This window comes from Gadus morhua, chromosome 4, assembly GCF_902167405.1.
Source record: "Gadus morhua chromosome 4, gadMor3.0, whole genome shotgun sequence".
In the NCBI taxonomy this organism is placed as follows: domain Eukaryota; kingdom Metazoa; phylum Chordata; class Actinopteri; order Gadiformes; family Gadidae; genus Gadus; species Gadus morhua.
Window position 1 is genome coordinate 40,064,846 of NC_044051.1, and position 144,179 is coordinate 40,209,024.

The 144,179-nt window shown below is 43.7% G+C and overlaps 4 protein-coding genes, 5 long non-coding RNA genes and 1 pseudogene across 11 annotated transcripts in view; 7 read left to right on the forward strand and 3 right to left on the reverse strand.

Moving 5' to 3' along the window:
- Positions 1 to 1,435, forward strand: part of timmdc1 (translocase of inner mitochondrial membrane domain containing 1) — a 6,974-nt gene extending 5,539 nt beyond the window's left edge. For both annotated transcript variants that reach the window (XM_030354964.1, XM_030354963.1), the window contains one exon: positions 777 to 1,435. In XM_030354964.1, coding sequence (XP_030210824.1) covers positions 777 to 918 — 142 coding nt within the window. In that variant the 3' untranslated portion in view covers positions 919 to 1,435. The remainder of the gene's footprint in view (positions 1 to 776) is intronic.
- Positions 1,436 to 3,893: 2,458 nt separating this feature from the next.
- LOC115541286 (uncharacterized) lies at positions 3,894 to 6,653 on the forward strand. Its single transcript, XR_003976312.1, has 3 exons — positions 3,894 to 4,251; positions 4,461 to 4,493; positions 5,538 to 6,653. It is a non-coding gene; the product is annotated as an uncharacterized LOC115541286 (long non-coding RNA).
- Positions 6,654 to 7,197: 544 nt separating this feature from the next.
- On the forward strand, positions 7,198 to 11,193 carry LOC115541320 (uncharacterized). 2 transcript variants are annotated; one of them, XR_003976318.1, is made up of 3 exons: positions 7,198 to 8,097; positions 10,387 to 10,718; positions 11,104 to 11,193. It is a non-coding gene; the product is annotated as an uncharacterized LOC115541320 (long non-coding RNA). The 2 variants fall into 2 exon arrangements; XR_003976317.1 differs by lacking the exon at positions 11,104 to 11,193 and having other exon boundaries at positions 7,942 to 8,097; positions 10,387 to 10,746.
- A 2,729-nt stretch (positions 11,194 to 13,922) lies between these two features.
- On the forward strand, positions 13,923 to 26,091 carry LOC115541317 (NLR family CARD domain-containing protein 3). Its single transcript, XM_030353008.1, has 9 exons — positions 13,923 to 14,118; positions 14,258 to 14,327; positions 14,991 to 15,042; positions 16,259 to 18,071; positions 18,516 to 18,689; positions 20,059 to 20,232; positions 21,316 to 21,489; positions 21,669 to 21,715; positions 23,318 to 26,091. The coding sequence occupies exons 1-9, from the start codon at positions 13,940 to 13,942 to the stop codon at positions 23,869 to 23,871; spliced, it is 3,237 nt and encodes a 1,078-aa protein (XP_030208868.1). The 5' UTR covers positions 13,923 to 13,939; the 3' UTR covers positions 23,872 to 26,091.
- A 16,226-nt stretch (positions 26,092 to 42,317) lies between these two features.
- Positions 42,318 to 56,671, reverse strand: LOC115541301 (zinc finger protein 271-like; annotated as a pseudogene).
- Positions 47,274 to 52,704, reverse strand: LOC115541329 (uncharacterized). Its single transcript, XR_003976329.1, has 3 exons — positions 52,024 to 52,704; positions 50,107 to 50,240; positions 47,274 to 47,325 (listed from the first exon to the last, which is right to left on the reverse strand). It is a non-coding gene; the product is annotated as an uncharacterized LOC115541329 (long non-coding RNA).
- A 2,619-nt stretch (positions 56,672 to 59,290) lies between the features above and the next one.
- Positions 59,291 to 60,978, reverse strand: LOC115541327 (uncharacterized). The gene is made up of 3 exons (XR_003976327.1): positions 60,776 to 60,978; positions 59,587 to 59,697; positions 59,291 to 59,490 (listed from the first exon to the last, which is right to left on the reverse strand). It is a non-coding gene; the product is annotated as an uncharacterized LOC115541327 (long non-coding RNA).
- Positions 60,979 to 70,602: 9,624 nt separating this feature from the next.
- On the forward strand, positions 70,603 to 72,703 carry LOC115541308 (zinc finger protein 239). The gene is made up of 2 exons (XM_030352992.1): positions 70,603 to 71,195; positions 71,713 to 72,703. The coding sequence occupies exons 1-2, from the start codon at positions 71,084 to 71,086 to the stop codon at positions 72,615 to 72,617; spliced, it is 1,017 nt and encodes a 338-aa protein (XP_030208852.1). The 5' UTR covers positions 70,603 to 71,083; the 3' UTR covers positions 72,618 to 72,703.
- A 21,640-nt stretch (positions 72,704 to 94,343) lies between these two features.
- On the forward strand, positions 94,344 to 94,728 carry LOC115541332 (uncharacterized). Its single transcript, XR_003976332.1, has 3 exons — positions 94,344 to 94,398; positions 94,514 to 94,609; positions 94,684 to 94,728. It is a non-coding gene; the product is annotated as an uncharacterized LOC115541332 (long non-coding RNA).
- A 5,620-nt stretch (positions 94,729 to 100,348) lies between these two features.
- Positions 100,349 to 144,179, forward strand: part of LOC115541763 (NACHT, LRR and PYD domains-containing protein 3-like) — a gene marked incomplete at its 3' end in the record, with an annotated part of 107,741 nt that continues 63,910 nt past the window's right edge. The window contains exons 1-6 of the mRNA XM_030353606.1: positions 100,349 to 100,632; positions 108,181 to 109,963; positions 115,425 to 115,598; positions 116,987 to 117,278; positions 134,447 to 134,583; positions 136,226 to 136,399. Of these exons, the coding sequence (XP_030209466.1) occupies positions 100,461 to 100,632; positions 108,181 to 109,963; positions 115,425 to 115,598; positions 116,987 to 117,278; positions 134,447 to 134,583; positions 136,226 to 136,399 (2,732 nt within the window). The remainder of the gene's footprint in view (positions 100,633 to 108,180; positions 109,964 to 115,424; positions 115,599 to 116,986; positions 117,279 to 134,446; positions 134,584 to 136,225; positions 136,400 to 144,179) is intronic.

Here is a 144,179-nt window from a genome sequence, read left to right on the forward strand (position 1 = left end):
TCTGGTCAGGAGGATGGCGAAAATATATATTGATATGCATCTGGAATTGTAGAGTCGTGGTTTAAATCGCGTGGATTGTCTCTTCCCATTCAATCTTTGATTTGGTGAATTCTTTAATTGGTGAACTTTTGAATTGGTGGTGTGAAGATAGAGGGAAATCGATGGACTGAAATGAGGTGAGATTTAAATGGGTTTAATGGAACATAATTTTTTGATGCTTAGTACACACCTTGATAACACTTCAATAACATGACGAGAAGTAAATGATTGATTTTTGTTGTCCATCACGACAAGAGTTTAGACTCTGTCCAACCCTAATCACAAAGCCCCTTTTAATTTTCCCTACTGAGGGCATGGGGTAGGTATGATATGTCTGTCAAGGCGGCAGAGCGTTCCTGTATAAACTCCAGCTATTTGATGACAGTTTATATTTAATTTGTGTTTATTTGGTGATGTTATTAAGGGCAGATGTTGATTGGGTTAAAGCGGTGTGTGCCCAACAGATGCCCGACAAAGTAAGAAGTAGGGGCTGCTTTCAGAACTTGCAGGCCTGATAATGATGTTATATGATGTACAATATCTTTCAGATTAGTAAATCCATTTTTTGGTGGTACATTCTAATCAGAGAACAAAAAGTACTTTAAGATAACTTGGAGTCCTGCATTTGCTGACACTGTTAGGCCCGACTATTGTACAATAAGAAGACCTCAACAAAAAATTCTCGGGCGGGGGAAATAAAGTTAAAAACATTCTACTTCCTGTTATTCGTTTTTAAGGTCCGCCCGCCTGCAGCTGACGGACGAGCTGATTGGTGACCTGAGTGTGAACACCAATGAGAACCGGGACCTGCAGAGGATCACGGAGCTCCTGGAAATTCCCCGAAACGAGGGCGCCGTCGGGGACACTGAGGGCCCCTAGTGGCCCCTGACTGTATGGTCATCCTCATCAAGAAAATGTCGCGAGAGACCAGCGGATAGACTCACAGGAGCAACCCTGAACCAACCGAAATAAACACGCTCGCTCTCTCTCTCTCCCTCCCTCCCTAATAATATGATGTTCTGAAGACCGCAATAGCTCTAATCCTATCGAGTGATTTACCCCTTCCCCATCGCCGGATCCACCGCCACGCGAGAAGGATCCGGACCGCACCTGAAGTCCTACGGGCTGGAGGAACGCTCTTCATGAGCAGACCTCGCGATCGGGGATGTCATGTGATGATGGTGATCGGGAGTTGATTGGTGTGAACGATTTAAATCATGATTGGCGTCACAGGAAAAAAAAAATCTGTATTAGGAGACGTTTGTTCGTCTTGGTACACGGGGTGAACACCAGTTCAATGTTATAAAGTTCCCAATATTTTATGTAGGGATCAAAATGGCAACCCACAAATATAAAATAGTTGTTATTGTGGTCCATTAAAGCTAAAACTCTTGTCGTCTGTGTATTGCACCACATGTGTTTCAAAGGCCAAACCTTTTAAATGACCGCTGGTCTCTGTGTGTTTCCATTTTTTTCGCTGGTGTCTGCTGCTCAACTCTCGCTGGCTGTTTGAAGTGTCCTCCAGGGGGAGCTACAGCAAGTAGGTCAACTACAAGCCTCGGCCCCTTGTGCAAGCAAGATGGGGGCCCCTCAGCACCTGAGACCGTCCCAACCAGCAGCTAATGAGCAAATCCCCGTTCCTGTCCTGTTACGGCTCGTAAGGAGGGGATGGTCCAACCAACGCCGGCATGATGGAGTCACATAAGTACTGATCGTTGCAACAACGATGTAATGATTTACGCATTTTGCGTGTTTTATTGAATGAAGACCTCTAGAATGAGCGGTAGGCTATTTATTTTCTTTAATGACTGTCGACGCTACGTGTTGCAGTTTGATACTTGTCTGTCTCTCACCCTATTTAGTATACATTATTGCCATCTAGTGGATGTTTTCGGGAGAGAAATTGCGGAAGCGTGACTGGCAATCTTGAGTTTAATGCTAACGTTATATGACAAATGTTAATTAATGATATCCTTAATGCGTGTAGCAAGCGTGCTTCATAGTGCTGAACGCAGCGTTTAAAAGCCTATTATAGCAACTAAACCGCATTATTTTTGTACAAAAAAAAATTAAGAATAGTTAACAAATGGGAAGTAAGTAGACTGTTTTTTGGGAGTGTGCCACGTGTTTAAATCGTCCCACACTTCGTTGCTAGACCCCTTACACCGACGGGATGTGTGTCGAGTATGTCAGTGTGTCAAGACCGCTCCACTCTGGAGGGGAACGAAGGGACATGGGCTGGAAATCTGGCCCAATCTGGCAACCCTGGATGGAAGGCTTTCTGATCAGTTGACAAAGAAGGAAGTTGAGCCACAGTCAGGGGGTTGTACCTCTCGCTTGAAAATATAAATTATTGCTTACTTCTCAAAACATTACACCAAACTTTGAATCGGTTGTTGGACATTGCAGGCCCTCTCAAACTATTTGGGAAGACTGTTTATTTTTGTATTGAATATTTAATAGTTTCAATGGTTGGCTCAAGGCATGAAATTATTGTTTAGTTGAATTGTTCTGTGTTCTGAAATAGTTTTTGTTTATTATTATGGTGGAATGGGGAAGAATGCAAATGTGCAGCGATGGTTTAATGATTGGGGTGGGGTTTTGTATATCCCGGGTATGACTTTTATGCTCATATGTTGCTCATTTATACCTACGTTGAAATAATTATTCTCACAAAGATTATCGTCTCGAAATGTTTAAGTTTACCAGTAGTAGGCCTAGTTGTTGCGCTTTCAGCAGCAGCAGGCTGGCAGTGGCAGCAATAGCGGGCTAAGTTAATAAGTAGCTTCTTTCTGAATCCTCGCAGCTTAGAGCTCTTTTGGTTATCCTAGCAGCACAACTTTCGATGAACGCGTCTTGATACATGAATACATAGTATTGTGTGAGGCTGTTTATCCACGCAACACGTTCTATGACTCTCTCGTTGCTATTGCATGTCGAGCCGAATGGGGGCAGTGAATCCACCTCGGTGCAATCCACCACTGAATGAGCACACAGTGAACTGCAGCCAGGTGGATTCACTGAAGCATCGTATGCTCAGCTTTGGTGAATCCAACTCGGTGAAGTTCACACACGCACGCGCGCGCGCCCGCGTCTGGCTGCAGTAGCAGAGGTGGGCCAGGCGGCGGTGGGACTGGTGCTGGCTGGCGGTCTTGTGGCAAAGGTGTTCAAAGGAAAGGTCTGTAGCGGCGAAGGGACCAGCGAAGCTAGCTACACGGAGCGCAGTTGCGTTCGAACCAAAAGATGCATTTGCTGCCCGAACGCGTTGACGCCTGAGTTTTGCGGCGCGTCAAATCAAGTTTTGCGGCGCGTCAAACTTTTGACGCGCGTCAAAAGTTGAAATATTTCAACTCGAGCAGCATTTGACGCGCCGCAAAATACGTGAACGCGCCCTTCGCATGCCGCGCCGCAAATCAGATTTTGACGCGCGGCAAATCAAGTTTTGCTGCCCGTTTTCTCGGCAGCAAATGCTGCGGCAGCAAAGCAGCAACGCGTCTCTACATTCACTTTGAATGGGATCACGACGCGCGTCAACTTTTTGCATCTTTTGGTGTGAACGCAGGGCAGGTTCAGCCTTTGAGAGTCCCGCATCATACCATAAAGGTAGGCTATATTAGTTTTCATATATCCTTTAAGTAATATCCAACATCATATAGGCCTAGTTTTGTTTATTTGACGAAACAAAACTAATATTGAAGAAAATATTTTCGATAGATGTGCCGTTACAGAAATGTGAAATGTGATCTAATGAAATATGTTTCTTGATATAAATAAAGATGAAAAATATTGTGGTTGATTAAAAAGTTGTAAAAACGTATTTATAATCATACAACAAAATAAAGATAACTAGAAAATAATGTCTAATTTTTTTCTAGTCACACGAACACGCACACAAACACAAACATTTTCGTGCGTGAAATGAAAGTTTCAACACGTAGGCCTATAAAAACTAATCTGCGGATGATGACATTCATAATGAAACTGAAACAATTCTGGGATGTGGTTTATGGAAACTCAAGAAACTATCTCGTGTCCATTACATAGATGTTATTAACTGCTGTCTCAACTTAATCTCACTTTTCGAAGAAAGGGATTTTAGCTTGACCTGAAACTGCGCAAAGCTCTTGATTTTTTGGGTCGAGTTGACCTGAACAACAGATAAACGACGATAGGAAAAGTAAATATTGAAAGAAATACTCAATACGGACTCAGGTAAGGTGGATCTATCTTCAGAAGCTCAGTAACTAAGTGAATCGTAGCCTACATTTTTGCTGATATGAACATTTAAATAAGGGTAGGTTGGGGGCTATATCCTTTCCAACCATTGATATAGCCTGACTAGGGGCCTCTACGGATTGTCAAATCTCCTAACCTTTATGCCTGCTTTCCTTAACCTTTGTGGAAATCGTCATCGGGTCCAGGAAAGATGAAAAGGTGCCTCCTTTCGAACATGGGTAAATAGGCATATACGCACTGTTTAAAATGAATTCGAGCAACCGCCACTACCCTCCCGCGCCACTGGGTGGACCTACAGCTTGCTTAATTTCATATTTCCTTTCGATATTGTCAATATGATATTAATATATTCTAAGGAATCTGTATCCAGTCCAAGTTTGGTGTTACCATATTTCTGCTTTAAAGGAGACGTTGACCTGGATAAGAGAACCTGTTTAAATAAAGAAATATGGGTCATAAACATCAATAAGTTTTACCGTGTTGAGGGCATTTCTATATGGAACCTCTGGTCCAGAAGCGGGACAGTATTCCCAGTGTGTTCCAGTGGAACACTATTGTGATTCAAACATTGTTTACAATTGTACTGGAAGGTTGAGTTTTAACCACATTATGGACTGTATTGCACTGTATGTGTCTGTACTGTTGGAAGGTCAGTTTGGTTGTAATGTGGACCTTATTCACTCAAAACATTAAACCAAATTTTGACACGTGTTGGACATGGGAGGCCCTCTGAAACTCTTTGGGAAGACAGTGTTTATTTATTTTTATGAATGTATGATATATTATGTTTATCTAATATTTTTCCAAGGTTTGCTCAAGTAATGAAATTATTGCTTAGTTGAATTGTTAATCATTATGTTGGAACGAGGAAGAATGCTTATGTACGATGGTTTAATGACTGCAGGGGTTTCGTTTTTTGCATATGCAGGGTATGACCTTTATGCTCATATGTTGTTCGGAATATCCGTTGAAATAATTATTCTCACAAAGATTGACCTCTCATTTTTAACTACCAGACCTTAGCTCTCTCTTAGTGTGTGTGTGTGTGTGTGTGTGTGTGTGTGTGTGTGTGTGTGTGTGTGTGTGTGTGTGTGTGTGTGTGTGTGCGCGAATAATGGTTGAAGAGCCTTTTGAGTGAGTGAGAAATAATATACAATATATTTATGTATTTTGATAAGTTGGGTTGAGAGTCCTGGTGTTTGCATATATAGCTTTATGGAATACAAAACCTTTGCTCTGTCTTTTCTTATCACTTTATACAGTTATGGTTGTGTTCTGGTGGAAGCAGACAAACTACACAGGACAGCACACGATTTCCACATGGAGAAGCTAAGGTACAGCTTGCTTAATTTCCTATTTGGTGTCACAATATAACTGCTGTAAACAGTGTTTCAGCGGAGCATGGCTTGGGCTTGTCCACTATTTAGCTCCACTATGTGTTTGTTAGTTAGTGTCTGTAGTCTGTGTCTGTGTGTTAGCATAGTATATTCTCGTCTATATTATATTCTTGGTTTGATTCGTTGTGTTTCTGTCGGTGTGTGATCTATCTATGTGTCTATCCATCTATCTGGGTGGGTGGATGTTTGGAATGGTAGAAGAGCCTTTGGAGCGAGAGCGTGAGTGAGTCAGAGAGAACATACAATAATTGTGTATTTTAGCCTTGAAGTAACACTCTATAGTTGCACAGTTGAAACCAGTTTGAACTTAATTACTGGGTTGTTCAAAGTCTCCTTCCTTTTGATCTGTCGTCAGCCCTGAGGATCCAAGCTCAATGTTTACTCTCAATAGCTTTATAGCTTTATCGCGTTAATGCTCTAATACAGTTTCCAAAATGAATCTCTTTTTACTTCTTATTTTTATTTAACTGATTTGTTTCAGTTTAAAAGTGCCTACTATTGTTCAAATGCATGTAGGCTACTTGGTATAGCCTACCAGTGTAACAAAGAATGAGATCATACGGGGTTGCACCGGCTGAAGGAGGTGATAAAACATCATTTTAATCCCCTGTGGTATCGTGGTGCCGGGCACTCAAGAGTGCTAAAAGTTAATCATGTGGTTTATCCAGAGATGCAAGGTTAACAAGCCGAAGCTCGCTCAAAGTCTAGTTAAACTTCAGCCTGTCTTGGCCTGGGCGGAAAAGGGTCGGACTTATCTCAGACCAATAGCACTGTAGCCTATGGTGTTGTGTCACTGTTGACCACTCCGTGTTGAAGACGAAGCTATATAGGACCACTGTCTGCACTACAAATATGTGGTTAAGTTATCTCAATTTAGCTTGAATATCACGTGGTCTAAATACGGCAGAGGAAATTAATTTACATCAGGGAGAAGCCAGCAAATTTCTGACTTTTAACCATGTAGAGGCAGACGGACCGACCGTTTTGGCAATGGCCGCATTATTTCCCTATGGGAGAAGTTAAAGTTAAGATAAAAGAGGATGATTCTTTGCTTAACTTTGGCTGCTCGGCAGCGTGGTTCATTACACACACGTGGTATTGCTGCGTTTGAGTCAGCCGAGGCTATTTGGGTTCCTGTCTGGGGGGTACTTCCACACTGATAAGCAGCAATTTGAATAACGATTTTTCTAAAACGTCCCTACCTGTAAGATCGATATGAGTCTGTACATGTCTCATCACCCACAATAAAAAGACGACGCTGGAGTTGGCCCCACATTCAAATGCAGCCCCACATTCGCTGATTCCGCGTCTTTTATGTTCTCTCTCTCTCTCTCTCTCTCTCTCTCTCTCTCTCTCTCTCTCTCTCTCTCTCTCTCTCTCTCTCTCTCTCTCTCTCTCTCTCTCTCTCTCTCTCTCTCTCTCTCTCTCTCTCTCTCTCTCTCTCTCTCTCTCTCTCTCTCTCTCTCTCTCTCTCTCTCTCTCTCTCTCTCTCTCTCTCTCTCTCTCTCTCTCTCTCTCTCTCTCTCTCTCTCATTCATAAAAGCTTTATTGGCATGAGAAATAAACAATTTACATTGCCCAAGCAGGTGATCAATAAAGAGAATATGGTATAAAACGTTAAATACAAAATGTATATGAATATCAGACATAATACCAAGTAATGGTGGGCTAACTTCAGCGTCGGAATAAAAAGTTACATCTCGTACGGAGCAAAAAGTCTCTTCTCTTCTGATCGATTGCTCTTCTTTTAATAAAACCTTTTATATTGAATGTTTCCTCGACCATCGATCGACCCTCACCAGAGCCCATCTACATAGGCTATAAGACATTCTGCCCTCACTTCAGCCACCTCTGGTAAGTCCATTTACGAACGTTGTGTCATGACGTTGGCCGAAAGTTAAATAAATCGAGCTATATTATATGTCAAATATATACATATACCAATACTTAAAAATCAAGGCTATACATAGCCTATAGGCCTACGCCTACCAATACTTTAAAATCAAGGCTAAACAGACATTTTTTTAACTAATCACACAAGTCCCGTTTTTTTAATCAGAATTACTAGATATCGTGAACCTCATCGACGTATAATAACATATATGCACAATATACATTATGAAACAGTAATGTGACCTTATGTTGAATCAATATAACTTGGTTATGTGGGGAATTTACAATAATACAAATGCACCACCAAACATTTATTGAGATGCACCTTTATAATACAGGTGCATTTAGGTGATTTACGAGGTTTGTGGTTTACGGGGCGGTCTTTAGACGGCAGTTGAAATGCAATCCGATTCAACGCGGAAACGAAACTTAAAACTGCGCCAAATTGACATGACGTGGAGGGACTCTTTCTGGAGACAAAGAACAACACCATATAAACGATGTAATCCAACAAGCTCCAAAGCATTATAAGGTGAGTGCAACGAATAGAAGAAATAATGTGATGATTTTTTACTTGATAAAACAAATGTGTCCTCAAATGCCCTCGGCTTACTGCTGCTGTGGTTTCCTCAACGGTCTAGGGTGGGGGTTATCTCACACACACACACACACACACACACACACACACACACACACACACACACACACACACACACACACACACACACACACACACACACACACACACACACACACACACACACACACACACACACACACACACACACACACACACACACACACACACACGAGTTTGGGGACGACAAAGTCCGTAACGTCGGGGAAGGGCGCCCAGGTTATTAGTGTATTGCAACTCACGAGCCCCAGAGACACCGCGCGACTCCTGAAAGTGTTGTCAACAGACACAGAACAAGGAAGCGAAGACGTACGCGATATGCGCACGAAATATCGTTGTTCGTGTTCCGTCTGTCTGAAACCACTCGCATTTATTAAATGTCTCTTAAACGAATCAATCACATTTTGTTGAGTTTGACTTTGTTGTTGTCAGTTTGTTGTATCGTCGAGCAAAGAGAAGTGCGTCATCATAAATTCCAGGCACACCTTCAAGCTGGAAGCCCTGTTGTCATGAAGCCCAATTCGGAAAGTCAAATCTCCTACCCTATATGCCTCCTTTCCTTAACCTTTGTGGAAAACGTCATCGGGTCAAGGAGAGATGAAAAGGTGATTCGTTTCGAGCATAGGGAAATACAGCACTGATTAAAAAAGAATTCGACGCCTTCACTTGTCCGTACCGACGTCATTTCGCGACGGCGAGTATTGCTGACCTCTAGCGTCTCTAGCGTGAAAATGTCGAAGATGGACTACAACAATAGATGCGTTCTTGTCGTATTGATTTTAATCAGGTTGGCGTAAACAATGAGTATCCCTGAGGTCGGACTTGGCCAACGGGAATATTTCAGGCCGCTTGCATCCCAATTCACATGATAAACTTATCTTGATGTTGAAATTAACTGCCCCCCCCAGTAGTCTATCTTAAATATGTGAGGTTATCAAGCCAAAAACAGATTCCAAAAGGCCCCGAGTAAAATCGGGGGCCATAGTAGGCCCAGTATAATGGGAACTAAAAGCACTTTTCAAATTCATCGGCAACAATTTCCATAATGATATATGTCTGACTAAGAGCAGAAGAAAATTAAACACTTATACGCTCCGACCAGTCTTCTAAAGTTAAACCTTATGCAATATCAACATAAATGGTCTGGGACTGTGCTGGTTGACACGAAATGCAAACCATTAAATATATTATATCTATATATTTTATATGTATATTTTATATATACCCTATTTGTAAACCGCCCTTTTCAAGCCACCCACACACACACACACACACACACACACACACACACACACACACACACACACACACACACACACACACACACACACACACACACACACACACACACACACACACACACACACACACACACGCACACACAAAGGCAGACCGACCGGTTTTGTAGGAGATGCTCTTTGTGTGATTTTATGCCCCTTATAGTGCTGTATGGTATGGACTAAAATGTATCTCACGGTATGATTTGAGGCATAGAGGATAACGGTATTATATCACAGTATGATAATTTATCTTCTAATTTTGATATAAATGCTTCTGAAATACTGGTTAGGCAGCAAAACTGCATTAAGAAAAATGCAAAATCTTATCTCAAGTTACTCCCGCATCTCTGAATAACACTAATGTTTAATAGTATGGATTTCTTTCTCCACTTGCTCACAGACCTTGCTCGGATAGTTTTGCCATCCCAATTTGGCGTGTGTGCGTGTAACGTGTACCTGGGATGGAGTGTTTTGACCATCTCTTTAAAGCCCTTTCTATCGACATTTTGAAAGGGAACCATGTCCTTACACAGGTAAACAGTGACCGTGTTTGTTATCTCGTCCCACCGCTGGCTTGTTTGGTCGTAAGGACTGGCTTTGGAAAATGCCTGCGGAAGTGATGTCTGTGTAAGAGATGCAGAGACACCTTCACGCTACCAGTGTCTGCCTCGTACGGTGTGGAATGAGGGCTCGTGAAGGGAGCTCTCATGACCCTTATTCGGGGGTTACTTCATTGTCCCCGGATACACGACTCCATCTTCTTCAGATAGTTTCACTGAGTCAGAGAGAGAGATGACGTGTCAATAATATATTTGGAGGAGGATATTAAGTTTGTTATTATTCGTTGCATGATTGTGATTTCACCTTCGGTACTCAAATATAATCTGCATGTGTATGTTTCTAGGTCTCCAGTTTACCATGGATGAGGAGAGAGAGGAGGGGGGTTCTCCCCCTAAATCCACTCTGTCTGGGGAACATGGCCGCCAGAGCAAAGACAAGAGGTATAACAGGAAGATCTCTAACTGCCTGTGACTGTTGTCCATCTCAGAGGTCAGCAGTGATGTATCATGAGACCTTCATTAATCAGAGTAAAAGCTGTGTGTGTCTGTTATGGTGAAGCCCAGAGCAGCAGGAGAGAGCAGACTCCCCTGGACCCAGCTGTGTCTCCATGAAGAGTGACTGGTCTATGGATGCACCTGTTAAGTTTAAAGATGGAAATCAGTCTATTGAGAAAAGGTAAGGATTGATCAGCGATGATAAAAAATACAGGATCTATCAAACATTCATAATCCTGGTTCCTGGTTTTCTAGAAGAGTCCAGCAGCAGAGAGCAGACTCACCTGGACCCAGCTGTGTCTCCATGAAGAGTGACTGGTCTATGGATGCACCTGTTAAGTTTAAAGATGGAAATCAGTCTATTGAGAAAAGGTAAGGATTGATCAGCGATGATAAAAAAAAATACAGGATCTATCAAACATTCATAATCCTGGTTCCTGGTTTTCTAGAAGAGTCCAGCAGCAGAGAGCAGACTCACCTGGACCCAGCTGTGTATCCATGAAGAGTGACTGGTCTATGGATGCACCTGTTAAGTTTAAAGATGGAAATCAGTCTATTGAGAAAAGGTAAGAATTGATCAGCGATGATAAAAAAAACAGAGGTGGGGGTAAGTCACTCATGTGCAAGTCACAAGCAAGTCTCAAGTCATAATCTTCAAGTCTCAAGCAAGACCCAAGTCACTGTGGTGAGAATCAAGCAAGTCACAAGTCAAGTCATTGCTCAGGTCAAGCAAGTCACAAGTCAAGTCATTCAAAAATCGGAGGATCTAACCCAGTTTCCACATTTAAAAATCAGCAAAGAGAGTGGTTCATAAGTTCAGTTTTATTTCAACATTAACAATAACAATGTTACATTAATAACATTAAAGGGACACTCTAATATTTTACGTCATTTATTACCTCAAATCAACATATTCATTCATAAATAAGTCCTCATTGGTGTAAAATTATCTCTGCTAAATATCTCACTTATCCTCCTGAGCGAAGACTAATTAATATGTAGTTACATAGGACCATGGAGCATAGGACGGGTAAAGCCCAGTTCAGACCAAAGATTCACCTTGCAACGGCTTGCAACTTGCAACTCCTTGCAATGCCTTGCAACGCCTTGCAACGAGACGGGCTGCGACGTTCTAAAACTGGGCAGTTCACACTGGCTGCAACGCGCTGCAACGGGCTGCGACGCTAGGTGGTTTCCATAGCAACTGTGAACGCTCTGGCACATGCTGAGAGCCGCAACATCATCATTTGCGTAGGTTAGGTTAGATTAGTTAGGTTTGCGATTAGTTAGGTTTGCAATAAGTTTTATTTTTTATTTTACTTGAGAGTAGGCTAGAGTTACTATGTCTTGTCATTCTCCACTACATCTGCATTGGAGTAAATAGCTGGAGCTTACAGTTAGTTTAGATTACCCGTTGTTGGATACATTGCATTTTCCGGTCATTTGTCGTCCACATATCTGTATGTGCACACAATTATTCATGTCTGCGATCATCACAGAGTCCACAAGCAGCAGGTCGCAATTCCCGATGGGTCACAATTCATGTCAGCAGACCGTCGAAATCTGCGACCACACTGTAAATGCGGGGAAAATTAGTCAAACCCCAACCAAGTGTTTTCAGGTCATTTGTCGTCCTCATATCTGTATTTGGACACAATTATTCGTGTCTGCGATCATCACAGAGTCCACAAGCAACGCAGGTCGCAATCAACGATGCCACAATCAATCTAGCGCACCGTCGAATTCTGCGCCCACACTGTAAATGCAGGAAAAATGAGACAAACCCCAACCAAATCTTTTCAGGTCATTTGTCGTCCTCATATCTGTATTTGGACACAATTATTCGTCGTAGAATTCAGCAAGATTAAAAGTGCAAATACATCAACAAAATACGACAGTACGGTACCGGGACGGAGTAAGGCCGTGACGTACAAGTTGTTCTGTGCTGTGATTGGCTGAAGAGGAATAGTTAAATCGCCGCGTTCTAAAACTGGACCTTGCGATTTGACATGTTCAATCTCTGGCGACTCCTTGCAACGCCTTGCGACGCCTTGCAACGGCTTGCAACGACCCGTTCACACCGCCCCTGCGACGTTCTAAAACCGTCTCGTTGCAAGCCGTTGCAAGCCGTTGCAAGCCGTTGCAAGGTGAATCTTTGGTCTGAACTGGGCTTAAGCTTCATGGAGGCTTCCATGTTCTTCCGGTCTATGAACTGCCGAGAGGGACAAAAAGCACTAAGTGGTACAGGAAATGCAAACGCGTTTTCACTAGCCAGCGTGAATGATGACTGAAATAATTCACTATCTTGCTCGAGGAGTAATTACTCATACATCATTAGCTTACACTAATGATTCAATGCAGCTTGAAATTTGTTTGAAATAACGAACCTCATCATCACTCGAATGACTCGATGAGGTAGTATTGGATGTCATGACACAGCTTCTTGGCACTTACTGCCCACCGTAGTTTTTGAACAAGCGAGCACTATTAGTTTGAATGCAATATACAATTGTACCACCAGATGGGAGCATTTTTTACAGTGTCCCTTTAACAATAACTCAAACTATTCAAAACATTCCAAAACCATTATGTGAATAGGCCCAAAACTGAAGGCAGCTCTGTCCATCACAAACCCTCTTAATTTTTTTGCGGTGTGCTGAGAACAGCCCAGTCTGACGCTCTGGCTCTGACGGTGTAATTTTACTTGAAAATTACTTGAAATCCTTATCATAACCCACTTACAGCCACTGAGTTAGAAGTAGCCTACTGACATGAAAATTAAACAAGTCAATCATCTGTGGAACGGGCAGGGCTCGAAAATCTCCAGCCAATGATTTTCAGAACCACCGAGTGGCATTGGACAGTAAGTACGTCAATCAAACGGTCGTACTGCACTCCCCCTCCCCCGCTCCCCACGCGTGACCCCTTCGCACACGTACTCAAAGCTCGTGACCCAGAGCAAGCTTCTGTTTGTTTTTATCCTGTAGCTACTGGAGCTAGCTAACAAGCCCATCCACATTTGGACCTAGCACTAGAAGACAACCCTAATCTCCAACCTAGCTAGCCTGGCTCGCTCTCGCGCATTTGTGTCCGCGCTCGTGCGTGATTGCACGTCCATGTACTTGGAATGGGTGGAGTCAGAGCCAGCGTTGAAGGAGAGGGGTAGGACCATTTGAGTTGTGTATTTTCAAAATCTGCTGGCGTATCGCAAATCCCATATCCAACCTTTATTCTAACTTTAAAAAAGTCATTTCGAGTCATCTGTCCAAAGTCTAAGTCAAGTCATGAAGACCGAGTCAAAGTCAAATCTAGTCTTTTATCAGTGTTAGTCAAGCAAATCTCAAGTCCTCAAATTTGCGACTCGAGTCTGACTCGAGTCAAGTCATGTGACTCGAGTCCCCCATGCATGGTAAAAAAATACAGGATCTATCAAACATTCATAATCCTGGTTCCTGTTTTTCTAAAAGAGTCCAGCAGCAGAGAGCAGACTCCCCTGGACCCAGCTGTGTCTCCATGAAGAGTGACTGGTCTATGGAAGAACCTTGGAACTTTAAAGATGGACGACCCTCCAGAGAGGAGAGGTAGGAGTTCCAAACAGAAGATGAAAACAGACCCGTTGGTTGTTATTTTACTGGTGTTGATGTTTACAAGTCAGGATAAATAAGTTTGTGTGTGTCTGTGTGTCTGTGTGTGTCTGTGTGTGTGGTGTCTTCTCGACAGGCAAGAAAACGAGAGGTCAAAGGTTACCAGTGCTCGGTCTGTACAGCAGCATCCAACAGAGCTGATGAAGGTGTGAAGATGTCCAACGAGACATTTGACATTAGCTCTACATGAACAATAAAAAGCCCTCTTGTGGTGCTAATAGTACCCATGCTTCCCCCTTTGGACCAGTGGCACATCTAGGACAGATGCTTCTGATGACCTCAGTTAGTTCAGAGTAAAGTTCTTTAAAAGGGGACGGGTGGGTCAATGGGGAGTGGGGGTGCACCAAGAGTTCTGAGGTCTTGCTCCTCATACAGAGTTTCTTTGAGGAGGAGACCTCCACGTCAATCTGCGAGAGAACCGCTCCTCCAAAAACACATCATCTCTGTTTGTGTTCTGTGTTTTCCGAGCGCCAGCCAGGCACCCGCAGGTTCCTAGAGTTCCTGTCATTGCATGTCCATGTGTTGGTCCCTTCATGACGTCATGACTTCAATTCAAACCACTTTTTGAAAGAAAATGACATTTATTTTTGATCTATCCTGTCTGGGGTCACTGTAAGTCGATGCGGATAAAAAAACATCTGCTAAATGACTAAAGAGTAAAAGTGCAAAATGCCAGCTGTGCAAATGCAAAAGCAAACATGGATTTTACTATTAGAAAAATGCTAGCAGATTATGCTATGATCTTCCTCCATGCTTGCTTATCGCTTTCCCCCACTTTCTGCTGCTTACTCTGTGATTTTCTCTTCCAGATGAGGCCCTTACAATGCGAGGAGAGCGAGGAGGACGAGGACAAGGTGGATGGTAAGAAAGTGGAGCAGAGGAGGGGGGACCCATAGAGGGAGTGGTGGACATCACAAAGCTCTGCGATGTCTGCCTGGAGAAGAACCAGGAGGAACTGGCCGATGCACTGTTGGGCGGGAAGAGACTCTTATCTTGAGTATCGGTCAAAATGGTTTGATCCAGACAGGCAGGGTTATTGTGGGGGTATCAGATAGATATAATAGAATAGATAAGTAAAAGAAAACAAAGGCAAAGTTATAACATGCATTATAGAAAGTGCAATGAATTTAAGATTTAGCAGAAAGCTAAAGCAAAAATACATTAAAATGAAGTAATACAATAAGAGAGATACGTAAAAGAAAACAAAGGCAAAGTTATAACATGCATTATACAAAGCGCAATGTTTTTAAGATTTAGCAGAAAGCTAAAGCTAACAAGAAAGTCTTCAGTCTTGTTTTAAAGGTGCTCAGAGTTGGGGCAAGTCTTAAATCCTCAGGGAGTTTATTCCAGCTATTTGTTGCATGGTAACTAAATCCTGCTTTCCCATGTTTCGTGTTTACTCTGGGGATAATTAACAGATTGGTCTCAGAAGACCTCAGTGGTCTAGAAGGCTTATGTAGTGGAAGCATATCAGCTCTATACGTTGGCCCTAAACCATGTAGGGTCACAGTGCATCTCCACATGCCTCCCATTCTCTGACACCCTTTAAATTGGCATGTATCACAAGTTATCCACTCAAATGCATTTAATAATGCTTCTCTACTACATCCATGTATAACTTAATGAAAGCTGTATTATACCTGCTCACATTATTGGCAGATGGAAGACGGACAACGTCAGATGACATAACTTTACAGAAGCACTTACGGTTCAAGAGCGCGCTCTATTTGCGGATTGTAGTAATTACAACGGCTCATGTTAACTTGCGTCCTTTCACTATTATTTTATCAACTTTCCCAGCTGTATTCAGTGACCCACGTCAACAGTTCCCAATGTCTGGTCTATCTATCAGGTTAAAGAAAAACAATAAACTGCAGATCAACAGCAGAATAACTCTGTGGAATAGATGCAACTTTATATCTTTATATCTTTATATCAGCATAGCAAGTCACTTACCACTGATACTCAACAATTATATCACTACTTAGCATGTTATGAGACACATAATATTTATCATTCCATGATATTGATAAGGAAATATCGTTTTTTAATACGTTTACTGTTTTTTCTTGTCTAGGAACTTGCTGCCAACGTAAAATTAAGGCTCTTCTGAAGAAGAAGTTGAGGTGTGTGTTTGAGGGAATTGCTGGAGCAGGACAGCCAACAGGTCTGAACGACTTCTACACAGAGATCTTCATCACAGAGAGAGGAAGTGGAGAGGTCAACAAGGAACATGAGGTCAGACTGATTGAAACAGCCTCCAGGAAACCAGCAAAGGAGGAAACACCAATAAAATGTGAAGACATCTTTGAACCCTTACCTGGACGAGATCAACCAATCAGAACAATAATGACAACTGGAGTGGCCGGCATTGGTAAAACCGTCTTAACACACAAGTTCACTCTGGACTGGGCTGAAGGCAAAACCAACCAAGACATTCACTTCACATTTCACTTCACTTTCAGAGAGCTGAATTTACTGAAAGGGAAAGAGTTTAGCTTGGTGGAACTTCTTCATCACTTCTTTATTGCAACCAAAGAAGTAGGAATCTGCAGATATGACCAGTACCAAGTCATCTTCATCTTGGATGGTCTGGATGAGTGTCGACTTCCTCTGGACTTCCAGAACAACCCGATCTGGACTGATGTCACAGAGCCGACCTTAGTGGACGTGCTGCTGACAAACCTCATCAGGGGCCACCTGCTACCCTCCGCTCGCATCTGGATAACCACACGCCCTGCGGCAGCCAATCAGATCCCTGCTGAGTGTGTTGACATGGTGACAGAGGTGAGAGGGTTCACCGACCCACAGAAAGAGGAGTACTTCAGGAAGAGATTCAGAGACGAGAAGCTGGCCAACACAATCATCTCCCATGTGAAGAAATCACGAAGCCTCCACATCATGTGTCACATCCCAGTCTTCTGTTGGATCACTGCTACAGTTCTGGAGGACCTATTTAAAAAGTCCCAGGGAGGAGAAGAGATGCCCAAGACCGTGACTCAGATGTACAGCCACTTCCTGAGGGTTCAATCCATACAGGCGGACAGGAAGTACCTTGGGAGGGCTGAAACAGATCCCCACTGGAGTTCACAGAGCAGGGAGATCATTTTTTCTCTTGGAAAACTGGCTTTTAACCAGCTGGAGAAAGGCAACTTGGTATTCTATGAGGCAGACCTGGCAGAGTGTGACATCAATATCAAAGCAGCCTCAGTTTACTCTGGAGTGTTCACCCAGATCTTTAAAGAGGAGTGTGGGCTGTACCAGGACAAGGTGTTCTGCTTTGTCCATCTGAGCCTCCAGGAGTTTCTGGCTGCCCTTTATGTCTTTCTGTCCTTCATCAATGATGGTATAAATCTGCTCTATGAAAGAAAAAGAAAAAAGGGTAGTTTATCTGGGTTTTTTCGGCCGGAGTCTAGTAGAGTTAAACTCAAGGGTAACATCTACCAGAGTGCTGTGGACAAGGCATTACAGAGTGAGAATGGACACCTGGACTTGTTCCTCCGCTTCCTCCTGGGCCTCTCTCTGGAGGCCAATCAGATTGTCCTACGAGGTCTGGAGAGACGAGGTGGAAGAGACTCATGGACCAAGGAGAAAATAGTGTCTTACATCAAGAAAAAGATAGATGTAGATCTCTCTCCAGAGAGAAGCATCAACCTGTTCCACTGTCTGAGTGAGCTGAACGACCATCATCTAGTGGAGGAGATCGAACAGTGCCTGACATCAGGAAGTCTCTCCAGAGACCATCTCTCCCCTGCTCAGTGGTCAGCTCTGGTCTTCATCATACTGTCGTCAGAAGAGGAGCTGGACGTGTTTGACCTGAATAAGTACTCTGCTTCAGAGAAGGGTCTTCTGAGGCTGCTGCCAGTGGTCAAAGCCTCCAAAACATCTCTGTAGGTTCACTATTATCAAGTATTACAATTCACCTGACTCCATATACATAATTCTAGAATATAAAAGTTATAATAATATTTTAAACATCTATGTAGGTCCCCTTATAACATGTATTACAAAACAAACAAATCAATATAATACTGGAAAGAACAATTAATATTAATTTAGAAAGCATTCCACAGATATTATTACATTTTACAATACAATGCAAAATTAACCTTTTTAATATCACATTAATTCGTTAAACTGTTTATTTCTAACAAAACATTTAAACACAGTTCCTAACATGCCCCTTTTTATTTTGTGTGAAGGCTGAATCTGAAAAAAGCTGTGCTATCAAGTTCTGGGCTCAGTTCTCGAATCCAAATCCATTATTAAAAAGTGAATGATTTGTGTTATTTTAAGCGCTGTCACTAACGTGTTCCTGTTTATTTTGTGTGAAGGCTGACTGGCTGTCATCTGTCAGAGAGATGCTGTGAAGCTCTGGCCTCAGTTCTCAGCTCCAACTCCTCTCGTCTGAGAGAGATGGACCTGAGTACCAATGATCTGCAGGATTCAGGAGTGAAGCTGCTCTCTGCTGGACTGGGGAGTCCACACTGTACACTGGTAACTCTCAGGTTAGTTTTACTCAATGTTTAAACAGTGACTCAAGGTTCCATATCAGAAGACAATTATAACTTCTTAACTATCGGCCCCTTGTCTGAGAATGTCCTCCTAAATTACATCTAAACATATAATCTTATAACTCAGTAATTGTTACGGCATCATTCATGTCTGTGGTATCATTGGAAATGTTACTTTTTGTTGTATAGGTGAATATTCTAATACATCCAAATGCTTGCAAACTTTCCATTATAAATATTAACACACAATATAATGATAGTCCCCCCCCCCCCCCCTAGGTGGTAGTTAACAGATAAATAAACTTAATACATAATTTTCATTGGAGTGGTATCAGGTGTATGTTTTATAAATGTTTTCTTATTTTATTTTAAATCGATATAACCAAGGTAATATGGGTATTTATAGGCCTACTCATGTTAATTTACCAACCAGTTATTATTAGTAGGTAGAGCTTTTTGCTGTAGTTCTCCCTTAATCCAACATTGAAATAGCTGCTGAATATTACTTAAACTATTAGGCCCCCGCTAGCCAAGACTTTCTGCAACCGTCCAGTGAAAGCAGCGCCATGTATAGAACCCCAGAAGACTTTAATGCATATTATCAACCGTCCAGTGAAAGCAGCACCATGAGTGAGAGAATATTTGGTATGCACAGAATCTATGAATTTAATAATAATAATAATAACAATAATAAACTAGCATGTAAAGGCTCAGCACTGTGTTTTAGTTCATTTTTGTTTTCATCTTTTCCTAAATGCTTTCTGAAAACTCCTCAACCCCATGTAGTATGACCCTTTACCTTGTGTCATTAATATTCGTATCAGTACCAGCAGTTTGTGAAGTAATTTGTTAGTAATTGATGACAGATTGATGCACTTAAATGTAATCTATTAAAAAAAATTCTCCCATGATGGCATGCCCCCGGAGCCCAGTACGGGATCGCGAACCCCCACCATAGTCTCAAAAAATCCTTTGGGAAACACTCCCACCATGTATAGAACCCCAGAAGACTTTAATACAAATCCACTAGTTTAATACAAATCTTTCCAGTAGGGAAAGAACCACCATGTTTTTTTCAAATTAATGATTTCTTTCATAAGTAGCCGTGAAATAAGTGGGATAATTTACTTTATCGCAGATAAACCGTTATGAACCTGACTTATGAACTGAAGTGTGGGCACCATCATGTCAATACAATTTCGTTCTTGGCAATTATCACACAAGACGCAAGGTGTCAAAATGGTACTGAAGTATTTGAATAATGTTCTAAGTTTGAAATACAATATTAACGATGGATAGTTTGGCTACTAAAATATTGGGGACAAGCCCCACAAAGTTTCTAACATGTTTATTTTGCGTAAAGGCTCAATGGCTGTAATCTGTCAGAGAGATGCTGTGAAGCTCTGGCCTCAGTTCTCAGCTCCAACTCCTCTAGTCTGAGAAAGCTGGACCTGAGTAACAATGATCTGCAGGATTCAGGAGTGAAGCTGCTCTCTGCTGGACTGGGGAGTCCACACTGTATGCTGGAAACTCTCAGGTCAGTTGTACTCAATGTGTAAACAGTTACAACTAGGGATGTGTCGGTCGCGACTGATTCGTTACAACGAACGAATCCCGAACGTGAACGACAAGAACTGGTTCCCCAAAACAAGAAGAACTGGTTCTTTGATTCTTTTTTTTTAACATAAACCAAACATATGGTCACGTAAATAAAATATACAAACGAACAGAGCTCCGTCTCCCCGCGACTTCCATTGATTGAGTCTACAACTTTCTCAAAGATTCAGCCAATGAGAGGTAGCAATGGTGTTGGAATGGCACCTGGGTAAACCAATGACAAGGCGGTACCGTCGAATATGCGCGCTTTCTCTGTCTGACGTATCTTGGGTCATACCATTCGACTCATATATCCCCCTACATTTTTTCGAAAATAGACTTGACCTCCATCTGTTTATTGGATAAACGCATTTCCCAATCCCAGGAGTCTTTGCTCCATTCTACGTCAATTTAAGAACAAATAAAGAAATGAAACTGCAGTTCGTATTTTTTATTTATGACCATGCAAGTTCTGTAATGCCTGAACAATGAAGAATTAAATTTAAAGTAAAATAAAATTATAAATGTAAAACCATGAATGAAATATAGAGAGTAAGCAAGTGGTATAAATACTGGTGGGACGTTCGACATACTAAATAGCAGGTATCTCCAAACGGCGGACTGCGGTCTTGACGGTCCTATCCAGACCCACGACCAATTATAAAAAAAAAAAATTATAAGAAAGAGTTTTTTTATTTTTTTTAAGATGTAATCTGACGTAACGAACGAATCAAAACGAACGAATCAAATAAACGAATCGTTATAGTGAACTGAACTGAAAGAACTAGTTCCCGGAAAATAATCATTTTGCCCATCCCTAGTTACAACGCATGGTTCCATAACAGAAGAGTTTCAAAAGATTGACATTTATGAAAGTTAAAATTCAATGGCCAAATGTGTAATTCTCATTAGGTGTGTGTGTGTGTGTGTGTGTGTGTGTGTGTGTGTGTGTGTGTGTGTGTGTGTGTGTGTGTGTGTGTGTGTGTGTGTGTGTGTGTGTGTGTGTGTGTGTGTGTGTGTGTAGCTTGTCTGGCTGCCTGGTCACACAGGAAGGCTGTGGTTCTCTGGCCTCAGCTCTGAGCTCCAACCCCTCCCATCTGAGAGAGCTGGACTTGAGCTACAATCACCCAGGAGACTCAGGAGCTGCGGTGCTCTCTGCTGGACTGGAGGATCCACACTGGAGACTGGACACTCTCAGGTATGGAGAGACAGATCACCACTCGGGGACAAAGTCTCCTACAAGGATTCAACCACCTGCTATATTAAATGGTTTAAAATGTAACTCATGTTGTGTAGAAAGCTATGAGACAGCAGATTATGAATGTGATCATTCCATGTTTAAAGACAACATGCTGCTCTCACTTTGTTTACCCCCAGTGTGGAGAACAGTGGAGGGTGGAGGCTGAAACCGGGTGTAAAGAAGTGTAAGTTTCTGTTCAGTTTGATTCATCACAAAACACCAACTATATAGAGGGAAAGACCATCCACAAAGCAGTAGGGGTAGTCCATTCAAATCCTACTGGGAATGAAGATGATGGTTGACATAATGCATGTTACGTTTATTGATGTTGTAAATGAAAACAATTAAAGGACAATTCCGGTATTTTGAACATTGAGCCCCCTTTCTGGTTTGTTTAGGATGAAATAGAGTGGGTGACACCGAAATTTGAACTATTAGTCCTTTCTCGGGTATTTGGCTCATTTTGAATCGCTCCTGCCTGCTTCACAATGGTTGTCTGTGTGCATGCACAAACCTGTCAACCCAGCAACCCTAAACGTTCGTTTTCAAAAATGTGCAAGTAACCGAGTGGTTAGTGGCATTCGTGAAGTTTAAAAAAAAAATATTGGCGCAATATATGGTTTCCATCCGTGTTAGTTGCTAATTGGAACTATTTCTTCAGATACCTCACAACCGCATATAAACTTCCGCACAAGGTCCCACTCAGTGCAGCACCTACTTTCGACTTCCGTCGGCGTCTGCCTGCACTTCCGTCGGCATCTGCCTGCACTTCCCACAGGCACACCACCAATTTCCCGTGATCCTGGGGACCGCTTCAGCCGGAGCTTCAGGCGCCTCCGTAGCCCTCGCCTCCATCTCCCGTAGCTCCTCTTGGGTGAATTCTGGTTCAAAACGATATCCTCTGCCGTCAAACTCAAAATCGAGTGCGTCCTCCAGAAGCCACCTTTCATAATCCATTTTCAGTGATTTTCTATGTGATTTTCCCTAATCCGAGGTGCTCACGGTACAAGACTTCAAACCAACGTAAACAGCCCACCTTTCCGGTACGGCGGAGTAATATCATCGTGCAGTAATGAGTCTTCCAACTGAAATCAACTGGCGATAAATGTGCAATAAAACACGACAGAAACCATATATTGCGCCGATAATTTTTTTTTAAACTTCACGGATGCCACTAACCACTCGGTTGCTTGCACATTTTTGAAAACGAACGTTTAGGGTTGCTGGGTTGACAGGTTTGTGTATGCACACAGACAACCATTGTGAAGCAGGCAGGAGCGATTCAAAATGAGCCAAATACCCGAGAAAGGACTAATAGTTCAAATTTCGGTGTCATTCACTCTATTTCATCCTAAACAAACCAGAAAGGGGGCTCAATGTTCAAAATACCGGAATTGTCCTTTAAGCTTCCTTGTATAAAATCCAACAGGTGTTATTATTTTCATACTATTATTTATTATTGTGATGATTTTTAGACATAATCATATAATAATCATGAGACTAACAGTATTAATAATAGTTATAATAGTGTTTTCGATTTTTACAAAAACTACTATTATTTAATTATCATCCTCATTATTATGCTTATTTATTATTATAAATACAATTTTTGTTAACAATAAAATGAATATAATGACACATTTATGTTTCATATCACTCCTATAATCACAATACCTTTTAAATATTAATGAGTTCCACCCCCGCCTAGTATCCGATGGTAGTTTCTATGTACTAGGGTGATGAATAATGGGATAGCAGCCTCATCATGTCTTGTTCCTCCCGTCAGATGCCTGTGAACTCACACTGGATCTAAACACCGCCTACACAGGACTCTCTATGACTATTGACAAAAGAAAAGTGACTTGGACGGAAAAAGACAAGGTGCGTCCTCTTCGCCCAGAGAGATTTGACTACTGTGAGCAGGTGTTGTGTAGAGAGGTTCTGACTGGCCGCTGTTACTGGGAGGCAGAGTGGAAAGGAGAGGTTTGTATCGGAGTGACATACAGAGGGATCACAAGGACAGGAGTGGCTGCTGTCAGCGAGCTTGGAGGAAACGACAAGTCCTGGAGTCTTCATTGTGCTGATGGTGGTTACTCTGCCTGGTACAACGGTAGTAGAACAGTCCTCCCTCTCCCCCCCGCTGGCTCCAGCATAGTAGGAGTGTATCTGGACCGGCCTGCTGGCTCTCTGTCCTTCTACAGAGTGTCCCCAGGTGGAGGAGGGTCCTCAGACACACTGACACACATCCACACCTTCTGGTCCTCCTTCACCCAGGAGGACCTCCTCTCTTGGTTTATGTTCTTGTATGAAGGTTCCTCAATGTCTTTGTGTCGGTTGTAGTGACATACACACTCTGACTCACTCACTCACTCACTCACTCACTCACGTACATAAAAAACACACACACACACACACACACACACACACGCTTGTATAAATAGTAGAAAAAAGTATATAATAATTAAATACTTACCGTAATTTTCCGACTATAAGCCACGCCTTTTTTCCCATTTTTCGATTCTGCGGCTTATATAACCGTGCGGCGAATCTATGGATCTTTACATCTAACGGCCACTAGGGGACCTCCTAAATCTGGATTTTACAGGTTACCGTCCACCAACTTTAACTCTATGGGCTCTATGACCGGTCCACGCTCCTCGACCTTTAAGCGGCGGACTCCAGCGTGGCTTATATATACACATCATTCAATTGAGCTGCTGCGGCTTATACTCCGGTGCGCCTTATAGTGCGGAAAATACGGTAGTTAACTATACTCTTCTGAAAGGTTAAGCATGATGCACCATGAAAGGAAGGGACTTTTAAGATCTTATGGGTCTCATATCAGTTTTAACTTTAATCAGCGTAATATTGAGGAAGATGGCAAGAAGTATATGATATAGTATGATTAATGATCATGATGCTCATCATTAACAATATTACATAACATAATTAATGCCAAAAGCCACAAGGCTTTAAGTTTGAGTTGTTGAGGTTGTAATTTTGTTATGGGTTTTGTTTTTTCAAATTTGCAAAGCATTTTGCATATTCAGTTCGAGAGATTTTAACTACTGGAGATAGGTGTTGTGTAGAGAGGGTCTGACTGGCCGCTGTTACTGGGAGGTAGAGAGGAAAGGAGAGGTTTCTATAGGAGTGACATACAGAGGGATCGCAAGGAGAGGAGTGGGTGCTGACAGCGAGCTTGGAAGAAATTACAAGTCCTGGAGTCTTCATTGTGCTGATGGTGGTTACTACGCCCGGTGCAATGGTAGTAGTACAGCCATACCTCTCCCCCCCGCTGGCTCTAACAGAGTAGGAGTGTATCTGGACCGGCCTGCTGGCTCTCTGTCCTTCTACAGATTGACCCCAGGTGGAGGAGGGTCCTCAGACACACTGACACACCTCCACACCTTCCAGTCCACATTCACCCAGGAGGACCTCCTCTCTTGGTTTGGTATTGGGAGCTCTGGTTCCTCAGTGTCTCTGTGTCGGTTGTAGTGACATACACACTCTCACTAACTCACTCACTCACATAAAAACACACGCTTGTACATTGTGAATAAAAAAACACACTTGTGTGAATAATAATAATAGTAGTTTGTGTTACTTTGAACTACTGGGCACGGCTAAAACTAAAGGCTATGCAAAGAATTTTCTGCTAGGTCCTATATTCACAATAGCTTTTCTGTATACGAATGAATTCCACCCCCGCCTGGTATATGGCGGTAGATAGAGTTTCTAATCCCAGTCCTAGCCCTTGTGTTACTCAAATTGTGTATTTTTCCTACATATCTTCCTCATCATCTTCATATATAGACTACATGTATCGTGTGTTACGATGAGTCCCGTGTTTGTTTTCCTTTTTGTGTTTAATAACCAAGACAATCTTTCAGTTGAAGCCTTGGTATACTTATGTTAAATTTTAACCTTTGAGATTTGTTTCTCATGTTGCCTGGTTTTGTTTTGCTGTTGGATTTTTTGTTTGTGACAGTCGTTGCTTCTTTGAATAACGTGATTTAATTTACCATGTCAACACACTTATTTTTCTAGAAGTTGTTTTCCTGATCTTTTAGTTTTCTGAGTGAACTTGAAGAAGCATTAGGTTAAATTCAATTTGGCACACATACATAGTAATAGTTATGGTGATATAGTAGTGAGTAGTTGTTGTTTTTTTAAGTTTCTCATGAAAGTTATCTTGGATTATATGCATCTGGACCCACAGAGAGATAGGCCTACAACTATATTCCAAATGCCACGTTTTTTTTGGCTTCTGAAAAGTTAAGCATGATAGATCTTCCATAAGGTTAACAAGCAGGTTTCACAAAATGAAAATGTAAAATGTATTTAAAATGTAAAATGATTCCATTCCAAGCAGATTTGATATTATTAATTGATAAATGCAAGTAGCCTTGAGGAAATGCTGATGATGTTCCTCTTGTGAATTCATTTAAACTGAATATAGAAATATATATTTTTAATGTTGTGTTTATTGTGGTCATGTAAGGTTCACACTTCTCTATTATACTTGTTAATAAAGCGTATTGGTGATTAGCAACTCAGTGAGCCAACTGAATGTTCTTGTGTGTTCAGCCGATGATTCTTCCCGTTTCTCCAGTTAAAGCTAAGCAGATGTTTCTCCAGAGCTCAGCTCTCTGCTGGTTGCCCTGGCAGCACACCTTGAATGTCCTTCTAGTAACAGTTCAAAGATTTAAAGATAATAGAAAGTAAAAGCTTTCAGCTATAGCTTCTCCCTGCCTTGGTACCTCCTTTATTGTTTTCCTTGTGAGTTCCATTCATCCAATTTTGTTTCCTTGCTTACCTCCCTTTGAAAGAGGTACCCAAAGTGCCAAGCAGTGGGCCAAAAAGTGCTCCTAAACGGTAAAATCCCTTTCATCACTCACCTCAGCAATGGAGCTTTCACTGTCCCTGCATTCTTCCCCTGCCTCGCTCTCAAACTAGATGTCAAGAGAGGTGGTGGAGTGATAATTATCTATTGAGCAGCTTACATTATTTCACATTGATGGTCATACTGAATCTAAATACAACTGAAATACCGGGCTGGGACATTGCAAATTAGGCTACCCAAAGTTCCAAGCAGTAAGACCAGAATTCTATCTGATGGGGAAGCAACAACAAACAATTTTGTGACCCCAGTTTATTCATGGACCAGCCAGGCTATTAACTGTCCAAACGGGGAGCCCCTGGCCATTACAAACGACTCAGCTGTAAGCTAACTGAAGTTAACTGATTACGTACAAGTGATTACTTACTTCCCTCTTCTTTTGAGAGTTTTTTTCCTTCTGTCCACGTTGTCTGGGGGAGAAAACAGAACAAACCAAAAAATAAACCGTAACGGATTAACGGCACCCAGTGCAACTTAATGTAAACATTCAATGAAAAATAAACATTCAATTTCTAGTCTTTTTTACACGTAGTAAGTTTCAATAACTCCATACCATTACAAATCGACATTCAAGGAGCAAAGATGAGACGTTGTTGTGTGGTGAGAACTGATAGAAAATCGTAAACAACAACAATCGCCGGTGGGGAGAAGCCATTTTTCCATTGACTGGAAGCCTGCTTTATTATTGTAGGTTACAAAAAATAAAGAAAATGGCGGCATTGTTGTTATCGATTTTCTATCAGTTCTCACCACACAACGACGTCTCATCTTTGCTGCTTGAATGTCGGTATGTAATGGTATGGAGTTATTGAAACTTACTACATGTAAAAAAGACTAGAAATTTAATGTTTATTTTTAAGCCTCGAAAGTTGCACTGGGTTCCTTTAAAACGAGCCTCCCTCCGGCTCTTTTCACCATCTTGCTAATGTTAGCAACGTTAGCGCTTCTCAAAAGTTGGCTTACCAATACCAACCATTTTTTTCAAATATGCCGCACTTTCACCGCATAACTTGCCTTTTTCCGCGCAAAATTTGAGGGGCTTGCATGATTTCATAATCCCAGGATTTTCGTTGCAAAAAAGTCACATTTATCTTAGCAGAGTGGAAAAATGTTGCTTTACTTGGCACAAGAGCAGCGATTTCCCCCTGTTGCCATGGGAACGTTATGAAGTGACGTAATTAAGGGATGTGAACGTCATCGAAAGGCTGCATTTTTCGCAAGTTCCCGCAACTTTTAGAAAGTTCCTGCAATTTTTGCAAGTTCCCGCAATTTCATTGCATAACATTGCATAAATATGCCGCATATTTCATTGCATTTTTTAAGAAAACGTGCCCCATAATCAAGGACTTTTGTCCGCAACAATCACAAAAAAAAACGCAGCATTTATCTGGAGTGACTGGTAAGTGTCACACACCTTACTCTACCTGGCATCAGGGCGTGCGTGCGTGCGTGCGTGCGTGTGCTCGCACGCATGCTGTGAGGCTGCCTGTGTGAGATGTAGCAGTGAAAATCAGTGAATTATCAAATCAATTGATAATCAAGCAAAGACGGAGCAGGCGGAGAAGAGCGGGGATCAGGACGAACACCTGATTTACTTCAGTCCATCGTAATGATTCTACCGATTCCTGTGGACGAGGATAATGTTAGCGCAATCAAAATGAACACATATGCCTGTGTAGCACACGTCCGAGTGTTGCTTGAATTGAGACGCTTATCAGTGTTTACGGTTGGTGAGTTCCAGAGTCCAGAGTCAGGGGCGGTGTCGTGTCACTTAGGGAGAGAGGTGAGCATACACGACGTGGAGCCACTTGTCAAGACCAAGATCAACACTTTTTTTTCAAAGAAATAGTCCGAGAGAACATTATCAGGTGAGTCCAACAATTTGACCCAATATCCTAATTTACCCTTTCTAGTCTGCAGGGCTTCTTGTTGTTCGTCATGTTTGATGAAGATTTATTCTTGGAACAACACGAACATCTGAAACATATAGGCCTACAATAGAACAAGTTAAACTGCTTATTTAGTTGCAGTTTAACTTACTTAGTTGAGTGACCAAACTTAGTGAGTTGGGTCACTCAACTAACCACATTCGTTTTTATAATGTAATTGACCACTCAAGTTGAGTGGTGCAAGCAGTGCTCAACTATTGTTCTTCTTAGGCTTTATTATTCTACCTTTCTTTATTATTTTCTACAAACTCTGTTGGTAGAGACTCCGTTCCACTTTTTTAATGTAAATATGTCAACATTATTAGCGTTTTTATTTATTATAGATTTATTATATTAAAGTTAATTTTACATTCCCATTAAGATTTTGTTGGTAATTATAGCACAAAATGCATCCACCATTAAGTTAAGACTGCATCTGCTGGGGTATACTAGAAATTAGAGAACTTCCGGTTTCCAAGAAGTTTAAACAGAATCAGCTGATCCTGTACGAGTCACAGCAATCACTTTGAACCTCGTGCGCAGCTGTGTGTTAAACTCCAAAACCTCAGTTTTAAGGAGTACGGTTTTAAAGCGCAGCAATGCTAACTGACAGAGCAGTTGGCCCAGAGGGTAATACTGTTGTTTTTCTTTGGTCGTCATGAAAAAAAAACACAAGGGGTAACACTGTCGTCTTTATCAAATGAAACATGAGTGGTGACACTGTCTTTTTTTATCGGCCGTCATGAAATAAACATAAGGGGTAACAATGTTGATATTTATCAAATAAAACATAAGAGGTAACAGTAACACTGTCGTTTTTTCAAATGAAACGTGCACTGTGTTTTTTTATTGGTCGTCACGAAAAAAAACATAAGGGGTAACACTGTTTTTTCTTTGGTCGTCATGAAAAAAAAAACAAGGGTTATCACTGTTGTCGTTGTCAAATAAATAATAAGGGGTAACAGAGTCGATTTTTATCGGTCGTCATGAAAAAAACATAAGGGGTAACACTGTCGTTTTTTATTGGGCGTCATGAGAAAAACACAAGGGGTAACACTGTTCTTTTTTATTGGTCGTCATGAGAAAAAAAAACAAGGGGTAGCACTGTCGTTTTTATTTGTCGTCATGTGAAAAAACATAAGGGGTAACAATGTTGTTTTTTATCAGTCGTCACGAAAAAAAACACAAGCGGTAACACTGTCGTTTTTTATTGGTCATCATGAGAAAAAACACAAGGGGTAGCACTGTCGTTTTTTATGGTCGTCATGAGAAAAAACACAAGGGGTAACACTGTCGTTTTTTATTGGTCGTCACGAAAAAAAACATAAGGGGTAACACTGTTGTTTTTCTTTGGTCGTCATGGAAAAAAACACAAGGGGTAACACTGATGTCTTTGTCAAATAAAATATTAGGGGTAACACAGTTGATTTTTATCGGTCGTGACTCGTCAGGAAAAAACCATAAGGGGTAACACTGTCGTTTTTTATTATCTTCATGAAAAAAATCATAAGTGGTAACACTGTCGTTTTTTATTTTCCGTCATGAAAAAAAACATAAGGGGTAACACTGTCGTTTTTTATTGGTCGTCACGAAAAAAACATAAGGGGTAACACTGTCGTTTTTTATTGGTCGTCATGAAAAAAAACATAAGGGGTAACACTGTCGTTTTTTATGGTCGTCATGAAAAAAAACATAAGGGGTAACACTGTCGTTTTTTATGGTCGTCATGAAAAAAACCATAAGGGGTAACACTGTCATTTTCTATTGGTCGTCATGAAAAAAAACATAAGGGGTAACACTGTCGTTTTTTATGGTCGCCATGAAAAAAAACATAAGGGGTAACACTTTAATTTTTTATTTTCCGTCATGAAAAAAAACATAAGGGGTAACACTGTTGTTTTTTATTGGTCTTCATGAAAAAAACCATAAGGGGTAACACTGTCGTTTTTTATTGGTCGTCCTCAAAAAAAACATAACGGGTAACACTGTTGTTTTTTATGGTCGCCATGAAAAAAAACATAAGGGGTAGCACTGTTGTTTTTTATGGTCGTCATGAAAAAAAAAAAAAAGGGGTAACACTGTCTTTTTTTATGGTTGTCATGTAAAAAAACATAAGGGGTAAAACTGTCGTTTTTTATGGTCGTCATGAAAAAAAACATAAGGGGTAACACTGTCGTTTTTTATTTTCCGTCATGAAAAAAAACATAAGGGGTAACACTGTCGTTTTTTTATTTGTCGTCATGAAAAAAAACATAAGGGGTAACACTGTCGTTTTTTATGGTCGTCATGAAAAAAACATAAGGGGTAACACTGTCGTTTTTTATGGTCGTCATGAAAAAAAACATAAGGGGTAACACTGTCGTTTTTTATTTTCCGTCATGAAAAAAAACATAAGGGGTAACACTGTCGTTTTTTTTTACTGGCCGTTTGGAAAAAAACATTAGGGGCAACACTGTCGTTTTTTTTACTGGCCGTTTTGAAAAAAACATAAGGGGTAACACTGTCGTTTTTTATTTTCCGTCATGAAAAAAAACATAAGGGGTAACACTGTCATTTTCTATTGGTCGTCATTGAAAAAAACATAAGGGGTAACACTGTCGTTTTTTATTATCTTCATGAAAAAAAACATAAGGGGTAACACCGTCGTTTTTTATTTTCCGTCATGAAAAAAAACATAAGGGGTAACACTGTCGTTTTTTATTGGTCGTCATGAAAAAAAACATAAGGGGTAACACTGTCATTTTCTATTGGTCGTCATGAAAAAAAACATAAGGGGTAACACTGTCGTTTTTTATGGTCGCCATGAAAAAAAACATAAGGGGTAACACTGTCATTTTCTATTGGTCGTCATGAAAAAAAACATAAGGGGTAACACTGTCGTTTTTTTATTGGTCGTCATGAAAAAAAACATAAGGGGTAACACTGTCGTTTTTTATGGTCGTCATGAAAAAAACATAAGGGGTAACACTGTCGTTTTTTATGGTCGTCATGAAAAAAAACATAAGGGGTAACACTGTCGTTTTTTATTTTCCGTCATGAAAAAAAACATAAGGGGTAACACTGTAGTTTTTTTTACTGGCCGTTTTGAAAAAAACATAAGGGGCAACACTGTCGTTTTTTTTACTGGCCGTTTTGAAAAAAACATAAGGGGTAACACTGTCGTTTTTTTTACTGGCCGTTTTGAAAAAAACATAAGGGGTAACACTGTCGTTTTTTTTACTGGCCGTTTTGAAAAAAACATAAGGGGCAACACTGTCGTTTTTTTTACTGGCCGTTTTGAAAAAAACATAAGGGGTAACACTGTCGTTTTTTTTACTGGCCGTTTTGAAAAAAACATAAGGGGTAACACTGTCGTTTTTTTTACTGGCCGTTTTGAAAAAAACATAAGGGGTAACACTGTCGTTTTTTTTACTGGCCGTTTTGAAAAAAACATAAGGGGTAACACTGTTGTTTTTTTTACTGGCCGTTTTGAAAAAAACATAAGGGGCAACACTGTCGTTTTTTATACTGGCCGTTTTGAAAAAAACATAAGCGGTAACACTGTCGTTTTTTTTACTGGCCGTTTTGAAAAAAACATAAGGGGTAACACTGTCGTTTTTTTTACTGGCCGTTTTGAAAAAAACATAAGGGGTAACACTGTCTATTTAAATGTCAATTTGAAAGGAATAGTAAAGGTCGGCTTAGTTCAGGAGGTAGAGCAGTTGTCCTGAAGCGACAGGTTCTGTATTCAATCCCCAAGGGCAGCACTATCCTTTTGAAAAAAACATAAGGGTTAACACTGTCTATTTATATGTCAATTTGAAATAAATAGTAAATGTCGGCTTAGTTCAGGAGGTAGAGCAGTTGTCGTTTTTTATGGTCGTCATGAAGAAAAACATAAGGGGTAACACTGTCGTTTTTTATGGTCGTCATGAAAAAAAACATAAGGGGTAACACTGTCGTTTTTTATGGTCGTCATGAAAAAAACCATAAGGGGTAACACTGTCGTTTTTTATTTTCCGTCATGAAAAAAAACATAAGGGGTAACACTGTCATTTTCTATTGGTCGTCATGGAAAAAAACATAAGGGGTAACACTGTCGTTTTTTATTATCTTCATGAAAAAAAACATAAGGGGTAACACCGTCGTTTTTTATTTTCCGTCATGAAAAAAAACATAAGGGGTAACACTGTCGTTTTTTATTGGTCGTCATGAAAAAAAACATAAGGGGTAACACTGTCATTTTCTATTGGTCGTCATGAAAAAAAACATAAGGGGTAACACTGTCGTTTTTTATGGTCGCCATGAAAAAAAACATAAGGGGTAACACTTTCATTTTTTATTTTCCGTCATGAAAAAAAACATAAGGGGTAACACTGTTGTTTTTTATTGGTCTTCATGAAAAAAACATGAGGGGTAACACTTTCATTTTTTATTTTCCGTCATGAAAAAAAACATAAGGGGTAACACTGTCGTTTTTTATTGGTCGTCCTCAAAAAAAACATAACGGGTAACACTGTTGTTTTTTATGGTCGCCATGAAAAAAAACATAAGGGGTAGCACTGTCGTTTTTTATGGTCGTCATGAAATAAAAAAAAAGGGGTAACACTGTCTTTTTTTATGGTCGTCATGTAAAAAAACATAAGGGGTAACACTGTCGTTTTTTATGGTCGTCATGAAAAAAAACATAAGGGGTAACACTGTCGTTTTTTATTTTCCGTCATGAAAAAAAACATAAGGGGTAACACTGTCGTTTTTTTATTGGTCGTCATGAAAAAAAACATAAGGGGTAACACTGTCGTTTTTTATGGTCGTCATGAAAAAAACATAAGGGGTAACACTGTCGTTTTTTATGGTCGTCATGAAAAAAAACATAAGGGGTAACACTGTCGTTTTTTATTTTCCGTCATGAAAAAAAACATAAGGGGTAACACTGTCGTTTTTTTTACTGGCCGTTTTGAAAAAAACATAAGGGGCAACACTGTCGTTTTTTTTACTGGCCGTTTTGAAAAAAACATAAGGGGTAACACTGTCGTTTTTTTTACTGGCCGTTTTGAAAAAAACATAAGGGGTAACACTGTCGTTTTTTTTACTGGCCGTTTTGAAAAAAACATAAGGGGCAACACTGTCGTTTTTTTTACTGGCCGTTTTGAAAAAAACATAAGGGGTAACACTGTCGTTTTTTATGGTCGTCATGAAAAAAACATAAGGGGTAACACTGTCGTTTTTTTTACTGGCCGTTTTGAAAAAAACATAAGGGGTAACACTGTCGTTTTTTTTACTGGCCGTTTTGAAAAAAACATAAGGGGTAACACTGTTGTTTTTTTTACTGGCCGTTTTGAAAAAAACATAAGGGGCAACACTGTCGTTTTTTATACTGGCCGTTTTGAAAAAAACATAAGCGGTAACACTGTCGTTTTTTTTACTGGCCGTTTTGAAAAAAACATAAGCGGTAACACCTTCGTTTTTTTTACTGGCCGTTTTGAAAATACATAAGGGGTAACACTGTCGTTTTTTTTACTGGCCGTTTTGAAAAAAACATAAGGGGTAACACTGTTGTTTTTTTTACTGGCCGTTTTGAAAAAAACATAAGGGGTAACACTGTCTATTTATATGTCAATTTGAAATGAATAGTAAAGGTCGGCTTAGTTCAGGAGGTAAGGCAGTTGTCTTGTAAGCGATAGGTTGTGGGTTCAAGGGCAGCACTATCCTTTTGAAAAAAACATAAGGGTTAACACTGTCTATTTATATGTCAATTTGAAATAAATAGTAAAGGTCGGCTTAGTTCAGGAGGTAGAGCAGTTGTCTTGTAAGTGACAGGTTGTGTGTTCAATCCCCAGGGATAGCACTATCCTTTTGAAAAAAACATAAGGGGTAACACTGTCGTTTTTTTTACTGGCCGTTTTGAAAAAAACATAGGGGGTAACACTGTCGTTTTTTTTACCGGCCGTTTTGAAAAAAACATAAGCGGTAACACTGTCGTTTTTTTTACTGGCCGTTTTGAAAAAAACAAGGTGTACCACTGTCGTTTTTTCTACTGGCCGTTTTGAAAAAAACATAAGGGGTAACACTGTCGTTTTTTTTACTGGCCGTTTTGAAAAAAACATAAGGGGTAACACTGTCTATTTAAATGTCAATTTGAAAGGAATAGTAAAGGTCGGCTTAGTTCAGGAGGTAGAGCAGTTGTCCTGAAGCGACAGGTTCTGTATTCAATCCCCAAGGGCAGCACTATCCTTTTGAAAAAAACATAAGGGTTAACACTGTCTATTTATATGTCAATTTGAAATAAATAGTAAATGTCGGCTTAGTTCAGGGGGTAGAGCAGTTGTCGTTTTTTATGGTCGTCATGAAGAAAAACATAAGGGGTAACACTGTCGTTTTTTATTGGTCGTCATGAAAAAAAACATAAGGGGTAACACTGTCGTTTTTTATTGGTCGTCATGAAAAAAAACATAAGGGGTAACACTGTCGTTTTTTATGGTCGCCATGAAAAAAAACAAGGGGTAACACTGTCGTTTTTTATTTTCCGTCATGAAAAAAAACATAAGGGGTAACACTGTCGTTTTTTATTGGTCGTCATGAAAAAAAACATAAGGGGTAACACTGTCGTTTTTTATGGTCGCCATGAAAAAAAACATAAGGGGTAACGCTGTCGTTTTTTATTTTCCGTCATGAAAAAAAACCATAAGGGGTAACGCTGTCGTTTTTTATTTGCCGTCATGAAAAAAAACATAAGGGGTAACACTGTCGTTTTTTATTGGTCGTCATGAAAAAAAACATAAGGGGTAACACTGTCGTTTTTTATGGTGGTCATGAAAAAAAACATAAGGGGTAACACTGTCGTTTTTTATTTTCCGTCATGAAAAAAAACATAAGGGGTAACACTGTCATTTTCTATTGGTCGTCATGAAAAAAAACATAAGGGGTAACACTGTCGTTTTTTATTATCTTCATGAAAAAAAACATAAGGGGTAACACTGTCATTTTCTATTGGTCGACATGAAAAAAAACATAAGGGGTAACACTGTCGTTTTTTATTATCTTCATGAAAAAAAACATAAGGGGTAACACTGTCGTTTTTTATTTTCCGTCATGAAAAAAAACATAAGGGGTAACACTGTCGTTTTTTATTGGTCGTCATGAAAAAAAACATAAGGGGTAACACTGTCATTTTCTATTGGTCGTCATGAAAAAAAACATAAGGGGTAACACTGTCGTTTTTTATGGTCGCCATGAAAAAAAACATAAGGGGTAACACTTTCATTTTTTATTTTCCGTCATGAAAAAAAACATAAGGGGTAACACTGTCGTTTTTTATGGTCGCCATGAAAAAAAACATAAGGGGTAACGCTGTCGTTTTTTATTTTCCGTCATGAAAAAAAACCATAAGGGGTAACGCTGTCGTTTTTTATTTGCCGTCATGAAAAAAAACATAAGGGGTAACACTGTCGTTTTTTATTGGTCGTCATGAAAAAAAACATAAGGGGTAACACTGTCGTTTTTTATTTGCCGTCATGAAAAAAAACATAAGGGGTAACGCTGTCGTTTTTTATTTGCCGTCATGAAAAAAAACATATGGGGTAACACTGTCGTTTTTTATGGTCGTCATGAAAAAAAACATAAGGGGTAACACTCGTTTTTTATGGTCGCCATGAAAAAAAAAACATAAGGGGTAACGCTGTCGTTTTTTATTTTCCGTCATGAAAAAAAACCATAAGGGGTAACGCTGTCGTTTTTTATTTGCCGTCATGAAAAAAAACATAAGGGGTAACACTGTCGTTTTTTATTGGTCGTCATGAAAAAAAACATAAGGGGTAACACTGTCGTTTTTTATGGTCGTCATGAAAAAAAACATAAGGGGTAACACTGTCGTTTTTTATTTTCCGTCATGAAAAAAAACATAAGGGGTAACACTGTCATTTTCTATTGGTCGTCATGAAAAAAAACATAAGGGGTAACACTGTCGTTTTTTATTATCTTCATGAAAAAAAACATAAGGGGTAACACTGTCATTTTCTATTGGTCGTCATGAAAAAAAACATAAGGGGTAACACTGCCGTTTTTTATTATCTTCATGAAAAAAAACATAAGGGGTAACACTGTCGTTTTTTATTTTCCGTCATGAAAAAAAACATAAGGGGTAACACTGTCGTTTTTTATTGGTCGTCATGAAAAAAAACATAAGGGGTAACACTGTCATTTTCTATTGGTCGTCATGAAAAAAAACATAAGGGGTAACACTGTCGTTTTTTATGGTCGCCATGAAAAAAAACATAAGGGGTAACACTTTCATTTTTTATTTTCCGTCATGAAAAAAAACATAAGGGGTAACACTGTCGTTTTTTATGGTCGCCATGAAAAAAAACATAAGGGGTAACGCTGTCGTTTTTTATTTTCCGTCATGAAAAAAAACCATAAGGGGTAACGCTGTCGTTTTTTATTTGCCGTCATGAAAAAAAACATAAGGGGTAACACTGTCGTTTTTTATTGGTCGTCATGAAAAAAAACATAAGGGGTAACACTGTCGTTTTTTATGGTCGTCATGAAAAAAAACATAAGGGGTAACACTGTCGTTTTTTATTTTCCGTCATGAAAAAAAACATAAGGGGTAACACTGTCATTTTCTATTGGTCGTCATGAAAAAAAACATAAGGGGTAACACTGTCGTTTTTTATTATCTTCATGAAAAAAAACATAAGGGGTAACACTGTCATTTTCTATTGGTCGTCATGAAAAAAAACATAAGGGGTAACACTGTCGTTTTTTATTATCTTCATGAAAAAAAACATAAGGGGTAACACTGTCGTTTTTTATTTTCCGTCATGAAAAAAAACATAAGGGGTAACACTGTCGTTTTTTATTGGTCGTCATGAAAAAAAACATAAGGGGTAACACTGTCATTTTCTATTGGTCGTCATGAAAAAAAACATAAGGGGTAACACTGTCGTTTTTTATGGTCGCCATGAAAAAAAACAGAAGGGGTAACACTTTCATTTTTTATTTTCCGTCATGAAAAAAAACATAAGGGGTAACACTGTTGTTTTTTATTGGTCTTCATGAAAAAAAACATAAGGGGTAACTGTCATTTTCTATTGGTCGTCATGAAAAAAAACATAAGGGGTAACACTGTTGTTTTTTATTATCTTCATGAAAAAAAACATAAGGGGTAACACTGTCGTTTTTTATTATCTTCATGAAAAAAAACATAAGGGGTAACACTGTCGTTTTTTATTTTCCGTCATGAAAAAAACCATAAGGGGTAACACTGTTGTTTTTTATTGTCGTCATGAAAAAAAACATAAGGGGTAACACTGTTTTTATTGGTCGTCATTAAAAAAAAAATAAGGGGTAACACTGTCGTTTTTTATGGTCGCAATGAAAAAAAACATAAGGGGTAACACTGTCGTTTTTTATTGGTCGTCATGAAAAAAAACATAAGGGGTAACACTGTCGTTTTTTATGGTCGTCATGAAACAAACATAAGGGGTAACACTGTCGTTTTTTATGGTTGTCATGAAAAAAAACATAAGGGGTAACACTGTCGTTTTTTATTTTCCATCATGAAAAAAAACATAAGGGGTAACATTGTCGTTTTTTATTATCTTAATGAAAAAAAACATAAGGGGTAACACTGTCGTTTTTTATTTGCCGTCATGAAAAAAAACATAAGGGGTAACATTGTCGTTTTTTATTTTCCGTCATGAAAAAAAACATAAGGGGTAACACTGCCGTTTTTTATTGGTCGCCATGAAAAAAAAAAAAAAGGGGTAAAGCTGTCGTTTTTTATTGGTCGTCATGAGAAAAACCATAAGGGGTAACACTGTCGTTTTTTATGGTCGTCATGAGAAAAAACATAAGGGGTAACACTGTTTTTTTTCTTTGGTCGTCATGATAAAAAAACACATCATGGTCGTCATGAAAAAAAGGGGTAACACTGTCGTTTCATGAAGACCTATGGTCTTCATGAAAAAAACCATAAGGGGTAACACTGTCGTTTCTAATCAGTCGTCATAAAAAAAACACAAGGGGTAACACTGTCGTTTTTATCAAATGAAACATGAGGGGTAACACTGTCGTTTTTTATTGGTCGTCATGAAACATTTTAAGCCAAAGTTGTTTTTTTCATAGCACATTTCACATTTCGAGACATTTGAAAATAAATAATGATTAAGAGAATAGCAAATAAATATAGGATTTATTAGTAGAAAGTTTATTTTGGGCTGACATGATTCATTCACAATATATTTTTAGCATACCTTGAATCCTATGTGCATTCCATGACCGCACAACCCTGTCTAACCCAATCTGGCTGAGTTGGCACGTCAGGTTAGACACACAGAACTTCACTGTGTTGTCCTGCATGTCTATGGCCGCTTGGTCAGTCAGGTGCACCAGGGCCTGCTTCAGTGGGTAGTTTACCCGGTTATTGACTTCAGGCCAAATCTGCTCCACCCTAAGATTCTGTTGTGAACACAAGATTCAGTTTGAAAAATAAGCAAGGGCGATAATCTGCTAAAAATGAATAGTAACTGAATAGTAACTGCTAAATATTTTGTTCGAAGCTGTGGACAAATGCTGACATATTCAGCTGCTTCAGATTCCATTTGATAAATAAGAAACTGAAAAATTCTGTCCGTTTCCACTGTGGCCATATAATCTCCTTTCGTCTCCCTTTTTAGTAGCAATACAAAGACGTACCCTTGAATATGTAGTCTGCAAGTAAGGTTGCCTGCTGAGGTTATACCTGTGCCTGGAAAGGATACCCTGGATGTACAGGCACAGGTAGAACTCCTTCCCATGGTGAACTCTGACTTGGTCCCACATCCCATTGACACTCTGGTACAAATTAGACACATGCATAAGTAGTACAGTGAGTCAAATGCATTACACTGAAATAAATGATATACTTGGAATCATATTTTCAGTTCGATATGAGGAGCCATACAAAACATAATGCTAAGTTTGCTTTGCAAGTATAGTTTAGGACGCACCTGTATACCTCCTAAATAATCAGATTGTTTTTCAAAGGCATGGTGGCACTTGCAACAATTCTGCCGCTGCTGCCGTCAACTGCCACCACATGTGTGACACCGAACATGCCGAGCTTCTCATTTTGATCCATGTGCAGTTTATGGCCCATATATTCTGCATGGTAGGGAATAGGGTTCAGATTACGAGCACCCTTTAGAAGGAAGAGAAGTATAATTAAAACTCTTTTTGCTCCTGTTTCATGAATATTTACTTTTCACTGTTTACTTACCGTACTCTAAGTTACTTACATGTCTTCGCAAATCGTGGTATCGGCTGATGACTGTCCTCCCAACTCTGCTTTCCCCAGCATGCACACCAATCGATGACAGGTATCCCGTCATAAATTTTCGATTATGTATATCTATACTTAAATACACACGTATAGGCCTACCTTGTTGATGGAAGAAACCACTGCCATTTCCAAATCAGTGTCGGAAACTTTCTTCTTCGAATGTTGTGCTCCACACAGAACCTCCTCACCGTCATAACGGAGCACTTCGGGGCACCAGATTGCTTTAGAGCGGTACCGATCTCGTCGTGCGTCTTTCCAGTGTCAAATAGTTCACGGATAAAATCACCATAAGGTTCAAGTGCGGCCATAACTAAGGCTAAATATAATTACTACTATTATATTGACTATTGCTGGTTTGCTATTTTTTCTTCGCTGCGTTCTGCCTTCTGATGTAGCCTATAACTATAAATGTATCTATTTTTGTTGTTGTTTTTCTGTTTCGGGTTTAAAAAACCGACACACAAAATGCACAAACACAAATAAAATGCAGTTTATTTGTTTATTCCTTTTGCCCTTTTTCCGTTTCAAAACCAAATCAGAAGAACCCAAAAACGACTCTGTTAATTGGTTTTTCTGATTTTGTTTTAAATCGGAATATTCAAAGAACGAACCATACACGGATTATTACACGAACCATGCGCGCAAAATATGCGGGGCTTGCATGATTTCATAATCCCCGCATTTCCGTTGCAAAAAAGTCACATATATTTTAGCAGAAAGTGGAAAAATGTTGCGTTTACTGCACACAAGGGCAGCCATTTCCCCCTGTTGCCATGGGAACGTTATGAGGCGACGTAATTACACGACTTGGACGTCATCGAAAAGCTGACGTCCCGCATTTTCATAGTGTAACGGTCGGGATTATTGCCGCCGCCTTGTAGGGGTAACACAGTTCTTAATCTGGAGAGGACAGGATCTAGGTCATGATCTAGGTCCCCCACACCCAATGCCTATAGCTTCAATGTCCAGGTGAGTGGACACGTTGTGCACTGTTTAGCCGTCTAGATCAGCGGTAGCTTACTAAGGTTTGGCTAAACAGGTGAAGCGCCCCTACCCCCAGGTAAGAAATATATCAAATACAAAATAAATACAATAGAAAATGTCTGTCCTTTAACTCTGATGTTTACTCAAAATGAAACATTTTTGAGCATGAAAATAGTTAAAAAGACGCTTGCCAACGTTCAACACAATATAGCCTACATACATTTGATTGTTCCCATCAACAATAACATATAAACCGGGAAAACATAAATCACATTCCAATGCTAAATTACCAGACGTGCATTTAACATTCGAGTCACAATCACAATCCAATATAACACTAGCTATATTATTCTAACACTTATAACACTCAAGAAAGACACTTTTCCTTAAGTCCTGACCAGGGGTATGTGCACGGAATGCACAACGGTGCAATGTCCTTTCCAGTGTAGTGCGTGTGGGCTTGTGTACGGCCGCGTTAGTTCTTTCAGTCGTGTGTGTGTGTGTGTGTGTGTGTGTGTGTGTGTGTGTGTGTGTGTGTGTGTGTGTGTGTGTGTGTGTGTGTGTGTGTGTGTGTGCGTGTGTGTGTGTGTACCGGCTCGGCGTTAGTTCGTTTCGTCACAGTTCTGTTCGGGCTGAATGATTAGTTTGGGTGCAGGGATTACGATACCGCAGCAGAGACCGCACTTCGGGATGTGCGATGGCTGGCAGGGCAAAGCCCTCCCGAAACGTCCCCAGCTCTCTGGCAGCTCCAGGCAACCACGCAGGACAGCGTCCTCCCTCGTAACAATCACACGGAGGGCCTCTTTTCTCCGTCGCCTCTGTCACGTTAAAATTGTACAGGGGGCGAAAATTGTACCGGCCTACGTCATCAGTTGTTGACAACTTGACAAACAATTACGTAAGGGTTGTCCGTTACCGGGCAGGTTTCAAAAAACATTCGGCTCATGTTTCCCAAGACAAAATAACATAATACAGATAGCGGATCGCTAGATAAAACTCGAATATAGCTAGTAAACTAATTAGCAGAGAGCCGTAAAAGCACTTTCTACCCATTTCAGTGGAGGAATTGGACTCCTCAATCACGCAATGTTATACTTAAAAGGAACAAGTAAGTTCCATATTAATTAAGTCTTTTGGCATGTAGTATATAAAAAATATATATACAACGGTCCCAAACTGCATTTGATATACACCTTGAGACTCCGGTCAAACACTATAGGACATTGATCATGATATGCCTCAATATCAGAATAACAACCATGGGTCAAATAGCAATGGCTAGTGGAATGAAAATGAAAGCAGCTTGTCCAGGCCCTGCAAGTCAGGATGTAGGCTATGAATCGGAATACATTTTTAGCTAGTTGGCATCCCAGAAACCAATTCTATATTTTCTTGGGGAGGACCCCCGTCCATTACTGCACCCCACCCACGAATTGGATCACCAGCCGCCGCTGCAAACAGAGAGTGAAGGGGGACAAATGCTAGGAATCTTCTGACTTTGTCCTGTTAGAATAATGCTGCATTCTAGAGGGAGGACCGGCCTAAACTGAGCATCACTGAGATCTAGACATTTAACCAGGGACCTTTTAAAATGGATCATCTTCAATCATCTTTGTCCTAGAAATAAGTTATTCAACACAGACATCAATTATTAATAAAAACAGAAAGCAAATCAAAATTGGAAAGCATTTAAACGTAATGAAAAGAAAAACAAAAAGCAGTAATTTCAACCAATACAGGACAGAGGTCTCAATCAAAGCGTCCAGTTAACCCGTGTCAAAGTGTGCTTGAGCATGTGCACTCGCAAATTGCTTGGGTCGCTGTAGCTGGCGTTGCACTGCAGACACACGCAGGGCTTCTCCCCGGTGTGAGTCCTCATGTGGATCGTCAGGGCGGAGCTTTGAATGAAACACTTCGTGCATTGGTCACACCTGTAGGGCTTCTCGCCGGTGTGAGACAACGTGTGGGACTTCAGGGCGGAACCCTGACTGAAGCACTTCGGGCATTGGTCACACTTGTAGGGCTTCTCCCCCGAGTGAGTTCTCATGTGGCTATTCAGGTAGTCTTTCTGACAGCAAGACTTCGTGCATAGGTCACAGCTGTAGGGCTTCTCGCCGGAGTGAGTCCTCAGGTGGATCTTCAGCTGGCTTGTCCGACTGAAGCCCTTCGTTCATTGGTCACACTTGTAGGGCTTCTCCCCAGAGTGAGTCCTCATGTGGATCTTCAGGTGGCTTGTCCGACTGAAGCACTTCTTGCATTGGTCACACCTGTAGGGCTTCTCCCCAGAGTGAGTCATTACGTGTTTATTCAGGTTGCCTTTGTGACTGAAGCGCTTCATGCAATGGTCACACTTGTAGGGCTTCTCGCCGGAGTGAATCATCATGTGGAATTTCAGGAGGCCTTTCTGACTGAAGCGCATCTTGCATTGGTCACACTTGTAGGGCTTCTCCCCGGAGTGAGTCCTCATGTGGTTCTTCAGGATGTATTTCTGACTGAAGCGCATCGTGCATTGGTCACACTTGTAGGGCTTCTCGCCGGAGTGATTCATCATGTGGATATTCAGCTGGCCTTTCCGACTGAAGCACTTCGTGCATTGGTCACACCTGTAGGGCTTCTCCCCGGAGTGAGTCCTCATGTGGTTCTTCAGGGTGTATTTCTGACTGAAGCGCATCGTGCATTGGTCACACTTGTAGGGCTTCTCGCCGGAGTGAGTTCTCATGTGGCTATTCAGGTAGTCTTTCTGACAGAAAGACTTCGTGCATTGGTCACAGCTGTAGGGCTTCTCGCCGGAGTGAGTCCTCAGGTGGATCTTCAGCTGGCTTGTCCGACTGAAGCACTTCGTGCATTGGTCACACTTGTAGGGCTTCTCCCCAGAGTGAGTCCTCATGTGGCGCTTCAGGTGGTTTTTCAGACTGAAGCACTTCGGGCATTGGTCACACCTGTAGGACTTCTCGCCGGTGTGAGTCCTCAGGTGGTTCTTCAGGTTGCAGCCATGACTGAAGCGCTTCGTGCATTGGTCACACTTGTAGGGCTTCTCGCCGTAGTGAGTTCTCATGTGGCTATTCAGCTGGCTTGTCCGACTGAAGCCCTTCGTGCATTGGTCACACTTGTAGGGCTTCTCCCCAGAGTGAGTCCTCATGTGGATCTTCAGGTGGCTTGTCCGACTGAAGCACTTCTTGCATTGGTCACACCTGTAGGGCTTCTCCCCAGAGTGAGTCATTACGTGTTTATTCAGGTTGCCTTTGTGACTGAAGCGCTTCATGCAATGGTCACACTTGTAGGGCTTCTCGCCGGAGTGAATCATCATGTGGAATTTCAGGAGGCCTTTCTGACTGAAGCGCATCTTGCATTGGTCACACTTGTAGGGCTTCTCCCCGGAGTGAGTCCTCATGTGGTTCTTCAGGATGTATTTCTGACTGAAGCGCATCGTGCATTGGTCACACTTGTAGGGCTTCTCGCCGGAGTGATTCATCATGTGGATATTCAGCTGGCCTTTCCGACTGAAGCACTTCGTGCATTGGTCGCACTTGTAGGGCTTCTCGCCGGAGTGAGTTCTCATGTGGATCTTCAGGTGGGAGCTATAACTGAAGCGCTTCGTGCATTGGTCACACCTGTAGGGCTTTTCCCCGGAGTGAGTCCTCATGTGGATATTCAGGTGGTCAGTCCGACTGAAGCGCTTTGTGCATTGGTCACACTTGTAGGGCTTCTCGCCGGAGTGAGTTCTCATGTGGATCTTCAGGTGGGAGCTATAACTGAAGCGCTTCGTGCATTGGTCACACCTGTAGGACTTCTCGCCGGAGTGAGTCCTCATGTGGACGATCATATTGGCATTGTTGGGAATAACCGTGCCACCCAGGACACCGGGCCGGCCCTTGCGGCCACCATGATGCCCAGTCAGCTCCTCAAGGCGCACCAGCCTCACGCTGCAGTTCAGGCTCTTGGCCACGCTGTGGTCAGCGGACAGCGAGCTCAAGGCCTCCAGTTCTGACGCGGCAAAGAGGGTGTCCTGGCCGTCCACCGCCAGTGGGCCCTCCCCTTGTCCGTAAACGCTCAGGATGCGCAGCTCCCCGCTGTGACTTGACATGTGGGAGGAGCCAGGGGCGTCCACACGCAGACTCTCCGAGGTGGCGCCGCGCTGCGTGCTGCAGTCTCTGATGTCATTGTCTTCTTCAGAGAGGAAAACAGAGAAAGAGAGAAAGTGATGTTTTTAATTAATCGTTTTCACAAAAGGTATACAGTTTGTACTTTGTACACACTTGTGTATTGGAAGAATTATATTTTGACATTCTTTCTAACTTCTATTTGTTGATTATGCATTTTCCTTGTCGCCCTTTGGATGGTTAAGGGTTAAAGGCTCCTGCTGAGAAGGCAGATTCGAGTACATTCTCAGTTTATAAAGGTTGTTTTCTTGCATAGATAGATGCAATGTGTACTAACCTACGGCGGGCATGCCTCCACCAATATCCTCTTCAACCTTGATTGAATTGGTGTCTGGGGTCTGCTGCTTTCCACATAAAAAAGGAAACACACACAAGACATATTCTTTCATTTTCACAGAATAGTTGTTAATCCCCACTAACGACAGATTAGGCATTTTTACCCTGCCAGCTGATAAAATCCCTGTTCGTCTCGGAGCTGGCTTTCTTGGTTCACTGGAGAAGCCGGGGCTACACACTGGGGGACTTTACAATGAATTGCAAAAAAATATATGCATAATTTTTTTGATTCAAGACCCTCGCATGCAAGAATGAGTTCACATTTGAGTGTAGGCTAAAACGCGATTAACTATTTACAAGTGCAATAATCCCAACATATTCTTTATTTTGCTAACCACTTTGCTGACGAAGCATTGTAAGGAACGTTTTTCTGGTACTTTCTCTTAGATCGACCATTTTTCGTCTTCTTTAAATGCGACTGCCTCACCATCTCTCCCATGATGGTCAGCAGCTTGCGGATTTCACCATCTCTCCAGTTACAACTATTCATGTTGATATCGCTGCATCGTCTCTGTTGTAGAGACAATGCAGCAACACCTCTACCCAAGCCTCGCCCCTAGAACCGCAAAGCTGTCTTATCGCATTTACATCAACATGAAACCGCCAATATGTGTAGGGTCAGAGAGGGTTAATAGGGGTGCGAAATAAAGCCTGTAAATTACCTCGGTCAGTGTAAACGTGCGGATCACACAGGGGAGAAGTTGGGCATAAGACGGGCATATTTGGGAGTGTAAAAACGTTTACTGAATCATAAAGGTGTATGCTTTCTAAAGGTGTGTGCTGGAGTTGAAACAGAGGAAGCCTCTCTTTTGGATGCTGAATAAGAAGATGATTTCCAACCTGCACACTCAGCTCCTCGCGGCAGACCAGCCGCTCGCCGCGCTCCAGGCTCTTGGCCGCGCTGTGGTCCGCAGACAGCGAGTTCAGGGCCTCCACTTCTGACGCGGTGAAGAGGGTGTCATGGCCGTCCGTCGCCAAAGGGCCCTCCCCTTTTCCGTAGACGCTCAGAATCTTCAGTTCCTCGCTGTGGATGGACATGTGGGGGGAGCCAGGGGCGTCCTCACCCTGAATCTCTGAGGTGGCGTTGCGATGAGTGCTACGGTCTCCAAAGGCATCGCAGTCTTCTGCAGAGGGAGAAAAAAAGGAAAAATCATTTGTTTTGATACATTATTTGCATAAAGGGAGGCATTGTGTATTTGTACACGTGAGAGAAACTCTTTAAATGTATGTAACATTGACACAGAGGGTTTAAAATGTGTACTGCTGACAAAGATTCACAGTTTTGGAGAGGGACGTCTCCTCCAACCCCCTCCCCCCTAGACTCAAAGCTCAAGTGGTTGGCCAGGTTAAGGACACTCAACGAACACCAGCGCAAAGTAACCTGAGCACAACATGACATGCGAGGCAAGCACAATAATTCTATTCTGACACTGAAAAGCAACAATGTGTCCTTCCCTCTAACCTGATCAGCTAACATTGATGCATTATGAATTCATTGATGTTTGAGAATGATAAACCAGCTCATGTGGCATTTGTCTTGAAACCCTTCTGGGCTCTTGACTGATTCCATCTTTGAAATGCTACTCCCAAGTTTGACTCGTGTTTTAACAGGGCGCTGGTCATAATGCTTTTCAAAAGAGGACCAGGCTTTTTAGCGCAGGGAGAATCGAATACATTCTCAGTTGATCCAGGTTGTTTTCTTGCATAGATGCAATGTGTATTACTAACCTACGGCGGGCATGCCTCCACCAATATCCTCTTCAACCTTGATTGAAATGGTGTCTGGGGTCTGCAGCTTTCCACATAAAGAAGGAAACACACACAAGACATATTCTTTCATTTTCACAGAATAGTTGTCAATCCCCACTACCGACCAATTAGGCGTTTTTACACTGCCAAGCGTGTTCGGTCGCGGCTTGGCACGCCCTGCAATTTCCATGTCTTGCCTGGGTATTTTTTTTTTTTATCCAAGACCATCGCATGCAAGAATGAGTTCAAATCTGAGTGTAGGCTAAACACGATTAACTATTTACAAGTGCAAAAATGCAAACATATTCTTTATTTTGCTAACCACCAGTTCCTCGCTGTGACTGGACATGTGGGAGGAGCCAGGGGCGACCACACCCAGAATCTCTGAGGTGGCGCCACGCTGAGTGCTACGGTCTCCAAAGGCATCGCAGTCTACTGTAGAGGGAGAAAAAAAGGTAAAAAAGTAATTGTTTTGATACATTATTTGCATAAAGGGGGGCATTGTGCATCTGTACAAGTTAAAGAAACTCTTTAAATGTACGCAACATTGACACAGAGGGTTTAAAATGTGTACTGTTGACAAAGATTCACAGTTTTGGAGAGGGACGTCTCCTCCAGCACCCTCCTCCCTAGACTAGGGCTGTCACAATTGCTCAAAAATGACATTCGAATGTTCGTTTGGAAAAAAATCACGAATTCGAACTATTCGAATATCTGGTTGCCTATTTTACGCAGTTGCCGTCAATATGTCAATAATGCGACAAAACCATGGTTCAAATTAGTGGGATATATATATATCATATAAACAGCCCAGTAACGTGGAGGCCTAATCATGAAAAGCCACAACTTTGTATCGCTTGCATTTCACCACCACACCTGCAAGCGCGCAAACTATAGTAATCTGAAGAAGACGCCCGCTTCTGAATGTTACAAAGTATGCTAGTGGTAACGTTCCTTGCTTTGCTTACCATTTATCGAGAAGGCCTATTAAAATCGATAAAGAAAAAAATGCATGTCGCCTACGTCTTCCACCATGAAAGCGAAAGGGCCAGCACTACGCACCGTTCGGATTCATGAAAAAAAAGCTGTCTCGGACTTTGCCGAGAACATTGCGTTATAGCAGCTTTCACCAGCCAGACTACTAGCTCCCTGAGCTCTACTTCGGATGCTTATTGAATGGCATAGCCGAGCTGGAATACCTATATCCAAGTACGGAAACCCCGAGGGGATAAAATACATTCGCTCTTCACAATACTAGTCTGTTACACTTGTACCGCGGGAGTGTTTTTTCACATTCGAATATTATGAGGGACATCGCGAACAGACAGAGGCTCATTCACAAAGCAGATAGAGGCGCTTGTACCGCGGGAGTGTTTTTTCACATTCGAATATTAATTTTCACGTTCGAATTCGCGTCTTTGGATACATTTCGAACGAATATTCGAACTTCGAATATTCGTTGACAGCCCTACCCTAGACTCAAAGCTCAAGTGGTTGGCCAGGTTAAGGACACTCAACGTACACCAGCGCAAAGCTATCTGATCACAACATGACATGCGAGGCAAGCACAATAATTCTATTTGGACACTAGAATGCAACAACGTGTCATTCCCTCTAACTGTCCGTCCACACCAGAAGCGAATTGAGCGACCAAATCGCCGGAAGTCATTCACTTTCTATGGGCAAGAGCGACCAGAGCGACCAAAGCGACCAACGCTACCAGCGGCCAAAGTTGAGCGACCAGAGCGTCAAAAAGAAGTTGAAAACTTTTTAACTTTATGCAAATGACTATTATTCGCTTCAGCGGCCAAACACTGACAGCCAATCGGAATGTAGACGCTCTTCGCTTGCGTGGATCCCAGGGAACATCGGCAGGCACTTTGGTTCCTACCTACCTTTATTCACTCACTGAACAAAATGTCGGCTGAAGTATTAATCGCGGCTGTAACTGGGCACCCGGTGTTGTACGAACCCACCCCTTTTCAGTTCAGAGATCGAAACGCCGTAGTGGTTTGGATATCAAGTGATGATAAGCGGGAGTATTTATAGGCTACATCTAGAACGTTCGTATTTAAGCGGGAATCATTTTAATTTGCTCTCCATGCCACCAATCTAACCAACCAATCGCGTGTAGCATGCTTTAAACAAAACCAAAAAAGTTTTTGAAATCGTCACATAAACAAACTAATCGACAAGACGAGGGATAAATGACAAGGGATATATCTAGTCTAGATAGATAGAAAGCCTAGTCAAGTCTTTATTAATACCAAACGACACAAATCGTCGGGAATCCATTTAGGTGGTTCGGCCCACACAGGACAGTAGCCTACAACACCACAGAGAACAAGTCTGACTGGACATACACACAATACATCACATTAAAACTAGACACGCGTTGATAGATAGATAGACAGAAAAGCCTAGATAGATCGATATGTTCCATTATTTGCCTTGCGGAGCCAACCAGTCCTGTGCGCGTATGCAAATTAGCCATGTGCGTGAATGTCTATTTGTTTTGAATGCGACGAATGAGTGCAGATCATGATTTGCAGATCCAGATCAGTGAAACATATTTTAACTACTACAGCACGCAGGGTTTTTTGTTCTCGGTTGTAATTAGCCTACATTTTAGGATTTTTTTTGTATTGGGGGGGAATCACTGTCCTACTTGTTGTCGAAGCACTTTATCGAACAAGCAAAACCGTCTCGGCAATATGGCCAAGGTGTATGGGAGAGTTCACTATTTGATATGGCTGTCTGTAGGGCCTACTAAACGCATACGGCTCCTTTAAATGCGTCTGCATAATTGAATTGTACGTCATGAGCGACTTGAGCGACCAAAGCGAACAGAAAAATTCGCAGCGAAACTTCGTGAGCGACCAAAGCGTCTTTGACGCTTTGGTCGCTCCTGGTGTGGACGTAGAGTAAGCTGTTCAGCTAACATTCATACATTATGAATTCAGTGATATTTGAGAATGATAAACCAGCTCATGTCGCATCGGGCTTGAAACCCTTCTGGGCTCTTGACTGATTCCATCTATGAAATGCAACTCCCAAGTTTGACTCGTGTTTTAGCAGGGCGCTGGTCATGATGCTTTTCCAAAGAGGACCAGGCTTTTTAGCGCAGATAGAATCTAGCATCAGCCTAGAATCTATGCTTCCAAGAATCTATTACATCAAAGAACAAAAATACTCAATGAGGAAAGTACACAGTACCTTCACTTTTAAAATGTGGCTGCAAAGTCTTTAAGGATAGCTGTGTGCCTACAAATATGCGTTTCCAGGTGCTCTGTCTGGCAGGCAACATCCCTTGAGAGAAGCTGCTGAATGTAAGCACTTGATGAGCTGGCCTGCGTAGAGACAACAAAGTAAAATCAGTACTCAATTAATTACGTTGTATATAGTCCAGCAGCAAGTTGTAAGAAGATATAAGATAAGCATGTTTAGTGAATTACATTAGCCTAATACTTAAAATTAGTTATATGAAATGATATTACATCCAGAGGTGGGTAGGAACGCGCTACATTTACTCCGTTACAAATACTTGAGTAACTTTCTGGATAAATTGTAATTTTAGGAGTAGTTTTATTGCAACATACTTTTACTTTTACTTGAGTAAATATTTGAAGAAAGAACGGTACTTTTACGCCGTTCCATTTGGCTACGTGACGGTCGTTACTTTGTTTTTTTTTAGATCTTTTCTTTTATTACATGCGAGATCTATTTCTATCACGTGAATATTCCTTAGCCCAAGTGAAGGAGTTCAAGTACCTCGGGGTCTTGTTCGCGAGTGAGGAGACTATGGAGCGTGAGATTGGCCGGAGAATCGGAGCTGCGGGGGCGGTATTGCGTTCGCTTTACCGCACCGTTGTTACGAAAAGAGAGCTGAGCCGCAAGGCAAATCTCTCGATCTACCGGTCGATCTTCGTTCCTATCCTCACCTATGGTCATGCGGGTTGGGTGATGAACGAAAGGACGAGATCGCGGGTACAAGCGGCCGAGAGGCAATTGAATAACGCCTGCACACACACACACACACACACACACACACACACACACACACACACACACACACACACACACACACACACACACACACACACACACACACACACACACAGGCACGCAGAGTGGTAATCGGGAGAGTTGGGAGAATTCCCCGTGGCCCGTTAACGTTTCGGGGGGCGCCGGGTCAACGTCGCAACCAATTCGCCCTTGTCTAGAGTGGAGTAACTGAGCGCCCCCTCCCGAAGTGGTACAGCCCAGGTCGGCCTTGAACTGCGATTGGTCAGAAAGACGTAACAGGTAATGACAACATTGAACTCATGCAGGCTCGAACAGAGTGAGTGAAACACACACATTGCTTGAGTAATTATAATCTTAAAGTAACAGTACTTTTACTTGAGTACATTTTTTAGCTACTCTGCCCACCACTGATTACATCATTGATTTGTTTACATATTTTAAAGTTCATCTCATCAACTCAATACCATGACATAAAGCTCTGCAGAAATCTGCTAATAACCCTTTGATTTGAATCAAGTGTGAAGGGGAAAACATGCCTATAATAGTGCGTTCCAGGTACACTTTTTTGCCCGTAAATAACCAGCTATAACTGGGAGTACAAGAGGGTAGAAGGTTGCGAAAACACGGGTTCCCAGGAACGCACCATATGTATTTAGGATGAGTTTAACAGGTCAATCTCCTCATCAGTAAAACGCTACAACTACTGCGGTCCAGTGGCCGGTAGAATACAGTTGTATTCGTTTGTTGTATGGTGAGCAGACATTGTTAAACATTGCATTTTTCTGGTATCCAAGCAGTAGAGATCAGTGCCTGTAGCCCCTTTGTTGAATTGTGCCCATTGTCGTATGATGCCCCATGCTTGCTGAGGTGCACACTCTACTTACAGTGTGTGTATTTATAGGAATGAATGGGCAGCCATGTAGTCCACTGTCCTTTCTCTATAATAGGTCCATGGTATTTACACACGTAACTAATGCTATCTACCTTAACATTAGCGACAGTAGCTTGGCTGTTAGCTGTAGCGCTAATGCTAAAGCACCATTATAATGCTAACAAGGTAACCATATACAGTAAAGCAACACAATGATGTGGCGTTAGTTAACTTACCTTTTCGAGGTTTTGTACATCCAAACACTGAGCAACTGCGATGATTCGCTCGTTTGCAAGCCACGGTGTCTCTCAAGCAAAGAACTATGTGTACACGTTCGTAACTAATTTTCTCATGGGCGGTCAGGGCAAATAATCTGGGCGGGCAATATAAGAGGAAGGGGAGGTAACCTTTCCCCGTAATTTCGATTTTATTAAACATGGTTAAAAATAATACAAACAGAATAAATGCAAGAAAAAATCCCAAGCAATAAATAATGAAGTTCAAATGATACCGTTTTTTATAATTATCATGATGATGATGATGTTCAGCTCGTTTGTTAAAAGAAATCCAAGCTTTTGGACCAAACAATATTCGAACAGATGAACCGAAACCATCAAACAAGAAAAGAAAAACAGAAATTTACTGCTCCAGCTCAGTTTCCCTCTGGCTTATGAACTTTCCACACACACACACACACACACACACACGCACACACACACGCACACACACGCACACACACACTCACACACACACAAATAATTAGTAAACAGAAAAAGAAGAGACCCGACACAAACCCAACCCCTGTACATTACCATACGACATAAGGAACGATAAATCATGGTAGGTTTGTTATCCTACCAAGAGTATTAAAGAAACACTGTCAAGGACCGCAACACTGCTTTCAGGTCAGGAGATAGGGCTCAGTAGCCTACAGCACAGCCAGAGCGAACCTAAAGAGGGGCATAAGGGCTGCTAAGTTAGCATATAAAAGGAAAATAGAGGGCTACATCATGGACAAAAACCCTCGTCAGGTGTGGCAGGGAATACAGCACATCTCTAACTACAAGGGCCACAACATCACAACTACCAACCCTAATGCTACAAGGGCAGAGGAATTAAACAGTTTCTTTGCCCGGTTTGAGGCGGATAGTCAACCAACGCCCCCCCCCCCCCCCCCCCCCCCCCCCAGCCTTCACCAACACCCCGCTGACCCTCCAGGAACATCAGGTTAGAAGGACACTGAGGAAAGTGAACCCGAGGAAGGCGGCAGGACCCGACGGCGTACCGACAGGGCTCCAGAGTGCGCCTAATTTGGGCGCACATGCGCCTAGAATTCGGGGTAGTGCGACCAAATATTTTATTTGGGCGCACCGGTGCGACTGAAAATGTATCTGGTATAATTATTATTATTTATTTTTTACACAGCAGTCCATTCATAATATTGTAATGACCACGGAAGAGGCAGTGAATGAAGTATTGATTAGACAGCGATTTATTAGACACCTAATAAACCGTTGGAACACGCAAGACCGGTAACAATAGAAACGCCGGGTAACAAACCCGCGAAGCCCAATCCAGGGGCCTGTACTACGAAGCTCGATTAGAGGGTTAGCGAGGTATGTTGAGCTGAAAGCCTGGGTTAGCTGTACCATGAGGGTCGATCTCTTTAAGCGTCGCTGTATCACCATGGTGACTTGCGCTCGCAACCAAACCTGCTCGACGCACTTATCGTACAGGCGTCTCTCCGGAGACAGAGGGTTTTTTCGGGACAGAACCGATCCCTTTGCATTGTCTGACGATATTCTTTATGAGAGATACAGATTCGGCATTTATTTAAGGCATTTATTTAATGGTCAAGATATTATTAATCAATGGCGTAAATATTGACAGACAACCGGTGCAGCTGCCCGGGTTCCTCATTATGCTTACCTTCCTGGACCGGCTGCTATTTAGATATATGTGGGAAGAAGGGGTTGTTGGTTGTTGTCTGGGAGGGAGGGGAGGGTGTAGGACACTTAAATGTGCCTTAAGTGGAAGGCAGGGGGAGGGGTTATTATATTTATTAATATTTCGTACTGTATTCTATTTATTCTTTTTATTTTTAAAAAGCACTGAACAAGATCTGCACCTTAATTTCGTTGTGTAAATACACTGTATTTAACCCAATGACAAATAAAGATTCTACTTCTAAGCACACGGAATGGAAACGTAAGTGAAATGAACACAATCATGTATGGTGTGGGGTACAATCTCAGTCTATTTGACAAGTTTACTATGCGTTTTTTTGTAATAACAAACATAACGGTAATGTCAATGTTGTGGCAATATCAAGCAGAATTTTACTATAAAAATTATATGAACCCTGTTTGAATAATTTGTAAATTTCAATGAATTTCTATGCATTCTCCATGGACCTAGAGATACCTCCCGCCCTCTCTAATAGAAAGGTGCTAAGATAGTTTGCATTTGCCACTGTGGCCACCTAGTTTGATGAGGCCAATCCAGACTTCTTTGTTGTGTAGATTCCTTTAACCGTCTTGCAGCCATGTCCACTTCACCCATATTGTGAATTGCAATTTAACTTGGTCTCTCCTCTGGCCAATCCTAAACTCCACGAAACTCCACGAAGGCCCCTGACCTTTGTTTCCTTTGTATTTACCCACGATGTGAATGTTTTCTATATGAATCAAGTACACCCAGGGCCGTAGCACCAAATCCTGGGCCCCTATACTATCGGTACTGATGGACCCCCTGCGCCAGATTGTTGACGGGGGGGGGGGGTCCGGAACGATTGTTGGCGGGGGGGGGCGGGGGCGGGGGGGTCCGGATCGATTGTTGACGGGGGGGGGGGGGACGGGGGGGGGGTCCGGAACGGTTGTTGACGGGGGGGGGGGGGGGGAGGAGAGGAAAGGTAAGATAATTTTTTTTTTTTTTTTGGTCATGGGCCCCCCCTCGGCCTTGGGCCCCCCCACAACGGTCCCCTTTGTCCCCGCAATCCGACGGCCCTGAGTACACCCATCGTCTCATTGACTGTATGCTTGGTAACTTTGCTGCCTGTATCTTCCCCTGATCAAGCTCTACAGTAAATCAAATATTTTGCTGTCAGAAGTGTCCTAGAAATAAGTTATTCAACACAGTCATCGATTATTAATAAAAACAGAAAGCAAATCAAAAGTTGAAAGCGTTTAATCGTGATGAAAAGAAAAACTAAAAGCAGTAATTTAAACCAATTTAAATCGTGCATTGGTCACACTTGTAGGGCTTCTCCCAGGAGTGAGTCCTCATGTGGTTCTTCAGGATGTTATTCTGACTGAAGCGCTTCGGGCATTGGTCACACTTGTAGGGCTTCTCCCCTGAGTGAGTCCTCATGTGGATCTTCAGGCTGCTTGTCCGACTGAAGCGCTTCGGGCATTGGTCACACTTGTAGGGCTTCTCGCCGGAGTGAGTCCTCAGGTGGATCTTCAGGTGGCCTTTCCGACTGAAGCCCCTCGTGCATTGGTCACACTTGTAGGGCTTCTCGTCGTTATGGGTCCTCATCATATTGGCCTTGTTGGGAATAACCTTTCCACACAAGACACCGGGCCGGCCCTTGCGGCCGCCCTGATGCCCAGTCAGCTCCTCAAGGCGGACCAGCCTCACGCTGCAGTTCAGGCTCTTGGCCACGCTGTGGTCAGCGGACAGCGAGCTCAAGGCCTCCGGTTCTGACGCGGCAAAAAGGGTGTTATGGACGTCCACCGCCAGTGGGCCCTCCCATTGTCCGTAAACGCTCAGGATGCGCAACTCCCCGCTGTGACTTGACATGTGGGAGGAGCCAGGGGCGAACACACGCAGACTCTCCGAGACGGCGCCGCGCTGCGTGCTGCAGTCTCTGATGTCATTGACGTCTTCTTCAGAGAGGAAAACAGAGAAAGAGAGAAAGTAATGTTTTCAATTAATAATTTTCACAAAAGGTATACAGTATGTACTTTGTACACACTTGTGTATTGTGAATTATATTTGGACATTCTTTCTAACTTCTATTTGTTGATAATGCATTTTCCTTGTTGCGCTTTGGATGGTCAAGGGTTGAAGGCTCCTGCTGAGAAGGCAGAATTGCGTACATTCTCAGTTTAAAGGTTGTTTTCTTGCATAGATGCAATGTGTATTACTAACCTACGGCGGGCATGCCTCCACCAATATCCTCTTCAATCTTGATTGAAATGGTTTCTGGTGTCTGCTGCTTTCCACATGAAGAAGGAAACACACAAAATACACACAAGACATATTCTTTCATTTTCACAGAATAGTTGTCAATCACCACTAACGACAGATTAGGCATTTTTACACTGCCAATCTGGTTCGGTCGCGGCTTGGCACGCCCTCCAATTTTCAACACTGCCAAGCTGATAAAATCCCCCTTCGTCTCGGAGCTGGCTTTCTTGGTTCACAGCAGAAGGCGGGGCTACACACTGGAGGACTTTACAATGAATTGCAAAAAAAAGAAATTTGATTCAAGACCCTCGCATTCAAGAATGAGTTCACATCAGAGTGTAGAGTAAAACGCGATTAACTATTCACAAGTGCAAAAATCCCAACGTATTCTTTATTTTGCTAACCACTCCTTTGACGAAGCATTGTAAGGAAAGTTTGCCTGGTACTTTCTCTTAGATCAACCATTTTTCGTCTTCTTTAAATGCGACTGCATCACCTTTTCTCCCGTGATGGTCAGCAGCATTGTGATATCGCTAAATCGTCTCTGTTGTAGAGACAATGCAGCAACACCTCTACCCAAGCCTCGCCCCTAGAACCGCAAAGCTGTCTTATCGCATTTACATCAAAATGAAACCGCCAATATGTGCAGGGTCAGAGAGGGTTAATCGGGGTGCGAAATAAAGCCTGTAAATTAATTCCTTCAGTGTAAACGCGCGGATCACACAGGGGAATATTTGGCAGTGTAAAAAGGTTTACTGAATCATAAAGATGTGGGCTTTCTATGGGTTTGTTTTAGAGTTGTAACAGAGGAAGCCTCTCTTTTGGATGGTGAATGAGAAGATGATTTCCTACCTGCACACTCAGCTCCTCACGGCAGACCAGCCGCTCGCCGCGCTCCAGGCTCTTGGCCACGCTGTGGTCCGCAGACAGCGAGTTCAGGGCCTCCACTTCTGACGCGGTGGAGAGGGTGTCATGGCCGTCCACCGCCAGTGGGCCCTCCCCTTTTCCGTAGACGCTCAGAATCTTCAGTTCCTCGCTGTGGCTGGACCAGTGGGAGGAGCCAGGGGCGTCCACATCCAGACTCTCCGAGGTGGCGCCGCGCTGCGTGCTACGGTCTCTAAAAGCATCGCAGTCTTTTGCAGAGGGAGAAAAAAAAGACCAAGTAATTGTTTTGATACACTGTTTGCATAAAAGGAGGAAGTGTGTATTTGTACACATGAAATACATTTTTTAAATTCATGTTTATTAGGGCTGTAACGATATGCATATCGAAACCGGAATCACGACACTCAAAACCACAAACCTGTCTCGCGGTGTGAGAAGGCAGAAGCACGATACGCCCTTTCTAACTCTCCGGTCAAATTGTCAAATGGAAATTTGATAATAATTTGTCTAAATAATAGTCTGCCGACACCGCTCCTCTTATCGATGCCGTAAATCTGCGACGAGATGCCCTCTCTGTGATGACAGCTCTCCGTGGCTACGGAGGATTGCATTTCTCCACAGCCTGCAAAGTCCTCATATGCAATATCAACGACATTTATCCAGAGTGGGACAAATGCAAAAAAATAGCCTGTGTGATCCCTGTCTCTAGTGTTTTGTGTAATTTGAACGGCAGTTGGTCTGCTTATAGGTCGGAATGAAGCGGCCACCGATTATTGACAGGATGGGTACTTTATTCTACCGGACACGTTTGTTTCTTCACTAGATACACACACACGCTACCGCTCGCTCTCCTCGCTCGCTGACGTCACTCACACACACATACGCAGACTGCCATTCACGCAGACACACACACACGCCTCGTTATTGCGAATCAGACGTTCATGTTTTTTCCCAATCTATTTGAAAGTTAGCCTATTAAACATGTTGCATTCTATACGGCCTGATTATGTAATTAATTCAGCTACATAGCCTAATAAGAATCCATGATAGGATCTTTGTCGAAACCATAAAACTAGTTGAGGGTTTTTGCCTACCTGCAAGCATCCTCCAACTGCAATCTTTGGTTATTTATTTATTAATTTAGCGATACACTAATAGTATTCTTTCTGTTCAAATCTGATCAGCATTCCAATTTTTTTTAATTAAATGTTACATTAAGTTTATTGTTATATTAGTGTTGTTTAAATAAAATGCTTTTTAGATAAAAAAAAATTATTGGATGTATCGAACCGTGGGTCAAAAATCTTGATACAAACCGAATCGGGTGTGAGCCCTAATGTTTATGCAACATTGAGACAGAGGGTTTAAAATGTGTACTGCAGACAAAGATTCAGAGTTTTGGAGAGGGATGTCTCCTCCAGCACCCTCCCCCCTAGACTCAAAGCTCAAAGTGTGGATCGATTTACACATTTCGTACTCAACAACGGCAGCACTCTTAGCTACGTAGCTGAAGAGTGCTGCCGTTGTTGAGTATATGTAAATCGATCCACACTTTGAGGGCGGATCCAGGCTAAGCCAAAGTCTGCGCATTTTCCACATAGCCTGCATTAATGGAGTCCTTTTGTAGTTTGTATAGATTTTCATAGTTGCTAGGCGTAAAGAGTTCACCGTTCAAAGCGGGATGTTTATTGCGGGGGAGGAGCCGCGGCCGCAGTCGTGATCGTAATTTCCGGTTAGTGCACCACAGAGTATTCGATTTGGAACAACACTGACATCTGCAAATTAGCGCACTTAGTGAGTGTGGATAGTGTACTACGTTTAAGGGTACTCATGGAAGTATGGTTTTTGGAACACAGCACAAGTGACAACGTGTCCTTCCCTGTAAGCTAATCAGTTAGCATTCATAAATTGTGAATTCATTGATCTTTGAGAATAATAAACCAGCTCATGTGGCATCCGTCTTGAAACCCTTCTGGGCCCTTGACTGATTCCATCTTTGAAATACAACTCCCAAGTTTGACTCTAACAGGGCGCTGGTCATGATGCTTTTCAAAAGAGGACCAGGCTTTTCAGCGCAGTTAGAATCCAGTACATTCTCAGTTGATCCAGGTTGTTTGCTTGCATGTATGCAATGTGTATTACTAACCTACAGCAGGCATGCCTCCACCAATATCCTCTTCAACCTTGATTGAAATGGTGTCTGGGGTCTGCTGCTTTCCACATAAAGAAGGAAACACACACAATAGACATTCTTTCATTTGCACAGAATAGTTTTTAATCCCCACTTAAGACTCATTGCTTCATAAAGGAGTGTGCTTTATAAGGGTGTGTGCTGGAGTTGTAAGAGAGGAAGCCTCTCTTTTGGATGCTGAATAAGAAGATGATTTCCAACCTGCACACTCAGCTCCTCGTGGCAGACCAGCCGCTCGCCGCGCTCCAGGCTCTTGGCCGCGCTGTGGTCCGCAGACAGCGAGTTCAGGGCCTCCACTTCGGACGCGGTGAAGAGGGTGTCATGGCCGTCCACCGCCAGTGGGCCCTCCCCTTTTCCGTAGACACTCAGGATCCGCAGCTCACCGCTGTAACTGGACATGTGGGAGGAGCCAGGGGCGTCCACACGCAGACTCTAACTGCGCTTGTTAGCGCAGTTAGAGTCTAGCAACAGCCTAGAATCTATGCAGAATCTACTACATCAAGTAAATGTACTCAAAGTGGAAAGTACATACCTTCACTTGTAAAATGGGGCAGCAAAGTCTTTAAGGATAGCCGTATGGCTACAGTATGTGTTTCCAGGTAGTCTGTATGGCAGGCAACATCCATTGAGAGAAGCAGCTGGCCTGTGAAGAGACAACAAGGTCAAATTAGTACTCAATGAATTACTTTGTATGTATTCCAGGTGCAAGTTGTAAGAAGACATAAGTTAAACATGTTTAGTGAATTATATTAGCCTAATACTTAAAATTAGATCTATGAAATGATAAAATGAATTTATATAATTTATTTGTTTAGATATTTCGTTTATCTGAAAAGTTAATGATTCAAGGGAGTTTTTTCTTGCCCGTGTGGGGGCATGGGTAAAGGGGGGTGTCACAAATATTTGGCCTGTTAAGCCCTTTGAGACTGTAATGGTGATTATGGGCTATACAAATAAAATTGAATTAATCTCATCATCTCAATAGAATTATATCAAGCTCTGCAGAAATCTGCTAATACCCCATTGATTTGAATCAGGTGTGATGGGGAATATATGAGTGGGCCCTGGAATGGCAGTCCAACCCGCAACTCACTACCTGTGAACTCAGACCAGATCGATGTATAACATTATGCTGCGTTCCGGGGACACATTTTAGACCGCAAGTTACGAGCTGTAACGGAGGTCATTATTAACCTTTATTTACCCAGGAGAACAAATGAAAAACAAAATTCTTATATTCAAGTGCAGCCTGAAAAGAGCTAGAAGCTCTTTGAGGGGTAGAGGGAGGGGAGTGCTCAAAGTGAAAATAAGGTTATGGTAGAGTTGTGAAAACGCTACAACTACTGCGGTCACGTAGCTGGAAAAAGACAGTTGTATCCGTTTGTAGTAGGGTGAGCAGACATTGTTAAAGATTCGGGACATTCCCTTGGTATCCAAGCAGTAGAGATCAGTGTCTGTACCCCCTTTGCTGAACTTTGCCCATTCATGTGTGATCCCCCTGGTTTGCAGAGGTGCACGCTCAGTCAGAACGTTGGTTTATCCAAATAACAAAGAAGTGTCCAACACTCGCATTACAGTGTGTGTATTCACACACATACCTGATGCCATCTACCTTTACATTAGAGACAGTAACTGGGCTGGTAGCTGTAGAGCTAATGCTAGCGTAACAAGGTAACCATATACAGTAAAGCAACACAATGTTATAGCGGTAGTTGACTTACTTGTCCGAGGTTTGTAGCTGAGCCGAGGAGTGTTGGTACTTATCCGGTGTTTCAGTTCAAGTGGTGACCGGTTTAACTGGTGACTTTCAGCCGAAGGCTTCGCTTGTTGTCGTGGCTACGCCAGATGTTGGAAATCGGGACCAGACACGTAGCTGTCCTTGCGATTGCCTCTTTGATTTGTTATTCAATAAAATGTCAAAAACATTACAATCTCATTCGTTTTTGGAGTGTAATTGGAAGAAACTTGTCACGTAGAACCGTTCTAAGCCGAAATAAATGGAAAATGAATGTTTAAAATATGATACATTACGGGATTCGAATTCATACCATTGCGGGGAAAAAATATAACAATCCGCAATTCCATTCCATTGTGCCGTTGACCCACTGGGGAAACTACCGCCGTATTATAATAGAATTCGCAAATACTTCTTGAAAACACGAAAGGCAGCCAGATCAACTTGTGACCCTACTTTCCATGTAGTTATGACCATGCATTGGTCGCGTATCCCAAAAATAAGACGCCTTTACATCCAGTTAATCCAAACCTAATGTTGTGTTGCCCTCCACTGCTTGAAACTAGCCAAAAACCCTGTTATGCGCTCATTCGATCATTTCGGTCGCCTGATGTGGTGTTGTCGCGTCCTCCTTCTTTATATCCTCTCTGTAAGCAAAGCAGCGACTTCGGAAATCAATGTGACGCAAGGCGATATCTCTTTGAGACACAACGTTTATTCACATGAAAACATACATTACGAGATTCGAACTCGTACCATTGTGGGGAAAAATATAACAATCCGCAATTCCATTCCATTGTGCCGTTGACCCACTGGGAAATTCGCCGCCGTAGTATAATAGAATTCGCAAATACTTCTTGAAAACACGAAAGGCAGCCAGATCAACTTGTGACCCTACTTTCCATGTAGTTATGACCATGCATTGGTCGCGTTTCTAAAAAATAAGACGCCTTTACACCCAGTTAATCCAAACCTAATGTTGTGTTGCCCTCCGCTCTTGAAGCGTGGTAAAGTTAGTTTTTATTGGACGTTGGATATTCGACACATTCGAAAATTCTATTTAGCACTGGCTTCGATGGACGAATTTGTGTCAAACCAACTTAGATGTGTTAATACAAGGCCTACCTATGTAAAACAAAGCACCATTTGATTTTATAAAAAAAAATGTAATGTTAAAAAAGGCCATAAATCTATTATGCGGCTTGACCTTTTGACCTACCCATAGCAAAACACATCTGGTGTAATCAACTAACTGCCCCACACATAACACAAAGCTTATTTTCTCAAAACACCTACCCTTTGATTTTATAAATATTTTTTTAACATTAAATTTATTTTATAAAATCAAAACGTCGGTTTTTGGAAAAAATAAGCTTTGTGTTATGTGTGGGGCAGTTAGTTGATTACACCAGATGTGTTTTGCTATGGGTAGGTCAAAAGGTCAAGCCGCATAATAGATTTATGGCCTTTTTTAACATTACATTTTTTTTTATAAAATCAAATGGTGCTTTGTTTTACATAGGTAGGCCTTGTATTAACACATCTAAGTTGGTTTGACACAAATTCGTCCATCGAAGCCAGTGCTAAATAGAATTTTCGAATGTGTCGAATATCCAACGTCCAATAAAAACTAACTTTACCACGCTTCAAGAGCGGAGGGCAACACAACATTAGGTTTGGATTAACTGGGTGTAAAGGCGTCTTATTTTTTAGAAACGCGACCAATGCATGGTCATAACTACATGGAAAGTAGGGTCACAAGTTGATCTGGCTGCCTTTCGTGTTTTCAAGAAGTATTTGCGAATTCTATTATACTACGGCGGCGAATTTCCCAGTGGGTCAACGGCACAATGGAATGGAATTGCGGATTGTTATATTTTTCCCCACAATGGTACGAGTTCGAATCTCGTAATGTATGTTTTCATGTGAATAAACGTTGTTTCTCAAAGAGATATCGCCTTGCGTCACATTGATTTCCGAAGTCGCTGCTTTGCTTACAGAGAGGATATAAAGAAGGAGGACGCGACAACACCACATCAGGCGACCGAAATGATCGAATGAGCGCATAACAGGGTTTTTGGCTAGTTTCAAGCAGTGGAGGGCAACACAACATTAGGTTTGGATTAACTGGATGTAAAGGCGTCTTATTTTTGGGATACGCGACCAATGCATGGTCATAACTACATGGAAAGTAGGGTCACAAGTTGATCTGGCTGCCTTTCGTGTTTTCAAGAAGTATTTGCGAATTCTATTATACTACGGCGGTAACTTCCCCAGTGGGTCAACGGCACAATGGAATGGAATTGCGGATTGTTATATTTTTTCCCCGCAATGGTATGAATTCGAATCCCGTAATGTATCATATTTTAAACATTCATTTTCCATTTATTTCGGCTTAGAACGGTTCTACGTGACAAGTTTCTTCCAATTACACTCCAAAAACGAATGAGATTGTAATGTTTTTGACATTTTATTGAATAACAAATCAAAGAGGCAATCGCAAGGACAGCTACGTGTCTGGTCCCGATTTCCAACATCTGGCGTAGCCACGACAACAAGCGAAGCATTCGGCTGAAAGTCACCAGTTAAACCGGTCACCACTTGAACTGAAACACCGGACCCCATTTCCAGACGTTCAGCAAGTCCAGCTTTGTATTGGACCAAGTTGAGGAAGTCGGCGAAATGTTTGGCGCGTTTCCAGAGAAAATAAGCCCGGATGAAGGAACTAAACATAGACTTTTGTGATCATTTGTACATCCCAACAACACTCAACACTGAGCAACTGCCATGCTTGCAGGCTATGATGTTTCTCCAGGAAAGAACTTTGTGTGTGCTGAGCTCGCGCGGTCGTAGCTCCTTTTCTCATGGGCGGTCGGGACCAATTCTCTGGGCGGGCAAAGCAGATAAAGGGGAGGTAACCTTTCCCCGTTCTATTATCCTTCTTTTTTAATGAACATGTTTAAATTGAAATTTCACCCATTTTCATTTATCTTTGTATCGTTAGAAACCAACTCATATTTTTGAATGGCAAAGAACATATTTCGCTATCTGTGTGCTCCATGTTTTGTCCAGACAATATCGCCTAACAGCCTATCGAGACTTTCTGGAATGGGTCCTGCAAGGCGAGAGATTGGGCCGAGGCTGTCGTGTCGTTCTACCTACTTGCGTCGTGGAGACCATCCGACTAAAATATCCAGCTCCAGACGGCCAGTAGTGCGGGCACAAAGAAGCTGACGACCCTCAGGAAGAACTATAAGTTTCATGGTTTATGCATATTTTTGTTTATATTTCTTGCAATAAATGGTTCAAATTCATGTTGTTGTAGTAGTAGTGTTGCTCCAAGTGTATATTCGAGAAATAATATTATTGGACGACCAACATTTCACGAGTGGAGCTAGGATGCTACTGTTGCCTCAGAATAGAGTGGCGAAGTCACGCCCCTTCCGATAGAGCTCATGGGACCTATGAGATCATGATAATTTTTCATGCAAAGAAAACTAAAAATGTTCGTGAAGAAGTTTGGTAATTTTAGGTTTCACGTGAGGCCGCTTTGTGAACTACAGCTCTTCGCTGCTCTCGACGCATATGATATACGTCGTCACCACACCCGCCCTTGGAACTCGGCACAGAGATGGCGATCTCTCTGCCCCACTTCACCGCTTTTTCCAAGGGGAGGATAAAAGCATCGAAAGAGGTGAAAACCATTATAAGTCGGGGCACGTGCAGAGTTTCAGTTATGCCGATGGGAAGATTGTCGGTCTTCTCCACGCCAGTCGCAGGGAGCGTGACGTCACATACGAGCCGTGTAGTCTTTCTCGTTGTGTTTTCTCTACAGCCTTTATCTGAACAATTGCACAATAAACGGTCGAACTCTTTGCATGAAAAATTATCCTTTAAATCCACAAACAACATATGTGTAATCCAGGGCATAAAAAGACCGGGACCAGAAAATAATTATTTTCTCTCCATTGACACCCATTCATATTTTTCGATCTCATAGGTCCCATGAGCCCTACCGGAAGGGGCGTGACTTCGCCACTCTATAACGGTCATACATCATTTTTTATTAAGTATTATAAGTCTAAATTGCACTATAAGTTTGCTGCCTATCAGTTACCTCCTTCTAAGTTTTGGTGTCAACAAAGCATCAGATAGGCTACATTGTATTTTTTATTCACAAATGAAAGAATTGTGTCATGGGTAGAAAATACATTTGTGAATCCTTCTCTGTGCATTCATTATTAATGAGACTGTTCTGACCCCATAAAGATAGTTCACATTTGCATTCCTACTGGAGCCATTAAGTCTGATACTAAGGCCAGGCCAATCGACTGAATACTTTGTTGTGTAGATTGTTGTTCCTTGCAGACATGTCCACCTCCCCCATAGTGTATTGCCGTTAACTTGGCTGTTATGCGAGAGAAAAGGGCCATCTATTCTCACAAGTATGTTTGAATTTGAATAGTGACATGAGGCTGAATTCATTGCCAATAATCTTTTCACGGCAGTCCTTTACGCCTTCATCTTGTGATGACGACGCCGATGTGGGCGTGAGGGTTGACTCAGGCTGATAGCTTTCGTCGGTTTCACCAACTTCATGGCTACTGGCACTGGTATTGAGGCCTGGTGACTGTAAAACAAGAGGTTTATTTTAAATGTTAAATTCAACAAACTACAGTAGTTTCATAATATGTATGTTTTGAGGGCAGATTTGAAAGAAGAGAGGGGTGGAGAGACTTTGATGTGGGAGGGGAGTGAATTCCAAAGGGTGGGGGCAGCAACTGAGAAGGCCCGATCCCCCCCAAGTCCGGCGCTCAGTCCGGGGGACTTGTAGCAGGTTGGCAGAGATGGACCTGAGGAATCGGGAGAGGGGGCGTGGTGATGGAGGAGGTCGGCAAGGTAGGGGGGGGGGGGGCATACGTAACCATAAGCAACACGATGACATAGCGGTAGTTCACTTCACTTACTTGTCCGAGGTTTGTAGCTGAGCCGAGGAGAGTTGGTACTGCTCCGGACTCCATTTCCAGTCGTTCAGCAAGTCCATCTTTGTATTGGACCAAGTTGAGGAAGCAGTCGTCGGTGAAATGTTTGGCGCAGACTTGCGCATTTCTTGAGAAGATGAAATCAACCCACTGCTTCTTCAGAGGTTTGGATGAAGGAAGTAAAAATACACTTTTGTGATAATTTACAACCAAACACTGAGCAACTGAGGAAGAGCGCCTCGAACTAACTGAAAATATGGGGCGTTGACAATAAGGGAATGCGCAACGCGAAGGGGGGTTGTAATATGCGGGGGGTCGAGATTCGGCACAACACGGCCACATCAACGAGAGTTGTGGCTCTGTGTGGATATCTGTAGAATTGATGTGTGAATGAATTGCTGCTCACATGAGCCGGACGCCTCCTTAGTCAAAAAGGACAAATCTGGCCTCATAGTATGCATCACACTGTGGGTAAAGGATAACAACAAGCCTACCTTGATGAACAATGTTGCGTGTTCATTAACAGCGGTTGGGTTTGTTGCATATTCTCGAAGAAAGTTGTCCAATCCCGGGTTGCTTTACTTTAACTCACTTCATTTATTATAAAGTCGTCGGCATGTTTCGGCATGGTAAGTGAAGCTATACGGAGGGAATTCTAGGAATCGTGTAGAACACGTGTGAGAGATAATAACTCTGGCTACTATGGGCCACGGGCAGAGGCCCGTGACCCTTCGCGGGTGTCGCTGAAAATCTCTCTCTCTCTCTGGCGATCCCCACCTCGTGTCCTCAGGTAGAGACCGCCAAGTGGGCGTGGCCTAGTGGGCGTGGCCGGGGTGCCGTAATGGCTTCGGCTTCTTCATATATTTAAAAGGCGCTGCCATCTGTGGCTGGAGCAGCCTCTAATAAGGTCTTGCTCCCCTTGTGGCTATGTATAGTATTTACGGCTTATATGTTTGGTCCTGCTTCGTTTTGGTCTATGTGTGGGTAGCTTAGATTCTTAAAATATGTAACAGGTTTGTGTGGGGTTTTCTACTTTTTCTCTGTTTAGTTGCCTGCTGTGTGTGTGTGTGTGTGTGTGTGTGTGTGTGTGTGTGTGTGTGTGTGTGTGTGTGTGTGTGTGTGTGTGTGTGTGTGTGTGTGTGTGTGTGTGTGTGTGCGTGCGCGGATGAGCGTCTGTGGAGTTCAGTAGATGAACTGCACCGAGGGGGAGTCACCGCCCCCTGGTGGTCCCACATGCAATAACAGTACTAAATCATGACTGATAAATGGTCTCATGTCTTTCTGTTAATCATTCATTAGAGAGGAACCTGTATATCCAACAAACCACCAATAGGAACCATTGCAAAAGGGTTAAAATGTAAAATTAAAACAAAAAAATAAATAATAATTATTACGAGCTGGAGCAGTGCATTTCTATTTTGCTATTCCTTGTTTGATGGTTTCAATTAATCTGTTCAACAATTTTGTCATTGTTTTGTTCAAAAGCTTTTGTTTAACCTACGAGCTGAACATCATCAACACAATTATAAAAAACTGTATTATTTGAACTGTATTATCTAAGCCTGTATTTGTTGCATAGGATCCTGATGATCCCATTTGTTTGTTTTTATTTTAATTCTTGCATTTTATTGGTCATTCTTTTGTTGGTATTTTTAAAACATGTTCAATATAGAAGAAAATGAAAAATACGGGTAAAGGTTACCTCCCCTTTCTCTGCTCTGCCCGCCCAGAGAATTTGTCCCGACCACCCATGAGAAAATGAGCTACGACCGTGTGAGCTCAGCACACGCATAGTTCTTTCCAGGAGAGACATCATAGCTTGCAAGCATGGCAGTTGCTCAGTGTTCGGAAGTGCGAATTAACACAAAAGTATAATTTTAGTTCCCTCATCCGAGCCGCTGAAGAACCGGTGGGTTAATTTAATTTTCTCTGGAAATTAGTCAGTCTGCGCTAAACATTTCACAGACGACTGCTTCCTCAACTTGGTCCAATACAAAGCTGGACTTGCTGAACGTCGGAAAATGGAGTCCGGATCACTACCAACACTCCTCGGCTCAGCTACAAACCTCGAACAAGTAAGTCAACTACCGATATATCATTGTGTTGCTTTACTGTATATTACCTTGTTACCCTTATAATGTTGCTGTAGCATTAGCTCTTCAGCTAACTGCCCAGCTACTGTGTCTAATGTAAAGGTAGATGGCATCAGGTATGTGTGTGAATACACGCACTGTAATGCGAGTGTTGTACACTTCTTTGTTATTTGGATAACCGTTCTGACCGAGTGGGCACCTCTGCAAACCAGGGGGATCACACGAGAATGGGCAAAGTTCAGCAAAGGGGGTACAGGCACTGATCTCTGCTGCTTAGATACCAAGAGAATGTCCCGAATCTTTAACAATGTCTGCTCACCCTACTATAAATGAATACAACTGTCTTTTACCAGCTACGTGACCGCAGTAGTTCTAGCGTTTTACTAATGCGATAATTATGGCCCGTTAACTCTTCCTAGATACATATGGTGCGATCCAGGTAACCCGTGTTTTCACAACCCTCTACCAGATCGATGACCTCCGTTACAGCTCATAACTTACGGTCTAAAAAGTGTCCCCGGAACGCAGCATAATGTTATACATCGATCTGGTACGAGTTCACAGGTAGTGAGTTGCGGGTTTGACGGCCAGTCCAGGGCCCACTCATATTTTCCCCATCACACCTGATTCAAATCCATGGGTTAATTACAGGTTTCTGAATAACTTGATGTAATTGTATTGAGATGAGATGAAGTTTTAAGATATATGAACTATGCAAATAAACAAATGATGTAACATCGTTTTATCATTTCATAGATCTAATTTTGAGTTAGGCTACTGTAATTCACTAAACATGCTTATGTCTTCTTACAACTTGCGCAATTGAGTACTAATTTGACCTTGTTGTCTCTACGCAGGCCAGCTCATCAAGTGCTTACATTCAGCAGCTTCTCTCAAGGGATGTTGCCTGCCCGACAGACCACCTGGAAACACATACTGTAGCCACACGGCTATCCTTAAAGACTTTGCTGCCCCATTTTAAAAGTGAAGGTATGTACTTTCCACCTTGAGTACATCATGACCAGCGCCCTGTTAAACACGAGTCAAACTTGGGAGTAGCATTTCAAAGATGGAATCAGTCAAGAGCCCAGAAGGGTTTCAGGACAGATATCACATTAGCTGGTTTATCACTCAAACATCAATGAATTCAGAACGTATAAATGTTAGCTGATCAGCTTACAGGGAAGGACACGTTGTCGCTTGCTATTGTCAAAATAGAATAATTGCGCTTGTCTCTCATGTCGTGTTGTGCTCAGATCATTTTGCGCTGGTGTTCGTTCAGTGTCCTCCACCTGGCCCCCGCTTGAGCTTTGAGTCTAGGGGGGAGGGTGCTGGAGGAGACATCCCTCTCCAAAACTCTGAATCTTTGTCTGCATCTGAAAATGAGCCTCCCGACTCACTTCCACTTCGGGATGTAGTGGTGAAGACGCAATGAAGTCCTTGAGTAGCGTCCTACTCAAGGACTTATTTACTTACCGTGCTTCGAATTTATTTACCGTGCTTCCAAAGGGAAAATGGCTAAGCCAGACAAAACACTTTCATAAACAAACCAAAAATCAACCAGAGGGTTGCTCACTAGCAAAGTTCAAATAACATGAGAATCACAGAACATGTACCAGCAAGCCGTCTCACTCTGCCTCCACCAACCCTCCTCGAAAGCAGAAAATACCGGGCTTAAATAAAGCCGAACAATTAACTAAATTGGTAGACACCAACTACCATAGGGGTTCACAGACCCATGTACCATAATACATTTTTATTTAACAAAGAAATGATATTCGACCATACACTTCATTACACATCTTAACAGTTCAAATGTTGATTATGAACTTCACTGTTGCAAAATGCAAAATACTCAATTAAACATGGTGCAAATAAAGTCTCTCCCCCCCCCCCCCCTTACAAATAGTCATATTCCTGCATCCCAATCAGGCAATGAAGTGCTGCATTTTCCAGGTGCTCGTGTTGCCCGGTGTTCAAAATGTTTGGGCACCCAGGAAGTGGGTGTGGCTAAAAGTATGGGTTAACGGCAGAGAATGGGTTAAAGTATGGGTTAACGGCAGAGAATGGGTTAAAGTATGGGTTAACGGCAGAGAATGGGTTAAAGTATGGGTTAACGGCAGAGAATGGGTTATGGAGCATATCGGCTGCTACCTAACCGATTGCGAGGTTGTTGACATGCAAGTAACTGAAAGGTTTTGTCGTTTGTGATCGCTGTGTCTCATGACGAGACGCGGTTTGCCGGCACCGTGCGTGATACTCGACGTTAACAGATGGATGCGTGTTGATCAGTTATGTGTTGCGGGTAGTAGCGTCATATGTACGTGAAAAGGAGGGGCTACCTTTTCACACTGCAGTACACAATTAAAACCCTCTGTGTCAATGTTGCATACACTAATTTAAATTTTTTATTGCATGTACACTTCCTCCTTTTATGCAAACAGTGTAGCAAAACAATTGCTTGGCCTTTTTTTTTTTCTCCCTCTGCAGAAGTCTGCGATGCCTTTGGAGACCGTAGCACGCAGCGCGGCGCCACCTCTGAGAGTCTGGGTGGGGTCGCCCCTGGCTCCTCCCACATGTCCAGTCACAGCGGGGAGCTGAAGATCCTTAGCGTCTACGGTAAAGGGGAGGGCCCACTGGCGGTTGAAGGCCATGACACCCTCTTCACCGCGTCAGAAGTGGAGGCCCTGAACTCGCTGTCTGCAGACCACAGCGCGGCCAAGAGCCTGGAGCGCGGCGAGCGGCTGGTCTGCCGCGAGGAGCTGAGTGTGCAGGTTGGAAATCATCTTCTTATTCAGCATCCAAATGAGAGGCTTCCTCTGTTACAACTCCAGCACACACCCTTATAAAGCACACTCCTTTATCATTGAATGAGTCGTAAATGTAGCCTGCCTATTGCCAGACCAAGCTCAATCGTAGATTGCACTTTGGTTTGGGGAAGCTGCTGTCATTGTCTTCAGCACAAGAGGCTTGATCAACTTGTTCAACTGACTCTGTACGCAAATGGCTGCTTGCCGTCGCTTCCCTGTCGTCATTGTGTTAAACCAGCCAATAGGGCGCCAGGGGGAGAAGCCAACTTGGTGATTGGCTCCTCCAAAAACGTATCGGAAGCAGAAGGAAATGAATTGCTCTTCTCCAGACCCTTCTACAGGGCGAATTCAAATCGCCGGCAGAACAGGCTGTCTATCGTAGGTGGGGATTAACATCTATTCTGTGCAAATGAAAGAATATGTCTTGTATGTGTTTCCTTCTTTACGTGGAAAGCAGCAGACCCCAGACACCATTTCAATCAAGGTCGAAGAGGATATTGGTGGAGGCATGCCCGCTGTAGGTTAGTAATACACATTGCATCCATGCAAGCAAACTGACCTACCAACTGAGAATGTACTCGATTCTAACTGCGCTGAAAAGCCTGGTCCTCTTTGGAAAAGAATCATGACTAAAGCCCTGCTAAAACACAAGGACTACTATACAGTTTATAGTAGAATGATTTCCATCTTCTTCATGGCAGGTGTCAGGAATGCTGAATCCGCTCTGATTCCCAGTATAACTACAGTATTGGTAAAGCAGGTGATCGGAAACAACAGATGACCTGCGTTGTGTCTTGATGACCTCCCCACATCCTTAAAAGGCGGAGACGTAGCGGTGCCTTTTCAGCTGGAGCCTTTGACCCTTGACCCCCCGAAGGGGAACAAGGGAAATACATAATAAACAAAAAGGCGTTACAAAGAAAGTGTCAAAATATACTTCTTCCAATACATCAGTGTGTAAAAGTACATGCTGTATCCCTTTGTGCAAATAATGAATTAATACCATTACTTTCTCTGTCTTGGTTTTCCTCCATGAAGAAGACGGCAATGACATCAGAGACCGTAGCACGCAGCGCGGCGTCACCTCAGAGAGTCCGGGTGTGGATGCCCCTGGCTCCTCCCACATGGCCAGTCACAACGGGGAGCTGCGGATCCTGAGCGTCTACGGAAAAGGCGAGGGCCCACTGGCGGTGGACGGCCATGACACCCTCTTCATCACGTCAGAAGTGGAGGCCTTGAGCTCGCTGTCGGCGGACTGCAGCGTGGCCAAGAGCCTGAACTGCAGCGTGCGGCTCGTCCGCCTTGAGGAGCTGACTGGGCATCGGGGTGGCCGCAAGGGCCGGCCCGGTGTCTTGGGTGGAAAGGTTATTCCCAACAATGCCAATATGATCGTCCACATGAGGACACAACCCGACGAGAGGCCGTACGGGTGCAACCAATGCACGAAGCGCTACAGTCATAGGTCCTCCCTGAGTTTCCACATGAGTTCTCACTCCGGGGTGAAGCCCTACAAGTGTGACCAATGCATGAAGCCCTTCAGTCGGAAACAACACCTGAAGATCCACCTGAGAACGCACTCCGGGGAGAAGCCCTACAAGTGTGACCAATGTACAAAGCTCTTCATTCGGAAAGACAAGCTGAAGAGCCACATGACGACTCACACCGGAGAGAAGCCCTACAAGTGTGACCAATGCAAAAAGCTCTTCAGTAAGAAAGAGAACCTGAAGAGCCACATGAGAACGCACTCCGGGGAGAAGCCCTACAAGTGTGACCAATGCGCAAAGCGCTTCAGAAAGAACACAAACCTGAAGAGACACATGAAGACTCACACCGGCGAGAAACCCTACAGGTGTGACCAATGCACGAAGCACTTCGGTCAAAGTGACCACCTGAAGAGCCACATGAAGACTCACACCGACGAGAAGCCCTTAAGGTGCGATTAATGCACGATGCGCTCCTCTATCCTCCATTTTGAAAAATGTGCTGCCTTTTGCTTCCTTTTTTCATGATTAAAACGCTTTCAAACTTATGATTCGCTTTCTGATTGTATTTTTTATAAATTGTCAGTGTGATGAAGAATACATATTTCTAGGACACTTCTGACTGCGAAATATTTGATTAAATTTTAGAGCTTGATCATGGGAAGATACAGGCAGCAAAGTTACCAAGCATTCGCTCAATTGAAAATGCAAACAATCTTAACGCCTTAGAGAGGACAGGAGTTATCTCTAGGTCCAAGGAGAATGTAAATAAATTCCTTTAATTTGACTCGTAATTATATAAACAGGGTTTATATCATTTTAATACAATTGTATATTAAAGTTACTCTTGGTATTTCTACTACTGTCATGACCGTTGCCTTTGTTATTACAAAAAGCCTGCAAAGTTCACTTGTGAAATAGACTGCAGTTAAACCCCACATTATACATGATTGTGTTCATTGCACTTACCTTTTGGCATGTCCTTAATGCCAACTACCTCTTGTTTTGACTTTCTAATCGTTCTCTTTCTACTGCCATTATTTTTTAGTTCATACCTTGTATTGTATCACAATCGGCAATCGTGGTTGAAGAGGATCCACTTAAAAAGGTCCCTGGTTAAATGTCTAGATCTCAGTGATGGTTGAGTCAGTTCATGCCGGTCCTCGCTCTAGAGTGCAGCATTATTCTGATAGGACAGAGTCCGAAGAATCCTAGCATTGGTCACCCTTCACTCCTTGTTTGCAGTGGTGGCAGGTGATCAAATTTGTGGGTGGGTCGCAGTAATGGACGGGGGGGGAAACATTTTGAATGTGGAACATTTTATTTCCGCTCTCTCAAAAAAATAAAAATGATCATGTGTAATCATGGACTAACATGAACAAAAACACAACTTTTACATACGGTTAGACGGATCGATTAATAGATTCATTCAATCAACCTACACCAAATAAAATTAAGTCCAGCAGCTTTGTTTCTGTTTTGTATTGTAGGCTACTTATCCAACCACATCTAGCACCTGTTGTAGTGTCTTGCAGCACTGGCATCTATGTCGAAACAGCAAACATGCCTGCTGTCAGCAAAATGAGCCTTCCCACTGCATCTACAGCGGTGTTAATTTAGTTGACTAAGACTATGACGAAAACTAAATAAAAAGTCAGATATGACAAAGACTGCGACGAATAGAACTGACTATAGTCGACAAATAATAGAGAAGCAATAATTAATTATGTGTGAAAAAGGAGATTTTTACACATGTAAAAGACATTGTCAATCATGTTTTTAATCAGTGCTGCTGTAGTCATGTTACCTAATTTATCATCCTTAGATATATCAAATTTATCCTTCAGGATATACTGTATCCCATAACTCTTCCTTTTTCAAATGTTATATTTACAAAATGGAAGACGCCCGACAGCTGATCTCGAAGACGTCGCCCGTCAGAAGGCAATTCTCGCTGAGGAGTACAAATGGAGCGATATTGAAAACCTCCCCAAACCCGACAAACTTGTGTTTGAAACATGGAATACCATTCCCGACACATATTTATTACATTTATTATTTTAGGCCCAGAGCTGATTTTATGTGCGTTATTTTCAGGCCCAGAAGTTGATGGCTCAGGTGAAAAAAGAGAAGAGGATGACAGCACGCTGATGTATTTATTTTATTGTTTTTCATTTATTTCAAAGTTCTGTTAAATATTTTATTAAATGTTCTATGAATTTTGGGGAGGTCTCAAATATGCCTAGATTATTCTTTGTTTAATTTATTTTAAAGTGGGCTATTAAATATTGTATTGAATGTCCTATGAATTTTGGGGATGACTCAAATATATTTTCATTTAATTCAAAGTGACAAGCTATTAGTGATTTTTTTCTTCTCCTCACAAGTGTTTGGTGTTTTCTTTGTTTTATCTGGTAATAAAAGTTACAAAATGTCAACAATTTCCTTTATTGTCATTCATAAATGCAACAAACTATAGTTTTTATGCATATCATATAACTATATATTATACATTATAAGCTTTGGTATCAAATATGTTTTGTGGCTCAAGACACATTTAATTTGGCGGAAGAGGAACAAAAATGGCTCTTTGATAGAAAAGGTTGCAGACCCCTGCTCTGCTCCTATCTTGTGCATTGCCAGGTGTAGGGTCCATGGGGTCAGGATGCACCGACGTCAAACTTAGGCTGCAGTATGTTGGGGGGAGATGCGGCAATATGTCACAGCCACAGTTAAATAAATTGAAGTCTGGCTCTCAGAAGATAAGGTAGAAAGACAGGGAGAGAAGACAAAATGAGGGAAGTCAGGTTCTGACTAACTTAAGTAAGTAAGGTGAGCACAAACATTTAAACAAACCAGATGAAACCCTTTTCTTAACGACCTCCTTTATCGTTGTTAAAACTAACAGAGACAACCAAAAGCAAGGGCAGACAATAGGCTACACTTTCAAATGATGAGGCCTTGGTTATTAAGGCGTAGGATAAATCAAATGTACGGTTGGCTAATATTGCAACAGCAGGCTACTGATCTGAAGCAAGCTATTAGTAAATTAATACTAAGCCTTTATTAGGCTACATGATAAAGAAGAAATAAAATACTGTGTGCAAGGCATTATAACAGAAACATAAATAAAAGATATTGTGGCGACTCCTCCTGAGTCGGGGCAGCGCCCCAGCTGGCCGGAGGTGTCGGCACGAGGGCCTGAGGTGAAGGCCTACCACTCCCAGTGGGGATGCTTCCGGCTCCACAACGGGGTGGTCCACCGCAGCTGGCAGGACCCTAGGGGTAAGAACAACATTCTACAGCTGTTGGTGCCCTGTGTGCTCCGTCCCCAGGTGCTGCAGCTGGTCCACGGCTCGGTGGGAGCGGGGCACTACGGGAACGCCAAGACCATGCATCGCCTGCGGGGGCGGTTCTACTGGCCGGGCTGTCGACGGGACGTGGAGCTGCATGTCCACTGCTGCGACACCTGTACAGCGCAGAAAGGGCCTGCCCAGCGTTCCCACGCCCCGCTCCAGCAGTACCTGGTGGGAGCACCGATGGAACGGGTGGGGGTCGACGTCCTGGGCCTGAGGCGTATGCGCTGCCGGATCAGAGCACCGCCACCACCGGAGGCTGGTGGAAGAGATGTTTGCCCGTTTCGGGGTCCCTGCCGAGCTCCACAGCGACCAGGGGCGGAACTTTGAGTCCCAGGACTTTGGGGGAGGAGGTCTGCCGGCGGCTGGGGGTGCACAAGACCAGGACGTCGCCACTCCACCCCCAGAGTGACGGGTGGGTGGAGCGGGTTAACCGCACGCTGGCCACCCAGCTCGCCATCCTCACCAGCCAACGGTGGCAGCCCCTGGGGGGGATTCAGCGGCCTAGCCGTAGGCGCCGGGCCCCTGGACACCTGAGAGACGACGTGTCGGGTGACAGGGTCGTCGTCGGGGACGACTGACCCCTCAGGGGGGAGCTTTGTGGGGACCCCTCCGGTGTCGCACTGGGGATCCTGGGAGTTGGTGTTGATGTTCACAAGAGGGGCTTTTGTCGTCCTTGTTTTGTTATTTGGTTAAGTGGGGTTGGTGGGTTCGGGGTGTTATTTGGTTAAGTGGGGTTGGTGGGTTCGGGGTGTTATTTGGTTAAGTGGGGTTGGTGGGTTCGGGGTGTTATTTGGTTGTGTGTAGTGAGTTGTTCAATGTTAATATGTGTGTTTATCGTTGCAGTCGTGCGGTGTATGGGACGCAGAGCTACAGTTGACTTAAGCCTGACTCTGTGTAGGCCTACTTCTTGGCCGCCGCTACAATATTCATGTTTAGGTTTTTATTTGAATTAGAAGGGATTTAGGATTTGCCAATGTCCAGCAGGTCACCCTAAAATTGACTAGAATGCAGGAAATCACATCTTATAAAAAAAAATAAAAGAGGAATTCGCAAGGACAGCTACGCGTCTTTCCCCGATTTCCAACAGCTGCCGTAGCCACGATAACAAGCGACGCATTCGTCTGATGGTCACCAGTTAACGCGGTCACGAGTTGAACTGAAAAACCGCACTCCATTTTCAGACGTTCAGCAAGTCCAGCTCTGTATTGGCCCAAGTTGAGGAAGCAGTCGTCGGTCAAATGTTTGGCGCAGACTGGCGCATTTCCAGAGAAAATAAAATCAACCCACTGGTCAGGTTCTTCAGAGGCTCGGATGAAGGAACTAAAAGTAGACTTTTGTGTTAATTTGCACATCTGAACACTGAGCAACTGTCATGCTTGCAAGCTATGATGTCCCTCCAGGAAAGAAGCTGAAGCTGAGCTCACACGGTCGTAGCTCATTTTCTCATGGGTGGTCGGGACAAATTCTCTGGGCGGGCAAAGCAGAGAAAGGGGAGGTAACCTTTACCCGTATTTTTTATTGAACTTGTTGATGCAAAGTGATCCTCAGGATCCTAAGCAAGAAATACAGGCTTGATGCAAATAATACCTTGTTTTCTTTCCATAATTTTTTTAACCCTTCTGCATTGGTTCTTATTGGTGGTTTGTTGAACTTACAGATTCCTCTTTGATGAATGACTAAAAGAAAGCCAAGAGGCCGTTTATCAAAGCCAGGCTCTGTTATTGCATGTGGAACCACTAGGGGGCACGTGCACACGTACATACACACACACACACACACGCCCAGCCATTCGACAGAGACGCAACTCACGATCAGAGTTAAATGGTAGCCTACTACGAAGCTCACTACGAAGCTTCGCTGCTCGGACCCCTAATAAGGTACGTCCAACCTGCCTTATTCTATAATTTAGGGAATTAACTTTAATTAATTTTACTCTGCAATAACTTGAATGGAACTTCAGATGTTTGGGGATAAGCAGCACAGCAGTCAGGTAGCTATTTAAAGCTATGATAAACCAAGTATTTCGTTTATTTAGATAAAGCATTATGAAAAAAGTTTGCATGCACAATAAAGCATACAGATGAATTTGCCGCACAGCATTTTCATTTTCCCTCTGTTTATGAAACCTAGAAATCCCCATCCAAATCTATTCTCTTGAGTAGAGGCAATAAAAATGCGATATACGTGGAAGAGAGACGGAGGAAGGAGAGGAGAAAATGATTAGGTGTGTGTGTGTGTGTGTGTGTGTGTGTGTGTGTGTGTGTGTGTGTTTTAAGTTAATCTTTGGTGTGTACCTATGGTGTGTGCGTATATATATGGTTTGTATCTATATTGTGTGTGAATGTGTGTGGTGGGCGATGACTCCAGTTCAACCAGTGAACGAGTCTCTCTGGTCTCTTTGATGAAAGCTTCCTTCTCACTCCTCAAAGGGCCGTTCAGGATGCTGCCAAGTTACGGTTGCAATGGAGACGGTATCTCGCAGAGCGCTCAGAGAGCAGATGTTCTTGTGTGGTAACATCGCCCTCTGCTGTCCACATCCGCTCACTACACACACAGGGACGCAAGATCACAGGTGACTTCCTTTTCACCAACTTGACATCACACACACACACACACACACACACACACACACACACACACACACACACACACACACACACACACACACACACACACACACACACACACACACAGTAAGGTGAATTGAATGAAGACCTTTTTCGTTTAGAAGTATGAATCTAAATCAGTCAAATCAGACTCATCCCTTTAATTAACGGGACAGAAATACAGCCAAAGAGTGTATCATACATAAGGAAAGTGTGGAAATAGTTACATCTTATAAATATCTGGGTACCATTTTCGATGATCACCTTAAGTTTGATGTAAACACTGAGGCTATTGTGAAGCGAGGGCAACAGAGAATTCACCTTCTCCGCAAACGAAATTCCTTTTCTGTAAGTCCTGGCTGTCATCCTCTGTCGTTTTTATCAATCTTTTATTGAGTCTCCTGAGCTTTTCTTTAACTGCTGGTTTCACAGCCTGACAGTAAAAGACAAACAGCCTGAACAGCATTGTCAACATCTGTTCTAAGATCACCGGAGTTAAACAAAGGGACTTGAATTCTTTCTGCAATCGGCAAATCATTAAGAAAGCAGCAGGTATGTTGGCTTCTTCTGGTCGTGCTCTTAAAAGTGAATTCTCCGTGTTGCCATCAGGGCGTCGCTACGCTTCACCTGCTCGCAGAACAAACCGCCAATCCAAGTCGTTCAACCCCTCTGCAATTCTACTAAAGACTACTAAACGCTCCGTAGTTGTGTATGTGTATTTGTTGTTTGTATGTTACTGTGTCTGTATGCAAGCTGCTCAAACAAATTGCCCCTAGTGGGATAAATAAAGTTGTATTGTAAAATGAGGGCGGTCATTTAAGATCTAACACAGAGCTGAAATAGCCTCGCACTGTTACCAAGTGCGACCAGAGGGCACCAAACCTGCATTGAGTTTTTCTAATTAGCTCCCCTGCCGCAGCTCGCCTGCCAAGTGGTTTTCTTAATCAGTTAATTGGTTGCATCTGGTGCGTTTCACTTAAGAGGGAGCCGGACAGTACGTTGGAGTCCTCCACTGTTTGGCAAAAGTCTGTTGTGACTTTATTTGACATCTCTTCCTGTTTCACAGGTTAAAGACTTTGAAGTAAAGAGGAGCATCTCTTCTGAACCTGATGTGAGTAGAATTGTGTGGCAAAGCACAACTGACGTGACTTATATGTTGAATATAATTCACTGATAATGTGTGAAGGAAATCTGGGATTGTGGTGGTTTAACTCATTTGAAATTTAAATAATGATTATACCTGAAAGTAACATTTTAGAGACTATACATTCAATCTTGTCAAAGTAGGAGGTAAATCACTCCTGACTAATGACAGTCAAATAATTAGTATAACTTATATTAAAAAGCTGGATTAGTTAATTATCTTAATCATTATTTAAAAGTTTGATTATCCCAAAAGCCATGAATTTGTATTGTCATTCATTCATCTGATTTAATGGAGATGGTAGATGTTGAACTGTGGGACATTGCCCAAGTTTGGGGACCATAAGTAAACTGTTCCTTCCTTCAAAGGTCTAGGATGGATATTTAACTGCAGTTCTGTGAGTATCCCAACTTAACCATCAAGATGAACTGCAAACTGTAAGTCATAAGTTTCTCATTAATATTGGGCACATTGATGTATTTTGGCTTCCTGGTGAGTTAACCCGTTACCTGAAGGTTGATTTGAGTAGTAAGGATGTTTTATTGGTTCATGAGTTACTTAGGTGTTTGGTATATATTGGTTTTAATGATTTGTTTAAAAGGTTACAGGCTCCAAGTTATTGTTGTAAGCTGGAGTAATGGTTTGGGTTCTGATGTCTTCAGTCTTCTTTCCAGCTGCTCTCCTGAGCTCTGCATCTTCATCACATGAGCGTTGCTTTACTGATGAGGGTGTGATCTGAGTGAGCAGAGGTGCATACTGGGATACAGAGCTGTATGAAGTCTACAGGTCTGTAGACGCGCCCCCTCAGGGGAAACCAAGTGTTTGAGAAACCGTCGTGACGTCAGTTACATGGACTGGAATGCTCTTTAAGATGGAGACAGGGATTCAGAAGGAGAAACACCAGGGGGAGATGAGGGGACTCCTCATCTCAACGGCAAAAACACAACTTCAGTCTGACACAGAGAACCATGGAACACATTCAACAGTCCCCGCCAGGCATCCTGACTCCTCAGGAGCAGTTTCATTACCAAGAAGGTCTTATTTGGGGCCATCCCCAGATGGATCCTGCTCCTCAAGTGCCACCCCCCTCCACTGGGTGGTCTTCTGAACAGATGACCTCCTTCCTGTCCTCAGGCTGACTAAAGCAAAACCGCTTGCATCTGTGAATGCTCCTCATTCAGGAAACCACTGGACTACAAAGACATGACTTCATAGAAGTCGAATCAACCTTGGAGACATTTTGGAGACGCCAAGCATAATCCATCACCAATGTGGGACGCCACTGAAAAATGTTGTACATCATTTCCTTCTCTGGAGGCATTGGTTGTTCTGTTCTGGGTGCCCTGGCAGGAGAGCTGGGGTTGGATGATGGAACGTTGTTTGGCATGAGGTTTTTACCCTGCATGATTGTTTGGCCTTTTATGGCTCGGTGGTGTGTGTGTGTTTGGGTTTGACATGAGATGGATGATTTTTGTGCATCCCTAGGGTTCTACTGTGTGTGTGTGTCTCCCACTCACACCTGGCATGGGGTTCTACGTGTGAATCCTTGGATCTATGTGTGTGTGTGTCCGGCTTGCTTTGACAGTGATAATGTTCATATGGAGGTCTGTGTGATTGGCTTGGGATATCGGAATGGTCAAATAAATCATACCTGATGGACGGCCACATGTTTATTTAAAGGCATCCAGTAGACATGAAGAGCCCAGAGCGACGCTGCGGAGCGAGATCCAACACACTGGGCAGGAAGGAGAGTATCCAACTCAAGGCCAAAAGGATGCAAGCGGCGTGTTCAGATCAGTGACTTCAAACTAGGACTAAACCAATCAGGATCAATGGAGGATGGACACCTAAAGGAATTCCAAAAGGAAAGTCTGACGTTGGAAAGGGACCTAAATGGATATTCAAGATGACCTTCAGACCTGTACTGAGACGGCTCTTCCTACCTGGCTGGATTGATGGTGAGCCCTGTGGATCTTGTCTTTTTCTCAGTTGCACGTCTACTCAGGCTGAACTGTATTTGTTTCGGACAGGACTAGCTGAACGATTGGTTCCCTTAAATCAGAACCAATCTGGGAACTCCAACTAGTGCGCTCTTCGAGCTGAAGTTGTGCTCTTCAGCTGAGGAGGTAAGGAAACCCTCACTGAGGCTTCAAGGTGTAAAGAGGAGGATGTTTCAAAGTGTTCCATGGTACTCTGATAAAGACCGTTGTTGTGTTCCACTGGCTGAGAGGAAGAACCCTCACATCTTCCTCTTGGCCTTTCTCCTCTGAGAATCCTGGCGCCATCTTGAAGGATAATCCTGCTCATGTAACTGATGTCACGACAGATTCTCAAACACTTGGTTTCTCCTGAGGGGCGTGTCTATAGAACTGAAGACTTCAGACAGCACTGTATCCCAGCATGCATCTCTGCTCACTCAGACCACACCCCCATGAGTAGGATGAAACGCTCTAGTGATGGAGATGCAGAGTTTTATAAGTAACGAGGGAGCAGACGAAGGTGATTAGAACACAATGGCATGTCAGGTCTGTAAATCTTTAAACCATGAGGATGGTTGGATAGTTCAGGAATTGGGCTTCTTTTTATTATGGGCAGTCCTTTCGGTCAGATGCCAACTTCTCACTGGACCTTTACATGTGTTGGCTGGCTGGCATGATTTGCTGTTGGTGATGAGTCGGTCAGGGTGACGTTGCAGGGCTATGGTCGGCTCTCTGTGAGCTCAACGTTTAGATTTGCTCTGTATGGTTTGTACCCTGAATAATCTAGATAATTGTAAAATGTAGACACGGTTTTGTATTGAATGATTTTAGCTTTAAAGTTGTTGTGAGACGTACCTGGTAGTTTTGGTTCTTACGTTTTTGAGTGATAACTTGTACACACTGGGTGCATAATAATGTAAAGGTACACTGAATAGTAGTAATGACCAACAGCAACAAACGGATCTCCTCAAGGTAAGTCTGTTGGCTGTGTTTTAATGAAGATCATCGCTGGACTTCAGGATCTTCCTCCGCTCAGCTCAAGGTGAGGCGCTGGTTCTGTTTTTTCTTTGGTTGGTTCCGGCCGGAATGTTCGGATTCCGGTCGGACGGTTTGTGCTTCCTGCCGTGGAAGGTTCTGAGTGCGGTCACTTGATTTAGTCCCAATGGTTAGCATAGAACGTTGTAGTCTTGACGACCATAAGAAACCACCTGGCAGTTAGTTGGACGGGAGTCCCCTGAGGGAATCTGGCAGAACGTTCTGGATTGTATTTGCGTAACCTCGAGCCGTTGCCAACGGAAACAATTTTTTCAGTTGTTTCCATCGGGAATTGTTTCCCCTTATCTTAAACAACTTAACTTTGATATTTAATACATACTGACACACGTACGTCGTACAATATGTTGATAATTTCCGATGGTTACGGCGTACTTTTAACCACAATGACGTGACCGGACTCTCGCTGCGTACAAAACAGCGTTCTATTTGGGGCCCATTTTTGACATCGGAGAAGGCTGAAAATCATTTCAAGGTGGAAGACAATTTGACATTTCTTCAACGGAACCCAGCACCTGAATATGGCTGAGTATATTTGATTTAATATTGATACTGCTTAGTGTTCTTTGTTACTTCAGCTTTTGTACGTTCTAAAAATCTGCTGTCATTAATTGCCACAGAAGTTAAACCCTACCAAATGGAATGATGCTAAACAACGACTTTGGTGCCGAGTTACCAACTGGATAATATCAAAGCTAAAATAATGGCCGTCCTTCCCACATGTTACTGTAGAAGATACTATAGAACTGTACAAGGTTAAAAAGGTAACGTGTAGTTTCTCCCAAGGTGTCTGCCTCCTCACCCAGAGCCAGACCTCCACCTCCTCACCCAGAGCCAGACCTCCACCTCCTCACCCAGAGCCAGACCTCCACCTCCTCCCCCAGAGCCAGACCTCCACCTCCTGTCAGAAGTCCTCCAGAACAGGTCAGTGCTCTGTGTGAGTAGAGTCTTCTCAGGTCAGTTTCAATGCTTGGGCTGAACCACTTCTTTTAGCTTATGGACTGCTCTGTCTTCATTCCCAAAAACGGCATGCTCATGTCTGGTCTTAAGTCTTTTCTAGCCTTGAGTTATAAAATAATAGTTAAATTAATTGTGTAACTCGGTTTCGGATGAGTCAATTAAGTTTATTGTTGGGTAAATGCTGATATAAACCTCCTGCTGTAGCTGAAAGGTGAGGCTGAGAGACTGGGGACCGGAGGCTTGTGGTGCCAGGATGGACCAGAGACTGAGGCTGGAGACCAGGGGCCTGCAGCACCGGACCAGAGGGTAACCATCACCAAGCTCATCTGAAACTCTAAAATCCACAGTAGTTTAGGTCTGGTTTTGATCATCTTATGACTTTAAATTATTGTAGTAATAATAGCCATTATTGTTACGAGTGCTGCTTCGACCGTAGTGGACGAATTGTTGAACGTGACATTCTGCAGACGTTGTCTAATTTAAGTGTTTAAATTTGTCTTCCATTTTACAAGTGAACCTCAGATGCAGGAGGTGGGGTGTGTTGCGTCCCCAGGTGATTTACTGCTGAGACCAACTGTGTTTGTAACCAGACCAAGAATCCATGGCTGAAGGAGCTGATGGAGGAGCCGTGCTGAAGGAGTTGATGGAGGAGCCGTGCTGAAGGAGCTTTTGGAGGAGCTGATGGAGGAGCCGAGCTGATGGAGGTGTCGTGCTGAAGGCCCTGCCTGGTGGAGGCCCTGCCTGGTGAAGGACGTCTGTCGTGGGGTAGATGGAGCTTGACTCTGAAGTGATCATCACACTCACTGCAACTTCTCGTGGAATACTGCTACCACATACTACCGGCGTTTGTACCATATATACCAGATGACTACATCTGTTTTACCACATGTTGAAGCAAGACTTCCGCTGTTTGTTCCAGACCAGGACTCTGTCGGAGGAGAGCTGCTGGAGGACGACTAGGAATCGACCAACAAGGATTCCTCGTAAGATTGTATTGACTTTACATGGTTGACTTAAAGGGGAATATACAGCTGTTACTTTGACATGCGATAACCAACTACCGCTGTGTTTTCTTACTAGAACGTGTTTCTGGAGCGGAGGCGAGTTGGTAGGGGAGCCGCAAATCTGGAGGACGACATCACTCTACCAACCAGGATCCTCGTAAGTTTGCATAAAATAAACAGAGTGGACTTGTTGTAACGCAGGATTAGTTTTTCCAGTTAAAGTTACGGCATACTACTGTGGTTGTTTACCAGACGAACTACAGCTGCTACTTTGTTACGCGCCATTAGAGCCCAACTACTCCTGTGTTTGTGACCTTACATTAGAAACAAACTACTCCTGTGTTGGTTACCTTACATTAGAGACAAACTACTCCTGTGTTTGTTACCTTACATTAGAGACCAACTACTCCTGATGTGAGTAGAATTGTGTGGCAAAGCACAACTGACGTGACTTGTATGTTGAATATAAATCACAGATAATCTGTGAAGGAAATCGGGGATTGTGGTTGTTTAACTCTCATTTGAAATGTATGCATTGATTCTACCTGTAAGTAACATTTTAGAGACTATACATTCCAACTTGTCAAAGTAAGAGGTAGATCACTCTTGAGTAATGACAGTCAAATAATTAGTATAATTTATATTAAAAAGCTGGATTAGGTAATTATCTTAATCATTATTCAAAGGTTGGATGATCCTAAAAGCCCTGAATTTGTATTGTCATTCATTTATCTGATTTAATGGAGATTGTAGATGTTGAACTGTGGGACATTGCCCAGGTTTGGGGACCATGAGTAAACTGTTCCTTCCTTCAAAGGTCTATCATGGACATGTAACTGCAGTTCTGTGAGTATCCCAACTTGACCATGAAGTTAAACTGCAAACTGTAAGTCATAAGTTTCTCATTACTCTTGGGCACATTGATGTATTTTGGCTTCCTGGCGAGTTAACCCGTTACCTGAAGTTTGATCCGAGTAGTAAGGATGTTTTATAAGTTCATGGGTTACTGAGGTGTTTTTATGTTGGTTTTAATGGTTTGTTAAAACGGTTACAGGCTCCAAGTTATTGTTGTAAGCTGGAGTAATGGGTTGGGTTCTGATATCTTCAGTCTTATTTCCAGCTACTCTCCTGAGCTCTGCATCTTCATCAAATGAGTGTTGCTTGACTGATGAGCGTGTGGTCTGAGTGAGCAGAGGTGCATACTAGGATACAGAGCTGTCTGAAGTATACAGGTCTGTAGACATGCCCCTTCAAGGGAAACCGAGTGTTTGAGAAACTGTTGTGACGTCAGTTACATGGACTGGAAGGTTCTTTAAGATGGAGACAGGGATTCAGAAGGAGAAACACCAGGGGGAGATGAGGGGACTCCTCATCTCAACGACTAAAACACAACTTCACTCCGACACAGAGAACCATGGAACACGTTCAACAGTCCCCTCCAGGCATCGTGACTCCTCAGGAACAGTTTCATTTCCAAGAAGGTCTTTTTAGGGGCCATCCCCATATGGATCCTGCTCCTCAAGAGCCACCCCCTCCACTGGGTTGTCTTCTGAACAGATTACCTCCTTCCTGTCCTCAGGCTGACTAAAGCTGCACCGTTTGCATCTGTGAAGGCCCCTCATTCAGGAAACCACTGGACTACAAAGACATGAATTCAGAGACGTTGAATCAACCTTGGAGACATTTTGGAGACGCCAAGCATAATCCATCACCAATGTGGGACGCCACTGAAGAATGTTGTACATCATTTACTTCTCTGGAGACATTGGTTGTTCTGTTCTGGGTGCCCTGGCAGGAGAGCTGGGGTTGGATGATGGAATATTATTTGGCATGAGGTTTTTACCCTTCATGATTGTTTGGCCTTTTGTGGCTCAGTGGTGTGTGTGTTTGGGTTTGACATGAGATGGATGATTATTGAGCATCGCTAGGGTTCTACTGTGTGTGTCTCCCACTCACACCTGGCATGGGGTTCCACGTGCATTTCCTGGGTTCTGTGTGTGTGTGTGTGTGTGTGTGTGTGTGTGTGTGTGTGTGTGTGTGTGTGTGTGTGTGTGTGTGTGTGTGTGTGTGTGTGTGTGTGTGTGTGTGTCCGGCTTGCTTTGACAGTAATAATGTTCATACGGAAGTCTGTGTGATTGGCTTGGGATATTGGAATGGTCAAATAAATCATCCCTGATGGATGGCCACATGTTTACTTAAGGGCCTCCAGTAGACATGAAGAGCCCAGAGCGACGCTGCGGAGCGATATCCAACACACTGGGCAGGAAGGAGAGTATCCAACTCAAGTGTAAAAGGATGCAAGCGACGTGTTCAGATCAGTGACTTCAAACTAGGACTTCACCAATCAGGATCAATGGAGGATGGACGCCTAAAGGAATTCCAAAAGGAGACTGATGTTGGAAAGGGAACTAAATGGATGTTCAAGATGACCTTCAGTCTTGTAATGAGACGTCTCTTCCTACCTGGCTGGATTGATGGAGAGCCCTGTGGATCTTGTCTTTTTCTCAGTTGCACATCTTCTCAGGCTGAACTGAATTTGTTTCGGACAGGACTAGCTGAACGATAGGTTCCCTTAAATCAGAACCAATTTGACATGCGTAAACCAACTACCGCTGTGTTTTCTTACTAGAACGTGTTTCTGGTGCGGAGGCAAGTTGGTAGGGGAGCCGCAAATCTGGAGGATGACCATCACTCGACCAACAAGGATTGTAAGTTTGTATTAACTAACAAAGTGGAAATAAAGGGCAAACTACATGTTTGTTACCAGACGTTTGGGGCCAGGCTTGCGCTCTTTGTTCCGGACCAGGACTCTGGCTGAGGAGAGCTGATGGAGGAGCCAAGACTCTGGAGGACGGCATCACTCTGCCAACCAGGATCCTCGTAAGTTTGCATAAAGTAAACAGAGTGGACTTGTTGCAACGCAGGTTTAGTTACGACATACTACTGTTTTTGTTTACCAGACAAACTACAGCTTACATTAGAGCCCAACTACTTCTGTGTTTGCTACCTTACATTAGAGACAAATTACTACTGTGTTTGTTAACTTACATTAGAGACCAATTACGTTTATAACCAGACCAGGAATCTGGAGGACTGATGGAGAAGCCGTACATCTAGAAGGCAAATCCTGAGGACAACCAGAGCTCTACCATCAAGGATTCCTCGTAAGTTTGCAAGATCTGGACATAGTGGACTAGGTAGAGGGTTGGGGCTTCAACTCTCAAACCAATGTTACCGGGTTCAAGTCCTCAGAATACAGTGATGCGTCCTTGAGCAAGGCGCCCTAAAGCCTGCCTGCTCCTTAATGACTTAACTTTAGTTCAGAAAATGTTGCATCTTTTGAATATTGAACCTAATCAATGTCCTTGTTTGGTCCGGGCAGACACACCTGAGCTGAACCTCTCCTGATCCTGTTTGGTCGGGGGTAGAATCACCTGAGCTGAACCCGCCCTGATCCTGACATCCTGCTGGTCCCGTCTCCTCAGTTCATCTGCGCCTCGTCCTCCAGATGACCTGCTGAAACTCAGCGGTCTGAGGCTGATGGATCAATGACCTCCAGTGGGAGTGGTCTTCTTGACCTCACATGTAACCGTGTGCTTCCACACGCCTTTCCCTCACGTCTGTCACTAACCTCACTACTTCACTACTCTCTACTGCTTCCTCTTCCCCTTCCTTCTCTGTGGTTCGAACCTTTACACGGAAGGCGCGTCTTCCTGCCCTCAGAGGGTTCAGCGTTAGGGTTGAGAGTCAGGGTTTAGAGTCAGGGACAGAGCTGGTCAGGGAGGACTGCTTTAACACAAACCTCTTCACTTGCTTTCGGAATGGTGGTGACATTTTGAAAAGATTCATTCGGGAAAATGTTTTCCTCTGCTTCCCTTTACAAAATTGTATTAAACTTCTGTCAAGTGTTTTTTTTATATATTAAAATCCCACATTGACTTCTACATGTTTGGTGCGGTTCATTTATTTGTCCTTTAAATTGGTTAATGTCAAGCTAAACTCCTGCAATACATTTATTATACATGATTGTTATTCAGCAATGTTCACATAATCCATTTAGTAAAAATGTGAAACCTCCATATTACTACTAAATTCATGTATTTAACAATGTACATACTGCCCTGCAGGCCATTCTCTGCTACTACAACACGTTCAATCCACCAATCCGTCTCGCATCAATGTACTATAGCTACGTTGGTTCAAACGGAAAATGTAGTTTGGTGTGAGACTGTTGTCCAGCAGAGGGAGCTGTCATACACCTTAATTATACAGGAAGGTCTGTGTATTTACATTTTAAAATGTTCATGTGCTGGTCTAGTTTGTCTGCAAATAACTCGAAGTGGATAAGCAGCACAGCAGTCAGGTAGCTATTTTATGCTAAAATAAACTGCGTATTTTGTTGATTTATGTGAAGCATTATGATTTTTTTTTTTCATGCAAATTAAAGCATATAAATAATTTTGGCATTTTCATTTTCCGTCCGGGCTAAGCCCCGGATGTTCATGAAACCTAGAAACACCCCTGAGGTCGACGGTGTTCCCATAGACGGGCCGGACGTCAGGTGGCGGAGGACGGGGTCCGACGGATGGCAGGGGGCCACAAAGGGCCTCCAACGCCCCCCACTCCAGCTCACACTTAACCAGTATCCTGTGTACTTATACTCACACTGAGCCAGTATCCTGTGTACTTATACTCATACTGAGCCAGTAACCTGTGTACTTATACTCATACTGAGCCAGTATTCTGGGTACTTATACACATACTGAGCCAGTAACCTGTGTACTTATACTCACTGAGCCAGTATCCTGGGTACTTATACACATACTGAGCCAGTAACCTGTGTACTTATACTCATACTGAGCCAGTAACCTGTGTACTGAGCCAGTAACCTGTGTACTTGTATTCATACTGAGCCAGTATCCTGTGTACTTACACTGAGCCACTAACCTGTGTACTTATACTCCTACTGAGCCAGTAACCTGTGTACTGAGCCAGTAACCTGTGTACTTGTATTCATACTGAGCCAGTATCCTGTGTACTTATACTGAGCCACTAACCTGTGTACTTATACTCATACTGAGCCAGTAACCTGTGTACTTATATGCTCATACTGAGCCACTAACCTGTGTACTTGTGCTCATACTGAGCCAGTATCCTGTGTACTTATACTGAGCCAGTATCCTGTGTACTTATACTCATACTGAGCCAGTATCCTGGGTACTTATACTCATACTTAGGCGGTGTCCTGTGTACTTATACTCGGTGGCGTCACAAGGCTGTTTTATTCGGGGCTAAAGCGCCGGATATTATTTAATTAGCCCTGAATATAATTTTTGGGTAAAATAAATAAAATAAAATATTTTTCTCTCTCTATATATCTATATATATATAGATATATATCTATGCATATATTTAAGCAATAGATCATGCCAGGCTGTGGTATGTGCTCATTATACCACTGTTAAGGGGCGGTGTCCGGCCCCGACGCGCAGCGGAGGGCCGGCGACCTCCTTAACAGTGGTATAATGAGCACATACCACTGACTAAAGTGATCTGTTGCTTTTATACAACGGTTACTATTATCGCGAAACGAAAGTCATAGACACACTACATTTAAAAAGAAACCAAGAAAGTCAAAATAGCCGTTTTATTAAAGAATACAAAAAAGTAGTCCCTCCTGGCTGCCGCTATGCATCGACGGTCGCTATGCAACACACTTTAGCGTCCCTCCGAGAGAAGGCTCCGATAGAGCGGTTCGCCGGCAATTTATCCTATGGAGCAGTTCACTCGCCGTGTGCCTAAGCTTTCGTTAGTCTCTCCTTCGCCTTGCTCACTCCCGGAGTAACAACATTTACACGCTCTCCATCATCCAACATATGTTTTACTTTGTAACTGTTTCTACTTCCAGGCGCGGAGTGATATGCAAACTTTCACAAAATGATCGGGCGTCATAGCAGTTATGTATACGCTCATTATATAACAGTTGGGAACCAATCAGATCGCTGGATTTAGGTCCCCCGTTGTATAAATATACATATATATATAGACCCACTTCCATTCATTTTACTCTGAAATAGATTGAATAGAACTTTAGATCTTTGGGGATAAGCAGCAAAGCAGTCAGGTAGCTATTTAAAGCTGTTTTTTTGTATGCCCCAGGGCATTTTTTGTATGCCCAAAGTCCCGGATGTTTATGAAACCTAGAATCGGCTGCGTCTCTTGCGGCGGCGGCGTCTCAAGAGACGCAGCAGCTGTATATGTGATCAGTCTTTTAGTGCCTTGCGTCGGCTCCATACATGGCTCAGGAGGACCACAGGCCAAAGCAGACTCCAGCAGCTGTGATGTCCATTGCGAAGGAGTTGCTTGAAAGAATTGAACACCAAAGGGTCATTGAAAGGTTTGCCACCCTCAAAGTGCGGCGACATAGATTTCTTGGACTTTTTGGGTTGACCTTTTCATTCTTTTTTTTTTGCTCTTGATGTGAAGCATGTATTATTATTAATTATTGATGACTTATATTGGTTTATGAAAGTTCAGATAGGTGTGCAACCAAGTAGAATAGAGATGGCCATTCGTAAATAATTAACAGAAGATTTGTTGTCCAAGTCCCTTGTACCTAGTACTTTGTTCAATGACAATAAAGTTGAATCTAATCTAATCGAATGACTGTTGATACAAAAGGAGGCACTTGGAGTTAACGGTCAGGAAAACCAGCTGAGTGAAGCAGGTTTTGTGTTTGTTACAGGGGGCTGTCTGTGTGAACTGGCACAATAAAGCTGGTGTTCTGGAAAGGGCTAAAAAAATATAGAAATAATCCGTATTTTGGAGTTAGTTGAACCAATGTTAAAATGAAAGTTATTTTTTGACATATTTTCGTTTTTGTGTGGAAAAAATGGTGGGTGGTGGCAGTGGGGCTCATTGGGAGCTCATCACCCCTAAAGCTCTGACCCTAGAATCACCCCTGCTTCTAGTCATTCTTGCTTTGCTTGAATTCTGGAATAATTTTGGGGGGGAGTGCATGAGGTTTGGTCAGAAGGCCTGATGTAGGCTAGATTGGATGGAATGCGTGTTGTGATTTGAGAACAGCCAGCTCATAAGGTGATGCAGCGTTCAGCTGTGCAGCAAATATATATTTATTTTTCAATCTTGACGACTTTTGTAGTGCTGTGTGTAGCCACACCTTTGGCCCTTCTGAACTTAAACACGCAGTTAATATCCTTTCATAACTCCTCTTGTTTATGTTGGTAGCTTAGCCATGTCATGTCACGTTGTCAACATTGGATACATGGAGCAGAACATAGTGGGTCATGTGTCCGATGCTGTTTGGAAACGTTTTCTTCATAAAGCGTGCCAGACAGATTTTACATTTCATTCCTTAGTAATTAGCTCCATGGGTATGCCGTCTTTCAGAACCTTTCATTACCGGCACTAAAGAGAAAAAAAAGAGTGCATCCTCATTGTACTCAGCACTTCTGAAAATGCACTTCTGAATGCGTCTCTGTCCCAAGCACATTTCAAACCAAACTGACTTTATCATTTACACTCATAATCTTAAATGTATATTGTTTATACCTTATCTTTGGTTTGCCCTGTTTGTTCTGTTTGTCATTACTTTATAATATAATCTATACAACTGACTTTCTATTTGGGTGGGGTTGATATTATAATATCTAAATATGACTGACTGTCTGTTTGGTGGGGTATTATTATTTAGGAGTCTATGTTTAAATTGATTTATTCATATCAATGCATACACAAATGATCATATGGAATTATACTGAGCATATAAACTATATGTATACAGTGTCCATCGTTTTCTTTTATCGTATTTATCACTAAATCTCTCTTTGCTCTACTTTTGACCCTTATCCCTTTGGGGAGAGAGAGAGAGAGAGAGAGAGAGAGAGAGAGAGAGAGAGAGAGAGAGAGAGAGAGAGAGAGAGAGAGGGGGAGAGAGAGAGGGGGGGAGAGAGAGAGAGAGAGAGAGAGAGAGAGAGAGAGAGAGAGAGAGAGAGAGAGAGAGAGAGAGAGGGGGGGGGGAGAGAGAGAGAGAGAGAGAGAGAGAGAGAGAGAGAGAGAGAGAGAGAGTCTGTGGGCTACAGGTAAACCAGTTGTCCTCCTCAGTAAGTTAATGATTGATGGTTTTACTGACAGCTCTTCCTCAGGTCCAGCTCGTTTCCTGATTTGATCCGAGCAGCGTGGATACTCTCCTAAAGATCTCTTTACTATGTTTGTTTGGTTTGTTGTCCTGTCTGTTTCCTAACTCTGAAAAGTGGTTTTGTTCTCCTTCAAATTAGAAGTGTTCCCTTAGCTTTTCTTACAATTAGGGTTAGGGGTTAGGTGTTGTCTGTATTTTGATACGTTGGGAGTGACATGATTTGACCGCAGGCGATACAATTGTACTTTGTAGACTAGAAGTCACTTTAGTTCCACTGTTCTAACCTCCAACATCGTGACTGGGACCTGGTGGTTTATAGCTTTATAGAGACTTCATCAAACCTTTGCTCCGTCTTATCTTATCACTTGATAAGGTTCTGCGTGTGTGTTCTGGTGAAGCCCTGCCCTGGCCTCATCATAACGGCTTTACACGTAGTGAGCTGTGTTCAAAGTCTCCTTCCTCATTCGATCTGTCTTCACTGAGGAGCCCAGCAGCTCAGTCTTTACGCAGAACCTTTAGAACCGTGTTAATGTTCTTTCTCGGTTCTGAACACTTAATTTGTGTTTTGTGAACAACTGAATCTCTTCCTTCAACGGATCTTACTTTCCTTCCTTTTGTGCTTTTATATTTTCCTATGACATGGGGCAGCACACGTTTTCATCACGGAGAAGCTAAGGTACAGCTCGCTAAATGTCATGTTTTCTTTGGATTATTGGTCGTATATTCGCTGGAACAATTGAACATCCCCCTTTTGGGATTAATACAGTTAAGTGTGTGTGTGTGTGTGTGTGTGTGTGTGTGTGTGTGTGTGTGTGTGTGTGTGTGTGTGTGTGTGTGTGTGTGTGTGTGTCAGTGTGCTACAGGTAAACCAGTTATGCTCCTTAGTAAGTTAATGATTGATGGTTTTACTGACAGCTCTTCCTCAGGTCCAGGTCGTTTTCCGATTTGATCCGAGCAGCGTGGATACGCTCTTAAAGATCTCTATACTATGTTTGTTTGGTTTGTTGTCCTGTCTGTTTCCTAACTCTGAAAAGTCCTGTTTTCTTTAGATTATTGGTCGTATATTCTCACTGTATTGATATTTTATAGAATAATCTGTTTCCAGTCCCAGTTTCAAGTTTCCAGGTTCCTGCTGTAAAAGAGATGTTTATCTCAGAGAGGGAACCTGTCTGAATAAAGGAATATGGGTCAGGTGACCTTGGGTGTCTTGAAAGGCGCCTCTAAATTAAATGTATTATTATTATTATTAGAACATCAATCACTATTTCAGTCTTTCCTGAAGTGAGGTCAGATTGGTTCATGTTGTAGACTTTTGTTGTGGAGGTTCATTCTGTACTTTAGTGAGGTCAGATTTGTTGTGTTGTGGACTTTTATTGTGGAGTTTCATTTGTAACATTAGTTATTTGTTGGTGGTTTTATGGCTGTCTATAATGGTTTAGCACATTGATATGTAGACCCTTGATGCTTTAGTTACTATGCTCTACTGGGAGAGTTCAGTGTTTCAGAAGTTCAGAAGGGAAATAAGGAATCATCCTAAAAATGAAGAATGAGATATAAACATATAGCGATGGAGTGTGTAGATTTAGACATAGATAGTGATAGAGTGTGTAGATCTAGACATAGATTGTGATATTGTTTAGATATAGACATAGAGTGACAGAGTGTGTGTGAGATCTAGACATAGTGATAGAATATGTAGATTTAGACATAGATAGTAATATAGTGTGTGATCTAGATATTGATAGGGATAGTGTGTAGATCTAGACATAGAGAGTAATAGAGTGTGTAGAACTAGACATAGAGAGTGATAGTCTTCACTGCAGTAATTTCAAGTTCGGTACTAAGAATCCACAGAAACAATATGGAGTTGTGTTTGTGTCCAGGTCTCCAGTCTACTATGGATGAGGAGAGAGAGGATGGGGGTCCTACCTCTAAGACCACTCTGTCTGGGGAACATGGCCGCCGGAGCAAAGCTAAGAGGTAAGAAGAGGATCTCTCTGTCTGTGACTGTTGTCCATCTCAGAGCGCAGCAGTGATACATCATGACTCCATCATTAGTCTGAGTAACAGCTGTGTGTGTGTGTGTGTGTTGAAGGCCAGAGCAGCAGCAGAGAGCAGACTCCCCTGGACCCAGCTCTGTCTCCATGAAGAGTGACTGGTTTATGGAAAGAATTAACTGTTTTGAACCAAAGTGAGTATATATCAGAGATTAGAAAAACACAGAATCCATCAAACAAACATAAATCCTGGTTATTATTTTTCTAGAAGAGTCCAGCAGCAGAGAGCAGACTCCCCTGGACCCAGCTGTGTCTCCATGAAGAGTGACCGCTCTATGGGTGTACCTGTTAGGTTTAAAGATGGAAATCAACCTATTGAGAAGAGGTGAGGATTTAAACATTGACCCGTCGAAGGTGGTGTGAATGAGAGGAGGGATAAGGCTGTTTTAGTGATGTGGTTGACATGGTGTGAATGAGAGGAGGGATAAGGCTGTTTTAGTGATGTGGTTGACATGGTGTGAATGAGAGGAGGGATAAGGCTGTTTTAGTGATGTGGTTGACATGGTGTGAATGAGAGGAGGGATAAGGCTGTTTTAGTGATGTGGTTGACATGGTGAATGAGAGGAGGGATAAGGCTGTTTTAGTGATGTGGTTGACATGGTGAATGAGAGGAGGGATAAGGCTGTTTTAGTGATGTGGTTGACATGGTGTGAATGAGAGGAGGGATAAGGCTGTTTTAGTGATGGGGTTGACATGTTGAATGAGAGGAGGGGTAAGGCTGTTTTAGTGATGTGGTTGACATGGTGTGAATGAGAAGAGGGATAAGGCTGCTTTAGTGATGTGGTTGACATGGTCTGATTTTCTTTATCTAGAAGAGTCCAGCTGCAGAGAGCAGACTCCCCTGGACCCAGCTGTGTCTCCATGAAGATTGACCGCTCTATGGGTCAACCTCCTCTCCTTAAAGATGGACGCCCCTCCAGAGAGGAGAGGTAGGAGTATTAAACAGAAAATGACAAAAGAACAGTTGGTTGTTATCAGACTCTACTGATACTCTCTCTCACAATCAATCATTAACTAACTGAAGAGGATTACTGGTTTACCTATACTCCTTACACACACACACACACACACACACACACACACACACACACACACACACACACACACACACACACACACACACACACACACACACACACACACACACACACACACACACACAAAGCCATTAACTATTAAATCATCCACAAGCAGATAAGGTGCAATTAACTTTATGAACCCCACACGGGGGAATCACTTGTTATTGCAGCTCAAGAGTGAAAAGTACAGCGAAAGACGTACCGCCTCAAAAAAAGGCGAAAAACTCTGACGTGACCGCCTCAACACATAGGTCACTGGTGACGACTGGTCCGTGTTCTTCAGCTCAGCCAATCGCACTGACATCCTCTCACCAGCATGTGGTGCTGCGGTACACCTGTTCGAGGGTTTCAAAACGGACCCTGTGTCAAATCATTTGGTTTACTACTCTCAAGACGTTTAAATGATTCATGTTCTAGCAAAATGTTCCACTTTACTAAAGCTGGAGTTGATGAATCACAGACTGCATCAGAGTAGACCGTTTGATTTTTAAATGGTAGGATGTTAAACGTGGCAAAGGCGAAGACTTCTGTGTGTGTGTGTGTGTGTGTGTGTGTGTGTGTGTGTGTGTGTGTGTGTGTGTGTGTGTGTGTGTGTGTGTGTGTGTGTGTGTGTGTGTGTGTGTGTGTGTGTGATCCTGAAGGCTAGCTTCAATTTCCCTGAAAGCACATGACGGCAGAGAGGGGCGGGTCCTGTGAGTTGCGTGGCTATGAAAGTTCACTGTACCTCGAGGCTACCTCCTCGTCCACTGAACTGCACCTCGTTGTTCGAGGATACATCCTCGTCCAGTGAACTGCACCTCGTTGTTCGCGGCTACTTCCTCGTCCACTGAACTGCGCCTTGTTGTTCAAGGCTACTTCCTTGTCCACTGAACTGCAGCTTGTTGCTCAAGGCTACTTCCTTGTTCACTGAACTGCACCTCGTTGTTCGAGGATTCTTCCCCGCCCTCCGCAGTAAGGACCCTCAACTCGATCTTTCTCGAATTCCAAACCTTTTCTCTGACTAAATTGTTGTAGAAGCTCTTCAACATCCTTTTCCTTCACTTGCATTTTCGGAGGAAAGAGGTTGTAGTTTAGGTTCAGCTCTTGTCTCTTGTAGTAGAGCTGGCCCCTGTGAGGTCATGATAACAGCTGACTGATATAAAGTTATAACAGCTTATTGTTAGTGTGATGGTTTAGAGCAAGATAACAGCTGACTGATATAAAGTTATAACATCTTGTTATGGTGTGTTCCTGAATCCTCGGACGCCAGCCTTCCGAGTTGCAACTTTTTACTTAATTTCCTGTCTCAGAGCATTTATAGAGCTCGTAAGTCCGCCCCTTCCGGTAGACCCCAATGGGACCTATGAGATCGTAAAATATGAATGGGTTTCAATGGAGAGAAAGTAATTATTTTCTGGTCCCAGTCTTTATATGCCCTGGATAACGCATATGTTGTTGTGGATTTTAATCATAAATTTTGAGAGTTTGACCGTTTATTGTGCAATTGTTCAGTCAAAGGCTGTAGAGAAAACACAATGAGAAAGACTACATGTCTCGTATGTGACGTCACGCTCCCTGCGACTGGCGTGGATCATCGGCATAACTGAAAATCTACACATGCCCCGACTTGTAATGGTTTTCACCTCTTTCGATTCTGTTATCCTCCCCTTGGAAAAAAGTGGTGAAGTGGAGCAGAGAGATCCCCATGTCTGTACCAGAGTGGTGGTGACGTATATCATTTGCGTCGAGAGCAGCGGAGAGCTGTAGTTCACAAAGCGGCCTTACACAAAACCTAACATCCTCAAACTTCTTCCCGAATTATTTTTGTTTTCTTTGGATGAAAAATTATAATTCTATGTGTTATGTATATGATGTATTGTATTGTAATACATGTTATAGTACGTCTACAGAGATGTTTGGTATATTAGGGTTACAATCTACGGTCGTGAACCAGAGGGTGGTACCACAGCCTCCCTCTGTGTCTCATGGCCTCCTGGTCCCAATAAGAAACCCTTCACAGAGCGCCTGCTGTAGAGACCGATGATGAGCTGGAGAAGAACAGCCCGTCCTAACAGTACCAATGACCCATCACGTGTGTGTGTGTGTGTGTGTGTGTGTGTGTGTGTGTGTGTGTGTGTGTGTGTGTGTGTGTGTGTGTGTGTGTGTAATCTCCACAGACAACACCAGGAGTTATCAAAGGTTACCAGTGCTCAGTCTGAACAGCAGCATCAAACAGAGCTGATCAAGGTGTGTAAATGTCCACCAAGACATCTGACTTCATCTCTACATGATCATTAGAAAGCATCTCTTGTGGTGCTCATAGTCTCCAGGCTTCCCTCTTCAGACCAGCGGTGGTGAATTCAGGACAGATGCTTCCGATGTCCTCAGTGAGTTCAGAGTAAAGTTCTCCTTGATGTTTGTTCTGTTCCAGAGGGCTGAGGAGAGCACACACGCTTTTCAAGACAAGGAGATGAAGAACCACAGGAGGTATCAGGCCTCAGAGGACCCACAATGCTCAGAGAGTCAGAGGGAGGAGGAAGAAAAGGAGGAGGGGGATGGTAAGAACGAGGAGCAGAGGAGGCGCGCAATAGATGGAGTGGTGGACATCAAAAAGCCCTCTCTGATGGAAATGAACCAGGAGGAACTGGCCGACACCATGGGGGGTAAGAGACTCTTATCTTGAAAACAGAGAAGAAATACACATTTTGAAGAGCAGTAGAAGATTATTATTTGTTCTGTTCAGACTAAATGACATAATGGGCCCTATTTTAACGGTCTGAAACGCAAGTGAGAAGCGCAAAGCGGAAGTGGTTTTGTGGGCGGATCTCTGGCGCTGTTGCTATTGTACCGGCGGAAAAATGACTCTTGTGCCCGACGCAAATCTAAAATGGGTTGGTCTGAATACCCGTAGATGTGTTATGGGCCTAAAATGCAATAAACCAATGAGAGTGCCATCTCCCATCCCCTTAAAGAGCCATGAGCGCATTTGAACCTGACAAGTTGATATTTTGATTTTTGCGTTTGCAGTCTCCAATTAGACAGATGCATGACCACATGAATTTCAAACTTCACATGGCTCAGTTTATGGCCAAATAATATGGACTAATTCACACCTACATTTTGGCAAAGAAAACTTATGATACATGTGATATGCGGTCTTTTGTCCGCAACTGTGGGCAGTGTTTCCCACAGACCAGGTAGCAATGTGTCGTGTCCTTAAAACTATCAGACCAACGATCGCTTTGATCGCAGCAATCGAACTATCAGACCAACGATCGCTTCGATTGCAGCAATCGTTTCCCTGTCATCATTGTGTTAAAACAGCCATTTGCGCGCAAGGGGGAAAAGGTCACACACGCACACCCGCATTCATTCATACTTTTCAACACTCTCTCACGGAGTTGCAGGAGGCATCTCAAATGAAACATAAAAGAGCCAGCAGGAGGAGGTAATTTTCCATAAAATAAAACTAAGAATAAATTGGCCCTAACAACAGGAGAATTTCTAATTTTAAGAACAGTATGAGAATATTATTTCTTCTGTTCAGACAAAATGTTAACTTTTTAACTTCAATGTGGAGAGATCTTTCCTCTTTGGGGTTAAATGGTTTAATCCCGATACAGTATGTAGGGTTATTGCGGTGGTATTGATCCAGATATGTAGGGTTGTTTTGGGGTATCAGGTTAAATGGTTTGATCCAGATATGAAGGTTTATTGTGGGGGTATCAGGTTAAATGGTTTGATCCAGATATGAATGGTTATTTTGGGGTATCAGGTTAAATGGTTTGATCAAGATATGTAGGGTTATTGTGGGGATGCAGGCTAAATGGTTTAGTCCAGATATACAAGGATATGTGGGGCTATAAGATGTAATGGTATGATCCAGATATGTAGGGTTATGTTGGTTTATCAGGTTAAATGGTTTGATCCTGATGTGTAGGGTTATTGTGGGGGTATCAGGTTAAATGGTTTGATCCAGATATGAAGGGTAATTGTGGGGGTATCAGGTTAAATGGTTTGATCCAGATATGGAGGCTCATGTTGGAGGCATCAGGTTAAATGGTTTAACGATCTGACCCACTTGATTTATACCTCTATGTTGCCATGATTTGTTTGTTAATGTTTTCCACCCGCTGTTAATAGGGGTTACTCCAAATAGGGCATGAAGGTAAGTATGCTCCATTGAAAGGGAGACGCTTCTGTATAATTTGTACTATTATTATAGCGGTTAGGGAGAAAGATTTGTCTTGGTTGGTTAAAATTGTTTCCTCAACCCATTTCCAACTCCCTAACTCACTCTGGCCTGTATAGGCCCACAACAAAGGAAACCTAGCATTATAAACAAGATAATAAGAATAAACCTCTGGGACTCCCAATCCACCTCTTTACCCTGATCTGGATAATCTTTTGTAGCTGATTCTTGTTTTTTATTACTCCACAAGAAATCAGAGAATGATTTATTCATTTCTTTGAACCAGTAAAGAGGGAATTTAAGAGGAATTGCTGTTATAAGAAATAATAATCTTGGAGTGTGTTTACAAATATTTAGAGCAACAATAATGTTAAGGTCTATCACTTGCAGAGGAAGTTACCGTGCCACGCCTTGTAGTCACATGACCTCAAGTTGAATTATTGATCTGAATTAGAAACAAGATTTAAATTAACTATCAAGGTTGTTCGTTTTAAGGACATTTGTGAGTTGTGAGTGAACAAGTTGGTGCAATAAACGGTTTCATCCACTCCAATAAAGATGAGTTTAATGAATCAAGTATCGTGTTTGCTCATTGTCATTTCATATTGCCTTTTGATTTCTCTTCCAGGGGAGCTTCAAAGGATCCGTTCTGAATTTGTGGAGAGAGTCTCAGGCCCAGTTATCAAAAGTCTCCTGGATGACCTTTGTCAGCAGAAGGTGTTCAGTAAATTAGAAATGGACGAAGTGATTGAGGACCAGAGGATCACAGCGGACCGAGCACGTTGTCTGATCGACATGGTGATGAGGAAAGGGGAGAGAGCAAGTCAAGCGATGATTGATAGTATGAAGAAGAGGGACGAACACTTATGCTCCACCCTGGGTCTGATGTCTTCTCCTGCTGGTGTGGGTGAGTTGTTACCATGAATCTACTTTTTAAAGAAACGGTCTCTGCCAGCTTTGCTTTGACAAGAAGGGAGCATCTTTATCCTTTAATCCACTGGGATCCAATGATTCATTATCATCCACTCGGGATTGCATTTGTGTGGAATACAATTTACCTTTTTTGAGAGGTAGGGGTTTTACTTAGAGCTGCTGTATTCCTTGGCTCAATGGTGTTATTGCTAGTTTGAAAGGATACCTTTTATAGTTTGGTAACCCTCACCTTAACCCCTCACACCGTTTTCTAAAGAGGTAAAACTATATTTTTATAGAGGTAAAAAAAATATTTTTGCTGAGTGGTACATCGTCAGAAGGTGGAACTTGACCTGCCTGTGTGTGGATTGTCTTTGTCTCTTTATAAAACCCGCTCTGCAGGGCGGGTTCTGTCTCATGATCGAGGGAATAAATATTACACTGATTGGCCCAAAGGTGGCGCTATAGCAACAGTCCAAAAATGCAAACTTTAAACAAACATATCTAATAACCGCTTTGACTTAGAGTCATGATCTTTTGTTAACACATGCATATCCTCATGGTGAACAAATATGCCTCAAGAACCCATGACTAAATTCCTTAAGGATTCTAGGTTTTTTTACTTCGAAAAAAATACTTTAGCACTATGGATCAATGTCTTCAATCTGACATCACTAAACTAAACTAAGGCGCCCAGGAGCCATTGACTTCTAAAAAGGGTGTGGTTTAAAACGCATAAAGACTGAAATGCTTACATCAACATCAAATTGAACTCCTATGATCTTGAGTCCAATACAAAAGTTGTTCAGAATCAAATTTTGAACATGAAAGAGTCAACATATTTTCAATTTGGGCGTGGCATCGAAATGGGCGTGTCCTGTGACTAAAATCACAACAGTTCATAGAAGGAATGTTTGATTTGAGCGGTACCAACTTAGTGGCTGTTGGAGACCAAAGTTCCAACTGCTCAAGTAAAATGAAGTTGATAGACAAAACAACATGGCTGCTAGAGGCTCCAAATCGTTCAAAATCAATTTAATGCCAAAAGGCAAGCTTAACTTAAACCAATCCTCATCAAAGTTAATGTAGTCAAAGGCACATGGGTCATGATGAACCCCGCCAAATTGTATCCATGTCGGGCTATAGGGAGCGGTAAAACAATTAACTGAAAATGCAACCTCTCCGAACTTGGTGTATTTAAAGAAGCATAGGTCAAGGTTAATCAGGCTAATTTCATCAAAATAGGACTGTAGGGTAATATTGTTCGCCCATCAACAGATCAAAGCTGGTGCTATTCAAGCGTTGTCAACCGTATGCAAACAAAACCGGTATTAATTGTGTATACACACGAGTACCATCACGTGTGTGTGTGTGTGTGTGTGTGTGTGTGTGTGTGTGTGTGTGTGTGTGTGTGTGTGTGTGTGTGTGTGTGTGTGTGTGTGTGTGTGTGTGTGTGTGTGTGTGTGTGCGCACATGGACCAGGGGACGTGTCCCCACCAATGTCAAATGACGACTGAAATATTCGCCACCAATATTCAGGTTGAAACGAAAAACAAGCGCCTCATGCGGTACACAAAGGGTTAAATTCCCACTTCGGTACCGCCTCCCAACATACGTCTTTCTTTTTACACTGCCCAGCCGGTTCGGTCGCAGCTTCTCGTAAGGAAAGTTCCTCTGCGTCTTTCTAGTATATCGCGTCATCTCTCCCCGTCTTCGTTTAATGCGCCTGCATCACCTTCTCTCCCACGATGGTCAGCAGCACGCACTTTTCACTGTCTTATCTGGTTATCACTTGCTTGCTACATCCTGTATAATCCAGATAACCCAACAGACACACGCACTCACAACCACGTCACTATTCAGTGCGTGAAATGGCTATTATGAAAACAACAATAGTAGGCTATACAATAATATTGCGTGGACTTCAATGGAATGAACACATTCCCTTCTTCAGCTAGAACTACTCTTGTTGATATCGCTGCGTTGCAATTTACCTCGGGCGGTGTAAACGAGTGGACCATGATGGAAAAAGGTGCGCATAAGACGGGCGTATTTGGCATATAAAATCTATAAAAACTAGAGCTGTCAAGCGATTAAAATATTTAATCGTGATTAATCGCATTAATGTCATAGTTAACTCTAATTAATCGCGATTAATCGCAAATTATTTTTCTATGCTAAATATCCCTTGATTTTTTTGTCCCATAATTCTTCTCATTTTAATTCTCTTATCAACATGGTGAAGTGCATCGGCTTGCCTTGTGCAAATGATTTTTTATTGATAACAACATTGGCATATACACTGATCAAAACAGGACGATACAAAAAAAGAGCCTATAGTGCAATTAAACGACTGCTTTGAACAAATGTCATTTGAACATAGCAGTCAGCCTACTGCTTCTTTGTTTTGAAAAAAAAAAAAAAAATATTTTTATAAAATAATTGCGTTAATCGCGCGATAAAAAATTTAACGCCGTTAAATTTGGTTTGCGTTAACGGCGTTAATAACGCGTTTAACTGACAGCTCTAATAAAAACGTCTTTTGAGACCGATCTGTTTTATAATTTAATAGGTAGACGGAATCTTTGTCTTTGCTTACCAAGCAGATGTGTACAATTATGCTAAATATTTTACTCTAGGCCTATATGCATCAGCAGATAATGCATCAAACAAAGTAAAAGTCAGTTGCGCATCATACTGTAGCGCCGACCAGGAAGACACAGGGTGTCAGGCTTTTGGTCAACTAGGGGTCTGTGCCAACACCGCTCGACTACAGATCACCCTCTTTTATTGACTCACTCACACGTACATAGAACAGTTCACCTAACAAACACACACGTCATTCTCGGTGATGGTGTCAACACGACACACAACAGAACAACACACAACAATGAACAATCCCAACCAATTAACCCCACTGATCGGGTTATGCCCGATCCATTAACCCATTAACAACAATAACAGCAACAATAACCCCAACAACATGCACTCCGACAATCCCCCAGAATCCCCGGCACGTGTGTGTGTGTGTGTGTGTGTGTGTGTGTGTGTGTGTGTGTGTGTGTGTGTGTGTGTGTGTGTGTGTGTGTGTGTGTGTGTGTGTGCGGGGGGGGTGTCTGGGTACTGTCCCTACCAAAGCTCAGACCCAACCTACGCCCTTGATTTGAGTGAAGTAATGAACGAGTCCGGTTGTGTGTATTATGTTTATGTGTGTGTGTGGGCACACACAAGCTAAAATCATTCAAATTAATGTGCTTTATTTTTATCTCGCACTATTGGAGCACGTTTACTCTCTTGCCTCCAACGAGATGGTTAGTGTTACACCTTTCCTGCTCTCTGCTTTTTTAATTAATAATGAATTATATTTCATAATTCACCGTTGCTAATTATAATTGACCGCAGTCAAGGAAAACAAAAGAGTGTTTTCTTCGTCTTCGGTTGCTAAGCGACGTCAACGTATTTGGTGGACTATTTCTCTGCTGATGAACACTACGAATGCTGGTTACTAATAAATTGTGAAAAGACACACATGCCGTCATTATCGGGAAAATAAGACCCTTCAGGGCGAACAGGGCTTCGCCCTGAAGGGTCTTATTTTCCCGATAATGACCGGCGTTCTATGCATTATCTCTTACATGTATGTTGTTAAGGCACAGCTGTGCCTTGGTGAGCAAAAAACTAAAAACTAAACCTAAATAAATGGTTGATGGTGAATACTTGTGGCGTGGAGTTAAAACTACACATTTTACCAGTTTTGTTCAAAATATAGTTATAATATCGTCTATCGCCATTCAAACAAAAATCATCGAGTTAGTTTTGGTCCATCTCGCCCAGCCCAACGTCAGGGTCTTTAGGGTGCTTGTACATCACCGCGTGGCAACCGCCCTGCTGCTGCTGCCGCTGAAAGTTTCAACACGGGGAAAGCTGAGCGGTAGGGCAAGATCTGTGCGCGTTCACGTGGGCAGCAACCGCTTCCTGGTCTACAGCCGCTTTCACTGGCCTGCTCGCTGTAATGACCAACTTCCATGGGTTCCCCTTGTATCCCCGTTGTGCTTCTGTTCTTTCCCCCTCCTACCTTGGTCTCCTCACTGTTATTACCCCCTCCTAGCTGGGTCCCTTCACTGTTCTTACCCCCTCCTACCTGGGTCTCCTCACTGGTGTTCTTACCCCCTCCTACCTAGGTCTGCTCACTGCTGTTCTTACCCCCTCCTACTGTGGTAGAAATTAACCTTACATTCTATGTTAAACTATGATTATTATTAGGCCTACATATCATATATATACTTTAATAGTGGAAAAGAGCTGATCACCTTTAGCCTAGATGTTATATGCCATGTGACACCAGTGAGTAAGTCCAGTTCATTCCCATCTGATGTGCCAGTCAGAGAGTCCAGTCTACTCCCATTTTGATGTACTCTCTGAAGACAATGCTTACATTCACACGTGTGCATCATCTCTGTTTGTATAAGGATAATATATGTTCTAAGGTCACATTGGGATTCAGAAGACATGAGAATAGGCGGACATTCACACAGTATGACCCAGAAAAAAATTCTATGCACATCAATATTTGATGAAAGTCCAACTTTGTATTGTGTAAGAATTGGGGATATAAGGAGCTGTCCGGGATGCATTCAGTAGTGTGTATTCGAGGATACCATTCGGCTTTGTTGTCTCTCGTTTGCGGGTGGCAATAAACTCTCCATCTATACTTGACCTGAGGCCTGTTTCAGGTAGCTGGTTTTGAGGCAACCCCGAGTTTGTTCGCTCTGAGTTAGTGGAAACTCTGGATTTTCCGTTTCAGGTAGCAGGTTCAGCGCAACCGAGAGTTAGTTGCTGCGGCAACAAACGCCGTGGGTCTAACCTGCTCGGGAGGTGGTTAACCTACTCTGAGTTTGTTGTCTATAAGGCTGAAGGCAGCTCTCCGACAGAAGGAAGTGTTAGGAATGGCATGTCCTTTTCTACGAGAGCCTGTGTACGTAGAGGCTTCGATCCTCAGAAGGAATCTCCGTGAGGAACGATTATTAAGACCCCGGTTGGATATAGCCTACTTTATTTTCCTGATAATTTTCTTCACGAGCGCTATCGTTTTTAAGCGCAATCCATCATTTATTTAGACCACCTTCTCAGCCCCCATGTTAACTGTCAAACGCACCGGGGGCATGCTTGAAGTTTAAGTTTAAGTTTTTTGACGCAATTAACGCATGAGTAGAATGATCCGCCCCGTGCATCCCACCCGCTCTGTACTACAGTCACTTCAACGTTGTGGCTTTCCCATGATCAGAGTAGCTGACTAACCACGGACCTATAACTGCTGCAAGTCAAGAAACTCATTTTAAGAATGCAAGGCAGAAAAGTCCCTGGTACTGCTTTTAACCAGATGCTGTTCTTCTCTACACGCACATGCTCAGCATAATCGTCTGCAATGTTCACTGAAGTAAAACCCTTTGAGTAAACTGTTCAACAAAATAACTTGTCCCACCACAGCCCGTGTTCTAATAAAGACAATCTACTTTTTATGAGGATTTCTTTATTTCCTGAAAGCACAAAGTCATTCATATTGGGTATGTTTTTAGAGCAGGGAACAGTATCCCAGTTTCCACCTCACCCACCTTTAACTTATGTTCCAAAATTTGGATCTCCAAAGCATCCTTTTGCATCTTTTGAATTGTTACAATTGCATGAAGGTTGGTGAGGGCATCTGGTTCAAGTAGCCTAGGGCGATGACGCCATCAGTAACTGGAAGAAGATGATTAGACAGTGAAATTATTACTTGAGCCAGAATATTGCCCCATCTAATTTGTAACGTGCTGTGTTGCGTGTACATATTTAATTATTTTGAATAACCAACCTCTTATAAAGGCATTTCTATCCTGGAGGGTGGGGGGGGGTCAGAGGAGCTCCCCCCAGGGATGCCCTCAGCCACAGGATGCATACTCTGTTGGCTGAGGGCCATCTCCTCAGCCTCTGTGAGGGCTGCAGAGGTGGACCCCCTCCAGTCTTCCGGGCCTCTGCTTTTTTTCGATTTGCTAACATGGAGGAAAATGTTACCCTAAAATTCAGTAAGCGCTATTTTGAAGACATATATATATATATATATATATATACATATATGTAATGCATTTTGCCTAGGTGTAGCCTTCTAATATATCTAAATCCTATTAACTATTGGCAGTGTTGGGGTGGCTGGGAAATGTAGGCTACTACTTACATTTACTGCTTAAATATAGGCCCATCACATGTTGAAAATAGCTTTTAAATTAGGTAGAGCAGGCAAAACAGCACAATTGATTTGATTTCAATTAAACATTAGTTTACATTTTTTAACTATATTTTTGTACTTCATCTTCATTTGCTGCCAAGTCCTCTTGGGGAAACTTGGGGTTGCGTAAATTGACACACACACATACACACAATTTACATATTGAATGAGTGAAAGATATTAAACTATCCTCTTATTTTATTTAACTAATTTATTTTACACAGGCATTGACTTGTTCAGCTATTTCCTGCCAAGCAATCTCTCACGCTCTCGCTGCCGCGGCGGCATTGTTTTTTTTTGTTTAAAGGGGTAACTGCTCGGCATACACGTTCATTAGAATTTCCAATTCCGTGGGGAAAAGTAAGTGGATCTCCGCTTTTGGTCCATGTTTGATCATGTTATCAGAGATCCATTGATGATGGCTCTTTATAGTCAACAGGCACGCCCCCAACCCAGCGTGAACACACTCCGAGTTGATTAAGACAACGCTGATCGCCTGTTCTGAAACCGAAAACCCAGAGTTGCTTTTCAACCCTGAACTCTGAATCAACCAACTCAGAGCGCAGGATTAAACTCAGAGTATGTTAAACCAGCTACCTGAAACAGGCCTCTGGACTCTCCGATTCCTCTTTGCTTATAGCCAGTTGAAGTGAATTAGATAAGTTGTTATTAGAAATCCCACCACACTACCTGGGTCTCCACACTGTTTTACCCTCTCCTACGTGGGTCTCCTCACTGCTGTTCTTACCCCCTCCTTGCTGGGTCTGCTCACTGCTGTTCTTACCCCCTCCTACCTGGGTCTGCTCACTGCTGTTCTTACCCCCTCCTACCTGGGTCTCCTCACTGTTCTTACCCCCTCCTACCTGGGTCTCCTCACTGCTGTTCTTACCCCCTCCTACTTGGATCTTATATCTTGTTTTGATCATGCTGTTGGCGATGCAGCTCTTTAGGAATTTAGGCGTTTTATGAATTGTAAGGTGACCTTGGGTCCTAACTCAGTGGAAGAGATGCAACACTATCTTGTTGTATCAGAATGTCATTTTAGACCAATTCACTATCATTATTACTACCATTAGACCAATCATATTGCTGTGGAAGAAAGGAAATAGTCATGAACATTTTGAATCTGTGACATGCAGTATTTGACAGGAACAGCTTCTCCAACCACAAGTTATGAAGCCACTAAATATCATGAAGTTGATAATTCAACAGGAAATATTGACATGTTCCCAGTGATGCCACAATCCACTAACTGATGTCTTCTGTTGTTTTCTCAATTAGGATCTGCTGCTGTCGAGTGCAAAAAAAAAATCAAGTCTATTTTAAAGAATAAGTTATTTCGTGTGCTTGAGGGAATCGCTAAAGAACATTCAACACCTCTGAATGACATCTACACAGAGATCTTCATCACAGAGAAAGGCAGTGGAGAGGTTAACCAGGAACATGAGGTCAGACAGATTGAAACAGCTTCCAGGAAACCAGTCAAGCAGGAAACACAAATCAAATGTGGAGACATCTTTAAACCCTTACCTGGACAAGATCAACCAATCAGAACAATTTTGACAACTGGAGTGGCCGGCATTGGTAAAACCATCTTAACACACAAGTTCACTCTGGACTGGGCTGAAGGCAAATCCAACCAAGAGATAGACTTCACGTTTCTCCTAACTTTCAGAAAGTTGAATTTACTAAAAGGGGAAGAGGTTAGCCTAGTGAAACTTCTTAATCACTTCTTTATTGAGACCATAGATGCTGAAATATGCAGATACGACCAGTTCCAAGTTGTCTTCATCTTAGATGGTCTGGATGAGTGTCAATTTCCTCTGAAATTCCAGTCCACCCCGGTCTTGACTGATGTCACAAAGTCCACCTCGTTGGACGTGCTGCTGACCAACCTCATCAGGGGTGACCTGCTTCCCTCCGCTCGCATCTGGATAACCACACGCCCTGCGGCAGCCAATCAGATCCCTGATGAGTTTGTTGGCATGGTGACAGAGGTGAGAGGGTTCACCAACCAACAGAAGGAGGAGTACTTCAGGAAGAGATTCAGAGACGAGAAGCTGGCCAACGCAATCATCTCCCACATCAAGAAATCACGAAGCCTCCACATCATGTGTCACATCCCGGTCTTCTGTTGGATCACTGCTACAGTTCTGGAAAAATCCCAGATAGGAGAAGAGACACCCAAGACCTTGACTCAGATGTACAGCCACTTCCTGAGGGTTCAGTGCATACAGGAGGACAGGAAGCATGGGAGAACTGAAACAGATCAACAGTGGACTTCACAGAGCAGGAAGATCATTGTTTCTCTGGGAAAACTGGCATTTAACCAGCTGGAGAAAGGCCACTTGATCTTCTATGAGGCAGACCTGGCAGAGTGTGACATCGATATCAGAGCAGCCTCAGTGCACTCAGGAATGTTCACCCAGATCTTTAAAGAGGAGTGTAAGCTGTACCAGGAAAAAGTGTTCTGCTTTGTCCACCTGAGCATCCAGGAGTTTCTGGCTGCCCTTTATGTCTTTATGTCATTCATCAACGATGGGGTCAATCTGCTCTCAGGACCACAAAAATCCCTGCGTCCTTCTTTTCTTAAAAAGAAAGAAAATGTCAAACTCTACCAGATTGCTGTGGACAAGGCCTTACAGAGTGAGAACGGACACCTGGACTTGTTCCTCCGCTTCCTCCTGGGCCTCTCTCTGGAGACCAATCAGATTTACCTAAAATGTCTGCTGGGAAAAACAGTAAGTAGCTCAAAAACCAGTAAGGAAATGGGCTCTTACATCACGGAGAAGATAGGTGGAGATCTTTCTACAGAGAAAAGAATCAATCTATTCCACTGTCTGAATGAGCTTAACGACCGTTCTCTAGTGGAGGAGATCGAACAGTACCTGACATCAGGAAGACTCTCCAAAAAATCTCTCTCTCCTGCTCAGTGGTCAACTCTGGTCTTCATCTTACTGTCGTCAGACGAGGAGCTGGACGTGTTTGACCTGAAGAAATACTCTGCTTCAGAGGAGGGTCTTCTGAGGCTGCTGCCAGTGGTCAAAGCCTCCAAAACATCTCTGTAGGTTCACTAATAACATGAATTACAATACACACAACACAATATACATAATACTAGAATATAAAAGTTATAATAATATAGAAAACGTCTCTGTAGGTTCGCTAATATCATTTATTATAATACAAACAACCCAATATACCTCATAGTAGAATATTTAAATTATAATAACATACTTTTTTTTTATCACAATACACACATTTGATTGTAACCAGGGTGAAAAGTCCAATTCAAAAGCTCTTTATTTTGAAATAATAAATAAGGAAAGCCAAGAATTAACATTTTTTTTAATAGTTAAAGGTCCCATGACATGGAAATCTCACTTTATGAGGTTTTCTAAAATAAATATGAATTCCCCTAGCCTGCCTATGATCCCCCAGTGGCTAAAACTTGCGTTTGGTGTAAAAAGAGCACTAGCTGTTCTGCTCGCCTTTGAAAAAACGAAGGCTCAAGCGCGCTGATATGGAATGTCTTTATTTAGGACGTCATAAAGCATCTAAGCTCCTCCCCTTACTCTGCATGGCCCGCCCAGAGACGTTGACCCGCCAATGAGACACGACAGTGCGAGCGCCACATGTGTGTCTGTGAATACACACACTGTAACGCAAGTGTTTCTTGTCGGTTCTTTGACGTCTTTTGTATTTCCACAACGAGACTGTCGTGGGGGTTATCTGAGCCATGGTTGAGAAGGAATTGGGGGAAAGGAACTTTGGCTTTGACTCGCTGAAGTACATGAACTGCGACATGCCGCCGGTTGCCACGAGGCACTAACGCCCGGCAGCGGGCAGCCGGCAGCAGGCAGCGTGCGGTTCAGTCTACTTCAGGTTGATGTGAAAGTGGAAGAACCAGAGATGTCGCAGAACCCGACAAAGTCGTTTGTGATTCATAATATCGTCTGGAAGCGCACACAGCTTTTGGCCGTGATAATATGTATTATCTGATATAGATATCTATGCTCAGGGCCACACCCCCACCCTCCTCCTTACATTTACATTTACATTTAGGGCATTTAGCAGACGCTTTTATCCAAAGCGACTTACATCAAGTACATTTGTCATAAGAAGTGCATCAATATATCGCTGTCGGTACAGAAAGGATGTTCATAGAACCAAGTGCAAGTACCACAATCGCTAGGTTAATCAATTCCCCGTATTACAGACATGATAGGGATCGAGCTGGGGTGTGTGGCTTTAGCAATGCTTGGAGGTAGGCAGGGGCAGTTCCATCGACTGCCTTGTATGCCAGTACCATCGTCTTAAATTTGATGCGAGCTACTACAGGGAGCCAGTGGAGGTCCCTGAAGACGGGGGTCACATGGGAGAACTTTGGTAGGTTGAACACGAGGCGCGCTGCCGCATTCTGGATGCGCTGCAAAGGTTTAATCGCAGAGGCAGGAAGTCCAGCCAGGAGTGAGTTGCAGTAGTCGAGGCGGGAGATGACCAGTGATTGGACTAGAAGCTGAGCTGCTTCCCTTGTGAGGAAGGGCCGGATTCTGCGGATGTTGTAAAGTGCAAATCTGCAGGATCGGGCGACCGTAGTGATGTTTGCAGTGCAGCATAACTGGTTGTCCAATACCACACCAAGGTTTCTGGCAGTTGGAGAGGGAGATACAGTAATGTTCTCGACGGTGACCAGTAAGTCCATGTGTGGGCAGTCTTTCCCTGGGATTAGGAGAAGCTCGGTTTTGTTGAGGTTAAGCCTCAGGTGATGGGCAGTTGTCCAGGTGCTGACATCCGCCAGACATTCCGATGTGCGTGTTGCAATCAGGGTTTTCTCAGATGAGGGGAAAGAGAGAAATAGCTGAGTGTCGTTAGCATAGCAGTGATAGGAAAAGCTGTGTGATGCAATTACCGAGCCCAGAGACCTGGTATAGAGGGAGAACAGAAGAGGCCCCAGTACAGAACCTTGAGGGACACCAGTTTCGAGCGTGCAAGGTTTGGACAAGGAGCCATTCCATGTCACTTGATAGGTGCGGTTCGTCAGGTAGGATGTGAACCAGGAAAGAGCAGATTCAGCGATTCCAAGTTCGGCAAGAGTGGCAAGAAGGATCTGGTGGTTCACTGTGTCAAATGCTGCTGACAGGTCGAGTAGAATGAGGACCGATGAGAGGGACGAGGCTCTGGCAGCACGGAGGGACTCAGTCACCGCGAGGAGAGCCGTCTCGGTGGACTGTGCTTTCTTGAAGCCTGACTGGTGAGGGTCAAGGAGGTTGTTAGATGAGAGATAGGAGGACAGTTGGTTAGCAACGGCACGTTCCAGTGTTTTAGACAGGAACGAAAGAAGAGATACCGGTCTGTAGTTCTGGATGTCGGTGGTATTAAGAGTTGGTTTTTTGAGGAGAGGCTTTATTCTGGCAGTCTTGAAAGACGCTGGAACAATGCCTGAAGTGAGGGAGGAATTTGACCCACCTCGCTCCTCCTCATTTGCATTATAGCTACAGACACCAAAACAGCGCATTTGGGGGAAGCTCAATGTGCGACTGGCTCGGAGTGGCTGTAACTCTGCACCACGGCTGAATTTCTGGAACATCTTTGAAAACTGTGTTCGTTGCCCACTAATACCTATATTAAAGCATCCATAAAATAGCATGTCATGGGACCTTTAAATACCGCTTTATTCAAATATCTAGCTATGAGTATAAATACGTTTTTATTGATAAGGATACATTAGATAAATATACGTTCATTATTAATTAAAGGTAACCCACTATTTTAACACATTTGGACTTTGTTCAGTACGTTTGCGTTGATAAATAGAATTCAGGGTCATCTTGGGGAAGGCTGAGGAGGATAGTACTTTATTCTCTCTTGAGATCGCCCAGCTAAATTATATTTAAACTAGGGCTGTCAAATTAACGCTTTAATTTAGATTATTTAATCACAGAAAAAAGAACGCGCTAAAAAAATTAACGCAGATTAATTGCGCTTCTATAGTGCCCTTTGACCCAGGGCGTCATTTGCGTTGAAACACAATGGAGGCAGACGAGAAGATGCTGCTCGGCCCCGTGAACGGACAATTCAAGTTAAAACAACTCCCAGACGGAACTGTAGATAGGAACACCGTTATCTGCAATCTCTGTAGTAAGGAATTTTCCTATAACGGGAGTTCATCATCCCTTAAATATCATCTCAACACAAAACATTTGGTAGCAAGCTCGCAGGTCCGAGCTGCCACAGCCCCTGAAGCTGGCGCTAGCAGCCAGCCGCGTCAAGCCACACTCGACTGATGCATTGAATCTGGAGTTAGATGGAAATGTAATTAAATTGATCTTAAAATGCACCGTATGTAACTGAAAGACTTTGAATCACTCATCTGCCATAATTTACTTGAATAAAATTATTTTGAAATACTTTCTCGGAAAAACATTTAAGTACGCGATTAATTAAGATTAATTAATCACAGAGCCTGTAAATAATTAGATAATTTTTTAGATAATCTACTTATTAGTTGTAACCAATAGCAGTGCCAAATAATTATGATTGCGTGAGCTACGGGGGGCTAGATTGTTTATAGCAGGGGACGATACATTTTGACGAAACTAACACTTCAATATGATTAAAAATCAACCATTCAAATCACACAACAAGCAGCAACGGTCATCATCCCTTACGCAAATGAAAAATGTGATTTCATAGTACATTTTTGTTCCATATAAATCAGTTCAATCTCTCCATATAATAATATCTATATATTATTGCGCCGATCACGGCCGTGGTCGCTTAGATCCGCAACGGATCCTGGGAGGGTTGGCGGCACCGAGGCGGTTGTGGTTGTGGGCGATAGGATGTGTGTTTCAGGTGTGTTTACCTAAAGTCTCTCAAGGTCGTGGGGCCGTATGGGCCACGAGAGTTACAAACTCTAACTTAGGCTTATGGCTGGTCGTTTCTGTGCTGCTCGCCACATTATTATTGAAAATATATTTTGACCATAAATATTTGTCATAACCAAATTGACAGGGAGTTGTTTGGAGGAGGCTCTGTCTTTTCAGGGGAAGCTTAAGCCCCCGCTAGCCCCCCCCCCTTGCGCCGCCGCTGGTTGTAACCCTAATATACAAAACATCTCTGTAGATGTACTATTACATGTATCACAATACAATACATAAAATACATAACACTAGAGTAAAAAGTCAAATTAATTTACAAAATGAGCCTCAAACACTACAAAGAAATCTTCAATATCATACATTTTACAGCCAATATTGAATAAACATAAGGATCTAATGTTTTGACTAGTATATATTAGTTAAATTAATAAAACATATCTTGTTAAAGATTTCAACATAAGTCCTGCATTCTGTTAAAAGTAAAAGACCTAAGTTGCTTCAGGGCGCACTAACACACGGCCATCTGTACTGTTCCAAAGTCCGTTTCACATCTGTACCGTGCTCCAGTACGATTCCCCCCCCCCCTCCCCTCTGTGCGCTGGCCTGTGCTCACACTAGGCAACCTCAACTGGGCCTGAGTATGGTTGGCACTTGTACATACGTCATCACGTCGTAATACGTCACCACCAAGCGTCCGCTGCTTAGTAGAGCAACACAGAGAACACAGTGGACACTTTACTGACTTTGTTGCTTATTTGGAGCCGTTCTACTCAGATACAGCCCTCTCTCACTGAGCGCTTTTACACTGCCAAATAGGCCGTTTTGTGTACGCCTTTTTCGCGGCACGGCCCGCGCGTTTAGACTCCCCGAGGTAAATTGCCGGCTGGAGCTAGAACTCTAATTACCCTCCCGGACCCTGCACACACTGGTGGTTTATTGGGTTTAATTCTGTTGTAAATGCGACGGCTCAACGGTTCCGGGGGGGGGGGGGGGGGCTTGGGTAGTGGTGTTGCTGCGCTGTCTCCACAGAGACAAGTCTCATAAGGAAATGTCCTTACGAGGCTTTTGTCGCCATAAAAAACCATTGGTCAGCAAAATAAAGAATATGTTGGCGCTTTTGCACTTCTAAATTGTTAGTCGCGTTTCTAGCCTATACTCAGATGTGAACTTATTCTTGCATGCGGGAGTCTTCATTCATAAAAAAAAAAAAAATTCGGGAGTATGCGAATTATCCTAAAGAGGTCTTGACTCTGCAGCCCCGCCTTCTCCAGTGAACAAAGAAAGCCTGCGCTGTGCCGAACGGGGTATTTTTGATCAAAAACTCAACTTCACTATCGCACATACGTGAACCGCTATCCGCCATTTTTTCCGGTAAATGGGAAAGAAGGGTCGCATGGACTATACATCATCAAGCTCAGGTTGCGTAGCATCTGTACCGTGGCCTGAGCACACCTCTCCCAAGTATGCTCAGGCCACAGAATTTAAGTGGACTTGAGTACGGTTGGCGTGCTCACACTAGCCAAACGATCTAGACTTGAGCACGGTACAGGTGTGAAACGGACTTGGGCACGGTATAGATGGCCTAGTGTGAGTGCGCCCTTAATAACAGTTCTTAACGTGTTTTGTTTATTGTGTGTTTAGGCTAAATGGCTGTCGTCTGTCAGAGAGATGCTGTAAAGCTTTTGCCTCAGTACTCAGCTCCAAGTCCTCTCGTCTGAGAGAGCTGGAACTGAGTACCAATGATCTGCAGGATTCAGGAGTGAAGCTGCTCTCTGCTGGACTGGGGAGTCCACACTGTACACTGGAAACTCTCAGGTTAGTTTCACTCAATGGTCAAACAGTTCCACCACAATTGCCACATCAGAGAACCAGTATTGATCTGCTGTGCCCCAGTATTGATCTGCTGTGTCCCAGTAAAATCTCACATCTGAGTTTTAACAAGATCCATATTTGGCAGTGGATTAATTTAGATTGATATTAACGGTAAAAACAATGGATTATTTTCTAATCCACAACGTCAAAGCAACACTGTTTAACCCAAAATACAAGCTGAGGCGGGCACCTTGCGGTCAGGGTCCGTACACTGCGGCGTGCACGGCAGTGTGCATGTCTTAGCCGGTGCACCGCGGCGCGCACGCAGCAATCCGTTGATCCTGGTTAATTTAATAGTCTCATAGATAATTGCTGCTTGTGAAAACGATTGTTGCCATGTATTCTTTTATTTTACATTTCCCACCCATGGACATTCTGTAAATAAAATAAACATTGCCCGGATGTACACACAGCGTTGTTTAGGTTTTTTTAGTCGGAGAAGCTACGTAGGCAGTGTATACCGTTACCAACCCCCGTTTTGAGTCACTGGATCCACCCCCCCTCTGCGCTCCGGGACCTCCCACTTTACAAATTAACGTAAGCACTGATAGGGGGTCTGTTTCTGTTTTTACCACCAGCGCCGTGACATCTCTTTCCTCACCAACCAACTCTTCATCCTCCTCCTCCTCCTCAATCAAATACCTACTTATAATAACCGGCTTCAGATTGGATAATATAATCCAATTAGGATTAATCTTCTTCTCTGGGTCATCCTGAATAGTGCATTTCTTTACATGCTCTTGAATAGTGCTGCGGTGACATTTAAATGAAACTTTGCACAAAGTACAAACCAGTGTTTTAGCTTTCTGATTAAAGCAGAGTGTCTTCAGGGGAACTTAAGTGGGTCGTGTTTCCCAATAGAGCGATCAAGCTGGTGCTGCAATACAACCGCTATTTAACCCAGCACTAAACTAAACCTTGGCAGTCTGCGTGCATTGCAGCGCCATTACCACTCATCTTATCGAACACAAGACCTCAATCTCACTGTATTTGTGTTGCCATGACAGTAAAAGGTGTACCTTGGATTCAGTTTGTTAATGATGGTATAAGGTGTTTGTTTTATAGATTCCTATTCTATTCATAATCATGTAGTCAGACAGTAAGGTGGACTTTAGAGTAAAGTTTAATATTTTTTTCTTCTTAGAACTGAGTATTTTTATGGACATTTTCCGGAGTTTGCTGAATCTTTAGTTATCTGAATTCTATATTAGTCATATTTTAAAAATCTACTGTATTGACATTTAGGTAAACTAATAAAACATTTCTAATAACAAATTTCAAATGCAAAATGAATCACAGTTCCTAACGTGTTCTGTTTATTGTGTGTGCAGCCTCAATGGCTGTCATCTGTCAGAGAGATGCTGTGAAGCTCTGGCCTCAGTTCTCAGCTCCAAGTCCTCTAGTCTGAAAAAGCTGGACCTGAGTACCAATGATCTGAAGGATTCAGGAGTGAAGCTGCTCTCTGCTGGACTGGGGAGTCCACACTGTACACTGGAAACTCTCAGGTCAGTTGTCAGCCTCTTCTTCAAACTGGTTATTCTAGCTTCCAGTAAGTGCTGCTCCTGCCTCATTTCTGTTGCTCTTTTCTCTGCTGACAAAACCCTCCCTGGTTCTACACAATGTTAGAACCTGTGAAGAAACGGTCTTAGCGTACCAAACACAGCAGACTTCTCCTGACTCTAACCAAACAATATCTCATTGAGTTGTAGCTATTGAGAAAGGAGCATTTGTTTAAGATCCTGTCACATCCAAGTGAAGGCAGTTCTGCTGTCTGTGATGTCATCTCCCCACTTCCTCTTCCTGTTCTCAGACTCTCAGGGTGACACAGCTTTGTCTCCATGAAGTATCAATAAAGCTTTTACTTGTCTTCAATGTTGAATGAATACACTTTATAAATGTGGTTACTTTAGTAGAAACTGCTCTCAACCAGATACAATAAATTGTGTGTGTGTGTGTGTGTGTGTGTGTGTGTGTGTGTGTGTGTGTGTGTGTGTGTGTGTGTGTGTGTGTGTGTGTGTGTGTGTGTGTGTGGTGTAGCTTGTCTGGCTGCCTGGTCACACAGGAAGGCTGTGCTTCTCTGGCCTCAGCTCTGAGCTCCAACCCCTCCCATCTGAGAGTGCTGGACTTGAGCTACAATCACCCAGGAGACTCTGGAGCTGCGCTGCTCTCTGCTGGACTGGAGGATCCACGCTGGAGACTGGACACTCTCAGGTATGGAGAGGACAGCTCACCACTGAGGGACAAAGTCTCCTACATGATTCAAGCTGCTGCTAGATGAAGTGGTTTGAAGAGGCAGCTGTCACTCATGTTGTGTAGAACGTGATGAGACGGCAGATGATGAAGGTGAATGTTTCAACATGCTGCTCTCACTTTGTTTCCCCCCCAGTGTGGAGCACGGTGGAGTGTTGAGGCTGAAACCAGCTCTGAAGAAGTGTAAGTGTCTGTTTGATTCATCACATCACAGACTCACTATTGAGATGGAAAGTCCATCCACACAGCAGGAAGTGAGGTCACATCCTACTGGGAATGAAGATGATGGCTGACATCATGTATCTAACGTATATTAATACTGTCGACCATCACAGTCACCGGGCTGAGGGGGGAGGAGTGTGGGGGTGGGGGGGTGAAGGGGCCGAGGGGGGGTGACCGGGTTAGGGGCCGGTGAGGGGGAGGTGAAGGGGTGAGAGAGAGGGGGCTGAGGGGGAGGACTAGGGGGGAGGGGGAGGGGGGATGACCGGGCTGAGGGGGGGCTGAGGGGGAGGGGGGTGACCGGGCTGATGGGGGGGTGAGGGGGAGGGGGGTGACGGGGCTGATGGGGAGGACTAGGGGTGAGGGAGAGGGGGGGTGACGGGGCTGAGGGGGAGGACTAGGGGTGAGGGGGAGGGGGGGTGACGGGGCTGAGGGGGGGCTGAGGGTGAGGACTAGGGGTGATGGGGAGGGGGGGTGAAGGGGCTGAGGGGGAGGGGGGGGACCGGGCTGAGGGGGAGGACTAGGGGTGAGGAGGAGGGGGGAGGGGGGTGACCGGCTGAGGGGGGGCTGAGGGTGAGGACTAGGGGTGAGGGGGAGGGGGGGTGAACGGGCTGAGGGGGGGATGAGGGTGAGGGGGAGGGGGGTGAAGGGGCTGAGGGATGAGGGGGAGGGTTGTGACCGGGCAGTGAGGGGAAGGGGAAGGGGGGGTGACGGGGCTGAGGGGGGGATGAGAGGGAGGGGGCTGAGGGGGGGATGAGAGGGAGGGGGATGAGGGGGGTTGGTGAGGGGGAGGGGGCTGAGGGGGAGGGGGCTGAAGAAGAAGAGAGAGCGATCACAAAAAGAAAGAGAATAAAAAGAAGAAGAGCAGCCTGGATCCAAGGAGAGATGTTTGTTGTTGATGTTTTCATAATATTGTTGTTGATGTTTTCATAACGTTATTGTTGAGGTGTGTGTATCTATGTATGTGTACATATGTATATGTATGTATGTGTTCATATCTATGTATATGTACACAGAGCGCAGGAGAACAGTACTAGTGATGATGATGATGAGGATGAAGAGCGGTTCAGCAGCTCATCATGTCTGGTTCTCCCTCAGATGCCTGTGACCTCACACTGGACCCCAACACGGCCTACAGACGACTCTCTCTGTCTGAGGACAACAGGAAGGTGACGTGGGTTGGAGAGGACCAGTCGTATCCGGATCACCCAGATAGATTTGACTCCTGGCGCCAGGTGTTGGGTAGAGAGGCTCTGACTGGCCGCTGTTACTGGGAGGTAGAGTGGGAAGGACGGGTTGTTATAGGAGTGACATACAGAGGAATCACAAGGAGAGGAGGGTTTGATGACAGCGGGCTTGGAGCGAACAACAAGTCCTGGGTTCTTTATTGTTATGATGGTCGTTACGCTGCCCGGTACAACGGTACAGTGACAGCCCCCCCTCTCCCCCCCGCTGGCTCCACCAGAGTAGGAGTGTATCTGGACCGGCCTGCTGGCTCTCTGTCCTTCTACAGAGTGTCCCCAGGTGGAGGAGGGTCCTCAGACACACTGACACACCTCCACACCTTCTGGTCCTCCTTCACCCAGGAGGACCTCCTCCCGGGGGTGTTGGTGGGGGTGGGGGGGGCCGTCGTCTCCTCAGCCTCTCTGTGTCGGTTATAGACACAGAGAGGGGCACCCTCCTCCCGGGGGTAGGGGTAGGGGTTAGGTTTGGTAGATAGTAGTAGTAGTAGTTAGTAGCAGATATGAGGGGGGTAGACTGGGGGGGGTCAGCCGCTCTGTGTCGGTTGTAGAAAAGAAAAAAGGGACCTCCTCGTCGGACTGAGCGGGGCCCCTGCGCGCACACACACACACACACACACACACACACACACACACACACACACACACACACACACACACACACACACTGACTAACGCACACGCATACACACACACACACACACACACACACACACACACACACACTGACTAACACACACGCATACACACACACACACACACACACACACACACACACACACACACACACTGACTAACACACACACACACACACACACACACACACACACACACACACACACACACACACACACACACACACACACACACACACACACACACACACACACACACACACAGCTGAGGCCTCCCCCCCCCCAGAGCCCAGGGAGGATGTCCTGTGTGTCTATAACTTACCTGTACCTTACCTTACGGAGCAGGACCTCCTCCCTGGGGGGGGCCTCAGCTGTGTGTGTGTGTGTGTGTGTGTGTGTGTGCGTGTGCGTGTGTGTGTGTGTGTTAGTCAGTGTGTGTGTGTGTGTGTGCGTGCGTGCGTTATTCGATTGCCTGGTAACCATGGTTACTAATATTCATACTGGTTTCAATAATACATTTGATGGTATTTCCCATCTTTGCTGAGCAGAGAGTTTTGTTCTAAAGTTCAGTGATTGAAACAAATAAAAGCCCGGGCTATGGAAGTGTTCCGGTACCCCTGTCATGCACCTACCCGATGTCAAGTGGACCGGGTTGAATTCACTGCGGGTCTCTCTTCTTATATCCATCTCACCAAAGATATTTTATTACTGTCCTTCTCAGCACTCTCTGATCTCACTAAAAGGCTGGCAGCACAACACAGCAATAACGACGAGATGAGCTGTGCGTAGAGAAGAAAGAATACCGACGTTGTATTTGCAACATTTGGCAAAAAATGATTCTAAATCTGCCCATATATGGACACGCCAGAATTGTTGCATCTATTGCTGCTGGTAATTTAATCACAAAGAAGTATACTCTACAGGGCTATTTTCATCATTATTATTATTATTTTTATTTTTTTTGACAGCACAGCGATCCGGGGCTATTTCCAAAAGATCCCGGGCTATAGCCTCGAATGCTGTAGCCTCAAATGGGTTCTTCAATCAGATTGGTAGTCAAACTGGAGATTAGTTTTTCCCCCCTTTTTGGGGATAATGTTCCCCGTTTTGATCTCGGACGTTTGGTTCACTTTTTTATTCACACCTTCTGAGGACCCCCACCGTAGGAGGGTGGGGGTCCTCAGCGTCTCTGTGTAAATTATTTTCTCGCTATCTCTCGCTCTGAGTCTGATGACACACGTGAACACAAACATGCATGTGAACACAGTAACACACACACGCGTATATTACCACGCACACACATGCAAGCGCACACACGCATATATGAATTAACATAAAGACACACACATATAAACATACGCGCATGCACAGACGCATATATAAACACACATACACAAACAAGTATATGGGAACACAAACACGCACGCACACAAACACGTGTATGTGAACACAAACAAACACGTATATATGAACACACACACACATGCGTACATATGAAAATGCGCCACGTGAACACCCACACCATATTATAAACACTCAAATATACACGCAGACACACACATGCAAACGCGCGCACACATGCATATATAAATGTGTGTGAGCCCGCATGCACACGCCGCACGCGCATCTATGAACACACACTTACTCAGACATGAACACAGACACGCACGGACTACACACACACATGTATATACAAACACACACACATGCACACTGGGTTTTGGTGATTTAAATTAATGTACTCAACTGTAATCCAAATTTTTAAAATCTTCCATCAGGTTAATTTAGGAGGTTTTACCAAGACTATATTTCTAATATCAAATGTGTTTTAATTATTGATTGATGGTAAATTGTAACATTTTTATGCTACAATATTGTGTCTATTTTCAGACGTTAACAGTTTCATACTGCGGGGCTCTGATATCAGTTTATATTTTGATAAGCCTCACATGATGTAAAGCAGATTTTATATTATATTCATAATGCTAGCGGTCTATGGGAAAAGCTAGATCTTGTTGTGATCACTTTAAACTGAGTATTGATTCGATGTGTTCTGTGGGGAACAACACAGAACACATGTTCAGTTATTAAAGATACGTGCACACCTGTTTATGATTAGTAATTTTCTGCTGCTTCTATTGATTGAGTCCTCATGTTTATTGTGTTCATGTAAGGGACTGTTCCTCTATTGTTTGAGTCCTTGTGTTTATTGTGTTCATGTAAGGGACTGTTCTTCTATTGTTTGAGTCCTTGGGTTTGTTGTGTTCATGTAAGGGACTGTTCTTCTATTGTTTGAGTCCTTGTGTTTATTGTGTTCATGTAAGGGACTGTTCTTCTATTGTTTGAGTCCTTGTGTTTATTGTGTTCATGTAACGGTCTGTTTTTCAGTATGGTTAATAAAGCATAATGGTGATAATCAACTCAGTGGATCCTCTGAATGTTCTCTTGTGTTCAGCAGAGGATCAGTTTACACTTTAAGGTCGGGGGTTCACTGAATAAAAAGCACAACAGGGGCTTCGTCTACACAACATTAATAACCAGGACACCAGCAAGTGCAAATCCACCTCAGACTCATACGCCCGATGAGGGACGGAGTATGGAGAGAGTTCTAGACGCGAGCCGACAGGAAACAGCCCAGCTACTGGCGTCTCTCCAGAGACGAGCCTTGCAGGCTGGTTGATGCACCACCTCCCCGTCTAACAGGACCCTGAGCCTCCATGTTGAAACACACAGAGGTGTGTGTTTGAGGCGCTGAGCTGCAGAGGAGGAACCTCTCCTTCTCTGGGTGCGTTGGAGGGGGCAGCAGGATGGACACGTCTGATAAATGAGTCGATAGTAAGATAAGAGGCCGTTTATCAAAGCCACGCTTCAGTCCTGTTATTGCGTGGGGAGCCACTAGGGGGCGGTGAATCCACCTCGGTGGGGTTCACCTTCTGACCAACAGGACCAGGGGGAAGGAGTCTGTGTGTGAAGTGGCAACCTATTTGCAACCCTTGCAGGACGTTTCACTCCTCGTGTTTTCCGTAAGGCAATAAGCGCCAAAAAAGTAATCCAAGAAGGAAACGAGGCAGATGGAAAAGGAAGAATGCAGCGATTTATTCTCAGAACAGAGTGAACAAACATTGAACAAATAATAAACGTTTCCAAGTAAAATCCTGGGTCACCTCACAGTAATTGAGAGGAAGAAATCACTTTTTTATGCTTAAATGACGGTTATCTGCGGTCAGAAAGCCGTTGCTCCCGTCACGCTCTGAGAACTCAATTAACTCAACAGAGATGGCTGAGTCAGGGCTAATTTACTGCAGTTTACTACAATAAGCTATGCTTTACGGCAGTATATGTGGTAGAAGGACAGAATTATTGTGAAATAAAACGTAATCTATTGAATAGACATAATTAAGATATAGCAAAATATCAGATAATTATTAATGAATAAGCTTAATTATTATGAATTAAAGAAAAATCGAAGTTAACAAATTGGGCATAAAATGCGAACATAAGCCTCATCGACTCCATGGCTCTAATAGTGTGTGTGTGGTGGAGGTGGTTGGAATGGTTGAAGAGCCTTTGGTGCTCAACGCACGCACGCACACACACACACACACACACACACACACACACACACACACACACACACACACACACACACACACACACTGTGTGTTTGTGTTTGTTCTCCTGGCGTGGGGTTTCACCCGGTGTGGGTGTGTGTTCACCCTGGCATGGGGTTCTACACGTGTGTGTGTGGGGGGGTCCCACCTGGCATCGGGTTGTATGTTTGTGGGGTTCCACCTGGCGTGTGTGTGTGTGTGTGTGTGTGTGTGTGTGTGTGTGTGTGTGTGTGTAGGTGTGTGTGTGTGTGTGTGGGGGGGGGGGGGGGTTCTTGCCTGCTTTGATGGGTATCGTGTACTTGAGGGTCCTCAGCGTCTCTGTGTAAATTATAGTCTCGCTCTCTCTCGCTCTGAGTCTGATGACACACGTGAACACAAACATGCATGTGAACACAGTAACACACACACGCGTATATTACCCCGCACACACATGCAAGCGCACACACGCATATATGAATTAACATAAAGACACATATAAACAAACGCGCATGCACAGACGCATATATAAACACACATACACAAACACGTATATAGGAACACAAACACGCACGCACACAAACACGTGTATGGGAACACAAACAAAGAATGAACAATGAACACACACACACATGCGTACATATGAAAATGCGCCACGTGAACACCCACACCATATTATAAACACTCAAATATACACGCAGACACACACATGCAAACGCGCGCACACATGCATATATAAATGTGTGTGCGCCCGCATGCACACGCCGCACGCGCATCTATGAACACACACTTACTCAAGTTATGAACATACACACTCAGACATGAACACAGACACGCACGGACTACACACACACATGTATATACAAACACACACACATACACACTGGGTTTTGGTGATTTAAATTCATGTACTCAACTGTAATCCAAATGCTACATTTTCTTGGGCTTCTTAAAGTTGATGTTGAGATTTTTAAAATCTTCCATCAGGTTAATTTAGCAGGTTTTACCAAGACTATATTTCTAATGTCAAATGTGTTTTAATTATTAATTGATGGTAAATTGTAACATTTTTATGCAACAATATTGTCTCTATTTTCAGACGTTAACAGTTTCATACTGCGGGGCTCTGATATCAGTTTATATTTTGATAAGCCTCACATGATGTAAAGCAGATTTTATATTATATTCATAATGCTAGCGGTCTATGGGAAAAGCTATAGATCTTGTTGTGATCACTTTAAACTGACTATTGATTCGATGTGTTCTGTGGGGAACAACACAGAACACATGTTCAGTTATTAAAGATACGTGCACACCTGTTTATGATTAGTAATTTCTGCTGCTTCTATTGATTGAGTCCTCATGTTTATTGTGTTCATGTAAGGGACTGTTCTTCTATTGTTTGAGTCCTTGTGTTTATTGTGTTCATGTAAGGGACTGTTCTTCTATTGTTTGAGTCCAGGGGTTTATTGTGTTCATATAAGGGACTGTTGTGTTCATATAAGGGACTATTGTTTGAGTCCTTGTGTTTATTGTGTTCATGTAAGGGACTGTTCTTCTATTGATTGAGTCCTTGTGTTTATTGTGTTCATATAAGGGACTGTTCTTCTATTGTTTGAGTCCTTGTGTTTATTGTGTTCATGTAACGGTCTGTTTTTCAGTATGGTTAATAAAGCATAATGGTGATAATCAACTCAGTGGATCCACTGAATGTTCTCTTGTGTTCAGCAGAGGATCAGTTTACACTTTAAGGTCGGGGTTCACTGAATAAAAAGAACAACAGAGGCTTCGTCTACACAACATTAATAATCAGGATACCAGCAAGTGCATTTCCACCTCAGACTCATACGCCCGATGAGGGACGGAGTATGGAGAGAGTTCTAGACGCGAGCCGACAGGAAACAGCCCAGCTACTGGCGTCTCTCCAGAGACGAGCCTTGCAGGCTGGTTGATGCACCACCTCCCCGTCTTACAGGACCCTGAGCCTCCATGTTGAAACACCCAGAGGTGTGTGTTTGAGGCGCTGAGCTGCAGAGGAGGAACCTCTCCTTCTCTGGGTGCGTGGGATGGGGCAGTAGGATGGACACGTCTGATATATGAGTCGATAGTAAGATAAGAGGCCGTTTATCAAAGCCACGCTTCAGTCCTGTTATTGCGTGGGGAGCCACTAGGGGGCGGTGAATCCACCTCGGTGGGGTTCACCTTCTGACCAACAGGACCAGGGGGAAGGAGTCTGTGTGTGTGAAGCGGCAACCTTTTCAACCCTTGCAGGACGTTTCAGTCCCCGTGTTTTCCGTAAGGCAATAAGCGCCAAAAAAGTAATCTAAGAAGGAAACGAGGCAGATGGAAAAGGAAGAATGCAGCGATTTATTCTCAGAACAGAGTGAACAAACAGTGAACAAATAATAAACGTTTCCAAGTAAAATCCTGGGTCACCTCACAGTAATTGAGAGGAAGAAATTCCTTTTTTATGCTTAAATGACGGTTATCTGCGGTCAGAAAGCCGTTGCTCCCGTCACGCTCTGAGAACTCAATTAACTCAACAGAGATGGCTGAGTCAGGGCTAATTTACTGCAGTTTACTACAATAAGCTATGCTTTACGGCAGTATATGTGGTAGAAGGACAGAATTATTGTGAAATAAAACGTAATCTATTGAATAGACATAATTAAGATATAGCAAAATATCAGATAATTATTAATGAATAAGCTTAATTATTATGAATTAAAGAAAAATCGAAGTTAACAAATTGGGCATAAAATGCGAACATAAGCCTCATCGACTCCATGGCTCTAATAGTGTGTGTGTGGTGGAGGTGGTTGGAATGGTTGAAGAGCCTTTGGTGCTCAACGCACGCACGCACACACACACACACACACACACACACACACACACACACACACACACACACACACACACACACACACTGTGTGTTTGTGTTTGTTCTCCTGGCGTGGGGTTTCACCCGGTGTGGGTGTGTGTTCACCCTGGCATGGGGTTCTACACGTGTGTGTGTGGGGGGGTCCCACCTGGCATCGGGTTGTATGTTTGTGGGGTTCCACCTGGCGTGTGTGTGTGTGTGTGTGTGTGTGTGTGTGTGTGTGTGTAGGTGTGTGTGTGTGTGTGGGGGGGGGGGTCTTGCCTGCTTCGATGGGTATCGTGTACTTGAGGGTCAGTGGGATCCATAAAGAGAGTCTGAAGTTGGAAAATGACCTGAATGGATCTTCAAGACGACCTTCAGAGCTGTAGGGGGGCTGCTCTTCCTGTATCTGGTCCCTCCCTCAGGTCCAGGCCTCCTCTGGCTGAACTCTACCGTTGGGTACCGGGCTAGGTGAACCTGGGAGAAGGGTTCCCTTACATCAGAACCAATCTGGGATCCGTCCCAGCTAGGGCTCTCTCCAAGCTGGAGTTGTGCTTTTCTTCAGCGGAGGACGTAAGGAAACCTTCACTTGGCGCTTTGGAGATGCGTGGAGAGGAGCGTTGCAGCGTGTCCCATGGTTCTCTGATGAAGAACTTAGTCGTGTTCTACTGGCTTAGAGGAAGGACACACACATCTTCCTCTTGGCCCTTTTCCTTCAGATTCCTGTCGCCATCTTGAAGGATTTTCCAGCTCATGTAGCTGACGTCACAACAGATTCTCAAACCCCTGGTTTCTCCTGAGGGGCGTGTCTGCAGACCTGTAGACTTCAGACACTGCTCTGTGTCCCAGCATGCATCTGCTCACTCACACATCCATCAGCAGGCCAACGCTCTAGCGATGGAGATGCAGATTCAGGAGTTCAGGCATTGGGGTTCATTGAATCAGCAGTCCTCTCTCCATAACGCCCGCTCCTCTCTTCCTCCACTGGAGCTGTAGATGTGTTGGTAGACATGAGGGTTATTGGTGATGATGTCAGGGGGATGTTGCGGGGTCATGGTCGGCTCTCTGAGCTCGACCCTTAGATTGGATCTGTATGGTTTGTACCCTGAATTCTCTGCATAATTCAGCTTATTGTAAAATGTAGTCGCCGGTTTGCACTGAAGGATTCCATTGTTGTTAGGGTTTGAGGTTTAAGGTCGTTGTGGGACCTACATGGTAGTTCTGCTCTTCGTACGGTTTGGAGTGTTTTAACTTGTACACACTGGGTGCACAGCAATAGAGGTAGACTGAATAGTAGTGATGACCAACAGCAACAAACAGGTCTCCTCAAGGTCAGTCTGCTGGCTGTGTTTTGATGAAGACCACCGCTGGACTTCAGGATCTTCCTCCGCTCAGCTCCAGGTGAGGCGCTGGTCATTCTTTTCTTTGGTTGGTCCCGGCTGGAAGGTTTGGGCTCCAGTCGGACGGTTTGTGCTTCCCGCCGTGGAAGGCTCTGAGTGGGGTCCCTTCATTTAGCCTCAAAGCAGTTAGCACTGAACGTTGTAGTCTGGAGAACCATGAGGACACACCAGGCAGGAGGTTAACCCTAACCCTAACCAACACCACCCTAACCACCACCCTAACTATCACCACCCTAACCAACACCCTAACCACCACCACCCTAACCACCACCACCCTAACCACCACCCTAACCACCACCCTAACCAACACCACCCTAACCACCACCACCCTAACCACCACCCTAACCACCACCACCCTAACTACCACCCTAACCACCACCCTAACCAACAACCTAACCAACACCACCCTAACCACCACCACCCTAACCAACACCACCCTAACCACCACCACCCTAACCACCACCACCCTAACTACCACCCTAACCAACACCACCCTAACCACCACCACCCTAACTACCACCCTAACCAACATCACCCTAACCACCACCCTAACCAACACCACCCTAACCAACCCCCTAACCAACACCACCCTAACCAACACCCTAACCACCACCCTAACCACCACCACCCTAACCACCACCCTAACCAACACCACCCTAATCACCACCACCCTAACCAACACCACCCTAACCACCACCACCCTAAACACCACCCTAACCACCACCACCCTAACCACCACCACCCTAACCACCACCACCCTAACCACCACCACTCTAACCACCACCACCCTAATCACCACCCTAACCACCACCACCCTAACCACCACCCTAACCACCACCACCTTAACAACCACCCTAACCAACACCACCCTAACCACCACCCTAACCAACACCACTCTAACCACCACCACCCTAACCACCACCACCCTAACCAACACCTCCCTAACCACCACCACCCTAACCACCATCACCCTAACCACCACCACCCTAACCAACACCACCCTAACCACCACCACCCTAACCAACACCCTAACCACCACCCTAACTACCACCCTAACCAACACCACCCTAACCAACACCACCCTAACCACCACCCTAACCACCACCAACACCCTAAGCACCACCCTAACCACCACCACCCTAAAGAGAGCCCGCTGTAGCCTACCTCACTATGAGCCTACACATAGTCCCCCTAAAGAGAGCCCGCTGTAGCCTACCTCACTGTGAGCCTACACATAGTCCCCCTAAAGAGAGCCTGCTGTAGCCTACCTCACTATGAGCCTAAACATAGTCCCCCTAAAGAGAGGCTGCTGTAGCCTACCTCACTGTGAGCCTACACATGGTCCCCCTAAAGAGAGCCTGCTGTAGCCTACCTCACTGTGAGCCTACACATGGTCCCCCTAAAGAGAGCCTGCTGTAGCCTACCTCACTGTGAGCCTACACATAGTCCCCTTAAAGAGAGCCTGCTGTAGCCTACCTCACTGTGAGCCTACACATAGTCCCCCTAAAGAGAGCCCGCTGTAGCCTACCTCACTGTGAGCCTACACATAGTCCCCCTAAAGAGAGCCCGCTGTAGCCTACCTCACTGTGAGCCTACACATAGTCCCCCTAAAGAGAGCCCGCTGTAGCCTTCCTCACTAAGAGCCTACACATAGTCCCCCTAAAGAGAGCCTGCTGTAGCCTACCTCACTGTGAGCCTACACATAGTCCCCCTAAAGAGAGCCTGCTGTAGCCTACCTCACTGTGAGCCTACACATAGTCCCCCTAAAGAGAGCCTGCTGTAGCCTACCTCACTATGAGCCTACACATAGTCCCCCTAAAGAGAGCCTGCTATAGCCTACCTCACTGTGAGCCTACACATAGTCCTCCTAAAGAGAGCCTGCTGTAGCCTACCTCACTATGAGTCTACACATAGTCCCCCTAAAGAGAGCCCGCTGTAGCCTACCTCACTATGAGCCTACACATAGTCCCCCTAAAGAGAGCCCGCTGTAGCCTACCTCACTATGAGCCTACACATAGTCCCCCTAAAGAGAGCCCGCTGTAGCCTACCCCCCGGTCTAGACGCTCTCATTAAACATTGATGGAAGAGGAAACAACCGGAGCCGTCCAGTCACTGGCCGCTGCTGGCGTGCTCCCGGGGGGCGTCCGGGCTCCCAGTGGGGGGCTCCGGGTCCATCCGGGGGCCGCACAGCCCCTGGCCCTGCACCGGCTGCTCCAGCGGTAGCTCCGAGTCGGGTTACGGGTAGCATCGTAGACTGCCGGAGTATGGCGACACATTAGTGCCATAATTCACTAATGTGATAAAAGATGCATTCGGGCGTATTATATTATTCCACACGCGTAGATATTAACTGCGAGCGCGCAAATGATCTCTGCGCGCGCAAAACAGCCTCTCGCGCGCGCAAATTACCTCAGCGCGTGCAAAACAGCCTCTCGCGCACGCAAATTACCTCAGTGCGTGTAAAACAGCCTATGATTGGCCGTTTCTGATGCGCGAAATTTGATTGACAGCCCTCCTCAGCCCTCCTCTCATTCAATTCTGAATTGTACAGTAAATGGCTGAAACGATAGTTACTTATTGTAACTCTAGATTCTATGAGTATAGGCGCAGCCTTTTAAGGCTATCGCTATTGCGTGAACCGGCGGCAGGCAGCATGTCGCAGTTCATGTACTTCGATGTCGTTCTGCCATTGCATTCAAAATTCCGTAACTAGCCTGTTACTACGCACTTAGCAACTACCGTACACGTATTAGCATTTAGCACTAGCTCAATCACGACTCCTTCAGAATTTCTGTGGGCGGTTCCGAACCAACCAAGTGGGCAGGGCCATGAATAATAATTTGACAACGCTACGTAGCAGTGTCACCTTATCCAGATCGGCTCATTTCTTCTGCCTTTTTCCTTTCATTGGCTATTGCATACAGCAGACAGACTGCATAGATTTCAAACTTACCACAGGTCACAAACTTATTCTGACCTATGTTATTTAACAAACAATAGGAAAAATGTGATTTTAATGGCATGGGCTCTTTAAACCACAAGCAGACCGATCATCAGCAATAGCCCATCGATACATCATAGAACCATTCCCTACTGGGGGAGACCCTGGTTTCAGGCCGGGTAACCACAGCTTAAAACCCATCACAGAGAACCATTAGGTCCCATCTCAACCAGGCCTAGTACCAATAAAAACTGTCTTTTTTTTTACTTTCAGGAAAAATAAGCGCCGATATCCAGTTGGGTGAACTACAAATGTCCCCGCTCTTCATTTCATACATTGTTATTTAACAAACAATAGGAAAAATGTGATTTTAATGGCATGGGCTCTTTAAACCACAAGCAGACCGATCATCAGCAATAGCCCATCGATACATCATAGAACCAGTCCCTACTGGGGGAGACCCTGGTTTCAGGCCGGGTAACCACAGCTTAAAACCCATCACAGAGAACCATTAGGTCCCATCTCAACCAGGCCTAGTACCAATAAAAACTGTCTTTTTTTTTTACTTTCAGGAAAAATAAGCGCCGATATCCAGTTGGGTGAACTACAAATGTCCCCGCTCTTCATTTCATACATTGGTCCCGGTCCGAGCGGCTTGGTGTGTGTCGGTGTGCCGGCCCCCAGTGGAGTCAATGCTACCCCTTCTCCACCACCGCGGCTCCGCTGCTGGTTCAGACCCAGTGCCGCCCTCCAACCGGCTCTTGGCTCTTCAACGCTAATAGTCCTGGCTCCGGGCGGGACGAACTGGTTCCACCTCATCACCAGCTCCACGTCGGTCCCCAAACCAGAACCAGTGACGGCTGGTACTCGGTTGTGTCCTTTTAACGCGTTGACTCAGCATTCATTTTAACGTCCTGACGCGTTGCTAGGACAACAGGGTGTTGACGTGGCTCTACTCCAGCCCTATGTGGAACATCACGCTGGTTCTTGGGGAGTCTGAGTGGAGAACCAACACTAAACCAGCCCAGCACCAGCACCGGGTTGCGTTGGGGGAAAGGGGTCATAAGAGGCCGAATGGTGTCCGGTCAATCTAGAGGTACAGGAGTATGAAAATAGAAGGAGTGACCTCACACCTCATTGACCGACGGCACTCACTGTGAGCCTGACCAATCACAACGCATGGGCCGAGTTGACGTTTGACAGCTCTCACTCATAACGCTGTAACCATGGGCCGGCACAAACTTTATTTCATCATTATTTTATTATTAATCATTGATGGATGAATAATGTTAACATTCACTTTTAATTTATGAACACATTTGCCTGTTTGGATCTGGATAACCAGGGACTTTAAAGATGAAGGTGGTATTGTCTCTAATAGTGTGGCGCTCGTATTAGAGGGTCATGAAATAAAACCGCCTCAACACACAGGTCACTGGCAGGGGCGGTTCTAGGGGGGGGGGGGCAGCAGGGGCCAGTGCCCCATTAACACTGAGCTCGTTAACCAGTTATGCTCCTTAGTAAGTTAATGATTGATGGTTTTACTGACAGCTCTTCCTCAGGTCCAGCTCGTTTCCTTATTTTATCCGAGCAGCGTGGATACGCTTCAAAAGATCTCTTTACTATGTTTGTTTGGTTTGTTGTCTTGTCTGTTTCCTAACTCTGAAAAGTTGTTTTGCTCTCCAAGGTAAAAGTGCTCCCTTAGCTTTTCTTACAATTAGGGTTAGGTGTTTTCTGTATTTTGATACGTTGGGAGTCACATGATTTCCACTGTTTTAACCTCCAACATCGTGACTGGGACCTGGTGGTTCAAAGCTTTATAGGGACCTCATCAAACCTTTGCTCCGTCTTATCTTATCACTTGATAGGGTTCTGCGTGTGTGTTCTGGTGAAGCCCTGCCCTGGCCTCATCATAAAGGCTTTACACGTAGTGAGCTGTGTTCAAAGTTCCTTCCTCATTCGATCTGTCTTCACTGAGGAGCCCAGCTGCTCAGTCTTTACTCAGAACCTTTAGAACCATGTTCACGTTCTGTCTCCGTTCTGAACACTTATTTTGTGTATTGTGATGAGTGGTGGTGAGTGGTGGTGAGTGGTGGTGGTGAGTGATGGTGGTGGTGGTGGTGAGTGGTAGAGGTGAGTGGTGGTGGTGAGTGGTGGTGGTGAGTGATGGTGGTGGTGGTGGTGAGTGGTAGAGGTGAGTGGTGGTGGTGAGTGGTGGTGAGTGGGGGTCGCGGCCTTACGTCCTCCTGACTTTTGGATTTTAAAGGAAGATGAGGATGAGCCCCGCCCCGCACCGCGCTTATGTTCAACTAAATTACAAACCTTCATTCAATCGTCTGGCTTCTTCTGCAGTGCTTAACACAGGGAACTTCAGCGGTCCTGTCCTGAAAATACCTTGCATAGGGTTTGTACATCGCAACGTTACATCGCAAAGACCGCCGCCATTTTGTGAGCTATGGAATGTTAGTTGTTTTGTTGGTAGAAATAGTGTTTTGGTCATTGTTTAGAACTGATGTGTCATTATAGGGAGTACATTGTTGTGTTTGAAACTGCCACAGCATTAACGTGTCAGACGTTGCAAGACAAAACTTATCATAGGTTACGACATATTTACATTGACTTGGGATTTTACAGTACTACAACTCCCATGGGTCCTTTCAATATGGCGGAGTATTGGTAACGTGAAAAAATAAATCAACTACAATGTGTGTTTGAGAATGTGTCAAAAGCGCTTATGTAATATTAAGCCTGCGTCACAGAACACAGCACACACAGACCATAGAGATCTTACATTTTAAGTGGGAGCATTTTAAGCACAAACTACAACAAGAATGTCCTGAAGACCTTCAGTGATTGACTCATTATCAACCTGTGCAGTTCAAGGACATAACAAACAGAGGTCCTGGAAAATAATCGTGAAAGTTTGATTTCATTAGTGCTACCAAAATTAACTTGCATCAGCGCTAATTGATGACGTAAAATTAAGAACCGGAGACCAGATAATTCAAAGCAGCCTACCCTCAGGCAGCCCTAATCCCGCTCTTAATTGCTTTCGCTGTAGAGAGGCCATGGCTCACTTCTCCTTGTCGCTTGCATCTTCATTAGACTTCGATCAAACCACACAAGGCCAAGACCTGCCAACTCTGCTGTCTATATTGGGCTCTCCGAGCCTCTTTGGTGGCCCTCTTAATGAGGGGGTGCTTGGCTCTGAGTCACGTGGTGCCTCCACTACCCTCCAGCCCCTTACCCCTCTCCTGGTGTAAAGCTGCCCAGCTGGTGCTCTGGTAGTGTGTTGATGGAAACATACTGTTATACCCACCTTCCATACTAGTTATATTATACATAACATCTCTTTTGTCCTATGGACGTATAATGTATTGCAGTACACGTAAGAGAATATTCAGAACAATAGAATATAGAAGAAGTATCCGTTCAAAAAACATTTTCAATCCCAAATAAATAACTATTTAACATTTAACATTGAATATATAATGAAAATGTATGCATCTAATTATTTAGTAATTTTTGGTAAACTAATAACATTCTTCATTATTGAATAACTTAAAGCTTTCTGTTGTTTTGATCGCAGTTCCTAACGTGTTGTGTTCATTGTGTGTAAAGGCTCAATGGCTGTCATCTGTCAGAGAGATGCTGTGAAGCTCTGGCCTCAGTTCTCAGCTCCAACTCCTGTTGTCTGAGAGAGCTGGATCTGAGTACCAATGATCTGCAGGATTCAGGAGTGAAGCTGCTCTCTGCTGGACTGGGGAGTCCACACTGTACACTGGAAACTCTCAGGTCAGTTTCACTCAATGTGCAAAACAGTTACAAATAATGCTAAAAGTCAGAGTTATATAACTAATCTTATCTCAGTACCTGTGATGACCACATTCAAGACTTTCATATCATATAAAGGCTACCCCTTGTTGTTGAGGTGGATATTGAAATCCATCCATATGCTTGCAAATCTTTAATTATAAATATAAAACCAAAACATAACGATAGTGTCCCCTGTATACAGGACGTTGATGGTAGAGAGCAGGGTGAAATATAGGGGGTCCTGGGAGGGTCAGAGACCCCTAGTTGGATGCCAAAGACTTCCTGAAAGCCACAACAGCAACATTTTCATAAAAATGATTTGAAACCTGAAATAGTCAAACAAAATGTATTTTTAAAAGCTTAATATGTCCAGTATTCATTATTAAACGCACAAAACATATATTCACACATATGAATAGGTTTCAGAAAGATATTTTTAATATTGTGTAACCCGGGTGAAGAGACTAACTTAAAAAGCTCTTTATGTACACAATAAGTTTTTGTTGATATGTAGGATACATCAATAATTATCTTTTCATTATTAATATGTCAACTCACTATTATTATTATTTTTTTACCTTGCTCAGTACATTTGGTTATATTGATGATATTTGGGTTCAACCAATAGGATTGGTTGATATCGAGACTTCGGGGTCATCTGGGGAAGGGTGAGAGGTCACGAGTGAGCGGGGAAAAGGAGAGAGAGGGAAGAGACAAAGGAGGAGAGTACTTTATGCTCTCTAGAGATCGCCCAGCTAAATGATGTTGAGACATTTACTTCTTAGTTGTTTGACGGTTAAAGGAGTACAGGAGAGAGTGTATGTGGGGCCGGTTTTATTGGTGTTTCTGTTTGTGTCTGGGATGTTGTGGACGGAAACCTCAGTCTTCTCCGCTCCCTATAATGGTACCGGGACTTTTCTTGCACTTGTTAAGAGTGAAGAGTCTATTGTGTTGCAACACTGAGCCCATACAGGCCTGCAACGTTTATGACGGCATATCATTGACAAAAGGCGCCAGCAAACATGACTTTGTGCAGGTGAACAACAAACACATCCGTGCGCACAAATCATTATTGTAAACATTTTAACTGCACTTGCGCTCAGCAGTTCTCTGATCGCGAGAGCAACAATAAAGCCTGTGAGGCAGAAACTATTCATTGAGCGTGCACGTAAAGTGAAGCAGAACTCAACTGACACACCTGCACCCACGAATGCTGTCTTTGCTCTCGTGCTCGCAAACTGTTTTCCTGCTAGCTCTGATATTGTTCTCCTCTCAACACAATGTACATATTATTGGATTAAAACTTCTCATACAAACCACCTAGATTCACTAATAACATGTATTACAATACAATACACAATATACTACAATAAATGTCATATTAATCTACAAATGGCTTTTAAAACCCTACAAAACAACTATTAAATACCAACAATTTTACACCCAATATACAATAAGATAAGGATCTAGTGTATTGACAAATATATTTTTGTTAAGTTATTAAAACATCTCTAATAAAATATTTCAACACAATTCTTTCATAATGTTAAAAGTAAATATGTTATTTTTAACACAGTTTCTTGTTATTCTTGTATTTTAAACATGTTTTTTTTGTTTGAAGGCTGAATAGCTGTCATCTGTCAGAGAAATGCTGTGAAGCCCTGGCCTCAGTTCTCAGCTCCAACTCCTCTAGTCTGAAAGAGCTGGACCTGAGTACCAATGATCTGCAGGATTCAGGAGTGAAGCTGCTCTCTGCTGGACTGGGGAGTCCACACTGTACACTGGAAACTCTCAGGTCAGTTATCACCCTCTTCTTCAAACTGGTTACTCTAGCTTTCAGTAAGTGCTGCTCCTGCCTGATGCATTTCTGTTGATCTTTCCCTGCTGACAAAACACTCCCTGGCTCTACACAATGTTAGAACATGTGAAGAAACGGTCTTAGCGTACCAAACACAGCAGACTTCTCCTGACTCTGACTGAACAATATCTCATTGAGGTGTAGCTATTGAGAAAGGAGCATTTGTTTAAGATCCTGTCACATCCAAGTGAAGGCAGTTCTGCTGTCTGTGATGTCATCTCCCCACTTCCTCTTCCTGTTCTCAGACTCTCAGGGTGACACAGCTTTGTCTCCATGAAGTATCAATAAAGCTTTTACTTGTCTTCAATGTTGATTGAATACACTTTATAAATGTGGTTACTTTAGTAGAAACTGCTCTCAACCAGATACAATAAAGTGTGTGTGTGTGTGTGTGTGTGTGTGTGTGTGTGTGTGTGTGTGTGTGTGTGTGTGTGTGTGTGTGTGTGTGTGTGTAGCTTGTCTGGCTGCCTGGTCACACAGGAAGGCTGTGCTTATCTGGCCTCAGCTCTGAGCTCCAACCCCTCCCATCTGAGAGTGCTGGACCTGAGCTACAATCACCCAGGGGACTCTGGAGCTGCGCTGCTCTCTGCTGGACTGGAGGATCCACGCTGGAGACTGGACACTCTCAGGTATGGAGAGGACAGCTCACCACTGAGGGACAAAGTCTCCTACATGATTCAAGCTGCTGCTAGATGAAGTGGTTTGAAGAGGCAGCTGTCACTCATGTTGTGTAGAACGTTATGAGACAGCAGATGATGAAGGTGAATGTTTCAACATGCTGCTCTCACTGTGTTTCCCCCCCAGTGTGGAGCACGGTGGAGTGTTGAGGCTGAAACCAGCTCTAAAGAAGTGTAAGTGTCTGTTTGATTCATCACCTCACACACTCACTATTGAGATGGAAAGTCCATCCACACAGCAGGAAGTGAGATCAGATCCTACTGGGAATGATGATGGCTGACATCATGTATCTAACGTATATTAATACTGTCCACCATCACAGTTAAACCTGCTTGTATAAAACCCAGCAGGTATTACATTGTTACATTGAGGGGGGGTGACGGGGCTGAGGGGGGGGGGAGGGGGAGGGGGAGGGGGGGTGAGGGGGCTGAGGGGGGGGGGAGGGGGAGGGTGTGGGGGGATGAAGGGGCTGAGGGGGAGGGGGAGGGAGGGTGACGGGGCTGAGGGGGGGGGGGGAGGGTGTGGGGGGATGAAGGGGCTGAGGGGGGAGGGGGGGTGATGGGGCTGAGGGGGAGGGGGGGCAGGGGCTAAGGGGGGCGATGAGGGGGAGGGGGGGATGACGGGGCTGAGGGGGGCGGTGAGGGGGAGGGTGTGGTGAATGGGCTGAGGGGGAGGGGGGGGGGGCTGAGGGGGTGCTGAGGGTGCTGAGGGTTAGGGGTAAGGGGGGTGATGGGGGGGGGGGCTGAAGAAGAAGAGAGAGCGATCACAAAAAGAGTCTGAAAGAGAATAAAAAGAAGAAGAGCAGGAGAACAGTACTAGTGATGATGATGAGGATGAAGAGCGGTTCAGCAGCTCATCATGTCTGGTTCTCCCTCAGATGCCTGTGACCTCACACTGGACCCCAACACGGCCTTCAGACACCTCTCTCTGTCTGAGGACAACAGGAAGGTGACGCTGGTTGGAGAGGACCAGTCGTATCCGGATCACCCAGACAGATTTGACTCCAGGCGCCAGGTGTTGGGTAGAGAGGCTCTGACTGGCCGCTGTTACTGGGAGGTAGAGTGGAAAGGAGAGGTTGTTATAGGAGTGACACACAGAGGAATCACAAGGAGAGGAGGGGGTGATGGCAGCCTGCTTGGAGGGAACAACAAGTCCTGGAGTCTTTCTTGTTATGATGGTCGTTACTATGCCCGGTACAACGGTAGAGAGACAGAGCTCCCCCTCCGCCCCGCTGGCTCCACCAGAGTAGGAGTGTATCTGGACCGGCCTGCTGGCTCTCTGTCCTTCTACAGAGTGTCCCCAGGTGGAGGAGGGTCCTCAGACACACTGACACACCTCCACACCTTCTGGTCCTCCTTCACCCAGGAGGACCTCCTCCCGGGGGTCTGGGTGGGGGGGGTCTCCTCAGCCTCTCTGTGTCGGTTATAGAAAAAAAAAAAGGGACCTCCTCGTCGGACTGAGCGGGGCCCCTGCGCACACGCACACACACACACACACACACACACACACACACTGACTAACACACACGCATACACACACGCATACACACACACACACACACACACACACACACACACACACACAGCTGAGGCCTCCCCCTGAGCGGGGCCCCTGCGCGCGTGTGTGTGTGTGTGTGTGTGTGTGTGTGTGTGTGTGTGTGTGTGTGTGTGTGTGTGTGTGTGTGTGTTAGTCAGTGTGTGTGTGTGCGTGTGCGCGCGTGCGTGCGTGCGTTATTCGATTGCCTGGTAACCATGGTTACTAATATTCACACTGGTTTCAATAATACATTTGATGGTATTTCCCATCTTTGCTGAGCAAGAGTTTCGTTCTAAAGTTCAGTGATTGCAACAAATAAAAGCCCGGGCTATGGAAGTGTTCCGGTACCACTGTCATGCACCTCCCCGATGTCAAGTGGACCGGGTGGAATTCACTGCGGGTCTCTCTTCTTATATCCATCTCACCAAAGATATCTTATTACTGTCCTTCTCAACACTCTCTGATCTCACTAAAAGGCTGGCAGCACAACACAGCAATAACGACGAGATGCGCTGTGCGTAGAGAAGAAAGAATACCGACGTTGTATTTGCAACATTTGGCAAAAAATGATTCTAAATCTGCCCATATATGGACACGCCAGAATTGTTGCATCTGTGGCTGCTGGTAATTTAATCACAAAGAAGTATACTCTACGGAGCTATTTTCATCATTATTATTATTATTATTTTTTTTTTGACAGCACAGCGATCCGGGGCTATTCCCAAAAGATCCCGGGCTATAGCCTCGAATGCTGTAGCCTCGAATGGGTTCTTCAATCAGATTGGTAGTCAAACTGGAGATTAGTTTTTCCCCCCTTTTTGGGGATAATGTTCCCCGTTTTGATCTCGGACTTTTGGTCCACTTTTTTATCCACACCTTCTGAGGACCCCCACCCTAGGAGGGTGGGGGTCCTCAGCGTCTCTGTGTAAATTATAGTCTCTCTCTCTCTCTCTCTCTCGCTCTGAGTCTGATGACACACGTGAACACAAACATGCATGTGAACACAGTAACCCACACACGCGTATATTACCACGCACACACATGCAAGCGCACACACGCATATATTAATTAACATAAAGACACACATATAAACATACGCGCATGCACAGACGCATATAAACACACATACACAAACACGTATATAGGAACACAAACACGCACGCACACAAACACGTGTATGTGAACACAAACAAACACACGTATATATGAACACACACACACATGCGTACATATGAAAATGCGCCACGTGAACACCCACACCATATTATAAACACTCAAATATACACGCAGACACACACATGCAAACGCGCGCACACATGCACACGCCGCACGCGCATCTATGAACACACACTTACTCAAGTTATGAACACAGACACGCACGGACTACACACACACATGTATATATAAACACACACACACACACACACTGGGTTTTGGTGATTTAAATTCATGTACTCAACTGTAATCCAAATGCTACATTTTCTTGGGCTTCTTAAAGCTGATGTTGAGATTGAGATTTTTAAAATCTTCCATCAGGTTAATTTAGCAGGTTTTACCAAGACTATATTTCTAATGTCAAATGTGTTTTAATATTGATTGATAGTAAATTGTAACATTTTTATGCTACAATATTGTGTCTATTTTCAGACGTCAACAGTTTCATATTGCGGGGCTCTGATATCAGTTTATATTTTGATAAGCCTCACATGATGTAAAGCAGATTTTATATTATATTCATAATGCTAGCGGTCTATGGGAAAAGCTATAGATCTTGTTTTGATCACTTTAAACTGACTATTGATTCGATGTGTTCTGTGGGGAACAACACAGTACACATGTTCAGTTATCAAAGATACGTGCACACCTGTTTATGATTAATAATTTCTGCTGCTTCTATTGATTGAGTCCTCATGTTTATTGTGTTCATGTAAGGGACTGTTCTTCTATTGTTTGAGTCCTTGTGTTTATTGTGTTCATGTAAGGGACTGTTCTTCTATTGTTTGAGTCCTTGTGTTCATGTAAGGGACTGTTCTTCTATTGTTTGAGTCCTTGTGTTTATTGTGTTCATGTAAGGGACTGTTCTTCTATTGTTTGAGTCCTTGTGTTTTTTGTGTTCATATAAGGGACTGTTCTTCTATTGATTGAGTCCTTGTGTTTATTGTGTTCATGTAAGGGACTGTTCTTCTATTGTTTGAGTCCTTGTGTTTATTGTGTTCATGTAAGGGACTGTTCTTCTATTGTTTGAGTCCTTGTGTTTATTGTGTTCATGTAACTGTCTGTTTTTCAGTATGGTTAATAAAGCATAATGGTGATAATCAACTCAGTGGATCCACTGAATGTTCTCTTGTGTTCAGCAGAGGATCAGTTTACACTTTAAGGTCGGGGGTTCACTAAATAAAAAGCACAACAGAGGCTTCGTCTACACAACATTAATAACCAGGATACCAGCAAGTGCATTTCCACCTCAGACTCATACGCCCGATGAGGGACGGAGTATGGAGAGAGTTCTAGAAGCGAGCCGACAGGAAACAGCCCAGCTACTGGCGTCTCTCCAGAGACGAGCCTTGCAGGCTGGTTGATGCACCACCTCCCCGTCTAACAGGACCCTGAGCCTCCATGTTGAAACACACAGAGGTGTGTGTTTGAGGCGCTGAGGAGGAACCTCTCCTTCTCTGGGTGCGTGGGAGGGGGCAGTAGGATGGACGCGTCTGATAAATGAGTCGATAGTAAGATGTGAGGCCGTTTATCAAAGCCATGCTTCAGTCCTGTTATTGCGTGGGGAGCCACTAGGGGGCGGTGAATCCACCTCGGTGGGGTTCACCTTCTGACCAACAGGACCAGGGGGAAGGAGTCTGTGTGTGTGAAGTGGCAACCTATTTGCACCTCTTGCAGGACGTTTCAGTCCTCGTGTTTTTCGTAAGGCAACAAGCGCCAAAAAAGTAATCCAAGAAGGAAACGAGGCAGATTGCAAAGGAAGAATGCAGCGATTAATTCTCAGAACAGAGTGAACAAACATTGAACAAATAATAAACGCTTCCAAGTAAACCTCACACTAATTGACAGGAAGAAATCACTTTTTTGTGCTTAAATGACAGTTATCTACAGTCAGAAAGCCGTTGCTCCCGTCATGCTCTGAGAACTCAATTAACTCAGCAGAGATGGCTGAGCCAGGCGCCCACATGGTTAATTTACTGCAGTTTACTACAATAAGCTACGCTTTACGGCAGTATCAATTTGTGGTAGAAGGACAAAATAAGAGCGCAATAAAACCTGCTCTATTGAATAGACATAAATAAGACATAGCAAAATATCAGATAATTATTAATTAATAAGCTTAATTATTATGAAATAAAGCAAAATCTAAATTAACAATTTGGGCACAAAATGCGAACATCAGCCAAATCGACTCCATGGCTCTAATAGTGTGTGTGTGGTGGAGGTGTTTGGAATGGTTGCAGAGCCTTTGGTGCTCCACACACACACACACACACACACACACACACACACACACACACACACACACACACATACACATACACATACACACACACACACACACACCAACAAGCGAGCAGAAGACCCAACACAACTAAATGAAGAGCAGACTGTATCGCTATAATGAAAGGTTCCTTCAAGGTGGGTTTGTTAAAGCGGAGCGCAATCACTGCTTGACCCGACGGGAGCTGTGGGCTGTGGTCCTGGACGTGCGGCCTTTCGGGCCGTACCTGCATGGCAAGCGCTTCCTGATCCGCACCGACCGCGCATCCCTCACGTGGCTCCTCAGTTTTAAGAACCCTGAGGGCCAGGTGGCTCGATGGCTGGAGGTTTTACAGGAGTAGCACTTCGAGATCCAGCATCGGGCGGGGCGTCTCCACAGCAGCGCCGACGCACTCTCCCGGCGGCCCTGTGCGGTCCTGGAGTGTCGCTACTGCCTGCGGCAGGAGGAGCGGGTCCACGAGTCTCCGATGGTGGCGGGCGGCTCTCCAGACCACCGAGGCTGACCGGACCATCGGTGAGGCGGAGGGGTGGCTCCCGCTGACGGCGAGTCAGTTGGAGCAGCAGCAGCGGGCCGACGAGACCCTGGCGTTGGCGAGGGACTGGCTGGAGGCGGGGCAGCGCCCCAGCTGGCCGGAGGTGTCGGTGCGAGGGCCTGAGGTGAAGGCCTACCACTCTCAGTGGGGATGCTTCCGGCTCCACAACGGGGTGGTCCACCGCAGCTGGCAGGACCCTAGGGGTAAGAAAAACATTCTGCAGCTGTTGGTGCCCCGTGTGCTTCGTCCCCAGGTGCTGCACTACGGGAACGCCAAGGCCTGCGGGGGCGGTTCTACTGACCGGGCTGACGACAGGACGTTGGCCTGGACGTCCACTGCTGCGACACCTGTACGGCACAGAAAGGGCCTGCCCAGCGTTCCCACGCCCCGCTCCAGCAGTACCTGGTGGGAGCACCGATGGAACGGGTGGGGGTCGACGTCCTGGGCCTGAGGCGTATGCGCTGCCGGATCAGAGCACCGCCACCACCGGAGGCTGGTGGAAGAGATGTTTGCCCGTTTCGGGGTCCCTGCCGAGCTCCACAGCGACCAGGGGCGGAACTTTGAGTCCCAGGACTTTGGGGGAGGAGGTCTGCCGGCGGCTGGGGGTGCACAAGACCAGGACGTCGCCACTCCACCCCCAGAGTGACGGGTGGGTGGAGCGGGTTAACCGCACGCTGGCCACCCAGCTCGCCATCCTCACCAGCCAACGGTGGCAGCCCCTGGGGGGGATTCAGCGGCCTAGCCGTAGGCGCCGGGCCCCTGGACACCTGAGAGACGACGTGTCGGGTGACAGGGTCGTCGTCGGGGACGACTGACCCCTCAGGGGGGAGCTTTGTGGGGACCCCTCCGGTGTCGCACTGGGGATCCTGGGAGTTGGTGTTGATGTTCACAAGAGGGGCTTTTGTCGTCCTTGTTTTGTTATTTGGTTAAGTGGGGTTGGTGGGTTCGGGGTGTTATTTGGTTAAGTGGGGTTGGTGGGTTCGGGGTGTTATTTGGTTGTGTGTAGTGAGTTGTTCAATGTTAATATGTGTGTTTATCGTTGCAGTCGTGCGGTGTATGGGACGCAGAGCTACAGTTGACTTAAGCCTGACTCTGTGTAGGCCTACTTCTTGGCCGCCGCTACAATATTCATGTTTAGGTTTTTATTTGAATTAGAAGGGATTTAGGATTTGCCAATGTCCAGCAGGTCACCCTAAAATTGAATAGAATGCAGGAAATCACATCTTATAAAAAAAAATAAAAGAGGAATTCGCAAGGACAGCTACGCGTCTTTCCCCGATTTCCAACAGCTGCCGTAGCCACGATAACAAGCGACGCATTCGTCTGATGGTCACCAGTTAACGCGGTCACGAGTTGAACTGAAAAACCGCACTTCATTTTCAGACGTTCAGCAAGTCCAGCTCTGTATTGGCCCAAGTTGAGGAAGCAGTCGTCGGTCAAATGTTTGGCGCAGACTGGCGCATTTCCAGAGA

Excerpts from the sequence above, each read along its gene's own strand:
- LOC115541308 (XM_030352992.1), top strand. The coding sequence starts at position 71,084 with ATGAAAGAATATGTCTTGTATGTGTTTCCTTCTTTACGTGGAAAGCAG. Across the intron at positions 71,196-71,712 it reads TGGAGGCATGCCCGCTGTAG|AAGACGGCAATGACATCAGA; the intron begins GTTAGTAATACA and ends TCCTCCATGAAG.
- LOC115541317 (XM_030353008.1), top strand. The coding sequence starts at position 13,940 with ATGCATGGTAAAAAAATACAGGATCTATCAAACATTCATAATCCTGGT. Across the intron at positions 18,072-18,515 it reads AAAGCCTCCAAAACATCTCT|GCTGACTGGCTGTCATCTGT; the intron begins GTAGGTTCACTA and ends TTTTGTGTGAAG. Across the intron at positions 20,233-21,315 it reads TGTATGCTGGAAACTCTCAG|CTTGTCTGGCTGCCTGGTCA; the intron begins GTCAGTTGTACT and ends GTGTGTGTGTAG.